At 38.2% G+C, this 121,896-nt stretch overlaps 1 protein-coding gene across 2 annotated transcripts; it reads left to right on the top strand.

The window, feature by feature from the left end:
* The first annotated feature begins 943 nt into the window (after positions 1–943).
* Positions 944–115,641, top strand: COMMD10 (COMM domain containing 10). Of its 2 annotated transcripts, XM_075726828.1 has the most exons (10): positions 944–975; positions 1,154–1,244; positions 4,029–4,139; positions 5,902–6,057; positions 23,340–23,450; positions 29,617–29,644; positions 29,936–29,956; positions 45,140–45,168; positions 114,486–114,545; positions 115,177–115,641. In XM_075726828.1, the coding sequence occupies exons 1-10, from the start codon at positions 944–946 to the stop codon at positions 115,213–115,215; spliced, it is 678 nt and encodes a 225-aa protein (XP_075582943.1). In that variant the 3' UTR covers positions 115,216–115,641. The 2 variants fall into 2 exon arrangements, with proteins under 2 accessions (XP_075582943.1, XP_075582942.1); XM_075726827.1 differs by lacking the exons at positions 29,617–29,644; positions 29,936–29,956; positions 45,140–45,168.
* Positions 115,642–121,896: the final 6,255 nt, after the last annotated feature.

The following is a 121,896-nucleotide window of genomic DNA, read 5'->3' as shown; positions in this document are numbered from 1 at the left end:
TCTTGAGCCTACCGTGATTTATTACCATACACCTAACCCTTCAGGCCACATCTTATAAATCTTTACAGCCACATTCAGAAGTCTTCTGTAGACTTTTAGTATTTTTAATTGGGTTCCTAGGAAAACAAGGTTTACACAGTCATGCTGCCCGTTCCTCTGTTTGCTTGTCCCATTGCCTTTTAGCCCATTTTTCAATTTCAGCCAAATCTATTGGAAACTAGAGGTCTCACAGACATTATATCCACTCAAGGTAATACCCATGGAGCAGAAGCACCCAATTCAGCGCCGCTTCCCTGTGAGCTCAAGCGTCGACGCTTCCGTTCGCGCCGTTTGCCAACCAGCACGCACTCGGCCTGAAACACGGCGCCGCGCGCTCCGTACCTGACACAGGGACCTAAGCAGCGTTTGGGGCTGTTACCTGGAAGCAGGTCATTCGGGGAAGGCGGGAACGCCGCCAGCCGCTGCGAGTTCCACGGCCTCTGGAACAACTTGCTGTAGTGACAACTTTATTACATGTTTGTGGCCTGCGAACAACAAGTTTGCTGACCCGTGGTTTGGGGGTCTGCGGGGCCTGGAGGGGTTTCATGCAAGCCACACTTCAGTGGTTATGATTTCAACTACGAGCACTGACGACACGTGGCAGAGGAGGGAAAACGCCGCCTCCCGGTACCTTCTGCTGGGCAGCAGCACGACTGTAAAACTTTTAAACGCGAGGATTTCAACTGCAAGCTTCCCCACGTTTGCAGGGTGCCGCAAACTCGTGAGGGAGGCGCTGCCGGTTTGCTTTCACCGCTCCCCCCAAGCCCCAAGGCCGCGCCCTGCCTCCGCCCGGGCCGTAGCGCAGAGCCGGCCGCCGCCCGGGCCGTGCCGCGCCGCGGCGGGGCGAAGCGGCGGCGCTTGGCCCCTCCGGGCTGCCGTCGGCGGGCGGGGCCTAGCGGCAGCCATGGCGGCGCCCGTCGTCCCGGAGAGCGACAGGTACCGGCTGGGCCGGCGGCAGGGCCGCTGCCGCCCCTGCCCGCGGTCCCGCCGCGGCAGGGCAGGGCAGGGCAGGGCAGCGCAGGGCGGGTCGCGTCGCGTCGTGGCGGGCCTCGCCGCGGTGCGGGGGCGCGGCGGGGCCCGGGCCGCCCTGACCGCCTCCTCTCCTTCCGCGCAGCATCCGCAGGGCCGTGTCGCTGCTCAACGCTGTGGACCCCGGCCGGTTCCCGCGGCTCGTCTCCCGCCTTCTCCAGAAGCTGCACCTGAAGGTTGGCGGGGGGCGGCGGCGGGGGGAAGGCCGCCGCGGCCGCGTTCCGCAGGCAGGGCTGCCCGCCGGGCGCGGCGCGGCGCAAGCCGGGGCTCCGCGCCTGCGGGAGGGGCCTTGGGCCTTGCGGGGCCGCAGGGCTGGGTGTGCGAGGCGCGGTGCCCGCAGCAGACAGGGCCGCTCCTCGCCCGCCCTTTTCCCTGCCGGCAGCGGGGGCAGGCGGCCTTCCCTGCTGCGGGCGGGAGGGGAGGGGAGGGGAGGGGAGGGGAGGGGAAGGGAGGGAGCCGAGCCAGCAGGAGCTCTGGCCCTTCTCTCTCGGCAGGCATCTCTTTGGGACAGGTGCGACACTCTATTTTGCTACAGAACAACTACTTTTTTTTTTTTTTTTAAATTTAAGTATGTTTAGTGTCAATTTCATTCATCGCTAATTGTTGAGAACTATTTCGGGTGAATGAAGTGAGAATCAGTGGCGAATGGCGGAAGACCAGCGGGGTTAGCTCAGTTGGTTAGAGCATGGTGCTAATAACGCCAAGGTCACGGGTTCGATCCCTGCTCACTGCAGGAGGGGTTGGGCTCCATGATCTCTCAAGGTCCCTTCCAACCCAAAGCATTCTATGATTCTGTGATTCTAAGGTGCATGGCGTCATGCATGTTACAACCTGCTTCCATCGCCTCCAGGTCCTCGTGTCTCTGAGAACGCTCTCAGAGGAGACACAAGTTCTTTGCCTTTTTGCACAAACTCTGCTCTTCTCCTCACAGGGGAAAAACTAAATGTCCATATATATATATATATATATTTTTTTTTTTTTTCCTATTTCTGTTTGTCTATCGACCAAAGCCATCTGTGGAACTGAGGTTAAAAATAAAGTCCATAACTTTCAGTGAATATTTTTGTCATCTTTACAGAATTTTTTTTTTCAATTGCAGAATAAATAATAAAGAAAAAATGAACTTTCAGTGAATATTTTTGTCATCTTTACAGAATATTTTTAAATTGCAGAATAAATAATAAAGAAAAAATGAACTTTCAGTGAATATTTTTGTCATCTTTACAGAATATTTTTAAATTGCAGAATAAATAATAAAGAAAAAATGAACTTTCAGTGAATATTTTTGTCATCTTTACAGAATTTTTTTTTAAATCGCAGAATAAATAATAAAGAAAAAATGAGCTTTCAGTGAATATTTTTGTCATCTTTACAGAATTTTTTTTTAAATCGCAGAATAAGTAATAAAGAAAAAATGAAGCAATAAAATCAGTAGTCAGTTTCATCATACAGTGCCAAAAAATTCGAATGGAGACTAAATCTAACCTTGGCAGTAAATATTGCAGGGGAAACTGTAAGATAAATCCTAAGAAAGAAATTATTTTGTTGAGTTTCTTTATCTTTCAGTGCCAGATTCTGTTTATTCCCTTGCTTTGTGTTTAGAAAAAATGTAAAAAGAAATACAGAATTTGTTTTCTATATACATATATATGCAAACTAAACATTAAAATATTACAGGTTAGGAGCAGCATGGATAGAAAATACAAATGTATTAAAGGTCATAATTCTGAGACTGTAAGGATTGTTTTGATTATTTAATTCAATTGCTGATTTTATTCCTACCAAAATTACTAGTTTGCATGCTGCTCCTACTGCAGAGGGTTTTCGCAGTTGTTTTGCATGGATATTAACTCATTGGTAACTGGAAAGTGTCACCAACCTTTTTTTCTTTTAAGTACTCAATAGTAGTTTAGTAGCTCTTTACAATTTTAATCAGCATTTACATGAGCTGTAGTGGTCTTTTTAATTTAGCCCACTCAGTCAATCTCATGAATTGTTCAGCTGGCATTTCCAAAGTATCTGATTCTAGGGCATGTTAAATCGTTGGAAACTTTAAATAAGCTTATTCGCCTTAACAAACCAGATACTCAGAGGTCTGTGTTTCCTTCTGACAGCTAATGATTCAAATAATGTTTCCATTTTGTTACTCTTGTTACAGACATTGTGATCATTGAAGTTTCTGTGTAATTGCCTCATTTTCTTTATTCTGACAGCTCAATTGCTTTTTTGTGTAGCTTTGCAGTTTTGGATTACTAAGTGGTCTAAATATGGTGTTTTGATGCCTGTGGCATAGATTTGTTAGTAATTACATTTTAAAAGATGGCAATATCTGCATTTAAATTGCTACTTAATTTGCTGTAGTATAATAAATATAACTGCTGTATTTTAAAAGTACAGCACATTCTCAGTAATCTTCAGTAATACAGTAGGCTAGAGATTGAAATCTGACTTTCAAAATAAGCATACATTGGGCCTTCATTTCCTTTATAACAGCATGGGTGATTTTCTGAAGCGTATCTGCAGTGGAAGAAGCATACGTAACTAACTTCACTACAGTTTTGCCTTCTGTTTTCTTTGGAGTCTGATTCAAGTAATACACTTCGTACTTTTCTTATTTTTATTTGTAAAAGGTTGTTGGAGATGATCTGATAGTTGAAAGAAAAGTATTTCTTTAGTGTCTCTCAGGTGTAAAGAGAAAGCATTTTCTTGTGATGTATTTCAATTAATCCTGATAAATTCTCATGTGATACTTGGCTTTTAATTTTGATTTTCAGTGAGAGGAATTGCATTGTATTTTTCTTGTATTTTCTCTGTTGGAAAAGAGCTTTACTTTGTTACTTGTGTTTAGAAACAACCGGACAGCCACTATTTTTACACAAATCGGGAGAAGGTTTTTGTTTTGACAAGTATGTTCTTGGTTGCTAAATAGAATGTTAGGACTAACTGTTTTTGTGCTTCAGGCTGAAAGTAGCTTCAGTGAAGAGGAGGAAGAAAAACTTCAAATAGCTTTTTCGTTGGAAAAGCAGGATCTTCATCTAGTTCTTGAAACTATATCATTCATTTTGGAACAGGTACCTTGATTCTATCCTTCTGAATTGATGAATATTTTTTTTTTTAATCCGGTTGTAGGTTTCAAACATATAAAAGTCAAGTTAAAAAGAAATTAATGAAAACATGTATCTGTAGTATGTGTGTTTTGGAGGCATGATTTTATTGCTTTTGTTTGCATGCCTTCCTGATTTGGATTGGACTTACTGTGTTTGTGGAGTGAGTTTCCAGCCAATGTAAATATAGGTGGTGGAAGTGAGCTCTGCATGGCTTTGAGAGGAGTGTTGATAATTACGAGATATAGTCTTTCCTCTTATTCATTGTAAGCAAGACACCCATGCATTTTTTTTTAATTCCTGTAAGGAAGATATTAGATAGCATTATTGAGCACTGCTTAAATTACATGAAGTGTCAGTTACGGAAAATTTTCCTGCACAGAAGCAATCTGTACTTAGGTGAACAGGCGCACCTGACATAGCTCTAGTATCTGAAAGAGTACATGACTGCATGTTGTAGAGCTAAGCATCTTGTAAAGAGAGGTGGTTTTCTGGTTCTACAGTCTGCTGCTACTGAGGCTGGGAAGCCAATGTATTACCTGGTAAATATGGTAACTGTCTTAGAAATTGTCACAGCCTCAGTGTTATCCATCCAGTTCATGCAAGTATAGTAAATGTAATCTGTGCAGAGGGCATGCACACTGACGGTCTGTTGTGGGATTTGAATCGTGTCCTTTCTTACACATGTCAGTTTATGATTAGTTCACTCAGTTAACACATTCCACAGCATTAGAAAGCAGAAAACAGTCCTCCCCATGGCTCCTGTCCACTGAAAAATCAAAATGAAACCTGAGGTCGCCTCCAGACTGGAATTTTGAATTTTCATGTCAACCAAACAGCAGAGTTATCTGTTTTACTTCCGGGTCCTAATTTAATCAGACGGCTTCATGTATATGATAGTTATTGAAGATGAACAGAAAAAGCAGGTCAGTCTTCACTAGGACTTAGTTGTTTTGCATTAAAAAAAAAAAAAGAAATTGAAGGATATTAATATCTGTCCAAAGAAGAGTCCCAGATGGAATACATGTTGTATGAGGACTCTTTTGTGTTCCTGACGATAGCTACACTTTTTAGAGTAGCTGCTTGTTCTGTCAGAGCATAATTTTTTAACAGCCTTTTGGTCTATGGACACATTATAGACAATAAGACTGCTGCATGTTCTTTGCTGCCTGTGGTGTTTCTTTTTTTCCTTTTTTCTTCTGCCCTGGTGCTGACAGAGTCCTGTTTTGAAAGTGGAGACCAGCATACTATGGAGGGTGTTTACTGCAAAAATTGATGCTAATAAGGAGGTTATATCTAACTCACCTTTTCTGGCAAACTGTTCCTGTTTTTCAGAATATTACCTTGTAGTTCAGGCTTGCTTGAACAGTGTGAATTTGGAAAAGTTGTCCTTTCTTCACGGTTGCAATTGACTTCAAAGCCCAGGTTTTTTTCAGTAATAGCTGCTTTGGCAGTGGAAGCATATACCTATACTCAGATCTAGCTTGTGTATGCATTTTCTCATAGTTTGTCTATCTTGAGAAGAGTAATTGGTAATACTGCATTTTGAGATAGAAAAGTGTAACTGTCTTCTCAGTCAAAAGGTTAAGATGAACAGAATGCTTGCAGTGCCACAGTAGAGTTGCTAGTAAAAATCTTGTCTGAGCACGGTGGCCGTCTGTGGTAGAATATATCTGGCACAACTTGTAGAGCAGCAATCTACAACAGCAGTTATTTTTCCTTTTAACAGGCAGTCTATCATAATCTGAAGCCTGCTTCATTGCAACAACAGCTGCAAAGCATTCACCTAGATCAAGACAAAGCTGAAGCATTTGCCAGTGCGTGGGCGGCTGCAGGTCAAGATACGATCGAAAAGTTCAGGCAGAGGGTTTTGACCCCTCAGAAGGTAATGTTTTTTTTCTAAGAGAGAATAAAGCTGTGTAGGTTTGTTTTAAAGCAAGGAGTTTAAACTAAGATACAAAGTTTGTGACAAGCCAAGGTACAGGACAGTAAAAAGGGTACTTACTAGGTAGTAAATAAATGTGATCAGGGCAGTGGAATTCCATTGTCTTAAAGAGATGTTACATGTTAGCTGAGCTGCTGTAACTGTTGGAATCTGATATATGTGCACTGTTAGCAACGTAAAGTAATGCAACCTACATACTGTTTGGAGGTGGTTGTGAAAATGGTTTACAATAGGGCAAGGGTAAAATGTGCTCGTGAACACTTGCAGTGGTTTAGCTCATCAGCTTATTGGTTCTCTGTACTTAAAGTGTGTCTGAGCTCCTGCTGTCTTTAATTTTGTAAGCTGGTTGGGTGGTGCATTTTGTGAGATACTTACTATGATTTTGAGATACTTGTCTGCGATAGCATAATAATCTTGCTTCATATGTGCCTGTTACCAGTTAAAACTTGGTACTTTCTGTGGAAGTCTCATTGTGTCTTTAGGCATAAATGGCTACCTCTATGAGAAGGTATAATAACATCCTTCTGTTGATTCATAATAAGCCTTCAGCTGCATTAGAAGATGTGTACAGAACACATCAGTGTCAGCCAGGATCACGTGGTTCAAAAGAATAATTGAAGAATTGTGGAATACTGACTCAATTATTCTTGCTTTGTTTTTATCATTGCTATATATCTTGTTTGGATAAGATTCAGTTTGTTACTTTATGATTTGGTAAAATATATGTAGAAAGTAAATTTTATATAGAAGGTAAACATGATACACGGACAGAAATAGAACAACATAATTTATACCAGCGGTTTACAACTAAACAAACTTAGAATTTTATTTAGATGTAAAATGCACATTTTGAGAAGATGAGATATGTCTATGGAGCAGACTAAAGATATTCAGAATTGCATCACAGGTCATTTTTTCCAAAGTATTTAAACTTGATCCTTTGTAAAACTGTGTAATTTTAGACACAAAACTTGTACAGTTTTTTGTGGAAAATTATAGTAATTCATGAACCTAACCAAGTAAATGACTGATAAAGTAAGTATGAAAAAAAAATTTGAGTTGAACAAGACATTTTGGACTTCTGTCTTTTTGAGGTAGTATTTACTAATACCAAGCATACAAGTCACATGACCATTTAAATGGTCAGCGATACAGTGAGTGTATAGGCAAGTATGACTGTCCATTGAAGGAGGTGAGTAATTGGAAAACCAGGTGAAGTCACAAAGGGTTATAAGGCTAACTTTTCAGAATACAGCATATGTGTGCAGAATGGAAGGCAATTCTGAAGATACCATACAAAGTGGCTGTCTGAGAATTTTCTTCAGACAGACTCTGCACTAATACATATTTCACTGTTGGGTCTTCAGCATATGAGAAACTAACAAACACCTTTGATCATCTTTTATTTGGGGCTTGTACCATACACACCTGTGGTCCTTCTCTGACCTAGTTTGGGGATGACATTGCTCCGTTTCTTGTCTGCAGTTTTGTGAACCCTGCAACATACAATGCTTCTGGTATATGTTACAGCTTTGGAGATTCTTTGTGACTTCACCATAATCTCATATAATGGAGTGGCATTTTGCTAATGTAGTACCTCCCATATAAAATAGTTTTAAACTGTCATTTGTAATTAAGCTTGCAGAAAAGCAACTGCCAAAATACCATAGTGCAACTTCCTTGTTTTTTAGTATAAAAGCAGGTTTAAGTGTAGGTGTGTGCTTTTATATATGCTCAAAGTATCATTTCATCCCCTTTTTTCTTTTCTTTTCCTAGCCTAGATGACAAGTTGAGTATCAGTTGAGTGTAGGCTCTAAGGGGTGTAATTTGAGTTTGAATTTGAACTTGCTTTCTCAGCTGGTTTTGAAAATATCCTAAGCCTGTAGACTTTAGTTGAGTGAAAAACTCAAAGTTCAAGAGAATCTTCCCTTAACCCAAAGCCTCAATTCACAGAACTAATTGCCAAGTAAAGTATTTATTCTGCTAACAAGGCACACACAGGTAAAATATTTTCAAAATTGCATGGGATAATGGAAGAACTTGCCATCTCCTTATAATCTCATGAATCTCCTTGTAGTGTCTTATAAGTGCAGTAGATGACTGCATGATCCTTTCATTATTTTCTCCTATATTCTGTAAGTAATTGTGTATCAGCATATATTTGCTGTATTATCTTTCTATACCTTGAGAAGTAGTGGGCAAAATACTCTTACTTGTGATGCATTGTTGTAGTAGCCAACTTGCTGTAAACTTTGATCGACATCTTGAATTACAGTTAAAAAAAAAAAAGTTAGAATCCTGAAAAATACTTAGACCAGAGTGCTAGCTTTTTAAAGTAGATTTACAATTTAGGTTTTTAGATTGATTTAGAGATTATATTAACTTCTTTCTTTGTAAAAAAGAGATGTGTATCCAGTTATTAATATTCTGTGCAATGTGTAGATATGGGTATAATATTTAAAACAATTGACTCTATAAATGTGCCCTCTGTATACGTACTTCTTTACGTGGTCATGTATAACTTAATGATTTGCACTTTTCTCACAGAAACAATATTAGGTACATCAAAAGAATATGACCGTTCCGTTGTCATAATTGTCAGCAACATAATCACAGAACCACAGAGTGGTTGACGTTGGAAGGGACCTCTGGAGGTCATCTGGTTTACCCTCTCTGCTGAAGCAGGGCCACCTCGAGTCAGTTGCCTGGGACTGTGTCCAGATAGCATATGAACATCTCAAAGGATGGAGACTTTTTACCGGGGCCTGTAGTGGCAGGACAAGGGACAATGGTTTTAAACTGAAGGAGGATAGGTTTAGGTTGGATATAAGGAAGAAATTTTTTACGATGAGGGTGGTGAGACACTGGAACAGGTTGCCCAGAGAGGTTGTGGAGGCCCCATTGTTGGAAGTGTTCAAGGTCAGGTTGGATGGGGCTTTGAGCAATGCGATCTAGTGACAGATGTCCCTGCCCACAGCAGGGGGGTTGTACTAGGTGATCTTCAAAGGTCCCTTCCAACCCAAACCATTATATGATTCTATGAATACGAATTTTTTTTTTCCTGTACTCTTTTAAAAACATAGATGGGCTTTTTGGTTGTCACTGCATATTTGATAGGGGCTTTTACTGACCTGTTGAGGTAGTGTGCAGGGCTACATGTTAATTTAGAATTCAGAGTATGTGTGATATTTCATGCTTTCGCTTGCCATGTACTTTTCTTACACTTATCAACTCTTGAGTTTCCTTTATAACAGCTTTAGTGGGCATATGCATGGGATTGCTCATCTGGATCCAAGTGCAGAAGCAGGGTCATGATCTGTGTGCACAATCAGGGTGTCCCTGAGATCCCGAGAGTTCTGTTCCAGCATGAGAGAGTCTTCAGGGAAACTGTGTACAAGATAACTAAGAAAGACAGTGTAACTAAGAAAGATCTAATTGGAATTTTATCTTCATTTTAAAGTGTTGTACTAAAATCCAAGTGGCAAAATAATTCTTAGTCTCTCCTGGCATGTGGTACTTAGAAGTTGTATATTTTGGAAGTACTGAAATGCACTGTCTGTTTTCTGTAGCATACACAAGAAGGACCAGGCACTAATCTTTCATTTCTGTTTTAAGAAAACATAAAATGGTTAACAGTTTTCTTTTTTTATTTAGAGGTATAGTTTGCACATCACGCAAACGTTGGAACCTTTGGGCAAATTGAAGGAAGAACTGAGGATTGATTAACTTATGACCAAAACTAGTGGGTAGCTGATTTCCAGGATTATTATTTCATAATATTACTAATTAATTTGGCTCATTGCCATTTTTGAGAGAGTAGGCCACTGCATCTTTTGGCTTGCAGCAGTGCTCAGCTTTGGACTCCAGACACTAGTTCTTATAAGAAGTAATTTCTTACAGATATTTCGCTTGCATTGACATATTATTTCTCTTAAACCAGATTCTCTTCTCACCTGCAAACTATAACTTGGTAAAAACTAGTATTCTGGGTTCTGGGTCTGTCAGTTCTATGCAAGAGATGTAGGTGGTAATGCGCTGGCTGATAGCTTCATTAGGGTGACAAGCCAAATTGAATTTGTTAGAGCAACAGAACAAGTATTTCCCAGAATACTGATTAGGTGAAGTTTTCTGTGGCATGTTCAATACTACTTCTAACTGTTAGAGAAAATATGGGGTTTTTTTTTTGATCATAGGTCTTTGAAATTTTTTTGATGCAGACTGCTTAGTTGATAGGATGTTACTGTCTTGAGAAATGAATAAAAACCACAGAGTTAAACTAAAGCTGTACTGTTTAATAGTATTTATTTTCTCACTTCATCTTTTCATTTTTCTTCACTCAACTATAGGCAGCCTTCAGCTGCACAGAGTTATTAATTATGTATATTCTCCTGTTGCATTAATTGGTTCTTTGAATCTTTACTTGTATGGCAGTCCCTTTATTACACTATTTCTGCTGTATAATACAGTCCTAGTCAACTAGAATGATGGTATCTGTATCAGTTTTTTTTCTCTGAATGCATTCTTCATTTGGCCTCTAGAATGATAGGCCAGTGATAACAGTCTGATATCAATTTGATCCAGTTTTTAAGTCTTTGCTTGGTAATGTATCAGTTTAGAAACCAGGACACGTATTGACCAGATTAAAACATATTTTTTCCTCTTACAGAGAAGAGCTAGATTTTTAGTAGGGTTCACTCTGAATTCTTACGGCAATTTTTCATCAGTTCTTTTGGTTTTCTTCCCCTTCCCCTATATCATGTTCTCTGTATGGTTTTTGGTACTCTGTGTAATCTGTCTGTTTTAAAGGCAGGTCAAGCTAAATGCCTCATAGCTTTCTTGTTTTGGAAAACTATTCAGCGTATCTTTGAAATATATATAATAAAAAAGATAAGAGTCCTATGTTGCCAAGCAGGAGAAGTTTTTTATAGCCTCCAGACAGCATTACTTAATATAATGATGCGTGGGAATGTAACTAGTGAAATTACATACCTAAAATTCCTGACAGAGCTGTCAATTCTGTATCTTGACTGGCTCTTTGAAGCCATATGGGGAAAAACTCTGAAAGTAGTTTTCTCAGAAACTGGCCTTCTTGCTAAGGGGTGTATACGTAGCATGAATATGCCTAATTCTCCTCTGCTAAATGCTGGCAAATCTACAGAAATATTCTGAAACACATGCATCCTATGGTGGTTATGAGAAAAAAGAGGAGAATTGGCGAGCTCTCTGTGTGTGTGTGTGTGTGTGTGATGAGGGAAACATTCTTTCTGATACCAGAAGAAATGAAGAATGTGGAGGAATACAGCTCAAACAGAAAGAATCTTTCAGTCTCTCGGTAGCGTCTGTTAGTCATTCTTACAGTGACAAAGAGAGGTCACAAACACTGTGTCGTACCTATGGGCATTGTCACAATGAATTATGAACTAATTTGTGTTATATGATACCATCACAGACAGTGGCAAAGACAATGCAAATGATGAAAGATGTAGTAAAGACACAGTTTTATACCTACTGAGATTTATTTTAATAGCCAACTCCAGCAGAACTGAGTCTGTTTAATCTTCCACTCACCCAGCTTTGTTAGTAGGTATTTTAATTGTTTACAATTTTTAGGTACTACTTCTTGAAGATTTATTTAATGAGTTTCTTCCTATCCTTCTTACCCTCTTCTGTCTTCTACCAAGAAAGTGTGAATGACAAAGGTTGGAAGAAGGTACATTTTGAGAATGTTTGAAAACATCTGAAACATTTGTTCTTTTCCTACATATAAAATAGCATCTTTTTAGGTTATAAAAGAGTACCATGCTTATCTTGTGTAACTTCCTGTGTAATACAAACCATAATTTTTCTTCAGTATGTAAAAGAGCTTTTGAAACAGGGGTCTGGTTGTGATTTCAAGGCTTGAAATGACAGGTAATTCGTGGGGTATTTTTTACGGTTAATAAAAAAGCCTTATCTCTAATTAAAATCTAACTTCATCTTCCCACCATTGGATCTTGCTATATATTATTCTGCTAGATAAAAGAGCCAGTCAGCTATGACTTTTCCATATAAGTGCTGGTAGACTGGTGCGTATTTTTACTGCAATTCTGTGCCCACAAATTTCCCAGAGGGAGACAGAGCACAACACCACTTTTGCCTTTTGCACAAAGTGAATCCCTAAATGCTAGGGTTTTGGAAACTTGAATGCTGTTTCTAATGTTTGTCATACAGTGCCTTTCTGTTAGCTTTCAAGCTAGCTGCTTATCAGCTAAAATACATGTAAAGATGAAAACCTGCCGTAACTTCAATTAGGGAAAAGTCTTCTGAAGTTATTGCGTCTTAGCACTAGTCTTGCTCTACCAATTTCATGTCACATTATTTCTTTTGTTTCCTCCCTTTTGAAGTACGCTGCTACTTTTTGGTGTGTGTCTTTTCCTTTTTAAAATATAAAGATTAAAGATGTGAGGGGTTTTGGTTTGAATATTGAATTAAGTAGTCTGAAAAAATCACTTTTCCTGGCACATGTGCTAAGTGAGGTTTGCTGAAGAGACATAGGACTCTGTTGTTGCAGACAAAAATGGGATGTCAGGGGAAATTAAGCCCCCAGGAGAGAGCCAGTCTCGGATGAAGAATCTAGTTCATCTTACATGTTCACCAAATAAGATGGCTTTAGGTACACAGTTTGTGCAGATTTTCCGTTTAGAGTTTTTTCTTTTTCTGTTTTTAATATGCTCTTAATATTCAAATCCTCTCTGAGAGGTAACTGAGGTACTGGCTTTTTGGCTTTCTTCCCTCACTTTTTCTAGCATTAATTGCAAGCTGAAACTCGCAGTTCACAAAGTTAAAACACTTATTGCTCCTCATTTTATTTTTTTTCTGCATGCTAACGTTACTGATGTCATTAGGGAAAGTTGTGGTGAGGGATCAGAGAGTTGCACAGCAAACATAATGCATGGCCTGTGGCTCTCCTCAGTGCCTCTCTATCCCACTCGGTTTAACCACTTGACCGTGTCTTTGGCCCAACTTATCTTCAGTCTGTTGGTCGTACAGTGCCTTCTTTTGAGGCTAAGATACAAAGCCACATAAATAGTGTCTCTTTGTACTTTAATCTTTCTGATTTTTTTCCTTTGGGAGTTGTGTTCTATTTGGTCAATCTTTTTACAGGATTCTGTAAATTCACTGTCTGTCTGCCTGACCCAATCCAATACTTTCCTTGCCCTTATGTTAGAGCTACCGCTGTTTCTAGTTAGAGGCAGTCATAGCATGTGGTACTACTTCAGAGCCTAGAAGATTATTCTTGTCTACCGGTGAAAAACATAGTTGCTGCTTTCTGTTTTGTTTTGTTTGTCTGTTTGCTGATGGTCTTGCAATATCTGCAAGATTAAGGCAGAATCAGATTTGACATTGCATTCTAGTAATGTGACTAGATAAGTAAGATCCATCCAGTGATTCTTATTTTCTTATGACTACGTGACTAAGATACATTGCAAAACTATTGTTAAGGTTGCAAAGTCCGGTCTTAAATTTAGTAAGAGGCACTGTAGCTGACTGTGCAACCTCTGCTTAACTTGGCTGTGCATATAAGTTATGACTTTAATTACAGACTCTCATGCTTTTTTAAAAAAAATACTGTTATTCTGACTTTGTTTTATGGTGGGTGGGTGTATGTAAGGTTTTATTGACAGTTACATACTGGTTTTGTGGTGCCTGCTCTGGGTCTTGGGTTTAATTTGAAGATTTGCCTACTAGTGTCAGCTGGAGATGCTGGTCGTTCAATTTGTGATTCTCATATCTGGATAAAAATTGATTCTTACAGATTTTAAATCTGCCACTGAAGAGTACTTTTCACTGAAACCGCAAAATGCCTCAGTAATCCATTTATAAAATGGGGACACTGAATTGTATTGAAGTTGAATAAGTTTGTACAGTAGGAGGGCAGATTTTGAAATACTGTATGCTGTCAGGTTTTTCCATTGCTATGCAAAATGTGGTAGAGGACTGTAGTCAGAAACTTTATGAAACCAATGTGAAAATCCAGCTGTTTCACTGCAGGCTTCCTCACCCATGGAACAGTTGTTACAGTGAGGCCTGCTGAAAAGAAGCTGCAACATCCAGAACTTCCTTTCAAAGATACTATGCCACCTTAATGCAACTGAAGTCAGTAGCAAAAATAGAGAACAGAAATCAGTGTGTTTATTCAGTCATCTCCCCTGCCCCCACTGCTAGAGTTTCCCATCAGTAGGAAACTGCTGTTTGATCTGGGGCTTATCTTAAAGGAAACACTCTCTTCCTGATTACAGAGTATTTCTGTGGTGAATACCCTACCTGTGATGATTGGCCAATTGTGCCTGTTGCTCATTGCCTTCCTCTTAAAAATGTGCACCTTTTTTCCTATTTTAATATTTGTCTGCTATATTGAGTACATTTTTGGCTTCATCCTGGTGGTGTCTCCCTCTGCACTAACATTATTTTCTTAAGCAGACGGTTTTTGAAGGAGTTCACGATCAGACATGTTTTGTCATCCTTCTGTTGGCCTCTTACCTGAATTATTTTCATCATCACAGCAGGCAAAATTGACATTTTTGTATCTAATTTGGAATTTTGATTCTGCAATGCTGAGTGTGCTGATGGAGAGCGGAACTGGCATCTTAGGCTGTAAATTTTGGAGAGCAAACTTAATGGTTTGCTCTAGTTTTATGTTGGTGTGATTACGCAGGTCTGAAGTTAGGCTAGTGCATTGTAGACCGATGCTTTTCTTAACATGTAATACACCTTCAGTCCTCTCCTATCCATACAAGACTGATATGTATATATATATGATTTTAATAAATTAGCTGTGTTGCAGTACTTTGTTTAAATGAAAGGTATTAATTTATATAACTAGGACTTTGAACATTTTGTCTAATTTGATAGTTGAAGGGTGAGGAGAGGGGACCCCCAAACTTCAAAATGTGAGAATTCTGACTTTCTTTTTCTACAATGAAATTAGGAGTACTTGGTCTTCAGTGGAGGAACTACAGGAGTTACTCTTTCAAGAATTAAACTGAGTGAAAGGATAGCCATACTCATTTTCCTCTAGGTTATTTGTTAGAACAGCCGAAGTAAGCGTATTGTAAGTGAAAGATCTGCACCACAAAAATTGATATGTTATGGATTATTTATTTCCTCAAAATATTTTGTTCCTTGGAAAACATTCTTAAATGTTTTGTGTCAGTGTGAGATATACTATTGTAATAATATGCAAAAAAATTTGCTGAAGAGGTCTTTCATATCCCATTATCTCTCACTTCACTGTTTGTAACAGCTTCAATGAGAGTCATACTATGATGTCTTAAAGTACATAAACAGCTCTTTCGGGTTGTTCCAGGAAATGTTTTCATCTTTAAAGTTGGAGTATTCCTCTGAAATTAGAGGGAAAAATAGCTGAAATGAGTGAGTGAGTATCTGAGTTAAAAAGACAAAATACTGATTTCATTTGTTAAAACAGGATTTAATTTTTCTCTTTCTCTAATTGTTGCCTTTGGGGGCAGGATAGGTTCCTTTTTAAGGTACATGTGGGCAGAGACATCAAGTTGTTAATTTTCCCTGTTAGTGTAAGCAGCCACATCATATAATGTACTTTCTGAATTTGTCAGGCTCCTTCTTTAAAGTATCTAATAGTTTTTGCTCACACTGGTGCTATTCGAGTGTAGTTCTTGAACCTTATTTCTCCAGCTATCATAAGTCTACTTCCTCAAGAATGGACTGAAGGCTGGGTTTTTGTCTCCCTATTATGCACTTTCTTACAGTGTTAGTTACTCACTCTCAACAGTATAACAGTACAAGTTTAGACTTTGGAATCTTAAGTTATCAATATTTATGTTAGACTGTAAATTAAAGTAGCCTTTTAACTAAGTGAGCACTCCAGCATTGATGTAGTGAAGCTGAACTTGCTTCCAAGAGTAGTTGCTGTGTGTAAACTGATACAATGCTTTACAGATACACCACATTTGGTAGAAACAGATGAGCAGAGTGTAACTCTGAAAAATAGAATCACAGAGTCATAGAATCATTTAGGTTGGAAAAGACCTTTAAGATCATCAAGCCCAACCATTAACCTACACTACCAAGTCCACCACTAAACCAATTAAGGGTAGAGTAATAATTAATTTCATGTTTCCTGGCTTGGTGCCTGGACTATTTTTCAATGAAAGTAAAACAGTGCCACTACACTTGCATATTACTTTGTTTTTTTACAGAAAAAGCTTTATAGAAACAAGCATGTAGATTTTTTTTCTCAGGATATGAAAGGCATAATCTCATGTGCAGTAACATTTAAGTTATCACAAATACCAGATCTTTTTGAACTGAATGGCCTCTCAAAATAAGTATTAAAGTATTTGAACATCAAATGGGTGGGCCTGTATACCAGTGGAGCATGAAACTAATTTCTGTATTACTGTAACCATCCTACTTTACCTGAAATAGTTTGTTAGGCTTCTGCCTAACAGAAGACTATTTTCTGTGGTACCTGTAATGAATGAGTCAGTATGAAGTCTTTTGGTATTCTGTTTCTATTACACAGTTTTTAAAAACCTCACAAAAATGAAGTCAATTACACTGCTTCAGCCTGTCCTCAAATTAATCAGACTGCCTGTGAAGGAAAGTAACTATAGATACACTTACCTACACTTAAAGTACCCTGAAGTGGTTCTGTGAGTGTTGGCTCAAAGTCAGGAGGCTTGGATGTTAGTTCTCAGCTACGCAAGTCTAAACCATTCTAAACCATAAAATAAATTCTGTGCCATACGAAGCTGCTGGCAATCAAGAACAGGGATGTCCCTATTACGTCCTTCAGTGCCACCAATACCACAAGAGGTAGTACTATTAGAAGCACTCAGTTTTGTGCCAAGACTTGAATTTTCAGAAGGGATGTTACGATTTATTTTCAGCTGTTCTCAAGATTGTAATGTCACTAGAGGCCAAATTGGCTGAACTGATAAGTGCATTATGAACTAGATGAATAAGATTTAGTATCATGCCATAATTTCCTTAGTACACATTCTTCTTCTCAATATTCACAACATGTGACCTAGTTATTCTAAAGGTTACTCTTACTGGCTTTTAATTCTGACTGTGGGGCACAAGCTCAGTTTGCTTTAAAATTCTCAAAAAACTGCTGTTGGAATGCTTCAACAGCCCCGTAGCAACTTCAGGGTAATGAAAACCTTTTGCTCTCTAAAAAGGCACATGATGTTGGGGGGTTTTGTTGCTTTTAAAAAAAAGTCCAAACAGACAAACTAAACCATAATGCATTGACAACAGGGGAAATACCCAATTGAAATAATACAATTGAAAAATTGTATTATTATATAGTTGATTTTCGAACATTACCAAATATAGTGGCAATGTTACCACTTTTTTTTTTACTGATACCTTTTGGCAATACTGAAAACATTTGTTGTAATAGTAGTAGTAGACTTCACAAATTGCATGTGCTACTTTGCTTATGCTATGTGTTCTTTTCCCATCCAGGGTTTTCATAAGTTTCCCCCCACCCCCAAACATAAAAGTACAGAACACTGCTACTAATTTAGAATTGCTTCCACATTCTCTGCCCATTAGACTTGTTAACAAGTGTTCAGCCCAGAATTCTGTTTTTCTTAGTTTTTTGACTTTAAGATGAAACTCTAATTTTGAGAATTCTTTTTCTTGCTCTTTGCTAAATGGTAATCAGCATTTCTCTCTCTCCCTGTATGCATTTCTATGCAAAGAGTCATTTGTTTGTCTGAGAGGCTAATAACGGATATGCCAGGATCTTCATAATCTTTCCTGTAGCCAGTTTATCTATAGTGGCTATAGAGCTGACTAATTACATTTGCACATGTGTTCTGAGTCGTGTATGTGTTCTGAATAATATAATTATTCTCTCATTAACTGAAGACTATGATTTTATGTTTTAGTATTACACAGAAGTGAAGTACATATTCTGTTTAGGGAAAGCTAGGTGTTCTGAAAGCAGCAAATTTTGCCAAGAGAATGGAGTGCAAGAATCTGAATGAAATAATGAGATCTTCGTAATACATTAAATTTGAGCTGTAAAGTGATCGGCTATTTCATAACTGTCTAAATGTCCAGTGGTTGTAAAAACCTCAGTCATGTTGTTTTTTATGTGTCCAAGCAGTATTTCCATACTGCAATTCTTTCAGGTTCAGTACTTTGTTTACTCATTGTTACTCCTACTTTCTCTGAGGCCAATGTTTACAGCACTTTCTGAGGGACAAATAGGTGCCAAATCATGGATTACCCATGGAGGGCAGATAGTGGTTTGCATGGTATTATGGCATCCTGCTTGCACTGTGGTAAGTAGTAAGCTGTTTGTGCCACATCAGTGAGTTCTGAGGGCAGTAATACTGATTTTCTACAGTTCCTGTAATGATTTGTTACGGTATTAGTTGACCTTCTGAAGGCTTCACCTTCTAGAGTTGGGTAATTTATATGAAAATTCTAGTTTTCCATTTAAAATTAGAACAAGTTTCCAGTCTTCATGGGTGTAGAGACAGACAGGAGATGTGATCTCAGTATATCACTCAAGTCCAAAATAAAAAAAAAACCCAACCTTTCCCTGCTTCAGTACTGACTGAGCATTTAAACCCCTTTTTCCCCTCTCCTCCCTTAAAAATACTGGACCCTTTTCCAGCAGTTTGAAATGGCTGAAGTTGGAAGTGTTAGGGAAGACGCTTTAGGTGCTTATGTGTTTTCTGAAATTCTGTTTCCACTTTTAGTTTTCGCTTTTTTCCACAATATTCCCACTTATTTTCTTTTCTCAGATTAAGGTCCTTGCCAACATTTTTTCAGTCTGAGTTGCTCAGTCACTTTGGCTCTGTTCTTGGTCCTTCAGGTTGGAGCCCTACAACATGCCTGTTCTGGATATCCAGTCTGCCTTCGCTCTCAGATTCGTAGTCCTTTGTTTTTGAGTCTGATAGACTGGTTCTTGTATAGCTAAGATGATTGGTTTCTCCTTGATGTTTTTAGCTTGAATTTCTTCTCCAAAAAACATTTATTTGATTCCTCATTGAAGAGTATAAGATAAATATCTTTATGTAGTTGAAAAGGGAGAAGTATTGTGATTTTTTGACAACTAATAAAGAAATCTGTCATGTTTGTCTGATTTCTTGAATTTCTTCTCAGTTTTGGGTTAATTTGTAGTAATGTTTATGGGCAGTCAAAAGAGAAAGTAAGGAACTGTGGTGCAAATGTGTGAGAGAGACAATAGTATGTAAAAACATAATGGGCTGTAAGTGATGAGGGAAATGGTGAATTCTGTGGAGGTTAATTCTGGCTATGTGAAATCTTTATCTGGTTGGAGAGTGTGCTTAAAGTTCATATCAGATAAGCTGTGAAAGCTGACTTGGCATTTAGTGTACATGGGCTTTTTGCAGAGGGTGACATTCACCCAAGCATTTTACCATGGTTATGTTATATTGCTGATGATCTTGTTCTAATATGTAAAATACTATGCTCTACTATTTAGTATGGAAAGAGTCCGGTGGACAGGGCAGTGGGCATGAGTTGGAAGCTCCCATGTTTTCCACTGGAGGAAAAGGACTGTGGATATCATAGACTTCGAGGTAGACAATCCAGAGAGGGTGTATTTATGTACCTGTAAAGGTGTTAGTGATCGACAGAGGAAGGGTCAGATCCTCTCATATTAGGGGACCTGGCAGCTCTCTAGTGTGGATGTGGCCCTGGGACAGACGTGGATGGCCACTGAGAAGCACTACCTTTGTAGGGGGCACAGCGCTGGTTTAGCAGGTATGATACCTTTTTTTTTTTTTTCTACAGCTAGTACTAAGTGAGCGCTGGAAGGGAGAAGTGCATAGGTTCTTCCATGCCTGTTAGTTCTGGCTGCCATAGCATCCTCTTCAGAGGCCTGAGTGGAACAAAATGGACACGGGAACTGAAGATTACAGGGGTTGTCGAAAGCTTCCTCATATCTTTGTTGCCCTGAATCATTTGCCTCTGGTTCATTGAGCAGATCTGAAGCATTTTCATACATGCTTACTATTGGTTTTATTTCGTATCTATGTTTCTTCCTTTCCCTGTTTTCCAGCTTGCACCTGTTTTTTGTTTTCCAGACATAACCCTGAGGTTAAATAAGTGCTAGAGATACCAGTGAGAACTTAACAGTGCTGAATAGTACATTTTCAACGGTGTTTATTGTTGCAGCAACAAGGTAGCTTGCACATCTCTAAACTGCTGATAAGAAATTGTAAAAAGAAGCTAAAGGTCTACAGTAACTAAACCCATGGCTTTATTTTCTTGCTGGTCATGGACAAATTACTCCCCAGTAAATGCTTTTCAGGTAATATATTGCAGATTCTGGCACCATATAGTTTCTCCCAATGTTTTGTTTTCTATGACAAATGTTATATCAGAAGTGAAAATAATTTTGTAGTCCTTTCATTTTTGACAAAATTGGCCCTAAAATATGTACCACCACTACCAAATACTGTGTCTTGACACAAATGCAATGCAGAAACATGCCACCATTCTCAAAAGGTTAATTGATATTTCGGGACGTTGAGTGTCTTCTAAGTAAACATGACCATAGCCAAATGCATGTTACATTTTTCTTTCAAGAAAATAATAGTCAGACCATTTTGAAGCTTTAGGCAGCGTGCTGTCTGTTAATCAAAACCTGTTCTCGTACAACGATATTTAAAACAGAAGAGACACATGAATTGTACCGGAAAACAAAGTAATTTTAAGGTAAAGCAATATAGAAAAAGTTACGGCTGCTGTTCAGCTATAAACTCAAGCCACTGTACTGTCACATATATTGTATTTGTTTTGAGCCCTCTACGATATTCCTGCATAGATATGTATTAAAAGTGAAATAGAAGACATAAATTTGAATTTCTTTACTTTTGATCGTTTGTTTTTCATGCTACATACAGTACACTATTTAACAGCTTTAGAAAAGGCTTGAAAGTCAGGCTTCCTAGGATATTGTTCTTGTCTCTAGTGGCATTGTTTTATAATCCTGGATAAGCTGCTAGCCTGTCTAAGGCTTGGTTTCCATACTACTGTAATAAACTGTTTACGTAACTGATAGAAAGTCCTTTCTAAATTGAGCAGTGCAGGGCTTGAACCTTAGTGACTGCCATATGAAGAGCCATCACATTCCAGAGCTTGCTCACTGTCTCTGTGTTTGACCTTAGTGATTAGGTGTTTTATCAAAATAAGTGGTACTGTTTCCTGTTGCCTGCTTTGGGCTGCTCCCATGACTAGCCCATAAGTCAGCATTTGGGTCCTTCTCTCTTGACCGTTATCAATTTTGATAGGGTTCTTGAACTGAACTTCTTTCTTGATCTAAAACCTAGAGTAAGGCAAGATGCTAAGATCTTTATGCTCCTGAGAGAACAAGAGTTAACTTCTTTACTTAGTTTTATTGAAGTTTGTGGAGAGAAAAATATTTTCCAGCTGTGTCATTCTGGTATAATTTGCTGGAAGATTGCAGATACTGGCCAGCACAGGGGCTTAGCAGCCTTGTCCATTAGTGTGATTGACTCGAGCACATCCGCAGAATCCACTTTAGATTGCGCTGTACTTTTGGGTGGGATGGGCAAAGCCCTATTATTTTCATCAACCAAGATGTAATCAGGTTAGAGGAAATCAAAACAGAGGGTTATGATTAAAAATTAATCTGCTTTTAGAATTTATAAAACTTGTCTTTTAAAGCATCTTTAGTTCATAGGCTGTGGGCATACTGTTACTAAAGCTATGTATACCACAATATGAGCTAGAGCAGATTTCCAGTGTTTTCACTGTGTCCGTTTGTGTTGTATGCATGCTTTCATCGATTCGATTGATGTGTAAACTTCCTTATTTTTACCACAAAATGAAGCCTGAATAGGGGCATTTATTGCAGAGCAGCTGACAGACTGCAGGCTGACCTGCTGAAGGTCTTCCTACTGTCTTGTTTCTATAGCTGTACACAAAGTCATTCTGAGACTGTCTTGTGTCTTTCCATTAACTTTGGCGTTGGCTAAACTCCCTAGCTATCTTGGACTGGCAGTGGTGGTTAATAGGGTAAGGTATGTCATTTTCCTTATGGCTTTCAGTGTTTGTTACATAATTGGTATAATATTGATGCAATATACAAAGAAATGCACTGTAACACACATCAATGTGTAAATGTAAATGGTACGGCTGCAATAAATTTTGGAAGTTCTGTCTGTGAGCTGTGCCCATGGAAGATGTTTCTGCCTTTCTCACTTTCTCTCCTATCTTTCATCTAGAGATTACTGTCACTGTAGGAGGCAGGGCATGTGTGGGCTTCTCTGCTGTTCACAGTACAGTGCCTCTGGGATGGCTTTGTGCTGTTGATGATTTAGGTGAATTGTTGGACTGGTAAGGGATTAACTGAGATGTGGCATGCTCTCACTTTTATTGCCGGCCACAATATTTACTAGCAAAGGGAGATGCTAGATTAAAAATAACTTGTATGCAAATCAATTTGCCAGATGGTAAGACTTTATATTTCTACTTTTCTTTATTCAAGAAGGCCAGGTATGTTATTTTGTGAAAGACTTGTCGTTCAGTTCTTGAGTACTTATTTATGCGTGAGGTGTAGCTTGATAATGTTTGAATATCATTTCAGATTAATGATTAAAAAGCAATTTGAAATGTATTTTTGTGTTGCTTTCTATTAAAAATTCTGTTGCTCACATGCTTAACCGGTTTTTGGTTTTTCAGTAGTAACCATTTAAAAAGCAGCACAGAATTATTTTTGTCATTAACATCTGTATATGGTAGAACACACATGAGTAGATCTGTTGATTAAGAAATTACCATTTTTAGCTGGTTTACCATTTATTGGTAATTTTCTCCTTTTTCCTAAAAGAAAAATAAATACAAATAAAATTGCATCTGCAACTTTGCTGATGAACTTCCACAAGGATGGGGACCTTGTTTTGGATCCTTAGTTGTGTTTTATGGATTGGTTTCAGCAGATCTGAGGCATATGAAGTCACTTTATTTTGGGTGGTCACAGGCATCTTGAACCGATAAATTTGGCAAGAGAGAGAAGCAAATCTGTCTTGGAGTCCAGGAGAATTTGCAGAATGTGCACTGTATAAAAATGCTTAACGTTTGCAGAGCCTGACATCGTGTTCACTGACACAGACCATTCACAATATTGGAAATTGCCCTGAGTGCTTCTGTACCATCTGATTGTAATCTAAATTTGTGTTTTATAGCTTGAAACAATTGGATGGCAGCTTAATCTTCAAATGGCAGAGTCCATGCAAGCAAAGCTGAAGTCTCCTCGAGCTGTGCTAGAGCTGGGAGTGAGCAATGAAGATTCCAAGGTAAGAAATGCATGCCTGGCAGAGTTGGAATCAGTTGTCATGATGGCCTTATGTTCAAAGTTCTGAGGTATCAGTTGGAACTCTTGATTGTTGTTAGTCTCACCAGTGTTTTCATTCTTATATTTCATAAAATTACAGTAAGCACTTGGAATTGTGAAGTACTGATGTAATAGCATAAATACTAGGTAGACTGAGAGCTGTGTTACCAGCTCTTTGGGCTGTAACATAATAGAGAAATATGGAATATGGTTATTTTAGGTCTCTAAAATTAATCTTTGTAGATAGTCTATTTTTATCGCATAGCATGTGATTGGTACTTCTTACACTTCTAATGTCTAGTAGCTTGCAGCCTTCTACCGTGTGTAGTTACGTAAGGAATTACTCATCACATGTGGCCTTTCTGTGCTAATGATGTATTTATACAAATGATGACATAGTATGTGAGGCCACAGAAGGCCAGTATTTGGAGGTTTTAAGGTAAAGTCATATGTTCAAGGATTTTAGTGACTGGTGGTGTTTCAGTGCCAAAACCCACTAATGAACATATTTTTTTATTCATAAAATCTGTATCTTTTGTTAGCTAGCATGTTTTAAATTAAACACTTGAATTGCTTTTAACCTTATCTTCCTAAAGGAAATTAGAGTCTTTTTTGACAAACACCATAGAAGTATGTTTATCTATGAAAAAGTCAGTATAGAAGATTTGAGGGGAAAAAATCAGAACTCAGTTCTGCTTCAGCATTGCATTTAAATCACAGTAATTTTACTAATGTGAGTGGAATTTCTGATTTATGGTAGAACAGAAGAGAATACACAGCTTGTGTTTGTGCTTCTCACCAGGACTTGCAGCAGTTGTATTTTTTTTTCAGCAGTTCACTGTAATCTGTATTTTTAAAACGCAAATACAGGAACCAGGCAATATTTTATGTCCAAGCTACACTGGGCAGCACTGCATACAGATTCAATACCATGGAAAAATCATTAAAAAAAAAAAAAAAAAGAGGAAAAAATGTCACTTGCATGTGACACAGGAAGTTCATCTGTTTCCTTTACAAGCAGAATTCAGCAAGTGGATTTCTTTTGGATTGTTTCCTCTTTGTTTCTTTTTGTTGGTATAATTAGATACCAAGATCAGAATTATTTTGCAATAATTATAAGCCTAGAATAGACTTGTAACTGGCATTTAGACAGAACAGTGCAACAAGAAAAACATACTGCTGTTCTCACACTACAGACACTAAAATTTAAAAATCTGGGTCGGTGTGAAGGTAACTACAGGTTTTTTTCTGAATGATTACATCAGTATAGAATAGGTTTAAGATAGGCTAATATCTGCTTATACACTGACAGAAATGTTGGAACATAATTTTTGTGCTGTATTTTGCATCTTCATGATCCCTTTGTGCACTGAGTATTAAGTTACATGAAAATCCTAGATACTAGATAATTCTTTTTTTTTCTCCCCAAACTTATGTGTTTGCCTTTCATGGAGAAATTTGGTATGAATTTAGCATAGATGGTCTTAATGATTGTCTTCATTTCTCATTAAACTTTTTTTTTTTTAAAATAATTCATGGTTATAACAACTTGATTTTTTTTTAGGAAAGACAAAACTGTTACAGAGCTGGGCTGGCTCATTAGGGGGCAGTAGTGCTCTTTGTCACACTAGCATATTGCTTTTTTGAGATAATACTTGGAATCAATTCTGAAGTCAGTCGTTGCGGGAAGTGTTAGTGTTTACATTTCTAATCTGTATGTAACAATAGAAGTTTGTCTTGCTCATCTGCAAAACTAAAGGCTATTAGTAAAAAAAACCCATACTGAGCAAGGTAGATGAAATTGGCCATTATTTCCACTTTTGCTAACTAAAAGTAATTGTACTAGTACATTAATGTTTACTACAACTCACTCCACTTAAAGATCATTTAAGCAGTTCTTTGTCAGCAGGTGACATTTAAAATTAGTATTTAAATGATCTCTCCAGGAGAGGTAATCAGAAAACCTGTGGATATATGAATGTTATTTGTGCTTCATGAAATTTTTTAAAAAGAGTCAGATGATCTGATATAGGCTGTATAAATATTTATAGAGTATATTTTGTCAGCTTCAGATGAAATGAAGAGTCCCATAGGTATTATACCATCAAAATTCAAAAGTAAGGTGGTCTTCGGTTCTTTCCGGTGATTCAAGCTGCTAGTGACATTTGCATTGCCCAGGAAATGTGCTTCTTGTGAATACTAGTAATTGTGATCAGATCACATAATTTTTGGTAAACCGTTTTTTCCTGTGTTTTGTTACAAATTTGCTGTTTGCTTATACTCAGACTTTGAATTATGCTTGATTTGGATCTAACAAATATTTTACATATGCCATGAATAGTTCTTCACTGTGGGGGAGATTAAGTATGGGAATGAGTTACCTGGAGAGTTTGCAAAGTTGCCAGCCTTGGAGATACTCATGAGTCAATGGGACAAGTCCCTGAGCATCCTGATGGAAGTGTGGAGTTAGCCTCACTGTGAGCAGGGGGCTGGATCAGGTGGGCTGCCAAATGCTGCCTTCCAGCCCAAGTTGTCCTGTGATCTAGGCTGCTTTGCAGCTCGGATGCTGATGGTGTTTTGTATGAGGAGGAGGAAAAAAGGAGCTTTCAATTAAAAATCCAGTTAACAGCGGCTTCTTACAATGATTCAGAATGTGAAATGTTTAATTGCATTTCTAAATCTGAGGGAATTTCTATGAACTAGGCACACAAAACAGGCTGGTATGATAATGAAACATCTTTTTGAGCTGCAAGATCCTTTTGCTTCCATTCTGACATTTTAACAAGCTAAGGTGACATTTAGAAATGGTGCATAAGATATTGGCTGTATATAAGGGTTTTCTTTAATAATATAATTTGGTTTCAGATTTTTTGGGCTGTTGAGTTGCAACACAACAATCTGGGTATTTTTTTAGACTATTATTATTTTTATGGCTCTAGGGTTAATTAACCAGTAGAGGGAGCACAAATTAACAATCCTGATAATCTGTGCTACTAATTATGATTTTGATTTGCAAACAAAGACTGATCCCCAAAAGTGGTGCATTTACTTAGTATGTTTCCTTTGGTAATTTATTTAATAATTATTCACATAGGCATGCACTTGCACATTCTTTCTCACCGTTAATAGCAATAATTCCTTAGGCCATCTAGTCCAGACTTTTCTAAACAACTGTGACCATTTTCTATAACTACAGGAGCCATATAAAAAAAAAAAAAAAAGTAATGAAGGCTATAGAAAAGGTCTGAGGGCTTCAGAAATGTCACATCATTGTTGCCGAATATCTCCACAGAGAAATGTGAGAACTAAAGGTGTGTTCTTGAAGAGTTTTTGTTATGCCCCTTCACTAGGAAGGTGCAGTAAGGTGCATTACTATATAGAGTGTTTATTATTAATTTTTACATGTGATCTGTAGTTAACATTTATGCTTGAAAATTGTTAGGATAAATAAACTATTCTTCCCCAGTGCTGTAACTCAATAGTTACCCAATTTTTTTCTGTAAATCCATTCCACAGATTTCATTAGATTCCGTTATTTAATTACAGTTTGTCCTATGGAAGGATTTGCCCTTTTCTTGGTTTTCCTTCTTTTTATTTCATCTATGATTTTATTCTTAACCATTAAGGACTTCTTGGGGGGCCTCTTCTTTTTCACGATGAATGCTATGTATAGATTCCTTGTGAGAATTCAATACTATGTGTATTTTTTTTTTCCCTTCCTTATACGTGTATTTGAAGAATTTTGTTACAGGATGTTGTCTGCCAATGCAAGACAAAAAATAACTGATAAATGTGCTGTTTTGTTAAACCTGCTAATGTAATACTTTTGACAAAAGATAGATAATATTGAAATGTTACTATGCTAATTTAATTCTGTTTCCTTTTAATTCATTTCCCGTAACTTCTAGATGCTTTAAAAGGGGAATATAGCAATGGAAATATTTTCAACTACTTTTTCTGCAGCCGTTTTTTCAAAATCAAAATGGGGTCTGACTGCATTTGAAACTGAGATTGTAATACATACTCATCATCCTACAGAGTAAATAGAACTCTGGAAATCTTAAATTATTATTTTGTAGTTGTTAAAGTAACAGGACATGTTGGGTTTTTTTTCTTTTTCCCCTCCTAGTTTTTACAGACTCTCTGTACATTTCTGCACTGTGAACAAATCTAGACCTTAGACTTTTTGTTCTGTTTACTTCAATAAGTATGCCGTTCTGCTTTCTAAGTTTGCCATTGTGAATACTTTCCCCATCTTTAACAGCAAAGCGGAGTAGATGAGAAACAAAACTTTTCTTCTAGCAGAGCTGGATCAGTCACTCAATTCAGGTTATAGATTTTGTGCAGCCTGTACGGCATGCAGGCAGGACCTGTGCTTGGATGGATATTTGAGGAAGTGTGGTGGTGCTTCCCCTTCCCCCTCATTTTAGCCCGTTGTTTCCCTCTGAAAAGAAGTTACACTTGTGAATTGGCGTAACAGTGAGAGCTGGTGGATGCTAGTGGTATGTTCCCACTCCAGAGAGGTAGGAGGTGGCAGAGTTCAGCATCTATACTGTGATGAACCCCCTTCATTTGCCTTCTCAGTCCTCAGCTTTTGGGGTGATGCATTTAGGTACCATTTGGTTTTTTCCACAATAGAGGAGTAATATGTGTCTGTAGGGCCTTGAAAAAAAGAGGACAATTAAAAGATACGATGCTGGAGGAACTGTGGTAGGGTACAAAGACTAAACAATTGTAAATTCCTTCTCACGTTCATCAGCTGCCTCTCAAGCACTTTCTGCTCTGATGAGGACATCACCCTTTTCCTTCTTGGAACATGAACAAGCTTGCATGTACACCCTTACACTGAGTTTAGTCTTCTCATCAATCAGATTTGTAAGTCTCCAGCAATTGCAAAAAGTAAATAGGACAGGTCTTGGAAAAATGTTTAAGGATGAGATTGAGAGAAAAGGGGTTTTGATTCCTATTTAGAGGAGATAATTGGAGGCCTGGATAGCTTCAGATAGCACAGTCCTGGTTCAAGGTCTTTTTGAACTTCTGTATACAAGCAAGGTTGCTGCTTTTGGCAAGGTACATCATGAAACCAATTTGTTCTGAGAACTAGAATCTAATAAATACTGCTGCGGATAAGAAAGCAGAAACTTCCTTAGGAGGAGGTTTCAGAATATTGAGAAAAGTCCTCATATTTGTAGGAGATGTAGTAAGAATGACTGTATAATCTTGACTGTGTGGAGCAGCTCAGAAAAATGAGCCTGAAATTTATAATTTGCTTCCAGGCTGTCACATTGCTACAGAAAGCTGTCAGAAATTTCATTGCTCAACCGTGAAAGCCAGAAATTCTGGACTTGCAATGCACAGCAATTCTTGCATTAGACTGTTTTTGATCTGTCGTATCTATTATCTCTGACTAAATCCATTTAATTAGAGGAAAAAATGAAGCTGCAGTCCAGAATTTTCAAGATGCTGAGAATACTTTTGTTTTCTTACCAGCGTAGAAACGGATGGCAGAGTAACCCATGTCCTGTAAACTATGAGTAGTTTGACATTTTACTTAGAAACTGTTCACCAGATGGTTTGACTCCAGGAGTATGCACTCACCACTGGCAATTGTACTGCAGGGTGTAGTTAATTATCTGGCTTCATTTGTGATCTTACATGATTTAATTACTCAGCTTATAGTAAGGATTTCTTTACAGGGATCTCTTTACAGTATTCTTATGTTTCACCTGGCTATATACACAATTTATGAATACAATCTATAACATCAATTCAGAAACACTATAACTGGCTACAACCTCTCTGCACATGCACTCTTCCCACTAAAACACTCCTAACGACTTTGTCCATGTGTCTTTGTGTCTGTATTGGGTTTGTATGGCAAGGTTTTGGTAGCAGGGGAGCAGGCTACAGGGGTGGCTTCTGTGAGAAGCTGCTAGAAGCTTCCCCTGTGTCCAACAGAGCCAGTGCCAGCTGGCTCCAAGACGGACCCGCTGCTGACCAAGGTTGAGCCCATCAGAGACAGTGGTAGCACCTCTGGGATAATGTATTTAAGAAGGGGAAAAGGGAAAAAAAAACCCAAACCACCGGGACGCAAACTGTAGCTGGAGTGAGGAGTGAGAATATGTGAGAGGAATGACTCTGCAGACACCAGGGGCAGTGCAGAAGGAGGGGAGGAGATGCTCCAGGTGCCAGAGCAGAGATTCTCCTGCAGCCCGTGGTGAAGACCATGGTGAGGCAGCTGTCCCCCTGCAGCCCATGGAGGTCCACAGTGGAGCAGATATCCACCTGCAGCACATGGAGGACCCCACGCCAGAGCAGGTGGATGTGCCCCAAGGAGGCGTGACCCCATGGGAAGCCTGTGCTGGAGCAGGCTCCTGGCAGGACCTGTGGACCCGTGGAGAGAGGAGCCCACGCTGGAGCAGGTTTGCTGACAGGACCCTGTGGAAGGGACCCGTGCTGAAGCAGTTCGTGAAGAACTGCAGCCCATGGGAAGGACCCACATTGGAGAAGTTCATGGAGGACTGTCTCTGGTGGGAGGGACCCCATGCTGGAGCAGGGTAAGAGTGTGAGGAGTCCTCCCCTGAGGAGGAGGGAGCAGCAGAGATGATGTGTGATGAACTGACCGCACCCGCCATTCCCCGTCCCCCTGCGTGGCTCGGGGGGGAGGAGATAAAGAAGTTAGGAGTGAAGCTGAGCCTGGGAAGAAGGGAGGGGTAGGGGGAAGGTGTTTTAAGATTTGGTTTTATTTCTCATTACCCTAATCAGTTTTGATTGGCAATAAATTAAACTGATTTTCCCCAGGTTGAGTCTGTTTTGCTCGTGATGGTAGTTGGTGAGTGATCTCCCTGTCCTTATCTCAACCCACGAGCTTTTTCGTTATATTTTCTCTCCCCTGTCCAGTTGAGAAGGGGAGTGATGGAGCAGCTTTGGTGGGCACCTGGCATCCAGCCAGGGTCAGCCAACCACAGAATTAAAGAAAACGGTCCCAGTTGACTGTGTACAGTTGGTTGCAGCCTTGGGCAACCTCAGCCTATAGTTAGTACTGAAACTGTTGTTTTGTAAGAGTAAATGGAATTGTCCATAATGTGTGACTTTACCATTGTTAGTCCAAATAAGCAGCAGCAAAGTAGCTGAAATACTAAACTTCTAAGTTTAAACTTGGTGACCCATTTCATTGCCAGGGAGGGTTAAATTTTAAGGCCTTAGAGGGCATTTGAAAAACACAAAGATCTGTTGAGTTTTTCTCATTTAATGCAGTTGTGCATGCCACCTTTTTTCTTACAAAATTTGTTTCCCGTTTGGCTAAAACTGGTTTTGTAGGCTTGGTCCTTCAGTCTTTTCAGATGAAGAAAAAACTTCCATGGGATTCATTGCAAATTCTCAAGCATCTGTATACTTTCTTGCCTGCTATTCTCAGAAACTATGCAGTGTTTTAGCAAATGAACTGTTGTCTTCATTTGTGCATAGCAATGGAAAATTACCCTATTTTTTCAGTACTTTTGCTATGCTTTAGTTCCTGGCAGTACCAATCCCCCTGCTTTTACTTAGGCAATAAGGTCTGCGGTCCCTTCACAAATGTGTTAAAAATTGGCATCCCTCCCTTGTCTGTTTCTTTCTGACTTCCAGGTAGAAAGATAACGTAGTGTAAGAAATGGGTGAGATCAGGGACAGTTAAACATGAAAGTTGAACTTTCTTTAACAGCAAGGCTCAGTCTTACTAACATAGCTCTTCTGCATGTGTCCTTCATTACAATGAAGTTGACTGCTGCCGTTGAGATTTGGAGGCGAGGGCAGAGGAAGACGTGTAATCTCCAAGTCAGCAGCTTTCTAACATGAATGTTTCGTCTATGTATAGATACATAAACCCCAAAATTTCTCCTGTGTGTTAAAAGGTATAAAATTCAGAGAGTCATAAGGCCTTTAGATAGGAGTATACCAAGTGAGTAGCATTTTATGGCATTTAACGGCACTCGGGTAGGAGTGGTTGTCTCTTGCATTATTTGACAATTAATAGCAAGCAGAGAAGAGGTGGAATATGTTCTTTATAAAAGTAAGAGATTAACTTTTTATATATGAAAGCTTTGGTGTTGGGGAAGCTGTGCAGAACTACCTATAAACATGTGTCTGTATGTTTTCTGAGTACCACTGGAAATGCTGCTCAGTTTTCCATCTTCAGCTTCTTGGTTCTTCCATCTGTAAAAAGGTGAACTTGTTACTGCTCAGCAGTTGCAACTTGGAGAGACTTACTTGTGGAAAGTTTTGTTATCTATTAATCCTTTGCTTTTCCTTTGAGGGGTTCTAAACGAGAAAAGTTGAGAGACATGGAATTGTAAAAAAGGAATTTCATGTGTTTTTCTCAATAGACTTACACTTCAAAATACTTAACACCTTTAAGAGCCAACAGCATTTTATTTTCCTGTAGTTGGTTCCCATGTAAGGGATACCTTCAAAACTTGTTGGAAGAAGTAGGATTGTCTTCTACAGTCATGATTACTGCCTTTTTTTCATTTATACTGACACCTCAGAAGTGTACTGCCTTGCTCCTCACTACTGTAGCAGTAGCTTGGGAACAGTCTGTGCTTTGCTGTTCACTTCTTGGGTGGGAATGGAAGAGGTGCACTCAATACCTTGTCTTCTGGTAGTGCATGCTGTGTTGGAGCCACTCTGTGAATATGAGGAGATCTTTAGTCAGAGAGAAGCAAAATAGAAAAAAGAGGGAGTTAAAAGTAGGATCTAAATCTATACAGAATGTTTTAATGGAAGTTGTGAACTTGCCTATAAATGCCTCTAACTTTTGTAAATGCCTCTAACTTTTGTAGATGCACCACAGAAATGCATTTTTTGGAGACACTCCAAAAAGAGGTAGGCTAATGACTTTGGGGTATCCAGAAAGAACAGTATGGAGTGTTCAAAGAAAGCTTTAGGTCTTACACAGCCTATTTGTAAAAAAAAAAAAAAACAGAAAAGGTGATTAAATAGCAGCCTTGTAGGAGAGACAGAGTATGATGCCCACACCTGCCTAGACTGCAGCGTTCCATCTTTTCCCTACATAATTTGCTGATTTTTTCAGGCTTACTGTAGTTGGTTGAAGTTTCTTTTCTCACCACTGCATTTTACTTCTGCAGCTGTGGCAGGATGGGCAGAAAACAGAGGAAACTTTCTGCCTTCCATTGCTGTGTTAAACAGTGCTGTTTGCTGAAACACTGCTCAGCAGGCTCTACCATGGACATGGATAGAAATGGCATTCTTGTGTTGTAAGCAGAAGAAACAAAATTCTGTGAAGAAACAGAAAAACATTCTCGTACAAATGCCAGTGAAATGGAGTTTTACTGTCCACCCTAAGCAGTTCTTCAGTAATTTGTGTAACTTTTTATTCCATTTTCTTCATAGAGTAAATAATGATACTGACTCCCTTGAACTTGAGCTGCTGAGAAACACTGGCAGGAGTTTTATTTCCTTCTTTCCCCCAATATTTCATCTGCCTTTTCTTTTATTAGTGCCACAAAAAAAGCATACCTACACAAACTTAAACTTCTTTTTTAAGATGTACTTGATTATTTTGTCCTAAGTTGGGTATTTTTCCATTGAAAGTTAAGTGGATGGATTAGCTTGGAAACTGCGATATTATGTTGCTGTTAAAATTATATGAAAAATATTCTAAGAGGAAGGGAGATGAGCAGGAAGGTGTAAGAGGCATGGAGTAGTCACTCAGCCTGTGAGTGTCTTATTTATGTTGACTCTCTGTGCAGCTTCTGAAAAGCCTAGCTGCAGGCTGACATTTTTTTAACCTGTCAGACACTCCAATCTTGCTCTTCTCCTGTGATAAGTCTTTGTTATCTTCATAAAAAAATCTTGCAGACTAGCAGTCCACTATAGCAAATTTCTAATTTGTAAAATGCACAATTTTCAATCAATTTTTCTTAATTATTGCTGTAGGGCAGGTTTTACAGGCAAATTTGATAAGAACATTATATAAATGCACATATTTAGAAGTACCATAATATTTGAGGTATTTGTTTTCTTGCTGAGTGTCATGTTGCCTAAACAGCTTTTGCTGTGTTATACCTTCATGCACATCAACATCAAATCCAGTTAAGACATGGACATTTCTGAGGCAGTCCTGACACCAAAGTTGTGTGTAATATCTACCTTGTACAGGCTGGAATTGATATTTAAAATTCTAGAACTCCACTGCGTATTTGTAAGCATTTCATTGCAAGCCTGAGTATAATCACATGCTTTTAAAATCTGTTTGACTGCCCTTAGATTCTGGAAGATGTCTGTCTTAACAGACAGAAGAGCTGAAGATAAATGACATCTAACAAGTATGATTTTGCCTTTTTAAGTTTCTGAAATGCAAAAAGGAAGTTGGGACAAATGGATTAAAAAATCTCATAGATAATTCACAATATTTAAATAAACTTCTAAAATACGGGAATATTTAGCAACGTTAACTTTCATTGTTCCTTAACTTTCTCACATGTCAAACTTTAAAAAATTCATTTCTAATTTCTTTTGTCCTCTCCAACAAGCTTTTCAACTCCCTTACCAGAGGATGTACTCTGGAACAGGCATGCAAAGCTGCATTTGAGTAGCTAATATGTTTGCATGGAGGAACATCAGCATCAGCTTGAGGATCAGCAGCACACTGCTGGAGTGAGGAGCTTCAGGTGGGCTGTCTCCTGCTGTTGAATTGTATAGTGACCTGTTAGAGAGGTAACAGCGAGGTCCCGGTCCTGGGGGGGAGCAAGCCAGGGAGCTGTCCTGGGAACGGCTGCCTCCTTTACCTTCGACATCTTGCCTGCAGTGGTTGTAACTCCACCTGCACTGGAAGGGGGAGAGATACTGGTTGAGTGAGGATAGAGGTTTCCAGTCCAAGTATCTGCACTGGACTTGGGAGACTTGGTCATATCCCTTAAATTTATATAATGGGGCAGTTTACCTTTCTCCCAGAAGAAGCACTGCTCAGTGTCTGAGGGCAGTGGGATGGTTTTGGTAAATTTACAGGGGCTTTACCTGTATGGTCCATGAGTACTCTTAGAATCACAGAATCATTTAGTTCGGAAAAGACCTTTAAGATCATCCAGTCCGACCATTAAGCTAACACTACCAAGTCCACCACTAAACCAATTAAGGGTAGAGTAATAATTAATTTCATGTTTCTTGGCTTGGTGGCTGGATTATTTTTTAATGAAAGTAAAAACTAGGAATCATTAAGGTTGGAAAGGACCTCTAAGATCATCAGTCCAACCATCAACCCAACACCACCATGCCTACTAAACCATGTCCCGAGTGCCACATCTACCCGTTATTTGAACACCTCCAGGGATGGTGAGAACAACACCTCTCTGGGCAGCCTGTTCCAATGCTTGACTACTCTTTCAGTAAAGAAATTTTTCCGAATATCCAACCTCTTGTCAGTGTGAAGTGAACAATTGTGAGATTCTGCTTCAAAATATGAGCATTTTCCTTTCAGACTTTCTCTGTAATCTTTTCAAGAGTAGGGCTAGCCACAGAAACAAAATCCGAACTGTTTGAAGCATTTGAACACAGTGTCTCTTTTACAATACTAAAAAGTGAGGACATCACATGTGAAGCTGTTTAATTTGGGCTAGGAAACTACAAATTCTATTACCGTATTTTTGCTGTGCAGCCCAAAGGAGAGAACCTGATCTGTGTCAGGGCATTTGCATCTTGCCCAAGGTCAGGTCCCACAGCTTACTATGAGACCACTTCAGGGCTGTGCATCCTGCACCTGGTCACATTTCCTCCGTCCTCATTGTCTCTATACACTACCTGTTATGCGTCTTGTTGAACGACACACATGCATACCTTTTCTTCCTAACCATGTCAACACTTAACATCAGAAGAGACTGTTTGGGGGTGAAAAGGTAGCAAGGAGCAGCTGCCAGACCAATTCACATGCCATGCAGGTTGCACCTTGCTTTTGGCTCATGTACCTTCATTATGGTGAGGAGAACCATATCCAGTTACCATATTGGTTCATACCTTGCTAGCAGCTCTGTATTGCTTACTGTTACACGCTAATCAGGTATTTTATGTGACAAGCATCTTGCCAGGTCTGCTCAGAGTAGTAGAGAAGGAGCCTGCACCATTATTGTGATTCTCTCCTGTGCTCTGCTTTTTGTTTGTCAGTTCTTCAAATGCGTTGTTTTGTGGGTTTTGGCACAAAATGGTACTGTCAAGGAACACTGATTATGACTTTCCAACCATGCTGCTTTGCAGGTTAATAGCATGCTTTTGAATTTAAAAGCAATCGATTGTTTTGTATTTTATGTCCGCTTTGCAGAATTGCTGGGCTTACTTTCCTGTTACTTTTGCTAATTTTTTTGTCAATGTGCAAACTAGTGAAACTGCCAAATCTGGCTTCCTGGAGAAGTAGTATGTATGTTCTTGAAAGAGTACAAAGTGAGTATCTTCTGCGTTGCTAACATCTGTCCTGCTTGAGGCAATAAATATACAGTACATGGTGTCAAACAGTATCAGTGCTGTGCATTTGACATTGAACAGGTGTCTGTAACAATGCTGTGACACCCTTTCCAGTTATGCTTCAGGTAGAAGAGGGTAGGTCATCACCTCAATTATGTGCACGGGCGGCAGTTTTCACTCATCTTGTTTCCTGTTGTTTACAAATGACAGGAGTCTGGTATCTGGAACTGTGTGGCATCTAAATTTGTGCCACTTGGCTCTGTATGAACATTTAGCAAACTTGAAAAGCTGCTATGACAAGTGACCTTTTTCACAGGTTAAAATACATGAAATACAACCTCTTTCACAGGAAAACCACAACCCACAGCATGGCCTACAGCTCCTGAGCAAATCTTGTTCAGTATGATTGTATAAAATCACTCCTAATGAAATAAATACCTATTTCTAGGAATGCACACTCACTGGCAAGGCAGTAAAAGAAAGATATTTCAAGGGGGAAAGGAAAATACTTTTTTCCATATCGAGACAGATCCTGTTACTAAGAATACACTTTGAAGCCTTGTAGTAATGAAAGGGCAATACAAAACCAAAAGTAGAGCCAAAGCTAATGAAAATGCTTGTCTAGCTTGAAATTTATACGTAGGGAAAAGCTACTTCTTTTTGACCACTTGAGCAACATTTTTGAACTTGTGTATACATAGTCAGAGTAACTAAGTTGTACAGCCAGCCCATGAGATGGAACCACACCAGTGGGACAAATGGAAGAGGAAGTTGCACTGTGATGCTTTCTTGGTGAGTTTATAGCTGTCTCGATGTAAGGGGATAACAATTTCTGCTGTGCATGTAATCAAAATATTACAAAAATTGCTTTGTAAGTAGTGTTTGTAAATGCTTTCCTTCAACAACAACGTCAGGATTAGGCACTGAGTTTTTCAGTAATACCTGATTTGAGGCTTTCTGGATTACTTCTGATGCATAGAGGCAGGCAGCAGAGTTTTAAACAAGGCTGAAAATGCTAGATTCTTTCTCTGTCCTCTTTTCCAGCATCAACAGAAACAAGGAGCTGGGAGATGCTCATGCTTGGGAATAAGTCATGTTATGGAATTGGGAATTTGACAGCAAAACAAGTTGCCAAGGGCCAGATTTGTAGGCAGCTCTGGTCTGCGTATGTTTTTTTCATTAGGTACTTTAGTGCTAAAGGGTGCTCTTGTGTCCTTCATGAGATGGAGAGATGTATTATCCACTGTGTTGGCATAGGAGAGTTGCAGCCTTAAGCTTTTTGGAGAAGCACTGACACCATACCTTAGGGGGCTGCCCACTGGTGGCTTACGACTGCCGTCATACCTAGTAGTCCTGGAGGGTTTTGCAGCCTGGAACTGAGTATAGGATTAACTGCACAGAAGAGTTCAAATTCATACTGTCTTTCCTCTTCTCCTATTCTGGATCCTAAATAAAGTAATTTAAAAATCTAATGGTACACACTTGAAAACAAATACATATCTTTGTTCAAGAACAAGTGTATAAACATTACCAATACTGCCTACAAATACCTAAAGTCATTACTAGAAAGGAAGTGCATTTTATTATAAGATCTTGGAGTACTCAGGAGGAGAAGGTTCATTGGAAGATGCAATTTAGAGGCAGGAAGAAAGGTATCTGTAGATTCAGAAAAGAATTTGTGACAGCAGAGAAACAGAATTCCTGAGCTGTTTTTTCTTGTCATTTCTAGATCACTTTGCCTATTCAGATTCTCATTCCTTCTTTCTTTCCATCATCCCATCTTCACAGTAAGAAGCACATTGTGCTCCTATCAAAGAAATGCTACAGATTCCAAAGTATCTTTGAAATTTCTTAAACAGCAGAGTTGCCATCAAAGTAGAACAGAATTCCTAGGGTTGGTGCTATGTGTAAGAAGTTCTATATACACATTTTTAAATGCTGCCTTCATATAAATAGTATCTTTTTTTTTCATTGTTGCTTCTGTTTCTTTTCTTTTTGAAGAATAGTTGATTAAATAATATATCATTATAATTCTTTAATAGATTGGTTTTCTTTGTTCTTCAGGCTTTAAAGCCCTTCTTGTGCTGTAGGGTACCTTCTGCCCTAAAGGGATAGCATGGAATGATAGAAATTCAAGAAAGATGTTTAGGCAGTGTTTAGTTTCAGAGTTCCTGGATGGCAGCATATTTCTACCTGTACTTTTGGAGGCTAACATTTAACAAGTTCTTGAGTGAGCATTTTGGTTTCCTCTTTCTAAATTTGTATCATGTTGAGTGAAAATGAAAGTCTTTCTGATGAGGACCAAAATGGTTTGTAGGTAATATGGATGAGATCAAAAATAGTCAGTTTTTAGTATTGAAATTGATACTATTTGATCTCTTTCCAAATGCAGATGTATTTGAGACAGTATACAGGAGGAAATGTTTAATGCTAATCCTTTTCAGGAGAACTGCTTTGCTGCAGCAGCAAGGAGCTTCTCTGTTGGAGTACATTGATTTGCCAAGGGTACTGTAGCTAGGCAGACTCAGGTAGGCTGGCACAGTGATGTCTGAGAACGGTATAACACAGAGCAGAAGTGCATGAAACAAATATGGGGAGGTGAAGGCAATAAGGGCGATTAACAGCAACAGTGGAGCAAGGAAATGTTGTTCATTGAGAGCTAACTGAAGTTGAGTTGAACCTGTAGAGATTTTTTTGGGTAAGGCTGAGGTTGATTAACATGCAGGGAAGTGATGTACTGTGAGAAGTGTTAATGCCACATGACACAGTGCTTTGTTCTCAACCTGGTACCTGAAAAGTCATTCTGAAAAGCTCTTGAAAATTCCAGTGTAGCATAATTTGTATTTATTTTTTAGTGGAATTCCTTCAAAATTCACATTAGCATTTTAAACTGCAATTGTACACTCCTGTGGCCTTGAGGGAGTCACAAAGAACCTGGAGCCATCCTTGACCTTAAGATTGAGGCCTGCGATGCCTGTCTAGGATAGAGTACACTTGTGTTTGCTGCTTTTTGAAGAGAAGACCTTGACACATCTTTAACTGAGGGAATGCGATCCAAGGGTGAGCCTCAGACCAACAGCAGATACTCCAAAGACGTGTGGAAATAGTAAGGCAGAGAAAAGATATAACAAAAAAAACGCCAACCAAACCCAGAAAAGGCATTTAGTGTATCTGTTCTTTATGGATAGACTGATGAAACATGTTTGTCAGCACTGAGTGTGAGAGGTGCAATGCTGTAACTTAAGCACCACAGTGAGATGTTACACTGGGGATACTCATTCTAAACCCTTTTTTCCCTTCTTTGCAATAAAATAGTTTGTTTTCAAAACATTCTAATTCAACATAACCCAGCTTTGAATTTGTTGAAGTAACTTAAATGTTTTCATTAATGTGACTATTTTTAAGATGCTCAAAACTTGCAAACTTGAGAGACTACTGGCTTTTTATAGTGGTGTGGACAGACAACTGGAAAAAGAAAAATGAGCATTCTGTTTTTCCCACTGTTTTCTGAAGCACTTCAGTAATGTGCTTTCAGCATTAGCTTTTTTAAACTAAAAGGAAGGAAATAAGAATTGTGGACCAAACATGAGTCAGCCTATAAAACTGCAAAAAGAGCTTTGCAGCTTGAAACCAAAATACTATTTTTTTAGTATGTGTCCTTATATAAAAATAAGCGCTTCCTATTTTCAGAGTTGTGTGGAATTGGCATGTGTTTAACTCTTTCACAGAAAGTTACAGGGGTAGGGAGAGTGTGAATGTTAGGAAGACTGCAGGTTATTATTGCCACTGGAAATGATATCCAGCAATGTGCTGTTCTGCCAACAGGTCTGGAACAGGTACAAAATTAATCTTCTGCCATTTTACATGTACAACATATGATAATATCTTCATACTACCTCAGAGCTTGAGAAAATTAAATTACTCCTTGGCTTTGTGGAAATAAAGTTTTTTAAAAAAATCTAGTTACGTAGAGCCACCGTTTCCTTATCATGTGCATCTAATTTTTACACTTCCATTAAAATACTCTTTGCAGGGTTTTTTTTTGGGGGGGAGGCATGTTAAAGAATACTAACATCTTTACAGAGTGTAAAAGCGTTTGGAATATATTGAGAAGAAAGCCTTTGGGCTGGAAATGTGTCTTTTAGTTTGTCCCACAAAATCCCTTTCAAGTTTAATTGACTTAAACTGTGTAAAAATTACCATTCCATTTTTGCTGATTGTTTCTCATAGCAGTCCTGGATTTTTGCCCAAACACTAATTGATTATGAGCATTCTGATTTCAGGTCAGGCTTTGCTGTCATTAAGCACCAAGCAGATAACGCTCCTGGGCACTGTGGAGAGCACGCAGTCCAGGTGCTGAAAGAATGCACCTGGGAGAAGGAGAGCGCTTGGCTGGGCTTCCTTCTAGTTTTGAATCTAGTACAGGGATTCAGCTGTGTGCTCTCCACTTTCTGAAGGTGGCGCATAAAATAATGTAGAAGGTGACTGATCTGCCCCCAGGTAGATGAATGCTCTACAGAAAATGGAAAAAAACTTTTCCAGAGAGTATAAGATAGTATAGACTCATGTACTAGCAGAAAGATGGGTGAGGTGACTGAAAAGATTTTTCCAATAATTCTTTTGATTGTAATAAAAATTCCTATTTAAACTTGTAAATTAAAAATATATATATATATAGTGAGGGACTGCAGATGTGTGAGTAGCAGTAAAATCTGTTTTGCTTAGAGTTATGTTACTTTGTCTGTGTGCTGCTCAGAGCCTGGAATTCAGTTTGGAAAGGGGCAGGAAATCCTGGACCAGGAAGGAGGAGAAGGTTGCCTCTGGAACAAGCATTGCGGGGAATAGCACAGCATGGGATTTAATTTCCTTGTCTGTTCTTGTTTGAATGTTGGAGATGTTTTTATCTTGAAGTTACTGATACAGATGCTAAACCTTAATGTTGCTTAACTTAAGTGGGATTTTTTTGCAAGTGAATAGATACCTGTGTCAACAGTTGTCAAGTGTCCTTCAAGGCAAACACAAAAGCAGTAGAACAAACTGTGCCTGCAGAGATGAACCTTGGAAGTAAAAGCAAAGCAAACCAAACCAAACCACTTCCTCCTCTGGTTTGGCTGGCTGTTGAGAAGTGCATTGATTCTCCCTCTAAATCCATCAAAACCCCAAGTGTGTGTTTTCTTCTGTAGCAGGTGGAAGAAAGGCTGGTGAATGAGGTTCACCACTCTCTCAGTTGTGCAGATATGTTTGTAAAGCTACACCACAAAATGGATCCCTGAAAAGAAATAGAAAATGAAACAAAACCAATGTCCTGGAGGTTTCTAGAAATCATGAGTGCTTAAGTTTCCAGTGGGCCCTACAAAAAAATTGCATTGGTTCAGAAGGAAATACTCTGGTTTGCAGGTGGTTGTGAGTTGTTGGCATGGGGAAGGGTGTGACAGAGTGAAGAAAATGCAACTTTAAATTATGCCCTGTTCTTAAATGTTACGCTTCATTTTCATGGTTGCTGGACTCATGCTTTCCAAAATGGCAGTCGTCTCCCAGATTTTAGCAGACATCTTAGGACTAGCATTTTGCTTGTAGATAAAAGTGAGACTCTTCTATATACATGTTTGTGCCTTTAGTATTGCTACTAATACAAAGATCAGGAAGATTTTTGGTAAGCTTGTAAAACTTACTGTTTTCAGAGACAGGAAAGAGAAATGACTTGCTTGGAATTTATTAAGGTTGATACATTTGCATTTCTTGTTAATGAAATCAGTGAGATGGAGAGACAATTAAATATTTCAAGAATTCCTACAATTTTAAAAAGCAGGAAACTGCTAAGCATTTTGTTTTTTTTTTCTTTTTGTAATCATGTTTGTACATGTTTCTCTGAAGTGCTATTTGATTAGATTCATTTTCTGTTGTTAGTAGTGTCATTCATATGCTCAACCTTAAAATAATATAATTTTTACCCCAAGCAATTCACAGTCTCAGAGAGCTTTATATATAAAGTTTGCATATAAAGTTTTACAGATGGTGAGCTTATCTCATGCTACTGTAGCAGTTTTAAAATAATTTTCTCTTGTGTCCAAACATAAACCAAAGACTGTAATAAGAAGATTTTGATTTGTAAATAAAGTACAGATAAATAAAAGGTACAGGCATGAAGTAGCAATGGTAAGAAAGCTACCTGGTTGTAATCAACATGCATTATGAAAGAGAAAAGAGGAGGGGGAGAAGAATGGAAATTATGGAAATGTCAATATGGACCACATTTAGAGTAGATATTGTGCACATTAGTAACAGATAAGATAAAATTGTCAAAATAGTTTCGGTTAAAGGATCAAGAGTGATGTGGAATGTATGGAATTGACTGAGGCAGGAAATGAATGACTGAGGAGCAAAACCCTCTTTGAGCTGCAGGAATTAACCTACCACTTTGTTTTCTCAAGTAATAATTGATGTGTAGCTAGCTAAGGAAATTACAGAAATAAGGGGTGTTGCTTGTAACGTGCAGTGATACAAAAAGTAAAAAATGAGAAAGTTATGAAGAAAAGATAAAAAGGAATACAGTGATTAAGGCAACCACAACTGAAACTCAGAGATTCTTGTCTAAGATGATAGTCATTGTTATCAAAAGGATTTCAATGTATTCAGTTAGTATTTTAAATATGATTTTCGAGTTGGAGGGGACAAAATAGAGAACATCACTGAAAATGGCTGAATTAAATTTGGAAGGAACAGTTTATGTTGTTCTATATCTGTAAAGTTTAAAAGAGATTTAATTTTCTTGCTGTGAAAGTGCTGTCCTCGAGTAAGATGTCAAAGTGGACATTTTTGGGGAAGCTGTATGTTGAAAATTCTCTGTAAGGCAAAATACTTGGACTTCCAGAGTTACTCCTGCCTTTGATCAGGGGGTTAGGGGTGGTTGGGACAGATGACCTCCTGAGGCCCATTTCAAGCTAAATTATTCTGCAGTTACAGAGAGATTTCAGTTATGAAGGTATAACTAGACTCTTCTGCAGAGTCCTGAAAAAGAGGCTGAATAGAGTCAGGACTAAGTTAGTATTTAATCTGCTTTGTTTTGTTTAAACAAGAAAAGTAAGCGAGAGCATCCAGGTTCCAGAGAGAGTCAAAGGTGAAACCACCCTTTTATAGGAGGAAAGCAACAGAGACATTAAATCCATAAATCAAAGGGTCTCTTTCCTCGTCAGAATTGCACTTAGCTTTTGAGAAAGGTGCCTAATGTGTTTTGGCTCTTTCTAAAGCCCACATGATTCTAGTCAGTTTGTCACATTTTCCATTCTGGGTGCTATGTTAAGCTGTCCAAGTGAATTTTCATTAGAAATGATACTTAATGGGAGGTGTACAAAAGTGCTGTAGCATCGCAGATGAGTTCTTCAATGAAATTGATTCCCATTCAAATCACTCAATCTCTACTAGATAATGGAAAATAGTGAGTTGCTCATAACCTGGCAGACTTGGGATCTATGTCAAGCATTAACCAATATTGCTGTAGTTAGCATAACCTGGCATTATATTAATTATGTGAACATAGAATCATAGAATCACAAAATCATTTAGGCTGGAAAAGACCTTTAAGAACATCCAGTCCAACCATTAACCTAATACTACCAAGTCCACCACTAAACCAATTAAGGGTAGAGTAATAATTTCATGTTTCCTGGCTTGGTGGCTGGATTAATTTTTTAATGAAGGTAAAATGAGGAATCATTAAGGTTGGAAAGGACCTCTAAGATCATCAGTCCAACTGTCAACCCAACACCACCATGCCTACTAAACCATGTCCCAAAGTGCCACATCTGCCCATTTTTTGAACAGTTCCAGGGATGGGGACTCCATCACCTCTCTGGGCAGCCTGTTCCAATGCTTGACCACTCTTTCAGTATGCACAATAAGGAGCTGTTTGACAAGAATGAAAGCACTGAAATGAGGCAAAAAGAATAGACAGGATAAAAGACCAGAGGCAATAGCAGCTCTGTGCCTGGAATGCAAATTTTGTGGTATTCCATATTTAATATTATATTAAAATAGCATTTGGGCATATATTTGTGGTTGCAGTTACTCTGGGCAAGAAGCAAACAGTTTGGGACCTGAATTCTGATCTCTTGTCACTCTTTATATTTATTGACTTAGTTTATTTTAAGAGTAATACTAGTGATTTAAGCTTGTTTAAGACCAGTAAGCAGAGTAACATTTCAAGGAAACTTTTTTTTCTATTTATTCTATGAATCTGTAATCTGACTCCTCATTTTGCAGTATAGGATTTGGTGAGTGGGACATGAAGATTATACATTAAAATTAATTAATAGTGCATCTCTGAAAAGCTTCAACATTTTAAATGACCTTAATTTGCTGCAGATTTCTTTCTAAAATCTGCAGCGTTCTGCATTGAGAAAGTACATTATTGTGATAGGTAACTTCTGTGCTTAATTTCCCTAAGAAGGTCTGAAATTAGTGGTGTGTTTTTTTAACTTGTTGCTTTGTGTCTGAATAAAATATGCATTTATAAATTCTTGCAACAGGATCCATTTTTGCTGTACTTAAAAATAGCATATTTTTGCCACAATTTCAGACTATTGCTAAATGCAGTTCTTGATTTTAATCTAGCACTTTCATACTTCCTCATATCAGTGTTTTAACCTGTTAACTGATACGCCTTGTAATTCTGCAGTGCTTTCTTTAGATAACTAATTTTAATACAGTGCTAACGTTCTGTAGAAAAATGTTCTGTGGAAGCGCCGTGGAAGATTTTGATTCCTTGTAGCTTTGCCCCTCCTGTTCACAAGTAACAAACAGCAATACTCTTTATTTTAACGCACTATTCTGCTAAAATCGCATATTGCCTCTACTTCAGTGTGACAAGCCATGTACCTAGTTACACCTACACCCAAGCTGATGTGTGACACAGGAATGACCATAAACTTGTGGTCCCTTGCCGGCTCAACGCTGCTTTCCAAACGAGTGTGTAGGCAGCATGTTGGTATGCTAAGCCATCATTAGGATGCACAGCCCCCAGTACTTCAAGATGTGCCATCTTGTGGCATCTGTGGCTGCGCCTCTATGTTAGCAATGCCCCTGCAAGCGAGTCCGGTGTAAGCGGTGTTGGTGTGATTTTCCTTCAAGGTATAATCAAAGCACTTACCTTCTTTCAGTCCACTGCAGACACTAGCGTGAGAATGGTGAATGAGCGTGGAGAAGCTGGACAGCTTGCTAGGGAAAGCGGAGCAGTGGATGGCTGCATTTCTGTGGCACTGCTGTCTTGTATGGTTGTTTTTTAAACCTGTAGAGAAGGTGAAGGTTTGTAAAACCACAATGTACAAGCCAGTTATTAGACAGAATTCACATTTATTTTTTCTAAGGTGTAAGGAGCAGAAAGATGGTTGCAAAATGTTATATTGCGATATTTAATAAATTGAAAAAGTTTATAGAGAGCATATTATAAAATACAACATATCAATTACTGTCAGGCTAAGCCTGGAAGCAGGGTTTTGCTAGGACACTTTTTCTTTTTTTGACAGTGGTATTCTGCGAGTGGAAGGTACTGTTCAAATTTCACATGAAACTACATCCTAACCTGCAGTGTTCACTGGTCATAAAAGTATGTTGTGCTTGTTACAGAACACAGCAGGAGTAATAACAGTGTTGCCGTTCTCACTTATTTAATCTAAAAATTATGCTTTGTTTAAAGGAAAAAAATAGTTCACTGAAATGTTCTAGCATTTGCTTCTAATATGTGCCTCCTCCCCTTGGGGCCTTGTCTATTTTATTGATTCAATTCTTAAATTAGACTTCTGAAAAGTTTTGGAAATGCAAAAGTAACCCTTTCTTTACCATAATGAAATGCAGTCTTTGCAGTGAAGTAGGTATCTGGGTATTTTTTTTTCCTCGGTCAATGCTCTCAAAGACAAGACAGACCTTTTAGGTGTAACAACTTAAACAGTAGCAGGCAATTGTGAATTAGGAGTCGAATTACATTTTTTAAATAAAGTATTTTTGAATAAAGCCTGGAATTCTGACATACTGTTTTTAAGATGATTTCTATTTGTGAATTGTTAAAAGCTTTACAACAAAAAAGAAATATTTGAATTCTTTAATCTGAAACAGACTAATGCACTTGGAGGTAAAATATTAGCAAAAGGTCATGCCGCACGTTGACGGTAAGTTCAGAAATAGAACTGAAGCACTGTCTACTGGGAAGCAGGGTGTCTTGATTCTGGTTCTGATGAACAGAGGGGAACAAGGATATTCGTAATGTGTGTTGTAACAGTTGACGCAATCTGAACTATTCTTACACTGCCAGATACTCTGAAGTAATAAATAAGTATGTCTGAGACATGGCCAATACCTCAAAGTGAGAAACCCACACATTCTTTTATTGTCCTTAATTTTGTGCTGTAACCATCGTGCAGGTCTGGACTGTATTACTGCAGTTTACTCCTTCATGTTTTTAGTTTTGGCAATACAAATATGGCACACACAGCAGACTGGTGGGTGAGTGGATGAGTGGGTTTTGACAATTATGATGTTTATGGCATAGTTAAAAACAGTGTAAGTGAAACTTCAGATATGTGTCTCAGTATGGCTATATTCTGTAAAATAAGGTTTTATAGATATAGAGAATCTAGAGAAGTGAGGGAACAGGTGGATAGAGGATGGAGCTGGGCTAGTCCTAAAGTCGCTGGGGTGTGTCACCTTGCTTTCTCAAAGAGCTACTTTCGCACTAGCCATTTGTGCCTACATCAGTGTGGCAAACATGCAGGAGATGTTTTAGAACTTCTTGTGGCGTAGGAGTTCTGGTGCCTTCTGACATAAATGAACAACTGGACATAATTTTTAGAGTAGATTTAACCAAGTATATAATCCTGTCTTTCAGGTCTTTGGATCCCAAACATAGGCATTATTTGAATAATTTATTATATACACCCTCATCAGGATATCAAGGCTATAGGAAATATTTCTTATGGAAAAAGAATCCCTATGTAATGGGAATCTTTTTGCATTATTATTGGTCTTACATTCTTGGTTTGGTCATTTTCATGTTTGCCAAGGCTCTCTGGCCAGATTCGATACTTACAATAGAATCACAGAATCATAGAATGCTTTGGGTTGGAAGGGACCTTTAGAGATGATCCAGCCCAAACCCCCCTGCAGTGAGCAGGGACAGCTTTAACTAGAATCATATTCCAGATATGTTCAGTTACCAGTGTGATGAGTTTTCTGTATTTCTGCTAGTAATTTTTTTAACCTCATCATCTGATAGACATCTTGCTTGTTGAATGCAAAAAGCTTGTGTATGTTTCTTCTTTTTTCTTGATTAATTTTTTTTGTGAGCAAGGGAGTAATTCATTCCTGGTGCTACATCAACCCAAATGGTCTGGTTTATTAAATCAGGTCCATGATACCCATGACCTTGGAAAAGTCATAAACATTTCAAATGCCCTCTGCTGTTCTCCCATGCCACTTTAAAGGACTGTCCTAATGGGATAAATGCCAGGAAGCAGAAAGAAATATGCCACATGGGTAAGTAATTTTTTTTTTTCTTCTTGGTGTTCTTTTTAGTTTAGAAGACTTCATTTGTATTTTGAAAAACCAGGTTTTGTAATTCAAATAACCCGAGTAACCTGGATTCTGCATTTGGAACATTGGTTTTAATAATTGACATTTATATTCACTTCCAGACTACATTTTGGCTCTTTTACAGCAATCAGAGAAATAAGACTTCCTCAGTGCAACAATTATTATGAGTACGGTATAAAATCTGAATATATTTGTGGAGGTGGTGTAATACCTATCTGTTGAGGGATGCTGTTTTACTTTGTCCTGAAAGATACTTCTAATTGGTGTTCAGAGGGGGTAAGCCCTTGTTTCACAAACAAGGGAGTATTTGGAAACAGGATTTCTGATTAAGAAGAGCTGTGAATAATGTGGCAGACAGTTAGTGAAGTTCTGGTGAATTTAGGACTTTTTTTTGGCTGAAGGACTGTTTGGTTGTTTTTTTTGTTTTTTTTAAATACACTTTCGTTATCAAGGACCCATAGAACATGGAGGGAAGTCAGGGCAGAATTTGTGTGCACAATGGAGATACCCAGATATAACTTTACTTCCCTCCAAAATCATATGAGTAGTCCATTGAGCAGAATAATTGCATGCAGCATTGGCTCAAAAGATAACAGTTGTCTCTTGTTTACCCCTTCACTGTGGCCTCTTCTTTTCAGCTGCAATTAAATAATGTGTTAAAATCAAGTGCATTACTGGAGGACACACACAGAGATTTTCGTTCCTTAATCAAATACTAGAGCTTAACAACAAAGACTGCATAAAAGATTTTGGCATGACACTGTTTCAAATGTAATGTTTTAGTTTTTCCTGGTTTATGAGCACCAGACTTTCTACACCTTAGTTTTTTTGTAGTAGTGGTAATGTAAAAGGTTAAGGAACATTTTCACCTAGAACTGTGTTTCTGATGAACTCCCATGTTCCCCTAGCAATTTTAGTAACCACACGCTGTTTTACTGGAAGAGTGACTTGAGGATATTGCCTGATCTCTCTCCACCTCCCATGGTAAACCTTCTGTTTGTTTTGTGAATTTAGTAGTCAGAGGTGCATGATAAAACTTGCCATCTCTTACCTAATGACACTTCACAGTCAGTTAGACTGCCAAACTGCTATACAACTTTCCTTTTTACTTCATTAAGCAACACAGAGGAACAGATCACAACAATTATTTTCTATCCTAATGCCTCATATTGACTGAAACATTTAAGTCTAAAAATAGATAAGTACCGTAAAATAAAAGGCTTAAATGGGGGAAGGGACATCTTCACAGCTCCAGATGGGTCTAAAGAGAGGAAAAAGTGCAGAAAGACCCAAGTCAAGAAAATTGAGCTTTTTTAAATGAGTGAAGCATGAGTTGCAGGAGGGGAGAAAAGGTTAAGCTATGCTTATCATAGTAGGTTATGTTGGAAGTAAAATTTAGGTGGTGTTTTCAGCAAAACCACACTAGAGGAACAAACTGGAATGAAGTGTTTCTGCTTTCTCTGGTGGCAGTGGTTAAACTGTAGTGACACTTGAAATAATCTGTGTGCTATTTTGCAGAGAACATTACTGTCTCAAAAGTCCTTTAATAACTGGCTGACGGACCTGCATCTTTGATGCTTTTAAGCGTAAAGGAGCAGTAGTCTGATACTCCTCCTCACATACCAAAATGACTTGCAATATAAATTGTTTTCTTGTGGTTATAGAGTTTGTGATTTCCCCTGTGTTTTTCTGGTTTTCAAGAGTTGTAAATACAAAAAAGCAAACACATTTAGTCCTTTCTCCCTGCCTTCTCTCCAACAAAAAAAAAAAAAAAGAAAAAAAAAAAGAAAAAAAAGAAAAAAATACCAATTCATCTGTAATAGTGTAATAGTGGTTTGGCATATGGTAGTGTATTAGTTAAAAGGCAAATAGACTTGATGTTTATATTACCCTAGCTTCAGGTTTTTTTTCTGCAAGCAGCAGATCAGACAAAGTTCAAGAAAAGGAGGTGAAGTGTGGTCAGCGAAAGAGAAAATGTGCTCTGTGTGCAAACCATTGTATCCATGGAAAAGACTAACGTGACCTTGGAAGAAGCCTACAAGTCAGTAAGAATAAACCTTGATCCTCACAGTGCATGGTTGCAAATCTTTAGTATGTGTGCTAAAAAAAAGTCTGTTTTTTCTGTTGTGGGTGGGCATAGACCACACTTTATGGCTAAAGACTGTGGTGTTGATGGTGTTAACTGAGCTTGTGTCTTACTGAGAACTTACTATTTTGCTTATAAGTTCAGATTTCACTGGAAATTCAGCAATCGAGATGATAACGTTTGCAGAAAAAAATTTGCCACTTCAGTAGGCATACGGCGTGACCTCACAAACTGTGGACAGCACTTGGTAGGGGGGAAGATAACCTGCTATAGTTTATACTATTTTTACATTGCATTGAGGATAAATAGTTTGTAAAAGCAGAGGATATATATGTAATAACTTTTTTTTTTCACTTGTCCTGTAAGGAGAATAAGTTCTGGAGCCTTGTATTTATACTTTTTCATTGGTCCTTCACTCATTGCAAACAAACGAAGACCTGTGTTACTTCTTAATTTACATACTGATGGAACCTCCAGCCAGCTGCCTTCAGTGTAAAATGGGGAGCATACAGATTACTTCTATAATACTGCCTGAAAATACTCCAGAATGCGCTGCTGTGGGGTAGAACACACTGAAATAATCTTGCACTTGAAAATTAGACTTCTGCAATTCTGATTATTTCTGTCCTTCAGGCAAAGTGGGACAAAGACAACATCGGAGATCTGACTTTTACAGAAAGTAATTGTGAATTACTGTCCTGAATTTTTACTATTTCTTTATTTGTGTTTTTTGTTATTTTAACCTGCTTATCAGTTTAAATTTACGTGATGATTTCTTAAGTGGTGTCTAGGTTGTCAGGTTCAGTTATGACCTTTTTATAAAATACTGTTACCTTTGAAAATTTGACATTGTCTTGTCTTGAGATTTCCTCCCTTGTTCTGGCTTCATAAATCTTGCCCTGAATGTCTGGCCAGTTCGCCTTATTTTCCTAACAGAAATCTGAAATACTGAAAATACTAAATTGAAAATACTGAAATGTTTGAATTGAAAATGCTGAAATTGGGCTTTGTGTAACAAGCTGAGCCACGATTTGATAAGTGATAGATTTCCTCAGTTCTACATTGAATTAATCTAAGGGGAAACCACTGGAAATTCCCCTCTGCTGTATTTTGGGATTCTCCCTGAATGATTTCTTATCAGGATCCACAGAGATCACTTCAGTGAGCGATTGGTTAATGTAATTAGTTAAGTAGACATAAATTCAGCTTCTGCATCAGCACTAATGAAACTGCAGAGAGGCTGATTGTATTCTCCTGCTGCAACAAGAAAAAATGGGAAAATTTTTGTTGTGATTTGGAAGAAAATGTTAAGTAGGTGCAAAAAAATCATTACTGTTACCATGATAAAGACGTTACTGATGCTGACTTCTTGTTTTGGGCACATTCCATAAATCATATAGGTGTGTCTATACCTTGTGTGCTGACTGACCCAGTGATAATTTGGAGTACTCACACTGGAGTACTCCTGCAGCACCCCAGCGTTGCAGTGGATACAGTGGATGTGGGCAATGACAGTGCGGAGCACAAGGGAGCAAGATTTGTGAATAGAAGATGACCCATGAGGGTTCTTCTGTTAAAATACTGCATGACGTTTGCATACTGTGTGACTTAGTCCAATAACTTAGTTTTTTAGGGCTGCCAAATATTCAGTCATGTTCCTTAAGAAAATAAAAAAAAAAACCAAACCAGAACCAAAACCACCACCAAACTTCTGGATTATTTTTTTTTCCTTGCTTCAGGAGGTTAAAAAAACCCAGTTACTCCCACTTCTGCACCAGGAAAGGAACGTATTTAAACAAATACGTGGGGAGCCAATAATAATGGTTGGCAGTGCTTCTTTAAAAGACGCACAGTATGGTCTGCTAATTGACTTGAGATGTCAGACTGAAAATGTTAAGCTTTTTAAATAGGACTTTTATTATCCCATCATCTTGGTTCTTAATTAAACTCTGAATCAGGGGTTGTTTTAATTACCACTAGAGGTTTAAAAAAAAAAAAGTATAATCTGATACCTTATTAACATTGCAGTGGTAGTCCACAGATCTGATAGCACGAAGGCCAAGTTGTAGAACCCCATTCATTGTTGAACACCAACTTTTTAGGTCATAACACATTATAAACAATCTAACATTTTCCTTCATCATAAACTTTAAATGTATCCACTGTGCATGTTTTAGAAGTGTCTTGTCATTAATTAACTCAGCCTATAGGAGGAAAGAATTGTAAGGTAAAGGAACAAGTATACAAATGGTTCCTCACAGTTTCCAAATTTTACTGTAAGTACTAAAACTTGCTCTTGTATAAACTCGCAGAATAAAACAATCATGAAGCAAAGCTTAAAAATGAAGGCAAAAATTTTGTCTTCATGTTCAGCTATGATCAACTTAAGTCTCTCTCCTCAATTTGTTGTGCTGAGCTCACAGTACTTCATGTTTTTACAAGATACAAAGTTTTCTTTCACAATTTGCTGAAAGATTGGAGCGTGGAAGTACTTTTTCTTAAAAAAACAAACCCCTGAAGAGTAGTTGAACATTGAGGACTAAGATAGCATTTGCATCTGTGGCCTTTTACTTCCATTTGGGTTTGGGACATTTCCAAAAATCGTCATCATATCAGAGAATCCTGGAACATTTTGCCCTAATTTGAGATCTGTTCGTGGAGCAAGTTTACCTTGCTGTGCTTGCAGTGTACCACACTCAGTGTGAGTGGATGTGCTTTCAGAGACCGATGCCAACACTTGCATTAAGTGCTCATAGTGCTGCAGGCTTCAGTATTTTTAACATGAATTTTTAATTTTGCCTTTTTCTCTCAGGTTTTGTGTGAGAATCTTCGGTTTAATTTCTTCTAAAGGAGGAGTGAGCTCTTTCTGAACTGAGACCTAAGTGCCTCTCCTTGTTGTCCAAAAGGACAGCCTTCACCATGGTTACCAGATAGAAATATGAGAACTTGCGTACTTGTTTGCAGGGTTTCTTTTGAAAGCCGACATCCACATTGCTGTTACCGGATTGCTCATAAAGAGTAATTCTTTGCTGGAAAATAGTGAATCTTTTCTTCTATGAAGAGAATGGTGGGTAAAAAAATGGTAAAATTCAGGTCAGGATTTATGCCAGCTTTTAAAATACTGAAGTTTTCAGATCAGAGATTCTGTTTGCCATGTTATCTCTGATTTACTTCAAGAAAGAGAGAGGTTATTAGAATGTGTTTATAAAGTATGTTAATAAATGTTTGATGATTTGAGCTTTGTGATGTCTGCAAGTTGGGTAAAATACTTACTGAAACATAGTTGGACAGCTAGTCAAACATTCTTTTGTGCAGGTCCAGCATCGGTTGATAGAACCATCTATTTTATTTTCATTTATAATTTGAAGTGATCATATTTTAAAGTGCAAATAATCTACACAGGCAAATCTGTTCCGCTGGGATAATGTAGTCTTTTTAGAAGAAATACATTTATTGAAATCTGTCAAGACGGTATTGAAAAAATAGCCCCCAGCCCCCTTCATTGAAAAATAAATAATAAATCACTCAGTCTTAGTATTTTTTTAGAAGTGAAAACAAAAACTTAAAAAATGCAAGTAGTCACGTCAAAGTAAGGTTATGTGGTGCATATAGCCTTCATAATCCAACAAGCATCCATGCTCTGGTTTCTTCTGTGTATTAGAGTTTCTTCTACTTTCTTGTATTTTGCATTTAATGAGGTTTAATCATGTGAAGTGTACAACTATGGTTAGGTCTAAGGGACTTCTTGGGTTCTGTAAGTTTGACCTGCACATGGGAAATACTGAACAATACATAAAGAAAACTGCATGTACAACCCATTCGCTTCAGTGCAGCTAATTATTTGCAGATACAGTTTCAGTCTGAAGAACTGGTATTCACACGTGCACTTTTGTGCAGCAGAGAACTGTCTGCTGTTTCATTAATGCCTGTTTAGCCAGGGATTTGTTCTCCTTGTTTAAGCCATTACTGTCACTAGCCTACAGGTGGTAAAATGTAGAAAATGAACTTCATCATCTAGAGTCACTAAATGTAGGAAGGAGAAAATGGCGCATTTAAAATGCTCCTGTTTAAAGTATGTTCAGCACAATTAAAAGTTGGTTGCTAATCAAAGTGTAAGGCTTCAGCACACAGAAAATAAAACTGACTCCAGAAAAAAAAAGCAATATACGAAGCAAAGCCACTTTCAGGCAGGTTTATTGGCACGCCTAAGCTTCTTATCTTGGGTGTCCGTTGTTCGCAAATGCATACAGTTGTGGCCTACTTACTTCTTCCAGTTACTTCAACAATTTTCTAAATGCCCGTAAGCATCAGTTGCTATATGAAAAAAAGTATTCTCCCACAGTATGCCCAGTTGAAATGCAGTTATAGGTTCATCAGCTTTTCCTATTTTAGCATCTTCTACAGTATTTCAGCTTAATTAGTTTCAGAACTCTGTTTAAAAGAACACAGCTAGGTTTCATGTCCAATTGAAGCCTTCACATTGCTTTGAAGTTTTCACAGTATCTAAAGAGTGGCAAAGGGAGTGCTTCATGAAGTTTTGCAACAAAAATAAAACACAAAAAATACTTTATAAGCTCTGTAATGACAGCAGAAAGGGTGTTTTTGCTGGTTGTTTCAGTTTCATGTGTGTGTTTTAGGATTATACCTTTGACTTCCACAATACTCTTATTAACAGTGAATCATGAAATATCTTTCTGAAATACAGCAAGAACATCCAGTGTTCAATACAACACTAATTTTAATACTAGTTTTATAGTGTTCTTATTGTGCATCTTACTCCAGCTCAGCTTCTTATTAATGATGTATTTGTTGGATATTAATTCCATGCCATATTTTTGTAGGGAATATATCGGCAGCTTAAACATACTTCTGGTTTTAGGGGTTTTTTTTGTTTGGTTTTGTCTGTCTTTTTTTCTCCATGTAAGGGACAGCGTGTTGCTCATAGCCAAATTTCACGGCTTCCAAGTTAAATTTCACGTTACGTGTAGGGAGGAAAGATCATTATGGTGTTTATGTTTTCAAAAGGAAGAATCCTAGGAGGGAAACCTTTCTTAATGGCATCCAGAAAGCAGAGGGTATTGAATGTATTTTTTTGGTATTGTTTGTATTGTGCAGTATACCTTTGTGCTGAGGTATGTGTTATCAAACAGCTGTCACTCCATAAAAGGTTATGGTTTAGGATTACTGGTCTGGATGCTCTTTGAAAGACACTGTTGATCTCCATTCTCTGCTATCTCAAAAGTGTCCTGCAAGTCTTTACATCAGAGGGATAGTCCTAGTCAGACATCATAGGATGCATCATGCTGTCCAGCCAACTGCCTTGTCCCAGTGAGGTTGCTTTACTGGTGCTTCCTGTGGTTCAAGTGATGCCCTGGAGGCTTCCTCTGGCTAGTTGTTCTCTGTGCTTTGAGCCAGTGCTGTTTGCAGCAGCTTTCCTGCTTTTGGGATGAGTTTTCTTCCTTTTATATTCCATCTTGAGAAGAAGGAGTATTACAAAGGAAGAACAGCATTAATGTATGTTTTACCTCAGGCTAAATGTTGAACCACATTCTTCGTAGTAATTGAGACTTGAGCTTTACCACAGGTAGTCATGTTGGTCTTGCAGAAAAAGGACATTATGAATTTTTCCTGGTCATGTGGTGTGCTGAAGTTATTGAAAGATTCCTTTGGGTAGAACAGCAGGAGAGCATGGCACTTCGCTGGGCATTTCTACTGCTTGTAACAGACTATCATTTTATCTGTGTCATAGCTTCGTCTGAAAGTAAGTAATATATTTTGCTTAAGCTGAGTATTGAAGTGGTATACATAAGGTGGTATATGATCAGGGACCTAGAGGAAGGCATCGAAACTTGAAAATTACAGTGGAGATGTATGCGTAGATAGTTTCTCACAACTTATTAATGGTGTGCTTCAAATCTTGGTTTTGAAGAGAACAAAATTACATCTAGAAAAGAGAACAGAAAAGGCAATCTGTCGGAAGGCTGTCACCTTGGGATACATATTTTTAGGGAACTAGTCTGAGATTGTGTTTTACATAGCCACCAGTAGTTGGTGGATATTAACAACTTGGACATTGTTAACAGATACTGTGATCAGATAAAGCTGTCCTGTGGTTGTGTTGCAGTTCTCACATCACTTAGAAATTGAGGCACGTGGAAGAAACTACCAGAGGGTGGAGCTCACTCCTGATACTCAGCAGATCCATACTGTGATTTAACTTGTAAATGCCTAGTTGGATTTCCACATGGCAGAGCACTCAGCCTGTGTTTTTAACCATGTGGTTGTTCTTCTTCTGTAAATACTAATTTTAAAAAATGTATTCTCTTGTATTAGTATCTTTATGTTTTCTATCCACAAATACCACAAATTCCTGACAGTCTCTTGGAATTTAAGGAAAGAGCTACACAAAGAATTACTAGATTTACAATGTCACATTTGATTTAGAAGTTTGCTATATTATTTTAGCCATTTTTCTCAGTAGTCTTTTTTCCAAAGACTGTGCCATCAAAATAAAAACTATTTTCTTGATCTGTTTCAAAACTAATGAGCAAACCCTACACTGAGAAAAATAACATACTGTCTTTTTGTAGCTCTTGCACTCACACGAATGTCTTCCCCAGGTCAGCAGCAGGAGGAAAAATTACAGTGAAACAGAAAATCAGTGGTGTTATTGTTTTTTAAAGATAATTTTAAAGTGGAGATTTTTAGAAAAAACATGTTCATTTAAATTATCATTATATCTTCCTCATTTGTTGTCACAGAAGCCTTCATAATGTTAATTAGTGAATCAAGTAAATTTAGTATTCATATAATTCTTGTTAAATGAGTGATTTTTAGAGAACCAGTGAAAATATTGGTGCCTGCTGAGATTATTGTATACTTCCAAGGAAGACTAAATATGTTTAAGCAGAGAATGCTATTAAGCGTATAAAAACAAATCATACAGTGAAAGGTCATTGTCAAAGACACCTAGTATGCCGGTTAGAGGTGAAGGGCTGCATGCCCGCAGAGTTGAAAAGGAATCCAGCACGTATGCTGCTCAGTCTAATTATAACGTTACAGATGGCCATTACATAAGGAATGCCTCCAAATCAATATCGTCCATGCAGAGAGACTTCTAAGTATACCTGATCCTGAAAGAGCAGCAGCTCACTGTTTCTCTCCAGGAATGTAGCTCTCAAAGCAGCAAGGTGCACCTTTCCTTCCAAGTTACCTTCTCTCTCATACCAACTCAGTATTTACAGTCAATTTTCTGTTATTATACATTATACATTAAAATTTTCTGTCCCTGGTCACCCTGCTACCCTCCTTAATATGCTTTTCTTTTTACTGTATGCATGCATCAGGCTGGACCGCATATTAGATGGAGATGGTTACATTTTATTAAAAATTAATGACATATGCCCTGCTTAGGATCTTTTCATTAGAAGTAAGAGTACGGTGATGCAGAGACTGAATTTACCTGAAAGGGAGTAAACCCAGCTAGTAAGGGAATAACGTACAGAAGCCATAATTGCCCAAGCCAAATTTGGCTTCAAGTGCCTATGAAAACTGGCACTGAGTTTGCAATAACAGCAGTAATTAGCATCAGTGTGTTAGCAGAGTATCTGCAAGTGCAAGCTCTAGCAAACTGGGACGAAAAGTACTTCCTAGCAGTTTGTGCGATCAGTACAACAGTGGTTGAAATTGGGGGGAAAAAAATATGCAATTTAAGTGAAGTTGAGGACTAATACAGGATTAGACATTAAATATATCTATCCTATTTTCATACTGAGTGGGAATGCTTCCCTATCCCTAGGTAAAGGGCTCATCATCTTTCCTGCCTGTCATGGACAGTAGCTAAAGAAGAGGCTTGTGGTTGCATCACTGGTCCATAGTTCACGTTTTTAACTAAGCATGCGCTTCTGTGGTTGGAAATGTCCAAATTCTATTACTGTCCACTTTTAAAATACAATACGGCTGAGGGAACTGGGGTTGTTTAGTCTGGAGAAGAGGAGGCTGAGGGGTGACCTTATTGTTGTCTTCAACTACCTGACAGGAGGTTGTAGTGAGGTGGGTGTTGGTCTCTTCTCCCAAGTAGTTAGCTATAGGATGAGAGGAAATGGGCTCAAGCTGCGCCAGGGGAGGTTTAGGTTGGATATTAGGAAAAATTTCTTTACAGAAAGGGTGGTAAAGAATTGGAAGAGGCTGCCCAGAGAGGTGGTGGAGTCACCATCCCTGGAAGTGTTCAAAAAACGGGTAGATGTGGCACTTCGGGACATGGTTTAGTCTAGTCTACCCTTGATTGGTTTAGTGTGGACTTGGTAATGTTAGGTTAATGGTTGGACTGGATGATCTTAAATGTCTTTTCCAACCTAAACGATTCTATGATTCTATATCAAGCTGTTGTCTGGTCTCTGTTCAGGTGCATGATCTTGCTGGTTGTAATTGGTGGTGAAAAATTACTAAGCAAGTTGAAGAGAACTCTTTTCAGTTGTTACTGCTCTTAAGCACCCTTATTTATTTATTTATCTTCAAATTGGAATCTTATTTTTTAAATGCATTAGCTTTTTAGCATTAAAATACTAGAATTTATTATTGGCATGATAGAATTTTTGTGTTTGTATTTAATGAGGTGTTACATGGCAAAGTTACATGTTTCTTTAAAGATTGAAATCTTTACGTAAGTTGCTCAGGATGCCAGGAGCTTGCTTACATTAAATAGCGTGGTTAGAGTGGTTGACTAGTTGATTTAGTTTGTTCTACAATGCAGCATGGAACAGATGTTAGTTTATTACCAGCTTTCTGTGGGATTACAATATAAGGATGGGGAGAAAAAGCTAGAGTTGGCAGACCGGTTAATTGTGCAGAACAGCATGATCTATGAAGTTGCTGTCTGGTGCTGCTGTATTGGGATGTATTGCAGACATTAAAAATACTCTGGGTTTTTATTTAAGGGAGAGCCTGACAAAACTGCTTCTACACCTTTAGGCACACTAGTGGTTATGTCAGAAAATGTTAGCGTTCTAGCCTTTGGACTAGAGTCCCTGAGCTGAGGAATACCTCAGAGCGAGGAGGTTTTGTAAGGAATTGCATGCAAATAGTCTTGTGCTTCTGCACTGTACATAGGAAAAGAGAAAACGTGAGAGGAATGACAGTCAAAAAAGTGGCGTCTGAGCTTGGAATATGGGTAAGGCACAAGCCTGTAGAAAAGAGGACTGCTGGGATATTCTGGCCTTCAGCGACAGTAGTATTGTGTATAGCCAAATAAAAATGCCTCTCACTCCTGTGACGTTTCTTCCCCCTATTAGGCTGGTAAAAACTGTTCAGAATATTGTTGACAAGGGCTTCCAGTTCCCAGCTCTGCTTGTTAATATCCACTTCTTGTGTGCCAGTGTTGTCTATAGCTTTAGAGTTTTTCTCCTTCCCTTTTCTTACATCCCTGATTTCTTTTATAGAGAACACTCTCATTGCCTCTCAGCCTTCATTTTACTAGGCTAATTAAACCAGGCTCTATTAGTATGCTCTTTGTACTATCCTCTCCTTGCTTCCCTGGTTATTCTTGTAGCTTTTCTCTGCACATGCTTCAGCTTAAATCATGTTTTTTTTAAGACAGGTGACCAGAAATGTTCACAGAGTTCCAGTTGAGATCTTACCAGTTTCTTGTAAAATGGCTTTAATGTGTCCCCACCTCTACTGAAAATTCTTCCTGTGATACAGCCAGATTACAATTGCCTTTTTTGCAACTGTATCTCTCTGTATTCATCCTGATTGATTAATGCATCCAAGTCATTCTCCGTTATTTCCAGCTGATGATCCTCCAGCTTACAGCAGAAATTCTTCCTGTTCCCAGAGTGCTTGACCTTGACTTTGTGCTATTGCATTTTGTCATTACTATCACTTTGGTCCTTGAAGGCTATTCAGTTCTTGCAATGTGATGTTCTGATCTTCCTCTGTATTGATAGTACCTCCTTTTTTTTGTTTTGTTTTGTTTTACCGGCATCAAGTGTCATTATTGTGATCCATTTTTTTTTGTTCTGTTTTTGCTATAAGGTCGGTTCACAGAATGGTTTATAAGGAAATCCACTCTTAATCTCATTCTAGTCTAATAATTTCCTTCCACATTGTAACCTCACTTTTTCTTAGTAAAGCCCTTGCTGTTCTGCATTCAACTGGTCTTTTTCTGTCTTAATTACTAGTGTCCATACAGTTTGGTATTGTAGGACTTACTGAAGTACATATTTTTAAGACATTCATTTCAGTGATCTAAAATTTTAGTTACGTCCTCAACATAGGAGGTTAGCCTGGACTATCTGCTTCTCGATGTGACCATATCTAAATCCAGCCTTTTTTGATTGGGGTGAGAATCTGTCCATTAAAACACAACATGACTTGATGAAAATGCCAAATGAAGGAAATTAGGTTCTCCAATGTCAAAAGAACCATTAGTGACTCTTAGCAGTCTCTCTGAATTTCTTACGAACTTTTCTGAATGTAAAATATGCTTATTTAGAAGCTTATCTAGGCCTTTTTTTAAGACCTTTATTTAGAAGACTTTCTAGGACTACTTTTCAAAAACTTATTAGGCAAGTAATTGGGAACCCTGGTGATACTTCATCTTTGGATTCTAAAATTAATATATAGACTCAGAACTACACTGAGTTCCACTTGATGCTTGCTGCATGCTGTGAGGAGGTGGTAGAGGATTTTATAAAAGTTTTTGTGAGATACTCAGTTTTTGTCTTTATGAGAGAGAATTTCAAAGATATTACAAAAAATTGCCGTAATAGTTCTCTAACAGGCCTGCCACGGGATTAAAGAACATCTTAATGAAATATAGTATTGAAGCCTGTTTTTCTTGCACAGAAACATACTCTGCAAATCTGCTGGAAGAGGTCTGTAGTGGTGTGTGCCTTCCTTAACCAACATGATTGTTAGACATAAATCCAACCTGTGTCAATCTTGCTAGACTTCATCTTGGTAATACCTGACGGTCTCCTTTGTATTTAAAACCAGAAATGACAGTCTCTCTCCCTCTGCCTTTTTAGCTTGATTAGTTCATAGTTGAAAGTGTGAGACACTTGAGGGAAAAGCTAAATTGAAGGGTTGAGGCTCCCATTCTGAATGTGGTTAAGATCCATTGTTCTTCTTCCAGGAGCAATTGCTGCCGTATTTTGTTAAAGTCATGTGAAAGTCTTCATTTCAGTGCTTTTTGTGGTTTGTCAGTTTTGCTGGTGCAGAGGAGCATAGCTGTTGTGGTGACAGAGCAGTGAGCAGCAGGGAGGGAAATGACCCTTCCAGCAGCCGGTGCTGGTGCCGTAGGGAACGCTGGGTACTGGGAGATGCTTAGGGTTCTGCTCAAAACACAGGACAACCTACACCAGAGCAATGGGTGGTGACCTTCCTGTCATTTAGGTGTTCTACGCTTAATTATACGTGGACTGGATTTTTGTTTATGTGCTCACATTTGTTTTTCACCAAAATGATTTAAATAATTCAAGGAGGTCAGGCATATGTGATACAGTATGTTTTTGCTCTATCATGGGTAAGGATGGAGTGAAAAGTTGCTGGTTATAGATGGCTGTGAGTTATTTCCTCCTGTTTCTATCTTAGAGTTTAGTGGCACTGACACCATCGACATCATGTGACGCTAAGCAGAAGTAAAGAACACTTTCTCTGCTTTGGAGAACGTAGATGTGTCTATGAAACAGCCATTTCAGTGATTATTCAACAAAAGTTGGTGGGATAGGAGTTGTGCTAAGTAAGAAGGCTCAGATTTTGTTAGGACTGAATATTATTTAAGGGGAAAAGCAGTAGGACTTCTTAGGGGCATGAAAATACCTCTTCCTTCCATATACTGTATTGATCCTATCCAAGGAATACAAAGCGCGTGCTTTGTCCTTTCTCATGATTCCTTGTTCTTATTTTTTAACACTGGAAGTAACGCTTCTAATTACTCTCTGTATGACTCTGGTCAACCTTCATGATTGCATATTTTTTTTGTGGGGGAAGAGTGCTGTGATTTAACATACTATTAGTAGCAGCTTATGAGGAAAGAGAAGAAACAGGTAAACTGCTGATAAACTTACACATAAACGTCATTAATATTTTGAATTCTCTGTATTGCCAAAAAGTAATGCAGGGTTTTGTATTTTTTAGTAACTAAAGCTATTGAAAAAGATGCATTTTCACCTTGGTACCATCAGAGGGGTGCAAATGCAATATGGTGAGCCTCAGGTCTTTGTGGAGCTTGGGGTGCATGGAGGGAAGTGTTTAAAAACAAGACAGTTCTGAGAGAGAAACACTGAAAAAATGCATATGTATCACTCCAAGCTATGTATATAAATACAATCTGTGTATGTTCCTCCTCTCTCTCAAGCAAATATGCTGTTTTCTAGTGGCATCAGAGGGTCTTTAAGTAGCTGTTTATCCCTGCACCTCTGTACTGAGAATTTTTCTACTCAGTAGGGGCAGGTTGTGATGCTTCAGTGCTGTGTTAGCAATTATGAAATGCAGTCCAAAGAGGGAGAAGATAAAAGAAGAGAACTTGTACATTTTCTCATGGGAGATAAACCCAGACCACAAAGGGGAAGGCATTACAGTGATGCCATACAAACTTCTGGGGCATTCAAGCTCAATTTAACCTCCTCTAGTAACCCGCTTTTCTGAAGATACTCCAAAGTGTAGCAGGGAGTGAGCCTGGCCAACCATGTCTTCAGACAAGTTTGTTTTAGCCACTGGAATTGAATGTTAATAGATTAATTTGGAAATCTACTCAACCTGAAATTTCATTTAATAGAAAAAATGCAGAACTATAATATGACTTAGGCTGAAAATGTTTATTTTGATAAACTTTTGCAGATGCTGCACCCTAATAACTGTCTCAAAGTGGTGTATCAAAGCCTTGTATATCTAGGTTTCAGACTGTCATAGGCATTTAAGTATAGGGTGGTCCTGCCCTACAGAAATGCCCCTGTGTTGTCAGAAACGCAAGATAAAAAAGGGAGTTTCCTGAAGCCATATTATCAGTGAGTTGTCTCTGTCTTTTATAGGCACAGAGAGCCTTTTTTTTTTTTTTTTTTTTTTTTTAGTATTTTGGAAGCACAGGATGTTGAGGCACAAAGATGTAAATATGGGGTTCTTTTTTGGGTTTTTTTGTTTCTTTGTTTATTTTGGGTTTGGGATTTTTTTTAAGCTGTGAAACTTGATGTCTGTCTCTGTTTCTATCTGTATTTTTTTTCCCACCTGAAAAGCCAGTAATTGCCTTAGGCCTAATTGCCCAAAGATCTCTTACATTATTTTTAAGAGATTGTTTTCTTTTTTGTTGTGATGGGCTTGAAGGCAATTATTTTTATTATTATTATTATTCAGATATGCTTGACCAGTGAGAGCTTAGTTCATCCCATTTGGTAGTTACCACTGTTTGCAGTGAAAAACAGAGTGACTGTATATCCCTTTTTATACAGTAGCATCTTGAATCCTGATAAGTTACACCTAGATCATAAAATGAAACTCAGGAGAATTGTGGGTGATGAAGAAAAAGGAAATTAAATTAAGAGAGCTCAGGAGTAAAAGTGGTGGGTGCCTAGAGGATAAGGCTATCTCATGAATAGGAGGGAAATAGGTGTGGCAGAACTGCAAGATTTACTTCTAATCAAACCCCATATGCTTTGGAAGAACCTAGCTCAATGGGTAGCTTGCAAAATTCAGGGGGTTAGTTTAGACCTCTAAGAAATGTGAGAGGTATTTGAATTCCCCTGAAAGCTTGAGATTGTAGAACACAACTGAATTCTTAGAGTTACTTTACTGTTGTGAGAAATTTGTACTGTTGTAACTCAGAGAGGAGGCCAGTTGTGTTTTTCTGTGAGATGAAGGACTGGTTTAGAAAACCTAAGTGCTATCACTCTTTGTGTAGCTGGGGAAGATTGAATTATGTTTCTGTCTAATCTAGACAGATAGCAGAGCATAGCATTTAAAATATTGACCATCATAACTATATTCATAAAATCCACCAAAAAAAGCAGTACAGCATGTACTTACATTTTTATTCCTCATTTGGCCAGTCCTGGCATCAGTATTGTGCTTGATCTTATTTTCCAGTCACCCTTGTAGTTGTTATTTAGTATATTCTTTACATAAATATTTGGTAAAGAGAAATACATTTCAGTGAAATTGCTGAAATATAGCATTTAAAGTTAGGAGACATACAAATAGGTTATAATTGTAGGTTTGTATGGTTTTGAATTAATCTAAGTTTAATTTACTGTAAATCTGATAAGCAGATAAAAGAAGTCCCCACTTATACAGAAGAGTTAATAAGAATCAATCTAGCATCGATGTATTAGTTTTTAGGTAAGTATTAAAGGTATACTTTGTGTATGCATTCTGGGCTGACCATATGGCTCAAGTATTCATTAGTAATTTAGATATTTAAACACTTGGTACTTGTAGACACTGTTAAACATTCCTATATAAACATCCTCCTTGCAAATGTGGAGGGGGAAAAAAAGACTAGCTTCCAAGTTGCTCACTAAATTATTGGAATTAATCTAGTTACGTGTTACTTGCTGATCTTGCAATGTACTGTAAAGTTCATGTCATGATTACTGTCTGCCATTTGGTTGCTGCTGCTAGCAGTGATGTAATTTCATCTTTCTGTCACGGCATCAGATGCAACTACTTATTTTAATTGAATTAATTGCTTGGTATAGCTGAAAAGAGCTCCTAGTTTGATTGCAGGGAATTACCTACTTTCTAAGGTTTTATTTTAATACACTAATTTGAAAGTTCATGTGTTAGCTACTTGAGGACTGAGTTATCCTGAGTGAAATTACACTGATGTGGTATGTTTTTTCATGCAGCAATTAGAAGCTCATGGCTTCTTACCCATGATTTGCAAAAGCTTCAAAACTGCTCCAGTCTTATTGTTTCCTTGCTATTGTCTTTTATTGAAGTATTCCTTTAAAAAAATCTACCTGAAAGATTTGCCTTAAACCTTCAAGACTTTAAAATCTACTTCCAAATTTTAAAAGTTGTCTTTGTGTTACTCATAAGACAAATATCTTTATGCATTGCCTGTATGTGACATTGGAAGAAGAGAAGCAATTTTTTTACAGCTATGATTCATTTTTGTTTCTTTTTTTTTTTAATTCTGAATACAAAAATATTGATAAATTATGTTTTGGAGAGCACCAGCAGCTTTTTGTTCTTAATTGCATCTCTAGATGTGTAGCTTTACAGTCAAAACAGAGTCAATGTTCAAGGATAATAGACTGGTTATCAACAGAAGATGTGACTGGCCTGAAGGTGGAAGAGACTTACATTTTAAATGAATGAATGTAAACTAATTTGTCCTGTATTTTGTGGTCTCAATTGTGACATTTGTTACAGCATTACCTATATTTATTATAGCATGTTAGCAAATGTTTCAGTAGCCTGATTGGTGATGCCTAGGCTTCCCTGCTACCATCAGTTTCTCGGTTCAGAAAAACAGAGTTTCTGTTTTGCAGTATCAGATTTCTTTACTACCTCCCCCTCACCCCCAACAAAAATACCGAAGTAAAACTTAGTCTTCAAGATTCATCATTATTTGCAAACCAATAGGAACCAGACATTATGCTGGGGCAAAATCACTTATGAAACTCAAGTTATTTTTTCACTATACTAATTTGATCTTTTATAGATATCAGCAAGACAAAGGAGAAAGTAAAATGACACATGCAAGATGCACATATATGACATAACAACGATGGCAGTTTTTTCACCGTAGATGCTCAACCTTGAGAGTCAGTGCACTCATTTGAAGTGCTGCTGTTGTAAGAAGGAAGATTCAGCTGTCGTTTCAATGAATATCTAATTGTAGATTGATGGGGGAGAAGTCTATGGAATCAATGGATGTTTAATAAATGATCCAGAATTAATTACTTGTATAGCATTATTGAGCTTAAGGGTACAGATTCAAGCACAGAAGTTAGAGGATGTGTCTGCTTATAACTATCATCATCCTACATTCTTTGACTACAGGACAATGCGCTGGTTTTTCATAGCATTTCTCCTTTTGTTGTAGAAGCTGTATAGTGAGTGAGGCAAAAGGTAGCAGGAAGAGAAATAACAGTCTCATGAAAAAGAAATTGGGATGTTCCTTGAGAATTCTTGGAAGAAGCTAAATCATTTTTGCCAAAAACTAATTAAGTAAATTTAAAAGCAAAGTCCGAGGCAGACACCTGCATGGAAGATTTTAGCCCAAGTATTATTGTTCTTTTTGGCAGCATTGCCAAAACTCTCCTTAGAAGATAAATAAAAATAAAATTATATTTATATTCCTGTGAAAACTGGGATTGGATGAAATGATGCAGAGTATATGGAGACAGGAGGTATGTGTAGCTTGAATGTATGGTATATAGTCTTAGAGCAAGTTGGTTTATTTATTTCAAAGGTCAGGAGATCTAAAGTAATTACTAATATCTTGGAAGTTTATTTTAAGTTGTATGTAAGACCTTAAATTAGAAAGTTAGAAAGAAACTGTGTTTCTGGTCCATTCCTTTTGAGTTTACGGTGTTGTTTATGTATATGTCACTCTGACCATTTCTGTGTTAGTTAATATCTGAATACATCTACTATAAGAATTTTTTTTTGTATGGATGGCACTAATTGGTTCCTTCTGAAAATCAAACTACCTTTCTTACTCCCTCTCTCTAAAAATACAAATTCAGAATTTTAAGTACAGCTCTGTCTCTTTGGAAACTATCCTTTTTGATAGGTTCTTTTTTGTTTACACCTTTCTCAAAATTCACCCATAAAATAAAATGTGCAAGCTAACAATGAACAAAATTTCTAGACAATAAATACTTTTCTAGAACCACCAAATCCTGAGGTGAAAGGTAGGGAAATATGAAAAATGACATCAGCATTCTCTGTTCTCAGTGCAAACCCCAGCAAGCATCTTGCCTCTTAACTGTTACTCATCTGAACTGTGTATACATCACAAGGAAAAAGCTTTCTGGAAGAACTTATTGGACACTTCTCTAAGGTTTACTGTAATTTGACCAAATATGCAGTTTAGAGGGAGAAGCTGTTACTTATGGGGGACAATGCATCATGTTCTGCTGAGATTTAATGCTTTGTAGCTAGTGACTAAATTTATGGCACTTCTAAACAGCTTCACAAAAAGTTTCAGAAATACTTAACATCCTGTTTTTGCCACTTCAAATATGTTTTTTTAGAAAAAAGGGTACAAGGCTCCTAGTTTTAAGTTGTAATCATGTTTTATTTTTCTTTTATTTTTAGAATGGCAGGATTTAAAAAAAAATCTAATCACGACATCGTTTACTTTGGGTTTTTTTTTTCTCTCACAGAAATAGTGGTAAGAATAGAGTCTCAGGTTTTGTAAGTTGACTTAGTAGAGAAGAGGTTTTAGTTTGCATTCTGATTTGTGAGATGTGGGATTTTAATGTGGTGGTTGTGGACTATGCATTTTAAATACAAGTCTAGAATAGATTTGAAGTTGATGGTGATAAAATATTGCCTGATTATTAAAACACTTCTTAATAGATACACACCTATAAATATAGTTGCTTTTCATTTGTTTATTTCATAACTATTGCATCATTCATTTTTATGACTTTTATGGAACAATAAATAACAAAAAGTTTATCACTGAAGCGAGATCTTCCTCTAAAACTCTCTCTCTGCACATTTTAAGATAATTTAATCTTTGTTCTTGTCCTCTTTACTCTTTTTTGCGTTTTTTTTTTTGACAACACTATTTGTTATATTGTTTTAGAAAAAGACTAAATTTAAAAAATAGTGACAGTCTCTCCCTACAGAATTGAAAACCCAAATAAATTATAGATAATGTATTGAATAGAACAAAATCAGTGATACCTTTATAATCTGTACATTGGCATTTTCAGCTGCCCTGCCTTTTTTTATTTTGGATTTGAGACCAGTGCTTAGACTTAAATTGTATGACATCACTTATCATAATTTTGCAATTACATTTTACTTACAGAGATATCCAGAATTGAATTTGGTTAGCCAACCTATATACATGTTTATCCTGTCAGACAAAAAAATAGGCTTTCTTATTTATCTAATTACACTTGTTGTGATGCTTGACCGCAGTGGTCTTATTGGTGTGACCATACAGCTCTTACATCTCTAGAGGCACTATTTGGGTATTTAAATCACTTACAAAAGAATGGGTGAATTGGATGATAAATTAGACTAAAAGTCTCATAATAACAACAGCTAGATAATGGGACATAGAAGGATACATTATAAGAGAGAGAGAGCAAAATATAAGGGGACATCCCTAGGTAGCAGAGTATTACAGGAGAGCGAAAAATAGAAGCTGAGGCAGCTCATCCACAATACAGTTTATATGGTGATTTATAGAAATGCAAGCTATGTTTTTGGTCTCTAAATTCTAATTGATGCAGGCCATTGTGCTTGCAATATCTTTGTCCTGAGTAGATTTACAGAACATTAAGTTTAGACTTTCTTCATTATTCCTTCATAACCTGTTCTTTCAAAACTAAGATTTCTCTCCCCAGGAGCAGAGACTCCTTTGTGTAGGACAAGGTGATATATATCAGAAAGATACAACACTTTCTGGACAAGAAGTCTTGAAAGTGCAAGGCAGCTTTTCTACTTTCACTCAGTTACAGGTAGAAAAGCCTTTAGGATTTTTTTTTTCTTTATTCTGTACTAAATTCTGTGGCTTCCGTACCGTGTATGGTAAACGTGATCCTGAACAAATGCCTAGTTAACACTTACTTTATGATCATCTCGTGCATTGCACCTTTCTGTATTTGCAAAATGGGCTGCATAAGCTTAGATGGTTATTATGGTTTTGAATTGATCTTAATGTTCAGAAGGAGTTTGTGAAGAGGATTGTTTCTAGTGCTGCTTTGTACTGCATTTTGTTGGAATATAAAAGGAATGTTATTGTTCAGTTTTTTTCTTTTACTACGTAGTCATGATAGTATGTTTATTTTTTTTCTTTTAGCTACTGGTCATTCATTTAATCAAATGTAGGCTGAAGTTATGGTATATATGAAAATGTATATTAATTTGGGGACAAGGAAGATCTTTCTCATAATGACTCTTAGTTCTTCATACAGCATGTTAATAAATAATTTCTAATTTATTAACCAAATCCTTCGTTTATTCAGCAAACTCTTGTTTGCTGCTCCCTGATGGCAGGTCCAGACCTTCATTTGAAACAGGCTGGGAGTGACTGAATATGTTGAACACTCAGATCAATCCATTTTCCAACAGGTGGAAGGGAGAAGCTTTGAGCAGGGAGGTTGGACTGTATGATGTCCAGAGGTCCCTTCCATCTTCACCCACTCTGTGACTCTGGAGGCTTGTTGTATTGCCTGCTTAGATGAAAAAGCATAAGGACGTGCAAAGTGGGATCCTGCTCAGTATTGCTGGATTTGCATTTATTCTGCATTACTGGAGAAAGTTTTCTGATGATTGTTTCTGTAGATACAGGTATAGGTGACTGCAGGCGTTTTGGGTGCATCGTGTAGTGGGCTGGCCTAAAGTGCTGCAAAGATCCTACAGGCAGCAAGGTAGACTTTGGGCTGGATGTAAAAATAGCTATGCTAACTGTCCCGGTCGTGCTGGAAGCTAGCTATGGTACCCTACATTCTCACACTGCTCTCAATGCAAATAGAGAAGGTGGCAAATAGGAAGGAGTCTCTGGTCTCACTACCTGCATTTGTCCTTTTGAACTTACATTGTAAGTGACAAGCTGGAAAGCAAAAGCAAATTGATGCAAAGATACATTGTGCTTAAGCCTTCCCCAGGAGATATTTCTTAACTGTTCTTTCAGTTTCTTGCATACTTTCTACTGGGGCATATTATCCATATAGCTGGAAACGAAATCTTTCCAGCTATATTGATATTGACACTAAATCTCCCTTACTGCAAGTTGGCCTATTTACTGGCTTTTACAGTGTGAAGTGGCCAGGGAGTACAGATCTGTTTTATAACAGTTTTCTGAATATGTCAAGATGCGAAGTATATGCCCTTGATCATATCTTCTATTCTAAACAAATAAGTTTTTTCAATTTTTTAGTAAGTCACGTTCTGTGAATGTTACTTCGTGCTGCTTCTTTTTGCCTGAACTCTTTTTCAGTTTGTCTACATTTGAAGTAACTGAAATTGGACACAGGTGATGCCTCATTTCTGCCACCCCCCCCCCCCCCCCCCCCAAAAAAAAACCCCAAAAAAACCTTCATGTGTCTTGTATACAACACTCCTGTTAATGCACTAGAGAGGGCAGCATCATCCCACTGTTGATTGAACTTGTGGTCAGCAGTAAGTTCAGAATCCTTTTCTACAGATTCAGAGGGGTCACCTCTTGAGTGAACGTTTCAGGATTAAATTTGTTTGAGTACTGCCATAGAAGGCATGGTGGTGGCATGGTTCCTTTGTTGGTGATGGTTTTGGGTTTTGTTTCCTCAAAATCTGGAACCATTTTTCATCCCATAGCAAAGGAAAGGGAGAGGGAAACTATCTACGTTTGAAATGCTCAGTATCAGAGTTCTGAGAGGTTGGTCATTTTCTTTGTTTTTCTTCCTGTTTCCTCTTTTCTCCATCCTCATTCCCCCCCACCTCCCCAAATCTGTGACACTGAAAAAGAGGAGATTAAAGAACAGCATAAAGAGCTCTGCCGAGACTGACTGCAGAGGTCACTCTTCTATAGAGAAAAAAATTCTAAGACCTTTTTTGTTTTCCCAAGGATAAAATAAAAAAGAGCTTCAGGAAAGAGTGCCATAATGCAAATCTTTCCATTGGAAAGTCTCTGAAAAGAACAAAAACTGGCTTAGGAAGATCAGAGAATTCTTCGTTCATTTTATGGGAGCAAGGATGGCTCTTTAGTCTTGGGGTCAGAGCTTATGGAGGAGCCTCCCGGTTTTGAATTAATTCCTTGGATTCTGTTTCAGATTGTATTTCCCAAAGAAAAATATGAAAAGGAATGAATACATCTACATATAAATCTATCATAAGAAGTTGTCACTAAAAATAATAAGCAGAGCTACCTCAACAGTTTCCAGAGCATCTAGTATTTTCTGCATCTTGTGCAGATTTCATCTACTGTGAGTAAATGATCCTCTATGGCAGGAACCTTGGGAAAATAAAAGTGATAAAATGTTTGTGTGTTATATGGATACTGCATGAGAGAGGGAAAAAGCAGAGAGGGTGGAAATTGCTCGTGTAAGTATCTTGTCTGGATTGCACTTCAAATGTAATATAACTTTAAAGTAAAAGCAGTGATACAGATTTGTTAGCCCCAGTAAAAGCCATATGCGATTGACTTTACCTGCGTGCATCATTGTATTAACTTCCCAAGATGCTTTTCCATGGAGGAGTGATAGTCATGAAACAGTGGCTACAAGGTATATGTCATTTTTAGCCACTCACATTTGTGCCAACCAAGTGGCTGAGACATGTCAGTATAAGTATTATTCTGTCTGGGTCCTCATCAGAAATTTCTGATGAAAAAGATCTCTTTAGAACCCAGTCTGGATGAATATGGCATAATGCTAAGTAATGGTTAACTTAGTCTGGATAAAAATGATATGTACTTGTGTTTGGAGTTTTCATTAAACTTGCAATAAGGTGGTACACCTCCTAATATTCAGCTTGTTGCTTTCTCTGTGGCCACGAGCATAGGATTGTGTGAGGATGTAAAATTGCTCATTTTTTACACGAAAAAGGTCTCTGAATGCAGGCCTTTTACTGAACATGCAAGTAGCCTTGTTTTTATTTCCCCCTTACAAACTCTTTGAATTTCCTATCCTTTAAAGCTTGTTATCTAGCTATAATCACTTTAGAAACTAGTGTTTAGAGGAGGATAAGGAAACAATGGCATTGTTATTCTTATGAGAGTAAAATTGTGTTAAGAATCAACATGGTATTTATTGCAAAAATAAAATGAGTTACAGGAAATGCCCCCCCCCCCCAGCTTTTTCCCACATGCAAAACAGATTTAAAATAAGTAAATTAATTAATTGAAATATAAAGCAAACAAACAAACTGACATATGCCTCTGGCACACTTTTAAGTTCAGATGAGTTCTGAAATTCCAGATTGAATGCAGCTTCTTTTCCAGAAAATCTCTAGCTATGCTTGTTTATAACTCATAATTTATCATTAGTAACAGCTGCCAGGATCTGAATTTTCATACGCCCTGAAAGGTACATTTTAGGTTTTTTGTAGGTTAATAAGAGGTGTTTTTCTCTTCAACCTTCATGCTCTTTCATTAAAAGCTATGAAAACACTCTAGCCTGAAAGACCATGTGGAACGTATTTAAAACAGTGGTGAACAGACCCTCATGGTGCTATTCTGCATTTTTAGTTTGCAAAAGGGAGTATCACTAGTCTTTCTCTCTGAAAGCAGTATCAGTTTTAAAAATCAGATCTTTGTCTTTTTAATCCTTTGCTCTCTTTGATGACACATTGCTGTTGCACATCCCATCAGGATGGAGTTAAATGCTTTCCCTACAAAGTGGAAGAGAAATACTATCTTTCTTTTCTTAAGTATGTTTAATGGAGAATATTTATGGATCCATCTTGTTCAGCAGGGTAGGCTAATTCTGAAGCACACTGGAATTTTCTCTTTTGGGATAAGCAATGCTTTTCTCCATTTTTTTCTGTTTTCCATTTTTCTTTTTATTCTACCTATTTGTCATCAAAATAATTTGCTTGAAGAACAGCGTTGTCCATAATTCCTCTCTTTCAACTCGAGTTCATTGTCAGATCTTATCCTGCTATTCCACTGTCACAAGAGCTTCTGTTACTATTTCTGAAAACAGGTTCTTGTACCGAATCAGTAATGCATAGCCTCCTGCCCCAAGAGGGGCTGTCTCACCTGGTGCCGCTGCCTGGGACAGTTGGTTGCTGTGGGCAGTGAAGTGACCATGACCTTGCTGTGTACCTGGCCAAGGCCAGCCAGCTGAATGCTGCCGCTGCCCAGTGAGTTGGCTTCTGCTGGCAAGCAGGAATATTTGCTCTCATCTACAGAAGTTGCTGTCACAGTTCCCGGCATCGCTTCCAGTGGCAGCATGTAGGTTTAGTACTCTACTAATAATGAAAACATGCAAAGTATAAAAGCTGCATGCATTTTAGTCGTTTCCTAGTAATTGTGTTGCAAAGATTTTTCACCTCTTTCAAAAGCAAGTTGAAATAAGCTCTTTTTTAGGAGTTGCTGAATATTACAAATCCAGAACGTATATGATGGTCCCAATAATGGAATGATTCAGGTCAGAGCTCGAACTCCTGGAAATTATTTCCGTCACCAGCTACTGTGTACACAAGTGTGAGAAAAAGAGTAATACCTTTGTCACAGAGCGCGGAAATATACACAGGAATTGGACAGACGGGAATGCATAAGAGGGTCCTCAAGGTTATTATCCAAATCTTGGCCTCGAAAGTTTGTATTTCTTCACAGAAGCCGACAGCAAAGAGATTTCATATGGGTTTCTATCATGACAGCTGCTACGCTTGTGGTTTCATTTTGTGAAGCCTTGCCATTTTGAACAATACCTTATTTTTTGGTTCTTAAAGTTTTACTCAACAGTGTATATTTAAGGAGTTGTTCAGCTTTTTGTATGAACTGTGCCATTCCCAGAGGAGAAGAGTTGGCTGGTATATCAACACCATATGTATTACTTCTGCTGATTCATTAGATCTAAAATAGTTCAGGTGTTCGAGTAACACTTCTCACTGCTAATGGGTGTATGTTCTGGAACCTAGTCTGAAAGAGAATCATCTGAGAACTTTGATATGTATTTTGGGGATTGCTTCGTAGAGTCCCCTAACCTTTTCCCATTTTCTATGTTTAAAAAACAAGCCACGCACTTTTTAAAATTAATTACCGAAGTCAGATTTCTCCCCCCTGCCCCAAGTTATTCAATACCTGTTATTTTTGTTAATGTTATTCTGGTTTAGTAATCAGATTCAAGAGTTCCTAAATCATATATCCAAATAAATTATTTTCATCTTTGGGGCTAGTGGCATAGCATTTAGTTGTTCTATTGCAGAATCATAAACTGTAGAAACTGAGTCCATAGTACTTCAGTGTATTTACCACTGCAACTTTTATGGCTGCATATTTGAATGTTTATGCTAATTATGTGATATACTTTGGCATATTGACAACAAAGTGTCACCTAAGAGAAAAATGAATAGGTGTAGAATGAAACTGACAGACATTTCCTAGCTATGTGATACAGTTGTATGTGTCTTTACTGCACTTAGGTGGTTTACCTTCACTGTTGCTACTAGATGTTTGACCAGAATCTATACTCTGAGGACAATGAAACTTCTAATATTTGGTCTCTGTTCAAAATCTACCCTCTTTTTTTTTTTTTTTTTTCTTGTGTAAGGGTTATCTTTCATCCTAAGAGAGTTTTTTATGACACTTCCTCTGACATTTAAAGAGCAGTCTTATTCCCTAATTTCCATTGTATTGCAATCCTTATGTAAGCCAAGCTGGTTTTGTTGCTAATATAAACAAGCGTTCCATTCCCTGAAATTCCTAGCATCCTTTTCCTGTTCTTGTGCCAACTTGAATCATATTTCTTGCAAATGGATCAGCAGATTTGCATGTAGCAGTTCTGATGAGGTCTTACTGGTATCCAGTGTTGTGGCTTGCAAAGTGTTCCAGCAATTTAATAGCTGGGTTCCTGCTCTTGTCCTGATGAGTCCCTTTCTCTAAAGTAGTAAAACTTGCATCATCTGTGTAATCAGTGTTTGTCTTCTCATCCCCTAGCAATTTGAACGTATTATTTTTTTTTTTCTTCTCTGTTTGGGAAAAAGAGCAGAGGTATCAAAGGTAATTTCTTTCCTGCTTATTTCGAGTGCAGGATTTACCACTCCCTGTAAATCCTTGACTAAATGAAAAGCTGCAGAATGAGCTGACATAGTATCTGACAGAAAGAGTCCATATAAGAAAGAGAAGTCGTAAATGGTTCAGTCTTACCTGGACCGCACAAGTGTGTGCACACAGGTGCACAATCCATTAAGAACCATACTTAAATCAGTTCATTATTTTTTCAAGTCTTAGTTTCTCTACTTCTTGAAGAAAATTACTTATTCACTCAACAGTATGAAAGATCTGTTTTCCTCCTTTGATTGCCATACAAGTTCTCAGATATTTTGCTTGTTTTCCTGATCTTTCTTAAAGAAATGTCAAGCTCTTGCCATTCAAGTCCTGAACTCTTAAGTAAGGTTTCATTGTTTTTTTTTCTTACATGTTATTGTGTGGGAGCTCTAGTCCAACAGACCATTTACATGTGCTTAGCTTTGCATCTGTGATACATCTGTTGTCTTCCATGGGACTACTCAGGTATTTAAAAGTGATTGAATTTGTTTACCCTGTTCCAGGATCAGAAGATAAAAAGTATTGCATCTGCCTCAAAATTGCATGGAAGAAGGAAGTTTACAGAATATGGAAAAAGGGACAGGCTGCTTGGGAGGAATATGGGGACACTGTCAGGGTATGCAGGCATGTGGTGAGGAAGGCTAAGGTCCACTTGGAATTATCTGGGATGTCAAGGACAACAAGAAGGGCTTCTTCATCAGTAGCAAAAGGAAGACCAGGGAAAATGTGGGCCCACTGCTGAATGAGGTGGATGCCCTGGTGATGGAAGATGCAGAAAAGGTGGAGTTACTGAATGCCTTCTTTGCTTCGGTCTTTACTGCTAAGGCCAACCCTCAGGAATCCCAGACCCCAAAGGTAGGAGAGACGGTCTAGAGAAAGGAAGACTTTCGCTTGGTTGAGGAGGATCGGGTTAGAGATCCTATTTAGGCAAACTGGACACCCACAAATCCATGGGCCCTGATGGGATGCACCCACAAGTACTGAGGGAGCTGGTAGATGTTATTGCTAAGCTACTCTCCCTCATCTTTGAAAGGTCATGGAGAACAGGAGAGGTGCCTGAGGACTGGAGGAAAGCCATTGTCACTCCAGTCTTCAAAAAGGGTAAGAAGGAGGACCCAGGAAACTACAGGCCCATCAGCCTCACCTCTATCCCTGGAAAGGTGGTGGAACAGCTCATTCTGGATGTCATCTCTAAGCATGTGGAGGAAAGAAAGGTTATCAGGAGTAGTCAACATGGATTCAGCAAGGGGAAATCATGCTTGACCAATCTGATAGCCTTCTATGATGGCATGACTGGCTGGGTAGATGAGGGTAGAGCAGGGGGTGTTGTCTACTTTGACTTCAGTAAAGCTTTTGACACTGTCTCCCATAACATCCTCATAGGTAAGCTGAGGGAGTGTGGTTTGGATGAGTGGACAGTGAGATGGATTGAGAAGTGGCTGAATGGCAGAGCTCGGAGGGTTGTGATCAGCAGCACAGAGTCTAGTTGGAGGCCTGTAGCTAGCGGTATTCCCCAAGGTTCAGTACTGGGTCCAGTCTTGTTCAACTTATTCATCAGTGACCTGGATGAAGGGACAGAGTGTACCCTCAGCAAGTTTGCTGATGATACAAAACTGGGAGGAGTGGCTGATACATCAGAAGGCTGTGCTACCATTCAGTGAGACCTGAACAGGTTGGAGAGTTGGGTGGAGAGGAACTTAATGAGGTTCAACAAAGGCAAATGTAGGGTCCTGGACCTAGGGAGGAATAACCCCATGCACCAGTACAGGTTAGGGGGTTGACCTGTTGGAAGGCAGCTCTGCGGAGAAGAACCTGGGAGTCCTGGTGGACAACAAGTTGACCATGAGCCAGCAATGTGCCCTTGCAGCCGAGGTGGCCACTCGTATCCTGGGGTGCATTAGGAAGAGTGTGGCCAGCAGGTTGAGGGAGGCTATCCTCCCCCTCTACTCTGCCCTGGTGAGGCCCCATCGGGAGTACTGTGTCCAGTTCTGGGCTCCCCAGTTCAAGAAAGACAAGGAACTACTGGAGAGAGTCCACTGGAGGGCTACGAAGATGATTAGGGGACTGGAGCATCTCTCTTATGAGGAAAGGCTGAGAGAGCTGGGTCTGTTTAGCCTGGAGAAGAGGAAACTGAGAGGGGATCTTATCAATGCTTACAAGTAACTTAAAGCTGGGTGTCAGGAGGATGGGGCCAGAATCTTTTCAGTGGTGCCCAGTGGCAGGATAAGGGGCAACAGGCCCAAACTGAAACACGTGAAGTTCTATCTGAATCTGAGGAAAAACTTCTTTACTTTGACGGTGACAGAACACTGGAACAGGCTGCCCAGAGAGGTTGTGGAGTGTCCTCTGGAGATATTCAAAGCCCACCTGGACACCTGTGCAACCTGCTCTATGCGAACCTGCTTTAGCAGGGGGTTTGGACTAGATGATCTCCAGAGGACCCTTCCAACCCCAACCATTCTGTGATTATGTGATTTCTGTTCACATTTTATATTTTCTTAAATGGGCAAAAGCTAATCCATTGATCACCTCAGTGGAGTAATGAGAATAATGACCTATGCTTTCTGGTTTTTTGGGCTTTGTTTTGTTTTGGGGGTGTTGGTTTTTTTTTTGGGGGGTGGGGGGTTCTTTTATTACTCTTGTTGATACTTAGGATGGTATCATTACTTCTATACGTGAAAGCAACAGACACTTGGATACTAAATGTGTATGCTTCAAAGCAGTTTAGGGTCAGCCGAATTGTTAGTCTAAACAAATGACTATTAAACAGATACATACTTTGCTAAAAGTAGCTTACTAGCTGTTCTTTTAGAAGTGATGGGGTGTTAAAACCCGTAGTTAATATACAATAGTATTGCTGCAATAGAAACTGTATCTATTGAGTCCTTTGCACATTCTGGCACTTTTCAAGATGATCTTCTGAAAGCACACTAAGCATTTGCTGCATTTCCAAAAAAACTGTCTTTGAGCTACATCTCTCTTGACAAATTCCATTTGTGTGTGAGACTGCATTGACTTACCAGCCCTACAGAGACTTGGTTTTCCCCCTGGAATTTCTGAATGAATGAAAAACACAGGTGACACTTTTGTTTGGGTTTTTCTTTTTTTTTTTCCCCCCATCTTTTACTCTAATAAATAGATCAGTATGTAAAGTCCACTTTGAGTATATTGGAAAAGCAGTCTAATTAAAGAAGTCAAGCTATTTACTGAAATGTGATTGAAGCTGTTTCCTTGAAGAACAGACAAAAGGAGTTATTTTTGGTCTTAGGAAAACAAGCAGTGCGTTAGGCTGGCAATTTTACAGAAGTGAAGTTTGTGAACAATAGTATTACAAGAATTCCTCTTACAAGACTAGCATTAAGACATGTTAGCACATACGTCTTTCATGGATATTGGAATGCTTAGGGAATGTTTTAAGCATAAATGTAAAATCAGTGTTTTAGATTTGCCATGGTGATAATAGTATTGCAAGATCTGTGCCTTACTGTCTTACTGAGGGGAAAGTGGACTAAAAGTATAGCCCAGTTTCTCAATTATTTTAGATTTAAAAATACATACAGTGTCCTTCAAGTGGTTTTATTTTTTACTCTTAGCATTCCTTTGTATTCTTTATTCTTATTTGTATGTTTAAATGATATTAAAGATATTAAAAGCTGGATTGTTGAGAAACATGAATTTACCTTACCTTTATGAAGCTCTTACATTCAGAAATAAAGCCTTTCTTTAATATCCATACAAATCAAGGTCACTTTTTTCCTAATTTCTAACATTTAAATTGGCTTTCACTCTGCTTTTCAGCATGTTGCAGGTCCCATGATTCTCCTGAGATACTATGTTTTATTTAAATCTGAACTGAGGCTAGAAGGCAAAACTATAATTTAATTTTATTGTGTAACATTATAAGAAGCTGAAGCAGACTGAGTAGATGAAGTACTATTGCTGCTTGTTCCTGAAAAAGATATCTCTTTGGTTCTGAAGAGAAAGATACAAGGGGTTGCAAATCCAAAGAAGTTCACCTGTGCGAAAGGAATGGTGTGAGTGATTGGTGTCTGTTATCATTTAACTTTTCCCTAGACACTGACTGCCTTTCTAAGGATGTTTCATGAGAAGGGCTGTAAGTATTGTGATAGACAAAATGAAAATGGACGAGAGCCAAGAACTCCTACTAAAAGTGTCCCCTGCCCACGTGCGGAAATGCTTGTTTCTGTTCAGCCTTAATTCCTCTGGAATCCCCTTTGCGATTCTCCTGAGCAGCTGCAGAGGTGCGTGGCTGATGGCAGCAGCCTTTGGCTGCAATCCTGCTGCCTAGGAAGATGTCTGACTTCATCAGATAAAACAGGAGGGGCAGTATTTCATAAATACAATTCTGTTCCTGCGTCAGCAAGCCTGAATGTCCCCTTCTGTACAATTCCTTACTCTTCCTTGCCCATTCAGCACTCCCAAGCCTCCACTGAGTAAACTCACGCACTGGGATTTTCATCTTTCTCCAAGCCACATGGTGCTGTGTGTTGCTATAATGAAGTAATAAATGATGAATTAAATCCTTTTGCATGGAAGCTTTTTAATAAAAGTGAATTTTAGACCGTGGCTATCATGCGGGAATGGAGTGACTGTATCTCCTGGAGATCACAGGAGAGTAATATAGAAATATAGACAGGACAGTAGGGATGGCTGAAAATAGGCAACTTTGCTTATATCTTAGGAAGATGGTATCATGGAAGTAAAAGGGAAGTATTCTGGGAGCAGAAAAATTTCCCCAAATTGGATGAAAGAACAAGGGAGGGCGAAACAATCAGCATTTCCTTAGCGAATTACATTTTGATGAGAAATTTTGCATTTTTATCAGTGTGGCTTGTGTGACTTACAAAAGGGCAGTAATCTTTGAGAGATGAGATTCAGTAGACACCATGTTGTGTAATTTTTTTCTAGAATTGTGCCACTTGTGCTGACCAAGTGGCAATCTGCTTTCCCTAATGTCATTTTATAATGGTAATGATAAAAGTTTTCTGGAAACTCTACAAAAGTTATAGTTTGGATGAAAGTGCCATATTTTACAGGAATTATTCTTCCTTATAAATCTCATTTGGAAGTTCAAGGATGCTGCATCCTGCTGAGCCATTGGGTGTTTCTATTTTCAGTACTTTGTGTGCTACTTGAGTCATATTGATTTCCAAATAGTATAAAATTGTACAAAACAGGAAGAGTGTAATAGCCTTATACAGTAGCTGAGATGTTTTTTCCCCCTAATTAAAGTATTTATTAAAATTGAACAGGAATAGCTCAATGTAATAAGAAGCTGCATTTTCTCTGTTTGCAACCCAAGCTACTGTCTGAACTGATTCCAGTTGTTTCTTGTTATTGTTCAAGTGTAAGCTTTATCCACTGTGGAAGAAAAGTAAGGGAGAAACTTTCTTTTAATGTCCTCTCAAAAGGTAAGCACGTACAATTTGTGAAGGTCAGAAGAGATGAAGTCTAACAATAACAAATTGTTGAAGAAAGAATGATTTTCCTTGTGCCTGTGTTATCATTCTGATTTATTTATCTGCGTTTCATTACAATAATTAATACTCTAGAACACTAACTTGCTATAATTAAGCTGCTTTTTGTTTCACTTACCCTGAGTGATCTAAAATATGAAACTTGGATAGACTTGTGGTTGTGAAATTGCTGGCAGTTCATATTAACTTTTTTTTTAAGTGAGGATGCCTGCAATATTTTTACTTTTGAAGTAAGTTGAGAAATATGGCAGCAGTTTTTTCTGCTTCTAATATATACAGGTACCACAATACTTCCCTTTTTCTTATGCAAAAAACCCACAGAGTACCTGTTTGGTTCCTCTCTGGAGGTTTTTAAGTTCTGAGACTTGATGGTTCCACGTAGCTGGTCACTTCCTAAGAGCGATCAACAGTCTGCCAGATTTCCTGCACAGACATTAACTTGTCTGGTGGAAAGCATCCAGTAGGATTTATTTTTGTGCTCTTAAGAGACTTTATTCATTTCTTCCCCTCATACATGCCTGTGCCGTTCTCTGAAGGACAGGGACAAATGTCAGAGCCTGAAGTCAGCACCATCAGTGTGCACCTCCCTCCCGTAGTGCAGAAAGCCTGCCTTCTGCTGGTTGCATGACCCCACACTGGGAGGGAGGGCTGGGATCACACACGGTGCTCTGTGTTTTGGCTAATAGCATTTTTACAAACGTCCACTCAGCCTCTGGTTTTCATGTACAGCTTGTACACCGAGTCACATGTGTTAGACAGGCATTTCAGATGTGAAGATGTGCACCTGAAGGCACTGGCTGTTAGCAGTTTAGGTCCCACAGACATACCCTTTATTACTACTGGTGAAATTCTTGGTTTAAAGAAGGAAGATATCAGCGAAAAGGTTATATTTGTCAATATAAAGGCTTTATTAATCTGGGTGGTGCAGGATGTTTTGGACCTTGTCCAAGCCTTGATAAGATGACTGGGTTATTTCTGTAGTTCCTTGTAAACCTTAACAGTAGTGGCTTATATACAGGCAAATCTCAGTATAACTTCAAGTATGGGTAACTGTTAAGCAGTTTGCCCAAAACTGCATAATAAACTTTCAACAGCATAATATGAAGTTGGAATTTCCCAAGGCCTAAGTCCTGCCTCTGTCCATCTTCCTCTCATACTGCTGGTTCCCGCTCTTTATAAATACTGCCTTATAAATACAGCCTTGTTCCAAACTGGTCCTTTGCTGTTCTTGCATCCTCTGCTCTTCACTTCCACATATCTTTACTAAGCTCCGCCTTTCTGGGAAGATACCTCAGGAGTGTGAACTAGGCTGTGCTGAAGAACAGAGAAATGGGAGGATGATGTAAGTGCAATGAAAGGAGTAATTAGAGCATTCTGTATTCAGAATATCTCCTCAAAGAATCCAAATAAATGGATAGAAGGATTAGGCCTGTGAATTAAGGGCCTGCCAGGAAATTTGTTGCTTTGAAGACCAAGGAAATAAATGAATAAAAGCTTCACTAACATGGGGTTAAGATTATTCACTGGTGCTCTGTAGTCTTTGAGCCTCCAGAAAGTGCATGATTTAATGCGTTCAGCTTCCACTGCGGGATTTTAATTCTGCTTTTCTGGAATGATTCCTCACTGTATCTTCACATGGTCTTGCACAGCCTCTACAGGTGCCCCGACAGCTCTGGGCACAGAACACCTAGGCTCTGTAGGGCAAAGCCCTAACACGTCCTTCTTTTCCTGGCAAAATTTGGTTTTTTAAATAGGTATGGCAAGCAGGGGCTTTTCCCAGCGCTGAGCTTACTCTTCACAAATTACACCAGACTTGCCTGGGGTTTCATTCTGAGATGCTCCTTTCACTTACCCCTCACTACACTTTCAGGATTCATTGTCATATATGCCAGTAGGCTATTAGTAATTCCATGACACGAAGGCATTTTTGTTCATCTCTAGGGAACCTTTGTAGCTGAATCATTCCCACACAATCAATTCAGTTCAGCCCTGAAAGGAGGCATTCTTGATTCCTTGGGATAAATATATACTCTTTTCAAATCACAAGATGCAGCTCTTCCAGGCTGCTCTCACTAATAACTCCACTGGTCGCCACACTGAGCATTAACATAGTGAATGCAGCTGGAGTGTTTGCAAATATGTGCCGGAATGTAAATGTGTGAATACAGCATAAACAATAACACATTGTTCTAGTTCATTCACATATCTATTCATGTATCTTGTAGCAATTTTCAGGCCCCTGAGAACCATCATCTAGTCCGGCCTCTTGGCTATCCTTCCTGTATGGGTTTCTCAGACAGTAGCTTTCTTCAGGAGTTCATCTTCGAGCTCCAAAGAAATCAAAAGATGGACAACCTCTACTAATTGCAGAGGTTTTCCTATCTGTGAGCGCTTGTCACTGAACCATTCCCAGGGACTGCTGGCAGTTCCCTGACTTCATAACCAAGGTCACATTGCAGAGGTAGTAAGTACATTATTTTTCATAGCTTAAGGCACAATCTAAAAGCATGTGAGACACTGCTGGCACACTCCAACTGCACTAAGTAAGCTTTGGGACATTCAAAACATATAGTGTTAAAGAGTGAGTTTTTTCCGTATTTTTTTCCATCTTTACTTTTCATAGGAAAACTTGGAAGAGACCACTAGGATTCTTTGAATAAAGCTTTTAGGTCTAGGTGTAAAATTGCTGAACTTTTCTTGCTTCATTCCTGTGTACAAGGCTCAGCAAGTCCTTACAGGCTGTAATTCATATGAAGAAGTATCTAGGAAGGAGTTAGCACATGAGGTGCGTTAAGGGGAAATCTTAAGAATAGCCAATTGAGGAAGAATACTTTTGCTGAACTTGAATTTTGAGTACTTGGTAATGCCAAAACATAACAAGGGTTTGAATATTAACTTCTGGACTGTGTTTTTCCAGAGTCTCAGATATGCCCTTCCTCTGTTCATTTTCTGTATGTGATTGAGCTGTGCTTTGGGACAGCCATAGTCTCTAAAGCTTTACTATTTTGTATTACTTTATCCGTGGTACTTTGCTGGCTTATTATGAGGACAGCGCTTGCCAATGCTCTCTATTAACTTACATAGTTATCCTTACAAACAGTAATTGATCTTTTGGTGAATTTAAATATCCTCTTCCAAGGCATGCTGGGAGATTTTTTTCTGTAGCTGAGTGATAATCTTCTTTATTATATTTACAACTTTTAACAAAGCTCTGGTTTCTCAGCTAATTAAATTGTGTGGGTTTTCTTTCTTTTTTTCTTTTGATAGAAATTTTTTCATCTTTAATGCTTTTTCACCTCTTGAGATATTTTGAAAATTAAAATGATAATATGAAAAAGCCACAAGAAATATGTTATCCAGTCTTGGTTTAGACATTTGTAATGGATTCTTGAGCCTCAAGTGAGAATATATCAAGAAAAGTTTAATTCACTTAACCAGAAAGACGAAGGAAGTTTGTTCAGCATTATATTTCATTTTGACACAATTCTATTCACATTTTAATAGAATTAACTCATGATCTATGTACCCATGAGTTAAGATTGTATTAATTTCCACTTCTTTATTCCATTTGCTGCATTTCAAATACAACATTTTAAGAACAGCTGTTGAGGGGTGCTACATCATGCTCCTGTTCTGTTATCCCCGGAATGCTGCAATGTAGATTGCATTAGTAGAACTTAGTTTATTTGAAATATTGTCTGAATATATTATTTTTAGTAGCATATATGTGTTTCAGAACATGTAATATTTATACATTCTTTTAAGTCATTGCAGTGATCTATACTGTCAAGCTGGGTCGAGTCAGCAGAAGTTTTTTTCAAACTTGTTCTGGGACCCGCAAATACATATACGCTATGTTTTCTTCTTGAGCAGACAGGGGGTTTTTTTGGTTATATAAAAAACCAAAAATGCACAGGAAACGCTGTTTTTCCTAGTGCAAACATGAGTTCTGTCTCACTAACTTCAATATTCTTATAATGATCGGTTCTACATGGATTCACTAATCTGAATGCTTTCTTCAACAAAATGAACCAAAGCATTTTAATTAATAGGCTTTAGGACTTTTCAGTATTCTGTCCTCCAAGTTATAAAGTGGAAGGTTTTTGCTGGACTTTCTTTAATTAGGAAAATTAATTTTTTCTTAATCTTACAACACATTTCTCCTGTGAGATACTGTGCAATGCCATTTTTTACTGCGGATAAATGAAATATTCTAGAAATGTGTTAGTTAGACTCATTTTGCTCTGTCAAGCTAAATACTTTGAACATGTCAGTATGCTCTTTGCTCTCCTTGATGCTCGATATTTTGAGGACACCTAAGTCAGCCATGAGCTTCACAAAGTAGAGACATTTGGGGGGAGGGGGGTGTTCTATGTTGGGCAGGGCATCAAGTTTTGGTTCAAGCAAGTGGAACGCTTGTATTTTAAGGGTTGAATTTTTCTTTTTTTTTTTGTTAAATGAATTATTACAAGAGCTGGCTAAACAGTAAAAGGATGAAGGGATTCCCTTTCTGGAAGTTGTGTTTGAGAAATTTAAGGGGAAGATGGGAGCTTTACAAGTTGGAGCGAAGTCTGCTTTTGTTGGAACTGGTGGAATAAGATTTTTTTGGTGAGCAGCATTACTAAGGGACAGCAAATAGTTACACTGTATTAGAGGCAGGGTGCCAGAAAGTGGACTTTTATGTATATGGTCAAAACTATATTGATGAAAGCTAAAGTATGGTAGAAAAGAAGGGACCCAATATTGAAATGTTTGAGATAGGTTGCGCTTTGTCACTGCATTTGAGGTAAGTATGCTTGCTAAGGACAAGAATTCCTATGGTATAAATAGAAGTGTGTTGTAATTAGAGAGGCAAATGGTTCTTTGTGATGGCCCTGGACTCTACAGTTCATAGTAATAAATGTGCTGTTCTTGATCATATGACAGTGGTATGGTTCAAAAGTTTTTCACACCTGTCTTACAGAGTGGTTTCTTTTACAACTAGCTAGAATTAATTGTTCTTCTGCAACATTTCTTCTCTTTAGTGAAGGTGGGATTGAAAATACTCGAATGTTGAACCCAAAAAGAAATCAGTGTGAATCTGGTATCTGAATTCCTTCCAAAAGGAGTCTGAATATTCCTGTTCAGTGTCTGAAGAGGGTGGGACAAGCAGTGAAGGGACCACTGCTCCTGGTTTGGTTGTGGGTTTTGTTTTTTTTTTTAATTCTGGGTGATTAGGATATGAAGACTGTGTTATGACACAGGCTGTGCATAGGCTGCTGAGAGTAGCAGGCTGTATGGCTTGTGCGATAAGCAAGTGTACCTGTGTCTCAGGCACTGATCATACTTTGTAGAGTGTGTGGAAGTCTACTGATGGAGAGCATGCTGTGTCAGTGTGAACATGCACGATGCTTTAATGGTTGTATTTTTCCTTAGTTTTCTCAGAAAAAGAAGAAAGACTTTGTCCATTTTTACAGTCTTTATCCAGGAATATTTTTAGGAAAAATGTACTCTCTCTTCAGCTGTCATCTAGGCAGCATACAGGAATGTTCTCATCCATTTTATGGATTTAGAAGAAAAGGAACTGAAACTGAGGGAGACTTTGAATTTTAACACCGCAAAAATATTCAGCAGTTTTTAGTCAGTGTGTGCTTTTGAGCTGCTTTACTCAGTTTGATAAATTATTCACAGATGACTGCAAATTCTAGCCAGATTGCTTATTTAAATGCACCATTACTGGACACCTCACCAGCTTCTCATCCATTTCAGCACAGTGTACTCCTACTTCATTTCAAAGCTTATTTTACTTAAGAAACCAATTTATTTTTCCTGGTTTACTGGCTGTGCTCAGACAACGATTATTTTACTACTCTTTTAAACCCATTTATATGTTGCTCACATTGTAACAGATACAATGTTTGACTATAAGGCTTTTTTCCTGCTTATCTGGTCCATTTCATATGATAATGCCTAAAGTAATCTATTATTTAATGAATAGTTGTTTATTCATCAATTCTTAGATTTTACCCTTCAGATGTGGTTGCTGGATATTTCCTACAGAGTGGATCAAGATTTCTGGATACAACATGTCATATTTTATATAATGCCTTTTGCTATTGAAATGTTTTAACTGCAGTGTAAGTAAAAACAGACTGGATTTTGTGTCCAAAACCAAATTTTAATTGGCAGACTGGTTCCCTTGGGAGATACCACAGTTGTGGTTCAGTCTGCAGCACTGGAGAGTAGGAAAGTTACTTTATTACCTCTTCTTTTATATTATTTTTATATACTTACAAAACCCACCAGCAACACAAAAGAAAAACAAATACCATGCTTTGCCCTTTGCAACAGAAGACAGTTGTCTTTGCCAAGCAGGCTGAGGACTGTAGTAACTGCAAATCCTTGTTCAGGTCTAACAGTAGGTGTGGGAAAATCACTTACAGATAGGGGTCTTGGTTTCTTGCCAAGGAACATATCAGACTTAGAGATAACCTGGATGACTTTGTACCCTACCCTGTATGACAGAGGAGCAGATGTTTGGCCAGCTGCCACCCAGAAGCACTGGTAGCCTTGAGGATCTGGCTGGCCACCAGACAGCCTGTTGGCAAGATCTTGGAAGCTGAAGCTTCCAGTAGCCCCTGATGGTGCTGCTATTAGGCCTGGAGCTCAGAAACCTCAAAATCTTCATTGTTCATCACCCAGGGATGGCACTGGTTTGGAAATCCCAAACTGTTGGTGTCCTGGTACTTACGCTCTGTACCAGCCCTCTGGATGGACAGATTGGTGAAAAATGGGAGAGCCTCATTGGCCTTGTGTCCTTGACAGTCTTTAGGACCGGGGAGGCAGGCAGAGGAGCTGCCAGAAAAGCAGAGAGGTGTCTAGCTAAGCTTTTGTTAGAATTAAAATTTTCTGCAGGAACACGTCAAATTCGGCATTTTCTAGCAGAAAGTTGATATACTGGAGCAATCTTAACCAGCTTTATTAAAAACTTAAGTTCTTTCAGCATGAAGAAGAAAAAAAAATTGAGGAGGTTGGAAGTTGGTGATAGCTCCTTTGCATCTGTGCAGCTATGATACTGTTCTGGTGAAGTCTAGATTAGGTCAGAAATCTGAAACAACCAGAATATCCAGAAAAAAGTAAGGGTTTGGGTGTTTGGTTCCCAAGAAGGAGCTTGAAACAGTATAAAAGGTTTGGCAGTTCATTTAGGAATTTTTTGAAAATTTGAGGGAGAAGAAAGATAGGAGGTTGTGCATAATTTCTTAGCCTCTTCACATTTTAATCCTGATTTACCCTGTGGCAGATCACAACAGCAGTTTAGAAGGTGGTGTGCCACCCAAGAGGTTTTGCCCGTATTTAGCAGTTGAGATCTGAAACATTTTTCATGCTTACATTTTTATTCCTGAATATTTGTTCAACTTCTGAGCTCCTGGTTTTAAGTTTTTTAAAAATTACAGAGTTTAATAATAAAAATTTGATCTCAATTAATTATTTGTGTTTTAATTACTGGCATACCAGAGAAGGGGAGAATAGTTTGTGCTGTATCCATATACATTGTAAAGCTTAATGAGACCTACTTGCAATTGAAGCATGATTATGGCACATGTTCCTGACTGAATTTTTACGATTACCTGGAGCAGAACTGTTATCTTTGTGTAATATTAATTAAATGGTATATCCCAAAGCACATAACAGTGAACAAATAAAAACCCAAGTGGATTGCTACTCTCATTAGATTATCTCCCTTTCTTTCTCCTCCCCTGTCTGCCTAGAATTGATATTTCTATTTGGAAATGCCAGATCCCAAAGTGAATGTCTTGAAAAGTGAGTTCTGTAATGTGGTAAAACAGATTTATTGTTCAAAGAAGGAAAGATGGCCAAGGAGGAGGAGGAAAAGGCAGGTGGCCAGAGAGCAGAGGCCCCTTTCCTGTTCTGCTTCATCCTTTTTGTGCGTCTCTGTGCAAGTCCAGTAACTTTTTAGTACTAAGAACATGTTGGTCTAATACTACATCATTAATTGTCCTATGAGTTGAGGTGATTATGTAAACATCCACATCTAGGGATTAAGAATACAGTAAATTTTGATTTAGAATGGACGATATTGAAATGTCAACTATATAAAAGTAAAAATAATAATAAAAGATCTTGTAAATCTTTCACCAGCAACTGCAAATTAAACATCCTGACCATTTCAAGGCATGTTCAGGGTTTTGAAACTGAATTGTTCTCACATGCTGGTACTGTTCCTTTCTTCTGTATCAAATCTATAATGTGTATTTTACACACATTGCTTCTTTTGCATCTGTTATTCTCAATAGAAAGCTCCTTGTAAGTAGTGTATAAAGCTAGGCATTTCTTCTAGTGGTTCCACATAGTGTTAGCTCTTGCCCTGTGCTTAGGAACACTGCTCCTTTCCAAATATTTTTGAATGCACAATGTCCCTTTTATTTTTCATCCTTTAAAATAAGTTATTCAGGCTTGATCCTAAGCTGTGGCTTCCATGAACCGCTTAGCTTGAATTTGCATAGTGTCTTTTTATTGCATTTTTCTTAGTGCTCGTCCTCCCAGATACGTGCATTTACTACTTACTCCATGTTTGTTCAAACAAACATGCACCTGACAAGAAATTCGCAGCAAGCTTTGTCATTGTTTTTATAGCTCCTCTTTCTTCTAAACAAAAAATGTAAAGATGCCAAAGATACTACTACGTTAGTTTTTTAAAAGTTTGCTTTTTAGAAATCATAATGTGCCTCAGTCAGTTTGCAAAGTGATTTTTGAAGAATGGGAAACTTTTCTTGCTATTTGAGGAAACTTTCATTAAAAACAATGAAACTTGTTTTCAGTCAAGTACAGATTATTTAGTTATATACAATTACTGGAGTGTGAAAGGTTCCTTCTACAAAATCTAAATTCAGCAATACAGTTAAAATGTTCTGTATATATCCGTTAGTAGAATGAAGGCACAAGAAGAAAATTAAAATTAGTTTCTGTTGTGTATCTGAAACAAGCACCAGAAGACTGCGTTTAAAGAAAAATTTGAATAAAGAAAGCTTCAGGGTTTTTTGGTACACAAGCAGTAGGCTGTAAGAGATGAGATCTTATGGAAACAGATACAAAGATGGGAGATTTTCAATTCAGACAAGAGCTGACAAAGAATGTTGTCTTTCTGTTGTGTGGAGATCAGTCCTATGGTGGTAGCAAAATTAAATGTTCTGCCTGTGTTCATTTAGCTACAGATTGGCCCTTTTGGGACTCAGCTGAAATGCAGGAATAAAACTGAAACTACCTCTCAGAGTTTTGAAGACTTTTTCTTTCCTCTGCACCCAAGAGACTTAAAGGAAGAAAAGTAAAACATAGATCAATGAACTCTTTTTTCAGTTATTTTACAAAACAATACAGATTGCAGAGAATGAATCATCTAATGATATTTTACTTCTTAAAAATTTAATGAAAGAGATTATTCTCTGAAGTAACCTGCTATGCCTGTTTCAACAGTGACAATATACAATATTCCGTGAAGCTATTTCTGACATCACTGAGTCTAACATGGTTTAGGATGTTTGATGGAAAATTAGGTGTAGGAGAGTTAGAGTACCCAATAATTTCAGGGATACTACAGTAAACTGAGAGTCTGTGCAGAGTGGATTTTTATCTTACCAGCTGTCATAAATACTAAAGCAAAATAAACAAATGGACTGTGTGACAATCTGATATGCTATTCTGTTGCTTCACAAATGTACAAGGCTGCTTCTGAGATTTTGTAGGTTTGATAAAGTTAAGGTACATGTTGCTATTTATGATGTGTTGGATGTAGAACTGAAAGCTTTATGTCATGTTGGGGCATATTATCAACAGCACTGCAGACAGTGGGCAGAGAGCAAGGCACATGGGAGGCTGCTTGCTTATTAAGTTTGGAGCTTCATGATTTTAAGATTCAAGGGAGGTTTATGGCACTCTCTGACCTTAGCTGTCAATATACAATGGATTTTTGGCTTATTTTTAATGTGGGTTAATATTTAGCGTGCTTTGAGAAACAAATATTCTCTAATACTTCTGAAAGTTGCTTTGTTCTAATATATCCAGTGATATAGTGCTCAGAAGTGACTTCTGATTTTGGGTGCATCACTCTTTGGATGAGAATTTAAGAATCTGGAACTGAAAGTGATACCTTGTGGTACTCTGTCATTGCTTTCATTAGATTGCTGTGTCATATAGCTCCTTCACAAAGTCTGTGATCTTATTATAAAATTAGTTCAGATTTTTGGCCCCATTACTTTGATGGGAAGACTCTTCCAAGGCTTCTCTGTCACAGTGTTTAGGAGCCTTCGTTTGAATTTGAGCTGAGTATTTGGCTAATTTTATGTCCGTTTGTTTTCATTCCAATGTTCCTTTACACTGACAGCTTTCTCTCTCAATAGCATTTAAACTCCTGTTCTATTTAGGCTCTGTAAGAAACTTAAGGAATCCTGGCAGTATAAAAGAATTTGGAGGGCTGATGTAAACCATCTTCAAGCATCTAAATCATTAATTATGTTTGATTTCTCTCTGCCTTTATACATGTCACTATTCTCTACATTTGGTGTATACAGAATGAAAGTTTTAGTGGTATACGATTATACCAGCGATGTAGTATTAAATACAAAGCGTTCAGTACTCTTTAGGATCTGTATTCCCTTTCTCTTTTTAGGTGCCCTGCACAGCTTCACGCTTGACGATACAGAATACTAAATATAGTATTTCTCTGCATATATGGGCACTAGATTTACAAAGACCATCCATGAAGGTTGCACGTCCTAAATATTCAAACTAGCTATTGCAATATAAGTCTGAAGTGATACTCAATGCAGTGGTAAAATTACTTATTTTACTTTTGAGGGAGCACTAAATTTTCCAACTAAGATGACGTCTATGTCATCATCACAGATTGCTGTTTGTTCAGTTCCTTTTATTTGGATGAATCTCAGAAAAATATGTATTATGCATGAACTCTGCAGATGCAATATGAAATCATAAGCTGTCCAAACGTTGAGCTGTTTTGTATTACCCAAATGCCAGTAAATTTGCAGTTACCAAATACCAAACTACTTCTGTACACAAGGACTAAGGCAATATGTGCATTCAGCAAGTTCTTTGTTTTCTTCATTACTGCAAAGACAAAAAGAAAAAAACAAAGCTGTCAATGAAGAAAAGTTTGCTAAACGAAGAGCAAAGATTGTTTCTGCAGGCTGTGTTTGAGATTGTTGCATAGGCAGCTGAGGAGACACAGCAAGATCTTCAACTAGAACTGTGCTGCTCTTGTGTTGAATTTTATAAGCATAACAGGCATGAGTCAGAATAAATTTAGAGAACTGTTAGCTAACAGTAACGATTGCGTAAGTATAGATACTGTTTCTGAAAATGCCGCAATAGATACTCAGGGAGAGAAAATCACTTTCAGCATCTTTAAATATTATCCTATATGTAGAATATATAAACTCCAACTAAGACTGAGAAATTTAAATAGTCTAGTCATTTGTTCTTTACATAAAAATTTTAGGTGCTCAGGTCCTGTAACAAACAAAAAAAACCCAATAAAAAAAACCCAACCCAGTAATAAAGTGTCCTTGATTGTGTTAAAAACATAAGGCATTTTAATGGGTACTGATGCTCTGTGTGCTATAAACAATATTTTGGATTAAATACTTTTATTTTGCTTTCAATAAATATGAATTTACTTTCTAAATTCAAAGAACTTGTTGCTTTGTTATTGAAAAATTTCTCTCCAACATTTTGGTAGAGGAAAGAAAAACGATCTGCAGTACATTCAATTTTGGGGTGGCTACGTGACAGTACTTCCTACCATGTGCTGGTGTATCAACTTTGTAATGATTAGAAAAGACTAAGCTATTACAAGAATGTAACATCTACATGCTACCAGAAAGTCTGCATTCTTCATGGATTTGAGAAGTTTACTCACATTACCCAGTTTACTCATTATGGATAAAAATATGTCAGCTGAACTGCTCTGAATTAAGCAGCTGTAACCAGTTTATATTCAGAAATCAGCTGGGTTTTTAACATAAGCGGATAAACAGTTGGCAACTATTGCTAGTCATTACCAGATTTGGCTAGATGGAAATCCTTTTTACATTAATCTAATGTGCTGTCACCTAAAGACATATGAACTTTTGAAGCTTATTTAGACATGTTTCAGCAGAGTCTAGGGTTTTTGTAGCAGGTTGCTGGGAGGTTTCTACAGTAGAGCAACAGGCTACATTTTTATGAAATAAGAGACTAAGCAGATGCATTGAAGTGATAACCTTGCATAGCGGTTTTGCACAAGGAAGGAAGAATATTTTACTGCCTAGAGATGAGGCAGGTGCTTTGGCAGCAAAAAAGAAATACCAATTACATCCTTTTTGAAGTCTGACTATGATTTTTAGTAGTTATTCCTGCTACTTAAATTTATTATTTTTACTATCAATTTAATAATAAGTTTATTAATAGTTAACACATTTGTTATTATCCATTATTTGATAGACAAATGAATGATTTGGTTCTTACATTTGCGAAGTGTAAGTGTAAAAGAAGTAATATGTACTTACTCTGAAGAAACTGTAATTGAATCACTTACTGCACTTTGTAATTCATAGAATCATAGAATCAGTCAGGTTGGAAAAGACCTTCAAGATCATCGAGTCCAACCATTAACCTATCACTGCCAAGCCCACTGCTAATCCATGTCGCTAAGTGCCGCATCTACACGTCTTTTAAATACCTCCAGGATGGTGAACCAACCACTTCCCTGGGCAGCCTGTTCCAATGCTTGACAACCCTTTTGGTGAAGAAATTTTTCCTAATATCCAATCTAAACCTTCCCTGGCACAACTTGAGGCCGCTTCCTCTTGTCATGTATCTGCACGGTGCAATCATTTTCTGGGACATCTCCCCACAGCCTGAGACAAGCATGTGGGCCTCAATTCCTGCTTGCTTACCAGACTTGCCCCTGTCCCCTCTGCCCTGATGGAGGCAGAGCTGTATGAGATTTATATGAGATATATGAGAAATTTTATTGCAGAGGCTCGCAATCCATGGCACAAGTCTAGGGAAGACATGCTCAGTGGAGGTGAGGAATTACCTTCACAGGTGCCTGTTGGAAAAGTGGTGGCTACCAGATAAAAGATAAGGTAAATGGATCTAGGAGGTCTGGAAGGAATATTTCCTCTCAATAAAAATGGAATAGTTAATTGCATTCAAGATTTAATTAAAAAATAAAAGCAAATAAAAATTGTGTTTACTTAAAAATAATGTACTGAAATGCCTAACTATAAAGGACAACAACCTTTTTGTAATAAAAGGGTGTTTCAGCTTTAGAAGTGGGAATGAAAAATTGAAGGAATCATCCAGGTGTTGAAAAAATAATTAAGAAAAGAATGGATGTTTGCGAGATGGTTGATGGTGAGTAGTAATTCTGTTTCATTACCAATGTAATTTCATAATAATAATAATTAAAAAAAAATCAGAATCAACATGTGATTCTTACTTTTAATAGTTGTATATTGTTTACAACTAAAAAGAAGGAAATCATGCTTTTCTAAAGTTGTATTTCCATTCTGAAGTTATATTTTGCCTATTTCTGGAGTTAAGCATCTTCTATTTAGTGAAAGGAAATAAGACTCCCAGATTGTGAGTTCTGTGTGTAGAGAAAACTGGATTCTTCAGTGAAGAGAAGCTGGGCTAAAGGTGGAGAAAAACTGAACTAATGGATAAGGTGCTGTGGGAGTTGAAGCAAATCCCTTATTCTTGCATTATAAAATACATCTTTCTAAAGATGAGTAGATAATATGTAGTATAACCTTTAAGTAGCATCTTAATATATTCCCCTCAATTTGACAATAGCATGACAATTAACAGATGGAGAGAGGGCATTTACTGAGATTAGCAATACAACTGTCATTGACTCATACTAACTTTATAAAGGGAGCTGATATATCAGGATGTGTTTTTTTTAATTGAAGCTGAAGTGTTGATACGTTCATATAAGAAGTAATAGTCCTTTGGAAAGCCTTGCCCAAAAATGTGGGTGCAAACATTTTAATGTAGGTTTAAGGGAAGATGGGACAAGTTTGTGAACAGAGGTCCATTGAAGGTTATTAGACAGATAAACCCACATGAGGCTCAACAAGTCCAGGCAGAGTCTGGGAGGGTGTTTGATGGGGATGGACATACATTGCTACCTCTAAAGTCATCGGTTTCAGAGTGCTCACAGTAAAACAGAAGAAATCTGAAAAGGAGATTTTTTTTTTTAGCTTCTTTTAAGGGAAGCTTTGCCTGCTCATTTCAGCTACCTTTCTCATTCCAGATCTTTGTTCCATAATTACTGGTGTTTCATCCGTTGTGTGACTTGCTTGAGAATTTATCAGGTGTTGTGTTTTGTGGTAGAATTAAACTGAAGGGCCAGTTGGGTCTATTACTTTAACGCTAAACAAAAATTGTAATGACGGAGTTTCCAAGTTTGTTTTGTCAGTTAAACAGACACTTATGCAAGGGTTCTTTCCATACTGGAGTTAGATTTGTTAAAAATGAATTAATGGTTGATGACTTCTGAAGGCCAAACACCCTGTTTCAAGAGGCAGTTGCAGGGACCTTTGACAACAATCCCAAAGTGTTTGAAATACTTAACTGCAAACAGATGAAGGGAGAAGAGAAAGTCTGAATAGAGGTTACTGATGGAAATTGATGGAATATAAACGGAGTTGAAGTTATGGACAGCAGAGTGTGACTTTTGTGCTTCCTTCTGGAGTGTTGAGGTGCTTTCAAGTTTGAGAAATTTTTAAAGAGAGTATGACTGTGGCTTTGGGATCTCCTTGGATTAGGAGCGGAGTCTAGCATTAAGTATGCCTGTGTTTTCCAGATCCTTTGATTTTGTGGTATTGCAACAGAAAATAGCTTCCTTCTCCAAGGTTGTATCTCTGACTTCCATGGCAATACTAGGTATTCCTATAAGCATACTTTAAAGTCTCTTGTGAAGTCATTTGTAACACAGGAAAAAACTGCATTTTGTATCTTAGATTTCTTTAATAATTTTTTCCCTACTTAATTTATTTTTCTGTCTTCTGCCAGTTCTTCTTCTTGGGCAGAACAAATACAGGTTTGTGTTTTAAAAATAATACTACTTGTTTTCTCACGGCTGCATAAAATATGTACGTCACAATTGCTACAAAAGTAGGTTGGGGCAAAAGGTTTGCATATTGAGAAAATTCATATTGTCAGTCAGCTTGCTGTACAGGTATGTGACCTGCTCGTGTTAAGACTGGCATTCTGATTCCATGCTAATAGCCCCATTGTTATTAATATATGCTGGTTGGTTCTGACCTGCTTTGTTTAGAATGCATGTTGGTTTTTAATGTGCATGACATTTAAGGGTTATGGATTAAAAAATTAAATTTTCCAAAATAAAAAATATCTCATACATTTTTAATAGGGCTTACAAAAGAGCTACTCTACATTTTCCCTCTAGCAACATGGTACAGTACCGAATTAAGTGTCAGTAGTTGTGTGGCCATGTAAGATTTAATATTCTGGGCAAAGATATTAATTGTCTTTTGGAATGGACAGATGGATTTGCCTAAAACCTGCTTGTTAATTAATTGGATTTTTTGAAAAACAAGTGATTTTCAAATGAGATTTCAGACTTTTAATTCTTTGATAGAAACATGTTTACATTGTAGGCATGTCTTTTTTTTTCTAGAAGTATATAAAGAGGTCTACAAGAAAACATTACTTTGTGTGATTTATACATCTTCTATTGGAGTGTGAAAGTAGAACCTAGGTAGCGTAGAAATTCAAATCATCTCTCATGCAAAACATGTCCAAGCTTGGATTGAAAATAAATAAAAATATCTCAAGAGTCAAGCTGTTACTGCTTTTCACTGCAACATGAGGGAACTGAATTTACCACTCATTTATACAAATCTGCACTTTAGTCCTAATAAAAAAATACAAATTGCCACTACGAAATTATGTATGAGGCAAGTTACCACTCTTACAGTCTCCTAAGCTTTTTCAGAAGTGCCACTTTTAAAACTTCAGCTTTTAGTGTTGGGGATCAAGAGGAAAATGAAGTCAGCAGAAGCGCTTGCAAGACATTTAATCTTTCATGAAAAGGAGAACTGAACACCGGAGCTGTGCCTAGGTAAACGTATCAAGAAAGCATTAGGCTGTGTAGCCAATCTAATCTCATGCTGTGCTATAGATGATGCACAAACCTGTGAACAAAGGTACTATATATTTGGTAAATTCTCAGGGATGCTGGAAAGCTCAAATATATGTATTTTTGTAGACTTCCATTTACCACTGCAGCTCTTTCAGTCTACACTAATGTAGGATTAATTCAATGCATACATTAAAAGCTCTTACTTTTCCCCTGCTCCATTCTTCCCTTTCGTCCACTGAAATATATCTTAAACATATAAAAGTCTTTTGTTGCTAATCATTTACATAAAGTGTATATGCCCATGGGCATGTTTCATTTTTGTTAAAAAGGAAAATCTCTAAAATCAGTTTACTTATTTCAGGTGCCTTTTTCCTCCCTGTTATTCAAAAGAGCTTGAATTGAAAAAAAAAAATACTTAAAAGGACAGAATACAAGATTTTAAATAATGAATGCTGCATATGTGCACCCAATATTTACCCACAGGTTTTAGGACAAGTTTTTTCCTTTGATATTAGATTTTTCTACATTACAGTAGTGTGGAAGGAACCATTTCTGATACAGGAATGATACAGCAATGAATAGGCTCTCTGATAAGGGACCAAAAAAGAAATAAATTAAAAAGCCCAAATAATAATATGTTCACTGCAATTCTCTGAAAAACAGCTACAAAAAAGCCCAAATAATAAAACATTCACTGCAGTTCACTGAAAAGTAGCTATACTGGCAAAAATATTGGGCATACTTTGAGACTTTAACATCAAGTGAATGAGAGGTGTATAGACTCTCAAAATTGCTTTACTTAGTTGAAGGCTTTAAATAAACTTATTGCACTGATGGAGCAGAAATTTTTTACCACTGCAAAACATAACATCTGTATTTAACTTTTTTGAAAATATCTTTTTTTTTAAAATTTCTCTATGGTACTAGTGAACCACTCTGGTCAAATCCTTATTCAATAGGAATAAGCTGATTGTGGGTATATTTTTTTAATATATGGACTTTATGTTGGTCTATGACCATAGTCCATCAAAATCAGTTTTTAGCAGTAGAAAAAATCTGCTGGTGGTTATATGCTGTTGTCAGTGCCTTGCGATAAGGAAAGCAATAACCTTTTCTTACTATAAGAAAGGTCTCTGTTCCATCTTCCCTGTATTACATGTTGTTATTTTGCAGTTCTGTTGTTCCTAATACATAACAAGACTACCCTCCTCTTCATGCCCTGGTCTTCAAACATCCATATGGAAGAACAGTGTTTATTTCCTGTACTAAGACTCTGTCTTGTCTACTTCTTTGGATGAGCAAGTAGTTTACTTCTCACTGATTAAGTGTTCAGACCGATACAACATGTGAACTTCAATTGCTTTTTTCCTCCATGCTGTGGGTTATGAGTGAGTCCCCCTACCTCATTTAACACAGCTACCAACATAGTAGTTTAGAAATACAGGGACAGGCTGTTATTGAAGCCCAAGTATCGCCTCATTGGGAATTACAGGGAGGGTGGAAGAAGGACTGTCTTTTCCTCCTGGCTCCTGGAACATGGAGTGATGATGGCAGGGCTGGACAGCAGCCACTGTTGCAGGCTCTTGATCCTGAGGACCATCTTTTCCAAGGTCTGCACTGATTTCTGGATTGATCTGCGTGAACTACTTTCTTTGTAATCCTCAGTCGCAGCTGATCTCACACATTTTCTAGGCTATGAAGCCGTTGTGTATTTAAACCACTGTGGTCAGGGTGGAAAATAGGATGTGTGACAAAGCTATATTTTGTTTTAAAATTCTTGTGTTATTTTGTGCTTTCAACTGTAGTCATTCAACTGGAGGGAATTTAGGAGCTTTTTGTAGTCAGTGTCTGTTGCGTCAAGAGAGGCTTTGGAAGGTACCCAATTTATCGTTATAAGTCCGGTCGCGTTCAGTGCACTGAACTATCACGATTACGGATTCACAAATAACGTAGGCACCTTTCGTCTAGTCGTGCTGCATGAACTATCACGGCCACACTTAAAGCTCTGGTCGTGTTCAATGACCACTATCACACTAGGCCAATAAATCAAAGCAATTTATTAAAGCAACAGACACACAGGTTCTTTGGATTACTGGTGATAAATTCACTGACTGCAAGGCACATGCAAATACCAAAGCTTTGGATAATACAGATGCATCAAAAGACCTAAAAGTGACTCTACAGAGGTTTCTAAGTTTCGGGGGTGGGGAGGCACTTGGTATAACCAAGTGTTAGATTCTTACCCAAAGGCATCCCTATGGGGGGAAAGAGAGGCTCAGCCTGTCAACTGATCCCAGAGGTCAGAGTAGTACACGATGGTATCTTCCCTAACACCCCCTCTCTCTTAGGCCAATTTATAGTACTTTTACCTTTCAGGTGGAGCTTGAGGGACTCTAGTCATACATACTTTTGTTACGATTGGTGTAAAACTTTCTCGCTTTGTTTTAAAGGTACAGGCTCAGAAAAATTCAGAGTGCAGGCTCAGTGAGGAGTGGTCTCACCTTAGAGGCGGGTAGGTTTTGGATGGAGGTGTGTTTTGGTATTATAATGATATTATAATGAGCAAAGTTTACCAAAAGGACAGCATTTTGTCAAAATCATGACAGCTTGTTGGCTCAGGTTATTAATTTTGCAGCTTATTGGTGCCATGGTCCTCTTCTGAGTCCCTTATCACAGAGCTTGGCCGTGGTGTCTCCACACCACTCCTCCCTCTGGGCAACTCCCCTTAGAGCCAGCGCACCAGGCTCCCCTGATGTTGCTGATACCCAAGGTTGCAGGCTTAGGGAACTCCCTGTGGGATAGATTCCTGGCATTCAGCCGCATTTCATCTGGACAGCTTCTTCAAGGCTGTGTTTTTCTTGAAATTGTAAATCTAAGTCTAATGTCTAAGTCACCTCCAGCAATTACTCCACAGCATCTAGAAGCAGTGGGATGCTGGGATTTTATGAAGTAACCAATGTAAATTTTCTTAAAATTTCATTAATTTGTGTAGGTTTTGAATGTGGATCTCTGTCAGTGTCTAGTATGTCTTGGTTTCTGTAAATACAGTGTTAGCAAAATGCATTGTATAGGAAAATGCAACTACTAAGGAGATGATGGCATGCTGCATTAACCAGAAGTGTAGAAAATGCAGCGTTTGCTAGTAACCCATTATTATTATCTTCTGAATAATGCCTTATGAGATTCCTTGTGGTACGGCTTCACAGTAGTGAAATGTTCCAGGGAGCTTTTGGGTAAGAGCTTTCAGCAGAGGTAATTTACAGCCCTGTTTTGATATTAATCTTCACCTCCTCAGTCTCATGTTTGCTTGGAAGTATTGCCACGTACTGGTCTGTAAATAGCATTTTCAGTTCAATTGACAGCGCCTCAGTACCTGGAGAAGAAATTAAGTCTAATGCCATGGTTTCACAATTAAGTTTACGCCATGGAGTCTAGGCATCATTTCACAATCATTAAAACTGTATGTCTGCACTACTGGATTGCTCACAGAAGAATTGTGATGTTGGGTACATGATTGCCATTCTGTCACATTATCTAAAATATATGCAACTAATACAGAGTTTATGCCAGCCTTGCATTTTTATGCTCTCTTTATTCTGAGAGAATGGGCTATGCAACAACTAATGCAAAATTAACTTATTGACTTTCTATTAAACACATTTTAACAGTTGAAGTGAATCTAGCACCTTTATTGTCTGACCATAGCATTTTGCTTCTACACCAAGAGCCCTATGGCTAGGTGATGCTCTGAGTGGTAGCGTCTAGAAGTATAACTGATGAATAGCGGCAATTTTTTATCCAAGAGCTCTGGACCCTTTGGGTGTTCAGTCCTATCTTTCTCTTTATATATGTTTTATACTCTTTTTAAAGTTTCAGAGCTATTGGAGACTCTGCTGGAATACTTTTGGATTGTTTAAAAATCATTAGTCAGAGTACAGTTGCAGCACTTTGGTGGTGGTGATAGACAATCAAGAGGTCAGCAAAGGTTTTGGATCCCAAGATGACCATTCAACAGCCTTGTCACTTGTGAATTTTATTGGCCTACTACCAAGTTATCTAGATCATCTTTCTGGCTACTGTCACTGCTGATCAACCAATATCTATTGAAATTGCTTGGGCATCCAGTTCCACATTTTCTAAGAGTGAAGAACAGTGGCCATCTAAAAGGTGTGATTACCAACTTCTAGATGTTTCATTTGAGTTGACTCCCTGTGCAAAATATTCAGAGAAACTGAATCCTCATGGATGGATTGAAATTGTATTCCTTATCAACTCTTCAGCTAAGGGATGGTTATTATTTATTACCAAATATAATTCTTTGTTATGAGGTGGGCTGTCTAAACAGATAAGATCTGTAATCTTTGACAAGATAAACTAAAATCACCTGTCATAGAGGTACAATTTAATGCTAAAACTGTTACAGGCAGGACTACACTTAGTTTCCTGATTCTTAACCCTGTTTCAGACTAAGCAAACCAAGCTCTCCTAGTATCTCTTCACATGTGGATCATCCAGATGATAACTATCCAGATGATGCTGAACTCCCCCCAGTTTCTTAACATCTGTCCTGTGCTGGGGGTGTGCAGGACTGGATGCAGTGTCTCAGATGAAGCCTCACGAGTGCCAAGCAGAGGAGAATCACTTCACTCTGCCTGATGGCTGTGTTCTTGCTAATGGAGGTAAATACTCTCTTCTCTTCTTCCTATGATGAGAGATGTTTTAAGACAAGAACTCTCTTGTCTTGCATGTAGAACTATTGAAGGATGTATTTCAGAAGTTCAGAAGGAAAAGTTTTAGTTTCCAAAGAAAAAAGAAATGGAAATTCTTCCTGGATCTTCAGTATCCTAAAGCTTTCATTCATTGCTTGTACCAAGTGTAGTTAGTATTGAATGGCTTGCAGCTTTTGACCTCTCATAGGTTTGCTTTCACTTTTCAAGACTCTGAACACACAGAAAACGTGAACAATTCCTGGAGAAACATTTCAGTTCAAATACAAAAACTCACTTCGTATATTTACCAAAGTTCTCGTTGATATGGAGGTGCAGTTTATTCAGTTGGTCCTTCCTCTTGCAGTCTCAGGCTGTGTTCTAACGTTTTAGATTTTAATATCTCTGTAGGCTTCAGCTTTAGCAAAACCAATGCCACAAAAAGACAAGTACCGCATTTATCAGTTTGAGAGCTGGATTGCCAACCATTAAATTAACTGTTGGATCTACATATTCCTTAGACACCCTTTGATCCCACACTGCCTTTGCCAGAGTTCTGGCTAGTTTATGGTTGCAGACAAGTTAATCTGTTTATCTCCAGGATAAACAAAACAATCCAAATAGAATTGATTCTCCTATGCAGTAGTGCTTTAATCCTTTTAAAATAATGGTCTCAAGCGTATTGGACTGTTTGTTCTCCTTAGAGAAACTGGTTTGCAATTTTGGTAATTCATTCCTCTGCATAGAGCTGTGGAATTAGTCTCTTTTCAGCAGTGGAAAAACTTTTCTCATGTCTGGAATCTAATGGCATCTCCCTTTAGTGTCTGTTCAGCTGCTAATTCTGTCACTCACCAGTAAGAGAGCAGAGATACTCTTAATATGCTTTTTCATAAGACTGCTGTTACTGTGAGGCCTCAGCCAAGTACCTGACCGGGTTAATCAGGGTATCTTTCTGGTTCATCAGTTAATCTGTCAACCATTTGTTTTACCAGTTCATTTTTTTGCTGGTCAGTGCACAGTTTTACACATTGAATACAACTAAATGTTGTACTAAATAGGAGGAAATCAACTAAGTCTGCAATCTCCATTTTGTCTCTGACGTATGCTTAATTTGAACTTGAGGTAGTTCAGTCCCCCTTACTTCCTCATTTTTCTTAGGAAAAAAGTGCAAAAAACACAGAAGCTTGCTTTAGATAGAAGAATATGTCAATCATGAAGATTAAAGACAAAGCAATTTACTGTACATGGATAGTCATACCCTAAAGGTGTATAACAGTGAAGAATGTGGGAGAACGTATATTGGGTTCAAGAGAGGTAAGTTTTCCCCCAGATTGTTGGAAAATACTTCTGTTGCATAAAGGAAAGGCAGACTTAACAGTCCCCATTTAGCCAGTGGGGAAGCAGCTATTACCAATTCCCTGGTAGTACTCTTCACCATCATACTCTTCTCTCTCTGTTTAAGCTAAACTCCCCAGTGTATGTAAAAACTGCATTTATATGTGTCACATTATATGTGTCATTATGTCAGGTTAGAAATCAAATTTTTTTAACCTACTATACCTGCATATCATTCTTCTTCGTTGTTCCCTTTACTATCACCTCATTCCTTATGTTTTAAGAGAAAATCTACCTAGTTTGGACTTGAATATATTGAAAGTCAGTATTAAAACCAAGCTATTTCAGTATTAAATGACATCATTCTAATTTGTCTAAGTATTATAGTACAAGTATTAAAGTGTATTTTTTTCTGTAAAATAATGTCCCATGTTAAGAAGATACATATCTTCGAATCATGGAATGGTTTGGGTTGGAAGGGACCTTTAAACATCACCTAGTCCAACCCCCCTGCTGTGGGCAGGAACATCTGTCACTAGATCACATTGCTCAAAGCCCCATCCAACCTGATCCTGAACACTTCCAGTGATTGGGCATCCACAGCTTCTCTGGGCAACCTGTTCCAGTGTCTCACCACCCTCACTGTAAAAAATTTCTTCCTTATATCCAATCTAAATCTACCCTCTTTCAGTTTAAAACTGTTGCCTCTTGTCCTGCCACTGCAGGCCCTGGTAAAAAGTCTCTCTCTCTCTTTCTTATGAGCCTCTTTTAAGTATTGAATGGCTGCAATAAGGTGTCTCCGGCGCCTTCTCTTCTCCAGGCTGAACAACCCTAACTCTCTCAGCCTTTCTTTAGAGTGGAGGTGTTCCAGCCTTTGCATGATTTTCATGGCCCTCCTCTGGACCTTCTCTAACAGGTCCACGTTCTTCTTACGTTGGTGGCTCCAGAGCTGGACACAGTACTCCAGGTGAGGTCTCACCACAGTGGAGTAGAGGGGCAGAATCCCCTCCCTCGACCTGCTGGCCACGCTTCTTTTGATGCAGCCCAGGATACAATTGGCTTTCTGGGCTTCAAGGGCACATTGCCGGCTCGCGTCCAGCTTTTCATCCACCAGTACCCCCAAGTCCTTCTTCACAGGGCTGCTCTCAATCCACTCATTCCTCAGTCTGTGTAGATGCTGGGGATTGCCCCAAGCCAGGAGCACAGGTCCTTGCACTTGGCCTTTTTGAACTTCATGAGGTTTGCATGGGCCCACTCCTCAAGCCTGCCAAGGTCCCTCTGGATGGCATCCCTTCCCTCTAGTGTACCAACTACACCACTCAGCTTGGTGTTATCCACAAACTTGCTGAGGGTGCACTCAAGCCCAATACTTGTGTCATTAATGAAGACAATAATGAAGATATTAAATAGTGCTGATCCTAGTGTGGACCCTTGAGGGGCACCGCTTGTTACTGGTTTCCACTTGGACACTGAGCTATTGATTGTAACTCTTTGGATGCTGCCATCCTGCCAATTCCTTACCCATCTACCAGTCCATCCGTCAAAGCCATATCTCTCCAATTTAGAGGTAAGAATGCTGGGGGGAACAGTATACATGTTGAAAACCTTCTCGTGACTAAAAGGAGGAGAAAAGTTGTGTTAAATTCTTTTGCATAGTAGCATATAAATACTATTTCAAGAGAAAATATTTTAAACCATTTCCTTTATTTATTTTTCTTCTAAATTTAAAACCTTTGTTAGTCAGCAGGTGTATTCTTAGCATTGTTTCCATATGTAAGAGATGTAGGAAAAATCTGGAAATTAGGATCTGGAAATTAATGTTAGGTTATTTTAAAAGTTTCATAACTTCTTACACTGAAAATCTAAGTATCTATGGCTAACCCATATATTACACTTTTAACCTGTGTTATAATCAGGGTAGACAAAACATTAAACAAATCATGCTTTCAGTGTTTTTTTGGAAGAAGTGACTTAGTATCCTAAACATAGGTTTAAACATAATTTTATAAAATCATTTATACAGCCAAAATAGTGTTTGCAAACTGACCTGTAATGCCTTATTTTTTCCAGTTTTCCCTTTGAAGAACATGTGTGTTAAAAAGGTAAAAATCTGGAAGACATTAAGCATAGCTTAAATATTAATATCATGTCTATCTTTAGGAAAAGATTAGACCATATAATATCACTTTTTATTACTTGCTTTACCATTTCAGTTTCGCATCATGCAGTGCTGACTTGAAAGTGAAAAATGTAATTAATTTGTAGCTAAACAGATTCGTTTTGAGAGAAAAACACAAAACATATCTTGTTTTTGATACTCACTGAAACCATTGCAGCCGGCCTGAGTACTGCATTGTATTCCATCCATCTGTAGAATAATCCAAATCTAGTACTGTATTCCTTCACATTGCTCCCTCTCTTTTAAACCAACCTGTATGAACTGTAATTCAATAGCACACAGACTTGAAGAAAAGGGATTTGTTACCCTCTTTTAAATGGCTTATGTTAGCCAAAAGTTGGTTTTCTTTCTTCCCTGAGAGGATATCACCTATATACTTACATTCATATTCTGGTTTGAAGGAAACAGTGGGTGAGTGGTTTGATTTCATCTTCACTGTATGTAAAAAACCACTTACACAGCACTTGTAGTACTTTCTGTCCTTAGCACCCTGTCCAGTTTTCTTTGTGAGTAACGAGAATTCACACCACACCACTGCATCAAGCTTTAAATAACTTTTCAGCAAAAGTAACAAAGCAAGAAGATCACTGAAATTACATTGTCTAACATCCAAAATAGTTTTTGCATCATTAGAACATGTGTAACCTTCACCACAAACTGAGAAACTGGTGGATTGCTTCATAAGTGGTTGTTTCCACATTCCTCTTAATTTTGCAGAGTCATAATAAGAAAAGATCACCTAGTCTTCTTTTTTTAAGTTCTTGTAAAAAGGAAAAGCTTTTTTGTCTAATTTGAGAAACTTCACTTTTAAAGACCTCCTCCAGTTTTGCACTGTGCTGTGTTGCCTGAGAAATGCTGGTGTTTGCTTGTGTCAGGGTGGCGATGTCTTTTTCATCACACTCTGACATCGGTATGTCCTTGATCCAAACAGGTGGCCCAGGTTCAAGGCCTTTACTGGGTTGCTTCTGGCGAGGAAAAGATACTGGCTAGGAGTCTGGTATTTATTTATAAACTGTGAGTATTGTAGCAAAAGCTGTACATCTGTTCTGTTTCTTAGAATACAGTAAAAATAGTAAGTGACTTCCCAATTCAAAGAAAAAAACAAACAAACCATACATTCCTTCACAATCTTATTCCCTAAGAGCTCTGTCTTTGATCCTGCTGGGGACTAGACCGCTAGTTAACACTCCCGCACGGATTTCCAGTCTCTTTCAGCAGCTGAGACTTGTGTGCAAGCACCCAGTTGCTAGCTTGTGGAATGATTTGCCCGCTGGAGATCCGCGATATGCTTGCTGACAGCCACTAACACCCTTTCAGCACAGCAAAAACCGCAAGCATTTTATCTTTGCCTATCTGCCTAATAAAATCGAATTGGTGATACTCTGAATGACCCATCCCAAACAAAAGAACTAATTTACAAATTATCTAATCTTGACATTCAGTAAATATTTAAACAGATTTTTTTAAAGGGTATTTTCACATCAGTTACATTAATTTCACATGGATCTGAGCTTCCTTAGATCTTTCCTCTTGCTGCTGGCATCTTTTGTCCAGCCTCTTTTCTTGTGCCTCAGTAGAAACAACAGATACTTCCAGGTTTTCTGATGGTGAAGAAAGGCCTTTCAAGGAAAACGAGTGCAGTGTTGCCGTATCTTATTGAACCAGGTAGGCTCAGAAGCTGCAAAAAGATGCCAGCTTCCTCCATTCATCTGAAGCCTTCTTAAAGTGTTACTCATCTGCATGACTACACCATACAAAATTCCTGTTGGGGCAGTTCCTCTCAATGCGGATGGAGATGACAATAACCCAAGTTTCTTCCCCTGGATAACAGGAGGTCTTGTCTGGCTTTTAGTTGAGACCAAAGGGGTGGCTTCCTGAGTGGTTTAGATCACAATTTGAGCTTTCTCTAAGTCCAGCTTTCTTCAGACCCAACATTAGAGGTATATCTGATTTGAAAATAAAGGATTTTCAACTCCCAGTTAATTATATAAGCTACAAGCAAGCTGTGTGAGAAGCTTTTTGAAACACTCTGTCCATGTTGTTGAACTGCTCTTCTTGCTGTAGGAGGTTTTGACCATTGTATATCTACATACAAATCTATCTCAGTCTGCCTTTGATGGTGTAGGGCTGAGCTTCACTGTCCAAAGTACTTACCCAAGTTGCACTGTTTGCCATTTGAGTGCATAATTTTAAGTTTTCAGATGCCAATGCTACGCTAATGTTGCACTTAATATTTACACTCAGTTCTCTTAGCTTCCTAGAATTGGATTGTTTTCTGAGTACTATAATGGAAATATTTCATAACCATGCCTATGTGACATCTTTTTCATGCGTAGTTTGTAAAAAATGAATTTGGCTGTGATCAAATTTGGCAAACGTGAGATCAGAAAAGGTTGAAAGCATTTTTGGAGCCAGCATGCTTACTGCTGGATTCTCTGTTTCTTCAGTGGTAGTTCTCTACAAGTACAAGCATAAGAAGAAAAGTGAATTCCTTACCATTCAAGGTGAATGTAAGACTATTATGTCAGTCTTGATGTGAGGTATCTTTAGAATAGAAGTGTGAACCCACTGGCCTTCATGGTGTTTGAAGACTTACATGATAGCCCTGGTGGAAGTAAATGAAACACAGAGCTATAACTCCCTGTTTTTCCTTGCAGTGTTCATGAACGTAATTTTTTTTATATCGTAATTCTTTGCCAAATAAGCTGTAACCAAAACATGAAAGATCAAAGAATTTAATTTCATCTCAGGAATAAAATTATTTAGTCGTCAAAATAGAGCTCTGCCTAAACAAGAAAGCTGTATTCTGATACTTACAGACTGTACACTGTATAAGCAATATGCAACAATTAGTGTGTATGTGCTTTCCCAGAGACTCTTTTTTCCATACTTGATACAGTGAAATTTAATAGGAAGAAAAGGTATATTTGTTTTAAACTTTTAGTGAGGTTACTTCTTCAGAGAGCTTTCTCCAGTATTAGGCGTGCAGTATAATTTGCAAAATTATGAGAGATGAAATAGGGAAGTTGTCATTATTAGGACCTGTGTTCCTTATATTAATCAGTGGTAATCTTACTAATTGTGTGGCAGCCTATTAGTGAATGAAACTAACAATTTTCAAACACATCTTTTCCTGGATACTATATTTGGAGATTACACCTACACATTTTCCTATTGAATCCTGAAATTACAATGGCACATTTGTGCAGATGGATGCTTTATGTTGTTAGTGACTGATCCTGTGCGGAGTCTAGTCAGGAATCAGTAATGAACTTGAACTGTGTATAGTTGTCTTCAAGGAAGGGAAGGGCATATACAAGGTATATACAAAATACAGAACAGGCATAGAAGGAAGTCAGCCTTTCAATAGATCTTCTATGAGCCATTTTCCATACATAGAATGGACAGGGAGGTATCAGTACAAAAGACCTGCTTTTAATTATTTCTTGTGATAGGCATGCAGTGATACACATTTACCAGCTATTTCCCCAAAAAGCGTGTTTGTTCACTGTGATGTTTTTGTAACAGTGTATTTAACATAATCTTTGCACAGGAGTGACAAGCCTACAACTCTAGATTTCTGTTTTTGAGAGGTTTTCCATGCAAAAGTATCATTAAAAGACCAACAAACCTAATGATGTTATTTATAGGAATGTAAAGTCCCAGTACATTCAAGGCAAAGGAACCTTCTGCCTGGGTACAGCTTTTGGGGAAAAAAATGTGCTTTGCTGTTTTCTTTAGCAAGATGGTATTTACTCTGACTAGGTGCATTGAAGTGAAAACTGTAGTTCTTTGTTTCCAGATAATTGTCTCAGTTTTAAAAGCCTTTTTCTCCCCTACTGTGAAGGAAGGGGCCTGCCGGCCTCTAATGGTCTATGACCTTCCCAGCCTATGTGGTCTTTTAGTAGTTGTGTCCCATTTCTTGTCTGTAGCTTTGCACCAGTTCATCCAGCCAGTAATGGATATTTTCATGAGGGTGGAAGGGGACAGGAGGAGTGAAAATGGAAATGACAGACAGTTCTTGTTGCTGACTGGAAGCATATCAGGTCTTCTGCAGGTCTCCAAATGCCTGCAGAGCCTGTTGGCTCACTACCGGACTGGACAATGAATTTATTCTAGGCACTTTCCATGAAAACATGCTTAGATGATCCTGTATCTGCTGGAGTAAGATTATCTGTATATATCTCCAAACCATCAATTTCCAGCAACACGTTGATTAGATCTCAGGAATCAACACAGAGCTTTGGGTAGGGAGCTTACGAGTACATTGCAGAGGGAAGGAAAGACGTCCTTAGTGTGCTGCTGATTTTGATCTCCCTAAATACCACAGGGAATTTGAAATTCTTAAGCTTATATGAAAAAGAAATGCAACTTTGAAAGGCAGAATGCAGTATATGTACAAACTAAACATTAACATACAGATCAGAAAGAGCGGGTTAGTACGAAAGATGTTCTGTTCTATAACAATTGCACACTGAGACTTGAAAATGCATGTCATTCAGTCATAAGGCACGCTTTTTTTTTCCTCTACAAAAATAATTATTTGGTATTGCAAATGGAAATAAGCTTGGAAGAGGAATGAAGTTTGAAGGTCACATTTTCTGATAATGTGAAAGAAGTGTAATTAGGAATACATAAGCCTGTATTTAACTCCCTGTGTTCTGCTGAATGCCTTAGCTGAATTATATCCATCTATTGCTGTAAGAATATAAAGAAGTCTTAATCGCTGTCTCTTAGCTGCAGAGAGTTAAGGAACAGGTGTGCTTCTAAGTGATGCTGGTCTGTTTTAATGCATCTGCTTTTCTTAGCACACTGAAATTCATCTTTCTGATGAAGCAGCTTAAACTTGCTGATAAATTCTGTGAGGTACAATTTATGGCCCTCTTCCCATCTGTAAGTGCCGAAGTGAATGCATAGTTCTCCAGGGTCCAAGGAAATTTAAAGGAAGTCTGAACTGATGTCGCACAGACAGTGATAGGTCCAGAGGCAAATGTAGGCTACTAAGAATCAGCTGGGGTCTGTTTAGGAATGCACCTGAATTTGGGCATAAGCTGATTAGTTTAATTATCCATATCCTTCCATTATATCTGAGATTTTAAGGATATCTAATAGGAATAAATAGGGGAATGGAAAGCAAATATGAAAATATTCTTCTCTGAAACCTAATTGAGATGTGGCTCAAGATAGTGTTAAAGGTTATATTAGAATATGGAGACTAGGATATGTGTTGCTTCAGCTAGTTACTATTAACAAACTTCACTGAATATACTGTAATTTTTTACATGTGCTCAGTCATAGAACATTATCATTATCAGTAGACATTTAGATATACAAACCAGCCTGTCCCTCCATCTGTTTGCTTCAGAATACTTGGCATTTATTTTGCAACGTCGTAAAGTAGTTACAGCTTTGCAGTTGAGAACTATTACAGCAATATCAATTTTTCATATTCAAGTTAGCTTTAAAACTGGAAGTTTGTCTTTTATTTATAACTACTAGTGCCTTGCTCTATGCTTATGCATGGGGTGGGGAGTTAAATGTGTGGAATACAGCTGGGCAATAAATAAGGTTGCAAAACTCTTGTCATTAGTAATAAAGCCTTTTGCAGTAGCACATTAAAATAGAACTATCTAGAGCATTGGATTAAAAAAATAAACAAAACCTAAATCCTTTGATTATGACCAGGAATTTGCCTCTGCTTTCTGAAGTATTTTAGGGAGACATACTTTTTGCATCGTTTCCACAGAAACATTTTGCAGCAAGAAGGTATTCATGTTTAAAATAAATTGTTAGCTGAGGCAATGGGAAATTGGAGTCTCTTTTACATCTTGTGTAGTTGAATCTTCATCATTTTATGCTGATGTTCAGCTAAAAATTTGCCTAATTGTTTGCTGGTGGTTGTAAGCTAAGTGTATATTAAATGATTGTGGCTATTTTGTAGAATTAGCCATACGTTCAGAATGGCTGTTTTGGATAGAATAGCATATTAATGTTGACTGGGAGCAGGAAGATTTTATCTTATACCCCACCCCCACCCCCCCAAGGAAATTTGGTTTTGAACAACTGTTTTAGAGACTGGTGAAGATGTTATGTTTTTTAAAATTGTACCAGACAATAAATGAGAAGATAGGTACAGGGAGAAAACAACCCTGATCAGTTAAACTTACTCGAATTTCACAGAAGTTCTCAGGAGGCTGTAAATTGTAAATTGATACAACCCTGGGGTGAGAAAAGAGGTAGAATGAAATCAGATTCCCTCTAGATCTGTAAAGGCAAAATGGCACTAAAATTTAATTTTAATACTTAAAAGTACATTCAGTAGTGATATGTGGCCAAATATGTTAAAGCATACGTTTCAGAAAACTTATTACCATATTCCTTGTGTTGGACTCGGAATGATATAAAGGTTTGTCTTGGGCGACACCTGCAATTCACACAGACTTTTCCAGTAGTAAATGCAATGTTCTGTTGTGCTTAACAGCAGTCGAGCACGTTGAACTTAACAGCAACTTTATTTAGCTGAAGATGCTGCACATCACCTCTTGAGCTGTGCTCGTTGAGCCTATCACTCCAGTGCTGCCCCTGCCACTTTTCACGTGTGTTGAATCAGACAAATGTCTCCACATTTTCAAAGCTGCCCAAAGAATGAATGTTTGGTATATTTTAGAATTCTTTGTCTTTGTAAGAATAACATCTTCAGCTATGTTTCTCCGATGCTATGAAGCTGTCACCCTCAAGGCTAAAACTCTTAAAAGTAGGAGCTAGGACTTCTACTGCCACAAGTGACAAAGTTTGGGATGTAATTAGAAAAATTATTAGAGTGACTGAGTGTGACAATGGGAATAAATTCAGTTTAGTTTTCTGGTTACTCTGTTTAGTTTTCTTTCACATGAAGATGATAACAGCAAAGAGAAAATGACACGCCAGAAATGAGGGAAAGAGTAGAGTGAAGGTGAGGAATGGGAGGAAATTTATCAGGAAAGAGGAAAAGAGAATGGTATACTTGACAGAAGGAAGAAAAAAGTTAGACAACCAGCAAATTACTGTTTTCTTATTTATGTTCTGGGAAACACATACTAGGTCAGAGACAGCATCTGAAAACCTGTATGTGTAGATAAAAGAAGGCAGCTTAGCTGCACTTTTTGTAAATAGGCTGAGACTCTATCTGCACACAGTGACATTTAATTAAGTCAATAGCTGAAAGTGATTTTTTTTATCCTATGTTTTAGTTATGGCTGAAATATTGTTGCTGTTTGTGATTTTATATCTTCATCTGAGCAAAATTCCATAAAGTAGGTTAGGAATTTGCCTACTCTGGGGGCTTTAGCAATATTCTATATATACAGTCATTTTTAATACTCTTTTACTGAGTTCTTTATTTTAAAGAACTATATGGTAACCTAGTCCTGTGACACATTGTTTCAATTACATTGTTTGTGTTCACACAGAGTAAAGCAAATAAGTGAATAATGGATATTTCAGCTAAACATGGGGGGCCACCAGCCTGCTCAGACATAGCTTTTTCTTGTAGGGACGTAGTTGTGATATGATGATTTTGTACTCTACATAGGAACTCCTGATCATGTAACAGTGATTGTTTGGCACCTTCCTCAAGAGACTCATACTAGTGAGAAATTTAATGTTGTAAAGATAATATTTTTAAATGGTGCCACCCTTTGGCATGGTTTTTTGTGACACTGCTCTCTGCTGAAGTGATGTAGTAGATGTACCAGGTTTTTACACACAGAAACAAATTCTGTTTTAGCAGAGGATTAAGTGCAGATAAACAACATATTTCATTAAAGATTGTTATATCCTCACTCACCCTGGCACTCCCACCCCCACCCCCAGATCAGAAACATAGCCTGGGCAGGGCATGCTTTCTTTTAGGTCTACACAGACATTTGCCTGCCACAATGCAACATAAATTTTATCTTAGTTATCAGACTGTGATTATTAAATAATAATGGGAAGAGAGATCTCAGCCTGTTCTTAAGCATAGTGATTTTTTTTAGTATAAAAAGAACCCGAATTAAAAGGACCATGCTTTTTTTCATTTGCATACCCTATCTTATAGCTTACAGTAATTAATGTAGTTAGAGGAAAACACAAAAGACAAGCTTTTCAATTTCTTTTTTCTGTGTGTGTGTGTGTGAGAAGTTGATCTTGCTTGCTGATCTGAAGTGGTACCAGAAGATGCCCGTCTTGACTGAGACATAGAGCTTGGACACATGAGGTCTGGTGGCTGAACGTGTCACACACCCACTGCCCCTCTCTGGAGGCGTTGCAAAACTGTCATAGTGAAATCCAGCAGACTCTTCTGGCAGAAACCATGCAAGAGATGACCCTGACCATTCATTGTGACTGATAAACTTTTAAGATATCATATATCTTCCTTTTATTCTGAGCCTCCTCTTTTCAGTTTCTCTTCTATTCAAACACCAAAATCCTTCTGGAACAGCAAATGCCAAACAAACATCCAGGCTGAAATGGTAGATCCATTTGCTATTAGTGTATCTTTCTTCTTTCCTCTACCCCCTTTCTTTTCTGAAGAAACCACTTGTTTGCTTTCTCTTTGTTTCTTAGCTGTTAGAAAGCCTTTAAAAATGCTTTTACTTCCCTGTCACAGCATTATGCTCTTTGGAGGGAGGATCAGCTGGAGTCATGGCAAAGAGAACTGCTGTCCTGGTAGTTTTATTTTGTATTCACCATACAATTCCCAGAATTGCATTGTTCCTTCCCAGAGGGGGAAGATTGGTCTCTCATGCAAATCACTGGTCCTTTTCTAGGCTTTTGTAGCCTTCCTGAAATTGTTGGAAAGGATCCTTCTTTCTGCAGAGCAGGGAGGAGGAATTGCACCAGACAGGCTGGCCCCAGTCATTTTGTCCCTTTCCTGTGTCTTACAGCTCCTTTTGAGGAGCAGGCACCAGGCAGTACCTATCCTGAGTTCCCAGGGCTTCTGCTGCTCTTCCGCATTTGGTGCGCCAAATTCAGCAGCATTATTTTACTTAAATCGAGACTTGCATGGGTATGAGAGTGCACATAATCTGACCCACAGCCTTGTCTGTATGCGAAAGTATCCTTGCTCATTTAAGCTGAATTGATAAATAAGCATTTTTCTACAGATTTAAGTGGTACATGAAGTTGATCCCAGTTAGAAAAAATTAGCGTGTGTACGTCATTTCAGCTGGTAATAATTTGTGAGTAGAGGTGTCCACAGAGTCAGTTTTCCCAGAGCCTTGTTAGTGTTTATGGAAGTGCAGATGTTATCCTCAGGAATGCCTCCAAGCCTTGGAAAGTCTAGCAACAACAGAGAGAATGTGCAGCAATAGTTGGAATTTATTTTAAAAGAAGTGACAAAGCAAAGTAGAAGGAAAAAGGCTAGAAACAGTCTGGATAGATCTACACTATTATTGAAAGTAGCAGGCATTAAACTACCTGTTTCTTGCAAGTGAGTTAAGCAGGACAGAAATTTTAATTTAACCCCCATCTCCACAGACATCAACACATGCATGCAGAAGATTATTACTGTATTCTCCACATAGTTTCCATCAGTTGTGTTATTTGCTTTTTTAGTGTTTAAGCACTGCTTTGAAGCTGTTGTGTTGTTAACTTAGGCTGAATCTGTGCATAGATGCCTATAGCAGTGTCAGCATGCTAAGATCATAACTGTTAGATTAATGAATGGAAGTATTAGCTCTGTGCTGGTGCAGTACATTAATAGCTGTGCAAATTCAATCAAATACACTACTGACTTTGTCATTGTGTAATGGCATTTACCAGATCTTAGATGGACTGCTGAGAAAGACAAATGTAATCGTGCATTTTTATCTGACTTAAAAATAAGGTAACAAAATAATTTTCATAGAATGTTTTATTATTCGTCTTCGCAGTAGGAGGATAGATGTACCTGCAGACTTGAAATCTTCGCTGAAATGGAATATGCATATATGGGAGACATTGTAGTGAATGGAAGGAAAACTAACTGTTGCAACAATTACCTTTCACGTGGCTTAATCTCAAATTCTGAATTATCGGAATGAATACCAAAACAAAACAAAAAAAAAAAAAAGTGTGCTTATTCCTTCCTTTTTTTCGTTTTTCCTTCACAGAACCTGAAGAAAGTGTTTGTAGAATTTAGTCATCAGGAGCTGTTTGAGTTCTATAACAAGGTCTGTAGATTTTACAATACTATAGTTTCTTTGTAAACACCTTATGCTGCTCAGCAGGAAGTGTTGCCTATATGAATTAAATCTAATGAAACTGGAAGGAAAATGGATCCAACTTTAATTAAGGTTGTTGGATTTGTTTGATCACATAAAGCATTTTCAAAAAGAGTCTGTGGATTCAAAGCAGGGCTTGGGTCATTGTAAGCATACCTGGCGGCTAGATTGAGAGGAGTAGCTGATGATTAACAATGAGGAGCTCTCTGGAAAGAGCATCTTTGTGTTATATCTTCAGTCGAAATGCCAGGCTCATAATCCAGTCAAAATGAACTCTATTATTTTTTTACCTTGTTATTATGCATTGGAAATTCACAGCAAAACATCTGTGCATGTAAAAAAGGCAGTATTTAGACAACGGTTTCTTTAAAATTTGAATATTTAAACTGCAGCAATGAATTCTAATAGCTTCATGTAAAAACAAATATTCATGAGTACAGGATTTTTTTACTGCTATGTGAATAGATTTAGTATGCATAGTTGAAGATACTGGAATGTGGGTTTTTTTCTGTTTGCATGTTTCTAAACAACATTTTATGTGAGTGGAGTTTTTTCTCTCTTTTTTTGTTCCTTTAAATAGCTGGAAACTATACAAGCACAGCTGGATTCCCTTACGTGATGTTTTTGAAGACTTATTTCTCCATCGCACTCCTGCCACCTCATTATTTTGAATTGAAGATAGATTGCCAAGCTGTGTTTGCTGAAGGATTCAGTGGGTTGCTTCCTGTAAAATTATATGGCTTATCTCCTTTTTAGACCAGTAACATTAGCCAAGAGCCTTTGTTAAGAGTCTGAAGATTCTAATGGACTTTCTCTTGTTTTCTGAGCAATTGTGAAGAATGGCTTTACTTGCAGAAAAAAAAACCCCACACCAAAAAAAAGAACCCTACCCTGCTTCAGCGATTCTTTTTTTTGTCCTGTTACATGTGTTACTTGATTCTAGTAGAAATTTGCATACTAGTGAGGGAACAGGAATAAAATCTATTTTTTAGACATAAAAGGAATATAAAAGTAGTAAGAAAATACACAGCTAAGAAAACCTTGATCCTTTCGAATTCTTATTCACATGATTGATAACGCTTACTGCAAATTTGTCAAAATAAATTCAGAATTTTAAAATGGAATGGTTTCGTTTGGGCTGTTTTAACTACATTTCATTATCTTTGTTCCTTTTTTTTCCCCCCCTAAATAATCAACAGTGTCACTGATTTCAGTATTTACTTTTGGCACTGAGAATAAATATGGCTTCTTAGCACTGCATGCATACCAATGAATCTAAGTAGTATGGTGTATAACTGTGGGGCGAAATCTCAGAGTATATGACAAAGAACACCAAAATAGTCTGACAATCAGATTTTTCAAGGCTATTTGTTGATCCTTCCTAACGTTGTCTAGCACCATTTTTACACTGAACAGGAAAAAATAAAGTACAGTGACTTAAAGGCCAAGTTAGTCATATTTTCACACATTAGTTCCAGATGAACGGAGGATCATGAGCAGTATAAGAAGGTAAAAGTTATCTTAGTTCTTGTTTGTTGCCATTCATTGACAGGCAACTTCATTGCTGCACCTTGATAATGGGCACAGTGTACAACTCTCTACACTGGGCTAATAGAAGGTGCAAGGAAATAAAAATCTTTGGCATTAGCTTGTCTTTCTTCCTCCTTAAGGGATTCCCTGAACAAGGCTTTTTTCTGCCAGATGACTGAACCAGGGATGGTTAATACCCAACCAGCCTGTTTTCTTTTGAGATTTGTTTGCTCGTGACACTAGATACAAGTATAGCCAAAAGGTATGTTTTGAATAGCTGGTGCTTAGGTCCTCCTGTGCCAGATTTCTTGCTTTGTTGCTTTTGGGGGGTTGTTTTGGACTTTTTGTGTTGCTTTATTAGGGATTGTGCTGTCACCTCTAGAATGCTGAAGGGGTTTACACCGGTTGTCTAAGCTGTGAGATAATAGATTTGGAAGATAAAGTCATTAATAGCCTATGTGTGAGTAAAGGGCACTGAAGAGAAAAACCACATTTATCATAGTTCTTAACTGAAATGCCAGATGATACTGTACCACTCTGGTAAGGTAACACTATTACCCTGTTGGAAAGAAGAAATGAGTCACTGTTGCACGGCAGAATCTTACCCTGTACACCTTGCGAGGCTGGCTGCCAAAATCAAGTCTTGTCTCAAGCCACTGGCAAACACGCCTTATCGTCTGGGGATGTAACACTCCCACCCACAGACATCACGTCCTCAGTCTGGCTATTCAGCAGCAGCTTGCCGGCTCCCTCATCTCAGGCTGCACAGGTTGGTGTGTGTCTGCAGGCGAGCACATATCCACCATTCCCTCTGCCTGCCAGCCTTAGCAGTGCTTTGTAGTTAGCACAGCTAGGAAAATCCCCTTCTTGACACTTAGGTCCTTGCTTCTCTACCGGTCCTGTGGGACAGTATGCCATGTGCTATGACAGTGCTCTTGAGTGTTTTCCCCGGGTTTCCAGATCTTAAGTTCTGGAAGTCAGGTCTGAAGCAAGTTGAAGACTCACCTGTGTGGATGCAGGACATACTAAGGCAGTTGTCTAAGTGTGAGAGAGGGGTTAAGTTACCTTTGTGAATATAAGCAGTGACTGGTGAATCCTGGAGGAGGGAGTGAAGGCAGGACCAGTGTGGACTGCAAGAAGCATTGGACAAATTAGCAGGCACATCTGAAAAAAAGAGAAGTCAAAGACAGAGTAGGAAGAAACTGGGCATGGGAAAAAGGAAGGAGAGGACAGAGTAATGGATATTCCCAAGGGTGGAATTTGGGAGTTGGAAAACTATAAGGAAGAGAGGAGGAATACTGGAAAAGATGGCAAAAGTATATATACAAAGTAAATACTAGGCAAAGGGGGAGAAAAACCTTACATAGTAGGGGAGTGGGAAGAAAAATGGGGAAACAAAGTAAACCAGAGTTAGCTACCAAGCTGAGTGGTGCGGTTGACACGCCAGAAGGACAAGATGTCATCCAAAGGAACCTGGACAAGCTGGAGAGGTGGGCCTGTGTGAACCTCATGAGGTTCAACAAGGCCAAGTGCAAGGTCCTGCACCTGGGATGCAGCAACCCCCAATATCAATACAGGCTGGGGGATGAAGGGTTTGAGAGCAGCCCTGCGGAGAAGGACTTGGGGGTACTGGTGGATGAAAAGCTGGACATGAGCTGGCAATGTGCGCTTGCAGCCCAGAAAGCCAACCGAATCCTGGGCTGCATCCAAAGAAGCGTGGCCAGCAGGTCGAGGGAGGTGATTCTGCCCCTCTACTCTGCTCTGGTGAGACCTCATCTGGAGCACTGTGTCCAGCTCTGGGGCCCTCAGCACAAGAAGGACATGGACCTGTTGGAGTGGGTCCAGAGGAGGGCCACAAAAATGATCAGAGGGCTGGAGCACCTCTCCTGTGAGGACAGGCTGAGAGAGTTGGGGTTGTGCAGCCTGGAGAAGAGAAGGCTGCGGGGAGACCTTATTGTGGCCTTTCAGTAGTTAAAGGGGGCCTATAGGAAAGATGGGGACAATCTTTTTAGCAAGGCCTGTTGTGACAGGACAAGGAATAATGGATTTAAACTAAAGAAGAATAGATTTAGGCTAGATATAAGGAAGAAATTTTTTGCAATGAGGGTGGTGAAGCACTGGAACAGGTCGCCCAGAGAGGTAGTGGAGGCCCCATCCCTAGAAACATTCAAGGTCAGGTTGGACGGGGCTCTGAGCAACCTGATCTGGTTAAAGCTGTCCCTGCTCACTGCAGGGGGGTTGGGCTAGATGACCTCTAAAGGTCCCTTCCAACCCAAAGCATTCTATGATTCTATGAAAACCATGGCCAGTTGTGTATCTAGGATTTTGAACTAACCCATAAGTGTCAGCCTTGGTGCAAATTTGGCCAAAATCAAATCAAAGTGTGGAATACAAAAAAGAGCATTTTAAATCTAGCTTGAATAGGAAATATTTGAGGTGATAAAATGTATGTTAAAGGGAAAAATACAAAAAACAAAGTCTAAGATTGCAAGGATTCTGTAAAATTTACTAAGTGTTCATCCTTGTTTGCAGATAGATGAAGAGATTTATGATTCCTTTAGCGGTGGTTGCCTTTTCTTTTTTACTAAATGTACTGAATTTCTTACTGTCAGAAGTCATAATAAAAGCTGTAGTATACCTCATGGTAAGAAGTACACTTGTTATCTTTTGTCAAGGAGCATTCATAAATAAACAATTTAGTAAGACTTTTCTGTAGGTAACATGGACCTTTGAGGTTGTACATTATTAGGTAGCGATGGCATAACCAGTACAATCTTAGAGAAGAACATTGTCACTTATTTAAGTGCTTATGTATAAGGAGAGAAAACTGACTAACTGTGAAAGAGCACAACTACTTAGGGGTTTTTTTGTTAGGTCTTGCAGAAAAGAAGGCTTTTTTTCTGGTTGCTGCTCTCTGGCCTGAGTGGACCTGGAGAGGGGAAGATTAGTCTTCCCCTGAGAACAGCTGCCCTGCTTAGTTTGGATAAAGTCCTCCTGTCACAGCAGTGTCAGGGAATGAGAGACAAACAAGCACCATACAGACTGGGGGATGCCTGAGGACAATGGGAGATCTGCCTGCAGCAGGGACTAAACCCAATGCCATACCTCAGAGGTGGTGGAAAGAAAAACATTTTCCTGGGAGGAAGAAGGTATACAGCCTATTCAGAACTGAATATATGAGGTTGGTGTGGGAGCATATGCAGGTATGTGCATGCTGAAGGTCTTCAAGCTTTTGTTTTGTATTCTGGTAAAACATAGTTTTGAAGAGTGAGTCTTGCGGGTATTTTGGAATTTTTACTGCAGGAAAGGAAAGGGTTATGTCCCTGGCTGTTTTCAGTTCAGGGTCTTAGTAAAGCATTGGCCTGTAATATATCTTGGGCATGATCCAGAACTGAAATTACCAAGGCTTCTGATAGTGTTGAAGATCTTTGCAGAGATTTATTGAGCTCTAAAACTGGGAATTTGAATGAGTAAGAATTACTAAATCTACTTTCAGATCTTTCAGTGCATTTTAAAAAGATTTGATTCATCTTTGCACAGACATTAAAGACAGTATTTTCTGTGACTGTACTTCTCTCAAAGCTATAATATAAAAATCTGCCTCAAATGGACCATTGGCAAAAGAAGGAAATCTTTTGGTTTGGGTGTAAACAAGCATCAGTATTGTTTTGACATGAAGACTTGGAGTTCTGTGCCTACAATGAAAACCAGTGTGAGAACTACCTTGAAAATACCAACTTACTGGTAAAGAGCAACCATTTGTACATCACTTAGCAAAAACAACACTAATAGCACATCAATGCTTGTTGAATACAAATGTGTTAGATTACCTTTGACCAATTCAGCCTTAGGCATATACTTTTTGTTTCTCAACAAAATATGAGATGTATGTAAGTTTCTACATTCTATTTTTGTTGAAGTAAAATATGTAGGTAGATAGACAAATATAACTTTACTATCTCAAATTTTGACTAATTGCCAAACCTGCTTTGGCTGTCCAGAGGAGGCTTTCAAATTCCCCTTTAATTCCTGTGTTTATTGACACATCAATTTTGAGCTATGACTTGCAGCTTCATTTCTTACAGTCTGTGATTTTAAAGGCTCTGAAGTCTTGTTCTTTCAAAGCATAAAGAATTTACTGAAATGCTAAGTCTTAACGTTGGTCAAAGGAAGAAAAGTGTTTATTGTGATAAAATGGTATCAGCTCCCCATCACACTTGTTCCATCTCATATTCTCTGATTTCCAACAGCATCAGTAACATTTCATTGTTTGGCCGTAGTGGCTTATCATATCTTCATAGATTATGAATTCACTCACATTACAGTAAAGAAGTGACAGAGCTTAATAATGCCTGTTGCCCAGTGACTAAGTATCACATCATTTTGTGACCCTTCTATAGCTTGACTAACGAAAACGAACAACATTTTGAGCCAGTGTGAGAAAGCTCCTTTTCTATGGATCAGCCAAACTGGCCTTCCGAGTAACAGTGATTTCATCTAGGTGGATGAACTACAGTGCTGCTGTCTGATACACTGTTGATGGTGTCTCATAAAGATAAGCTAATAAGATGCTTTTATCTGCAAATCTTGCATAAAGTGATTTCTAATTTTGATGGTAATGAAGGCCTTGGCCTTTTCAATTGTGTTGATCAGACCAAATTATATGCTGTAATTTTAACTGAAATAAAGTGTTTAGATGATCCCTTCATTCCTTCATTATTGTGTTTCTCAAGAGACAGGAGAAAATACTGGTCTGTTAAAATTCAGGTGCTGTCCAGCTGTGTTGAGCTATTTATCCAGGAAGCACTTGTCCCTCTCACTGACAAGATCAGGTCCTTCTCTACTGAGGCCAGAATATCTTCCAGGGTTTTCCAAGGTTTTCTCTATTTACTGAAATCATACGAAGGCAATGTGGAGCTCTGCACATGTTGGAAGCATAACTGTCTTGACCGGTTGTTCAAATGAGATGATCACCTTGTTAGAGCAAATTCCTCTTCCAGTGGGACACTTTTAACTTCTTGTCATCACCGATACCTTAACTGTCCCTCTATGCTAATGTACAGCATACATTCAAGGAGATCTGGATGAATGTAGTTATCTGTCTCTGAGATGGCTGTACAGATTCACATGCCCAGGCAGCTGGCCTCTTCTGTAGAGTACTAGTTCTGGGCTTGGACATGCTGGAGCACCAGATCATCTTTTTTGGAATTCACCCTCTGGTCATTTAGGACAAGTGAAGGAAGGGGAAGCAGCACTCCCTGGTCAGTGCTAATGAGACTCCTCACATCTGCACTGTGTCAGAAGGTTTGTCCTATGAGGATTAATATGAAGAGCTCTGTGTACAGGTGAGCTGACTTTGTTTCTTCTCATTCCAATCCACAGGTTCAATAGTAGGGCAACTTAACTAAATTGCATTTCATGGGCAGCTTGAGAATGTTGCGCTTTTTCCATCACCCACTTGTTTGTTTTTCTGTCTCCAGGCTGTTAAGAAATGCAGCTTTGTTTAAAAAAAAAAAAAGAAAACAAACCCAGTTTGAGTTAAGAAATTGTACAATTGATGTATACAGTAAGCATTTTGAAGAAGGTTTGCTTTCTTGGATTTGTTTCTACTTTTGAAGTGTTTGCCATAGCCAATATCCTTGTAGGCAGCAGAGAATGAATCTGAGCAAAACCCAGGGGAGTGAGGAAAGAGCCATGTCTCCTCTTCCACCAGCTGCTCCCTTTTGAGCATTGGGGTGCCGCTTAGCCTATGAGCTTTGGTTTGCACCTC

The sequence above is a fragment of the Pelecanus crispus genome, chromosome Z, assembly GCF_030463565.1.
Source record: "Pelecanus crispus isolate bPelCri1 chromosome Z, bPelCri1.pri, whole genome shotgun sequence".
Lineage (NCBI taxonomy): Eukaryota > Metazoa > Chordata > Aves > Pelecaniformes > Pelecanidae > Pelecanus > Pelecanus crispus.
Note: the sequence above shows the minus strand (reverse complement) of the source record. Positions and strands in the feature narration are given on the sequence as shown.

Bases quoted from the DNA above. Each gene is read 5' to 3' on its own strand.
- COMMD10 (XM_075726828.1), top strand. From the start codon at position 944: ATGGCGGCGCCCGTCGTCCCGGAGAGCGACAG. The intron at 976-1,153 runs GTACCGGCTGGG...CCTTCCGCGCAG, and splicing joins GTCGTCCCGGAGAGCGACAG to CATCCGCAGGGCCGTGTCGC. The intron at 4,140-5,901 runs GTACCTTGATTC...TCCTTTTAACAG, and splicing joins TATCATTCATTTTGGAACAG to GCAGTCTATCATAATCTGAA.